This window comes from Lagopus muta, chromosome 19 (assembly GCF_023343835.1).
Source record: "Lagopus muta isolate bLagMut1 chromosome 19, bLagMut1 primary, whole genome shotgun sequence".
Lineage (NCBI taxonomy): Eukaryota > Metazoa > Chordata > Aves > Galliformes > Phasianidae > Lagopus > Lagopus muta.
The window spans coordinates 7253544-7394045 of NC_064451.1; the positions used below are offsets into that span (position 1 = coordinate 7253544).

At 52.4% G+C, this 140502-nt stretch overlaps 1 protein-coding gene and 1 long non-coding RNA gene across 7 annotated transcripts; both read left to right on the forward strand.

Moving 5' to 3' along the window:
• The first annotated feature begins 20585 nt into the window (after positions 1-20585).
• On the forward strand, positions 20586-96730 carry RXRA (retinoid X receptor alpha). Of its 3 annotated transcripts, none has more exons than XM_048966450.1 (10): positions 20586-20962; positions 71261-71526; positions 75143-75293; positions 76086-76265; positions 82318-82487; positions 86398-86527; positions 88800-88932; positions 90226-90317; positions 91151-91256; positions 93118-96730. In XM_048966450.1, the coding sequence occupies exons 1-10, from the start codon at positions 20935-20937 to the stop codon at positions 93263-93265; spliced, it is 1404 nt and encodes a 467-aa protein (XP_048822407.1). In that variant the 5' UTR covers positions 20586-20934; the 3' UTR covers positions 93266-96730. The 3 variants fall into 3 exon arrangements, with proteins under 3 accessions (XP_048822407.1, XP_048822406.1, XP_048822408.1); XM_048966449.1 differs by lacking the exon at positions 20586-20962 and adding an exon at positions 25161-25334; XM_048966451.1 differs by lacking the exon at positions 20586-20962 and adding an exon at positions 36551-40862.
• A 27710-nt stretch (positions 96731-124440) lies between these two features.
• On the forward strand, positions 124441-135250 carry LOC125702749 (uncharacterized). 4 transcript variants are annotated; one of them, XR_007380686.1, is made up of 4 exons: positions 124441-125083; positions 129310-129415; positions 130939-132076; positions 135128-135250. It is a non-coding gene; the product is annotated as an uncharacterized LOC125702749 (long non-coding RNA). The 4 variants fall into 4 exon arrangements; XR_007380688.1 differs by lacking the exon at positions 135128-135250 and having other exon boundaries at positions 124446-125083; positions 130939-131247; positions 131930-133330; XR_007380687.1 differs by lacking the exon at positions 135128-135250 and having other exon boundaries at positions 128508-129415; positions 130939-133330.
• The last annotated feature ends 5252 nt before the right edge of the window (positions 135251-140502 follow it).

The window sequence follows — 140502 nt, forward strand, 5'->3', positions numbered from 1 at the left end:
CCTGTGCCAAGTGTTAAATACTTATCAAGCTAATACAGCGTCTTCGCGGAGGTGCGTACATGAGACAACATGTTACCATAATTAACAAGCAGCTGGAGTTGGCATCGTGCTGCAGCTGCTGGCGGCGGCTCCCAGTGCCTTTCCCAGGGCTGCAGCTCTGCCCACTGCAATAGCAGGGAAGTGCTGAGGGAGGGAATGCCTTGCAGGTCCCTTCCTACCTCGCAGGAGGTGATGGCGGCTTTCAGACTGGGGTCTGCGTAGCCACGGAGGTCTGGGAGTATTTCTGGCAAATGGGTCCATTCCCAGCCGGCAAATGCTTATATGGGAGGTGAGGAGTTGTTGTAAGAGGCACTGAGTTGGGTGCTGTAGGGAATCCTGTTGCTGGAGTCTCTGGGAGTGGTGGCCCGTCCCTGTGCCATTGATGTGGCCATGGAATCACAGTGCTGGGGCAGTGATGGCCAAGTGCCACTGGATCTGTGTGATAGGTGTCAGGGACCAGTGGTGGAGAGAGCTTGGGAGAAAGAGAGAGTGGCTGTGATGGGATTGTAAACCCAACCCTGGGGATGAAGGTGGCAGAGCGGGGTTGGTGGGCTTCATTTATTTAGTCAGACGTACTGAGATGATGTAGATCCATCCCTCCACTCAGCACTATGCAGATCTGCTGCATAAAAGCTCCCCATCCTTTTGAATTGCCTTGAGCTCCCTAACTTTCCAGCCCCAGAGAAGTCATCTCAGCAGTTGATGTTTGTATCGTGACCTACATTGCTATTGGGTTTTAAATATATATATATATATATATATATATTTACTGCACTATATGCTAGCTTCCCACATGCAAATTGCTCAGAGTGAGCCATTTATCTGGAAAATAAAGGTTATGTTCTCAAAAGGCATTTAGTTCCTTTCTGAATGATTGAGCGAGTTTTCCACCGAGAAAACAAAGATCTTTAACACAGTCCAAACCGATGACAGGGAAAAAGGCTCAGGTAAAACCCCTCCATTTATTTAATAGCTCCCCCTTCCTCATTCATATTTACAAGATAAAAGGGGCTCCATCAACCCATTAGAGTTGAAATACGTGTCCTGTCTTCAAGGAAAGCAAATCCCATCTGGCATCCCTGGAGGAATATAACCTTAACTTCAGCTTAATGCCACATTAGGGTATCTAACAGATCCAGCCTGAGATTTACCTGCCTTTAAGGGAGATTTATTTTGGAAGCAAACAGGCACATGTGACAAATCACTTTCCGTGAGCACCTTAGGCGAGGAGGAGCAGTTTTCCCCCGTGGGGGTCCTGCTGTGTCCTGGGCTGGGTGTGGAGCTGGGAGCTGCTTCAGGGCTGGGCTGTTTCCCCCCCAACCCATTGCACAGACTCCATTCCCTCTGTGCCTGCAGGGGTTGGGGAAAGGCTTTAGGGAAAGGTGGTTCCAGCTTCTGTGGCTCTTGCATTTGCCTGGGAAATCAGAGACTTTTCCATGATGAAGGTATTGCTGCCAACACCTCTCTGCATCCCCACCCAGCACCGCCGGTTTCCATCACCACCTCCACCACCTTAAGGACAAGAGTGGAGAGGGGCACTTTCTCTCTTTCCCATGCAACTTAACCTTGGGGACTCGGTGCTGCGGTCCTAAAAAATGCATCAGCAGCTGCAGGAATGCAGGATTGGGTTCCTGCGGGGGCTGCAGAATTGGGTGACTCCATCCCAAATGACATCTCAGCGATGTGGTTCTCCAGGGCAGCAAAAATGCTGATGGCCTGGGTTGGGAAGCACGGCCTGGTTGTGTCTGCTGAGAGATTTTGGCCAAAGGACCATAGTGGTATCCGAGCAGAAAGTGTGTTTCTGTATAGAGCTAGCCCAGAGGTGATGTTTGCAGCAAATAGGTTTATTGTCATTTCTGGTTTTATTGATATGAATAGAAACAGATGAGGGTTTTGTAATTATTTAATCAATCCCAAATGTGTGAGACTGCTTGGGACTGAAATACGAGGCATTTCTTGGTGTTCCCTGCTTGCCTATGCCTAAGGTGGTAGCTGTACTCTTTCCCTCAGAGCTGGCTTCTGCTGCAAATGGAAAACCTGGGGGGTTGGTGAGATGGAACACACACTGTGCCATGTGGGCCCCTGGGCTTTGGATGCTCTGCCTCTCCTGGCTCTCGCCAAGCCCCTGGGCTGCAGAAACCCTGGTGTCTGTTGGCAGATCCTCCCCAGCAGCGCCCTGGGGAGAGGCTGCAGATGCCGGGGATTCCTGCAAGCTCCTCTCCTCTCGAGGCAGCACGCAACATGCGGGTGTTTGGGTAGGATGGGGGGCACGGGGCATCCATCATGGGGAGCCACCTCCAAAGAGCTCTATGGGATAAACCCCAACACAAAGCTGATGGTGGGTTTGGGATCAGGGCTGCTCATGCTGAGGGGCTCTGGGGACGGGCACAGCTGGCTTGCTGCCCTGAGTTACCAAACTGCATCTCATCAGGCTGTTGATGTACACACTGTTCAGCCTGAGAACGAGAGGGCAAGTCAGCTGCAGGTGGGTGAAACCTATCTCCTCTGCACTGACCTGGCCTGCCTGACTGGTTTTTTATGATTATTTTTTATTCTGTCTCCAGTTAGGCAATACACTTACCTGTTAGAAATATCGCCCTGGGCTGCCAGCTCAGCGAAGGAGAAAAGCGGGTGTGTGTTACTGAGGGAAGATGGGGGTCACCTCCCTGCCGGGGGGACACCTCACCCCTTCCCTGCCCTCCCTGGGCTGCTGCATCTGCAAAAAAACCCCTCCTTGGGCTCTGCTGCTCACGGGGTGCTCAGAGTTGAGCATCCCCACAGGGGAATGCCCTGAGGGGAGCTCCCGACATTCCCTCCGCAGCTCCTACACCCCTATGGTTGCTGAGCTGCAGTGGATGGATTTCAGCCCAGCCTGCAGTTTGGGATCGTTAACCATGAAGGTGCCCCTGGGAAGAAGCGAAAAAGGTATTTGGGAAAATTTGCTAACAGACTCTAATGACTTAATAATCCCTGCCGGAGAGAGCGCGGCAGGTTATGTGAATGTCAAGTTTGTTTGCTTTGCCGAGAGCCGGCTGCTGTTAGGTAATCAGAGGGTGTGACCTCCTTCGTGGGGAAAAGGCAAGGGAAGGAAAGCATGTGCCTGCTGCCCTGCTGGAGGTGAGCAGCGGCGATGGGCACAGAGCGGCCCTGGCAGCCCCACTGCTGTGCTGGGGAGAGCAAAGCCCAGGGGCTGCCCTGCTCGACGCGTTGGGAGCGTGCTGTGGGGGTGGGTGGAGGGGTGGGATCCAGCAAGGAAAGCAACCAGGAGCCCAAAGGAGGGGTGTTGGAGCATGTTTGTGCTGCATTGGTATGAGCTGCCCAGGGAGTGTTGCTGGGTGGGCATGGGGTGGATGCATGTGCATGAGTGAGCTGTGGCATAGCACGAGACCCTCTTGGCCAAGCTTGCACCCCAGCCTACTCAGGGAACACTGTCCCATTTTGGGGATGCCATTGGGAATCATAGGATCACAGAACAGCTTGGGTTGGGAAGGACCTGAAATATCCTCCTGCTCCAACCCCGCTGCTGTGGACAGGGGTGCCACACAGCAGATTAGGTTGCCCAGGGCCCATCCAACCTGGTCTTGGACACCTCGAGGGATGGGGTGTCCACAGCTCCTCTGGGCAGCAGCACCAGTGGCCGACTGAGCAAAGTGTGGGATTTGCTGAACCTTGGGACCTTTCCTTGTTGGTAAAGGAAAGTCAGGACAGGACTCTAAGCATACTTTGCATTATCTGCCATGACCCGTGACATCGGTACAGACTGCCCCGCACCCATTGGGACGTGACATCTCACTCTGGAAGCCAAAAGCAGGCAGGTGGGTGCTAACCTTCTCCCCACTGCTGGGTCCAGCGGGAAGGGGAGTGCATGATTGCAAGCACCGGAGCTCCTGGAGCACAGGTTGCCACCTCTCAGCCCCAGCACTGCTCTCAAGCCCCAGCTTGCCTGCCCCGATGCTGTTTGAACAGGCGCCTGTGCAGACGTAGCTCTAGGCCAAGTTGTGGGGCAGCCGGGAGGGAACGCCTGGCTCCAGACCCCGCTGCGGGAGGTCTGGGCGCGTGGGCACCGAAATGCTGTGTGCCAATCACAGCTCTGCCCTGGGGCCCCAACACCTGTGGCCACTTTGAACCCCAACCACAGCCCCGAGGTGCCAGCAAAATACGTGGGAGCGCCGGGGCTCGGCTTACAACCATTTTTACGACCGTTCCTTAGCATTCTGGGGGCAGGTTGCATTTCCCAGCAGATGCACATCCTCGCTAATGGCAGCAGATGCACATTCTCCTAGCAAAAAAAAAACCCAACAAACCAAAACACAACTGCATTGTGAGGCCAAATCTTCTGCCATCTCCCCTTGCTCTGCCTGCTTTCCCAAGGCTGCCATGCTTTAGGGGATTTGGGGAGGATGGCGACATGCACAGCGCACAGCACCCAGCAACCTGCAGGGATGCTCTGGATGCCAGTGCAGGAAGCAGCTCCAGAGAGCATGACACACACTCTGCAAAAAGAATTAAAAAAAACAACAGACAGATGCAAAAAAAAGAAAAAAGGAAAAGGCTTCTGAGGCTTAGCGTTGGATATTTATACACTTGACATAAAGGATATTTCTGCATTGAAGTAATAAGCGTGACTCAGTAAACCAATGGGGAAAGGGTGTTCCCTTTGCAGCAAAACCTCAAAAGATCAAAGAACTTCTTGAGCGGTTTAACATTTTGAATGTTAAATGAATTGGTTTCCCCTCCCTCTCCCCCTCATACTTGCCTTAAAGTTTTGAAAACGAAAATGGTTGGATTTCAGCTGGGAAGGGATTGCTTTGAGAACGTGAGGGATGCCTGGTTCTGAAATGGCACAGCTACAGTCCAGGGGATGTCAGCCCTGGATGGGGACACGGTTTAATGGAAACTGGCTTTTCCCTCACTGCCACCTTCCAGACCTGCTCCTGCTATGGGATGGATGCAGGCAACCCTCTCCAGAGGGATTTCCCAGCACACCAAGTCTCCACACAATGCCCACTGCTGGTCTTCAGGCAGAGCTGAGCATCACCAGCTTCCAGCAGCTCCTTCCCTTGGGAGAAGTGAATCGTGTTATTGCTGTGCTTGCATGAGATGTAAGGGGACAGCCCTGTCCCCAGCCTGCAGCAAGCAGCAAGGGCTGGCGTGTATTCACCAGGGAAGGACAGAGCTGTGTCAGTGGCTCTCAGACACATGTGCCTTTGTGGGATCGATAAGCTGGAGTAATATATCGCACCGAGATAACAAATCACTTAGCTTATTGGGTCTTAATTAAGCCTCTTTTATCTCTGTGACAGCCACACACCTGGGCTATCACCCCCGACCAACAGCGGCTGAGCAGAGGGGGACGCGGAGCTGGAGAGCTGGGGATTGATGAGCTGCACTGGCTGGAATTGCCTCATTGTGCTGCAGCTCTCAGGGCCATCCATCTCCTGCTCCCCACACCCGTCCTGGGCCAGGACCCCCCACTGCAGCCCCCTCCTCCTGGCGCCGTGCAGGCAGGGGATGAGGGACGGGAGCAGGGGACACCCAATGGCATTAGTCAGGCGCAGGGCGACCAGCTCAGGGAGAGCTGCCCCGTTAGCCCCCCTGGGTAATAGATACAGTTGTTATAGTCCCTGACAGCGTGAAATGAAGACCTACATCACCATAATGTATTGTCAGGCTGTGAGCACGCTGCGGCCCCTGAGATGAATGAATGCAATATCTCTGTGTGAGAGGGGGAAGGCGGGGACGGGGGGCTCCGCTGTGCCGCTGCCCTCTGGGCGCTTTGTGCGGCGACAGAAAAAGGCATTTTTTATGGGTGATGCAGAGGCTGAGGGTGTCCGGTCCCTGCAGAGCTGATGACAGGTCCAGCCCATGAAGGGCAGCGTGTAACAAATGACCAAAGTGCTGCCACAATGAGTTCAGCCAGCAATGAAGTCATCGCGCCCTGCCTTGCTGCCAGCTGGGGCTGCGGGGCAATTGATGGCACTGGGGCAAGAGGGATCAGTGCATGGCAAAGCTCCCGTGGAGCTGAGAGCAAAAGGAACCTTCCAAAGCAGGGAGGCTAGAAACGTGCGTTCATGACAATGGGAATCTGAGGCACGTATCGCATTCTTTGAAAGTAGGACAGTTCTCACTCTGAAGTACGACTGCTGATGTAGTGACTTGGAGTGGAATAATGAGAGCTGGGAGTTGTGAGTGACTTACAGCTGAGCAGCCAAGTCCTGCAGGACCCCTCTGTCTCTGCAGCAGTCGCCCTGCTTTAGGATGATGCTTAAATCCTTCCCCACCGTGGACTCCTGCTAGGGCTCAGCCTTTCCTCTCTGCTTACCCCAGGGCAGGCTGGCAGCAGCAAAACTGATTGGGAACTGGGGAGATACTCCTGAGCACAGGTCCGAGCATGGCCACAGGTTTATTTCAGGGAAAGGCTGCTTGGGATTTCTCCCTTTCCCTGTGTTTGAGATAGCAGTGACCGTACCCAGCCTCTCCTCATGGGTTTTGATTCTTGCAAAGCGTTGAGCTTTTCTTGCTGCTGCACGACAGGTACTGCATGTATGCAAATACTTCCTTAAAACAATAAAATAAGGGTCTGGTTTGAAAGACAAGCAGCTCATAATTCAGCATTGCATTAAACTAAGTCCAAAGTACTCGCGTTACACAAAATCCAACCGAAGGGCAACACCCTTCCAGTGTTCCTGAATTGTCAGGACTGTTTGCAGGCTTTAGGATGAACGTGAGGCAATCGATACAGGAATGGCCAATCCCCATAAGCTGTCAGTGAGACTTTCCTCTCCAGGCCAGTTCAGCTGGACATACGGTAATGTCAAGGTCATTCCCAATGTGTGATGGAGCTGTTTGCTGATGCTTGTGACGTTTCCCATCAGGCAGGACAGGATTTCCCTCCATCTCATGAGGTTTTGGGCTGGATGTGCCCAGCAGCTTCCTTCCCTTAGCCCGAATCATAGAGTCACTCCGGTTGGAAAAGCCCTCTCACATCCCCAAGCCCAACACCATGCCCACTGCCCACATCCCTCAGTGCCACATCTCCAGGTGTTCTGGAACACCTCCAGGGATGGGGACACCACCACTCCCTGGGCAATTGTGCCACTGCACAGTTCAGAGAGGAATTTTCTCCTAATATCCAACCTGAAATACTTCCTAGCCCCGCACCCCTCCCAGCCAGCCATCCCTCCTTGTTCTTATTGCAGCAAGCACCGCGCAGTGATTTTGGCATCTCCCTCAAGCACTCAGCTCTGCTCTTTCTCTTGGCTATTATTGCTGCTTGGAGGTTTTTCCCTCTGAGTTGGGTCTTCCCTCGTGCTGCCGCTCAGAGCCCGTCCCCATTGGTGATGTACGATGCCCTTGTAATCTCCAGCGACATAAATTTCTCTCCTGTTTGTCTCCCTGTGTCATATCCTTCCCCCCCCCCCCCCCCCGTGCCTGTTATTGTGTCTAGCTTTGCGGCTGCATTTCAGCGCTTTCCCTTGTTTGTCTCCTTCACCTGAGGATGTCCATTATGGGATGTAACAGCTTTAGGAGCTTACAAACGGTAGGCTGGAGATTTTGTGCTTCAGGGAGCAGTGCTCACAGCAGTCACCACTCAGAGTGGTGCTTCCTATTGCTGTGTACCTCAGCTGATTTCTTCCCTCCTTATTTTAAGTCCAGGGACAAATGGCTTGTAAAGCTGCTGCTCCAATTCGTACTGCTGGTAGGTGGAGCTGGGTGAGTGAGTTGTCCCTGTCCCCCTCCATTCTGGCCCAGAGGTAGAGATGTCCCTCATTGGTCTGCTCCCACTCTGAGCCCCAATAACAGCAGCACCCTGGGGTGCAGCTGGAGACAAATCCCAGCGTCTGGCAGCAGTGGTTGGGCACTCCTCATCCTCACCTCTCCAAGAGCAAAGCGCCATGCGACCAGGATCTAATTAAGCTGGCTAATCTGAAGGAGGTACTACATCTCCATGGAAAACCGCTTCAGTTTGGCTTCTCCGGATAATAAACAAAGCACTTGGGCAGATGATAGGGCATTTAAGTGTTTACTCTTCAGAGCATTAAGTGCTAAATTTGTTTTCAGCTCACTTATGAAAAACCCTCACCGAGCAAAGCACACAAGGGGCTCGGTTGTACCTTCAGCTCTGCCTTGAGCATCCTGCAAGGAGCCCGGTCCATGGGCTGCCCAGTGGGAAGCAGCAGCCATTGGCAGCACAGAGGCTGAATCTGCACTGTGAGGATGCTGCTGGGGCAGAGAGGTGCTGGGATGGAGCAGCATCTTCCCAACCCCGTGCAGAATGCCGTAGGCTGTGCTGAGCACATCTGGCCGCCGCTGCCACACAGGGGAGGGCTTCATCCAGCACCATAGAAAAGGAGCACAAAACCAACAAAACAACTCTCCATTTCTAAAGCTCTATGAAGTTTGCACCCCACCATGCTGGGACAAAGGGGGAATTAGCAGCCAGCAAAGAGAAAAGCAACACAAAGCCACACCACGGTGTCAAGAAGCCAAAAAGCCCTTTTCCTTCTCAGTGTGCGGGTATGGCTTAAGGACTGTTCACAGCATCGAGCCCAACGTGGGTCAGCTTTGCAGCTCTTTGCATCTGCATGTGCTTGAGCTGAGCTTTCCCTGCTGCTGTGATTTATAAACCAACTTTGACACATCAAAACCAATGCAGAATGACTCAGAAGTCTTCCGACAGCCATCAAAAAGGGGACGGAGGGGTGCACCCGGATCTGACAGCAGCAGCCTCCTTTAAATCAACCTTTTTCAGGAAGAATACTGCGGTTCAGGCCCCAGTTTGGGATGTGTCTGAGCATGCTTCCCATCCACATCATGGATTCAATTACAGCACAACGCTTTGCAGATTTCTGTTAAATTTTAACTCGTTTCACATGGGTTGTATGAACTTTGCCTGACATTTGGAAGCAGGCAACTTGTGTCATCAGGTTACACTCACACTTATCTCTGCAAACATATCCTTGTACCCAAACCAGCACCAGCACACCCGTTTTCGCCGTAGCTGGCATTAATTGAACCTGAAATGTTCTTTCCTCCGGCGCTGCGCTCCCTCCCGCTCTCAGAGCCATGTGTGTGACCCCATCCCCTGCTCGGCAAACGCAGCTGCAGCAAATGGGGTGGCCACGGAGACGAGGGCAGCGGGCGATGCTGAGCCAGCATCTGACTGTGGGTTTTTAGGGAAGGGCGATGCCGTTGAAAAGGGAAGACTTTGAGATGACTCTGTCCATCCCCAGCCTTTAAGTTGCAGGGATGAACCTGCGGTGTGCACTGCTGATGGCCCAAACCCCATCTCCTGGGGGACTCTCCAGTCCCCAAAGCCTTGTGACTTGGCCAGTGACCTGCCAGGCAGCCATGCCACGCTCACCTTCATTGCATCACGCCATGCAAACCCAGCTCTGGCCACCTGATGGCTGAAACTCAGGTGTGATCATAGCCCGCCCTCTCTGTTGTGTCAGGAGTCAGCAGGGGAAGGGGAAATGTTAAAATCCTGACATCACTCAGTGGCTGGCCCTGCCTTCAGCTGTAAGAAGTGGCCAGCTCTGCTGATCAAAGGCCTCACCACTGTTGTTTTAAAGGTGGCATTAACATTTAAGGAGCTTTTGAAAGTCCTGGCTGGCAATAAAAAGCCAGACACTCAGTCACAGAGCAACTCAAATGCAAGTTTAATGATAATGAAACAGCCTTTTGTTCTCAAACTCACAGAAGGACCACAAACCTACTTATAATCTTTATAACAAAGACTGTGAAACCTTTTGCACATAATCCAGAAAACCGATACCTGCAAGCCTCAGTGCTACTCAATGATCCCTAGAGTGTGCAGAACAGGCTTTTGAAAACACTTCTCTTTTCTTGCATGTGCAACCACTACTCCTTGTTCTGATGAAGACTTTGACAGAATGATGTGGATGCTTCTGTGTGCTTGCAAGCCCTGGTTTCACAAAGTGTGTTCCCATGGCATGGCGTGGCATGGCACAGCATGGGACATCATAGTATGGTATGGCATGGCATGGCACAGTATGGCATGGCACTGTATGGCACAGGACCCATCCTGCTCCTCATCATGGCTGCACAGTGCAGCATGGGGCAGCAGGGGAGGAAATCATGCAGGCAGTGCTGGGCTCAGTGCACCATAAGCAGCCCCAGCCTAAAATTGCATTATAAATAGCCTGGAAATGAGAGCCAGGCAGGTCAGAGCCATGGCTGGGTAGGAGAATCCCCTGCTCCCCACACCGGCTCCTGGCTGCATTGTCCCTTACCATGAAGTCCTTTGCTCTACATCTCCCAGCCCCGCTCTGTGTGTTACCTTGAAGCTCCAAGAAGAGCAATTGCATGCACCTTCCTTAAAGCATGCAGTTGGAAATGCCATGCAAATTCCCTCACTCCTCTTCACCCTCCTAGATGTGGTAATCAGCACTGGGTCCTCATTCCATCCACTGAGTGCTGGGCAGGGGCAGCAGTCCCAGCAGAAGATGGTATGGAGGGCAGATATCCTCCATCTGCTCCAACTCTTGCTGCCCATGGCAGGGCCAGAGAGTGGATTCACTCCCTGCCTTCTGCAGTAGCAGCCTGGGATGAACATCTCTGTGCACAGTGAGTGGTGGAGTCCCATCCCTGGAGGTGTCCCAGAACCATGGAGATGTGGCACTGAGGGACATGATCAGTGGGCATGGTGAGATGGTTGGGCTTGGGGATGTGAGAGAGCTTTTCCAACCTTTGTGATTCTTTGATTTTCCAGACATGCTCCCAGCCCCAGCTTAGCCACTGCCTCTTTCCCCTGCTCAGCTCACAGCACGCTGGGCACTACTGGGGAGCTCAAGTGAGGGGCATAGGGGTCCCTTTGTTTCCTAAGGGCACAAGTGGCCAAAGGAGTCAGTGATGGGAATGCACAGGGTGGGGGAGGCAGGCGATGGGAGAGCTTGTGGCTGGATGTGACCCAGACCCAGGGAACAGATGCAACTCATAACGTTAATGAGGTTTTTTTTCTTCCTCCCCAAAGGCTCTGCGCTCCTGAGAACCGGGGGCTCTCTATCCCATGGCAACACCAAGTGGGGAAAAAATGGGCCTGGCTTTTATTTCATTTTTTTGTCCTTTACAGGAATCGCAGGCAAACAAAAGCCCTGAACAGATTTATCATTTTTCTTTCTCCCCCACCCCCTCCTTTTCTTTCCTTTTATATTTTTTTAAAATAGGGTTAGAACAAGATGGATGGTTCCCCAGGCCCGCGGAATGAGCAGATAGAGGCAGCCCTGTCGGCTCTGGCATCCCATTAAGCCAAGCTGCAGGAGGAGGCCACCGTCAGACTTATTACATTTGCCCCCACCCAGACCCCAAATATCAGCCCCAGTGTGGGGTGCCCCCAGCTCAGCTGCCCAAGCCCCACATTGCCCGGTGCCACCCTCACCCCCACCCCACTCCATCCCCCACATCAGCAAAGGAATTGCTTCTTGCATCCCTCAGCATCAGCCCACATCGATTTGTCACCGATGGGTGACAAGCACTGTGTGGCTCAGTGTGGCCCCAGCTAGGGGCAGCGGGGGGAGCTCAGACAGCCCCCAACCCACTGCTGACCCGGAGCTGCTGAGCCTGGTGAGACAGCAGTGGGGAAGGGGGAAAAAAAAAGGCAAAAAATAAAAGGAAAAAGGGTGGGGATGAAAAAAATAAAACAAACCCCATTGTGTTCATGAGCCCAGTGCACTCCCCAATGCACGCAGCGGTGCACAGGGGCACCTGGCTGCCCCGTCTCCACCACCCGCTTCCTTCACACGGATATTTCCACTTAAATACTTAACAAGGATTTAAAACCCTTCTGCAGCCGGAGTTTGTTGGCAGCGATAAATTTTGAATAGCTTATAAATAATGGAGGCAAGGTGGTGCCTCCGACTGGGAGAAGGGGTGAGGCCCCACCTGCCATCAGGACGGGCTGAGGAGCAGCCCTGGTGTGCACCGCTCGGTGACCATGGCATCACAGAGCACAGCCAAGCGTGGCCACGCCGCTTCACACCTCCTGATAAGGATCACCCAGCGTGCAAGAATCACAGGATGGAATTATGGATGGACAGAGAAATGCATGCAGTCCCTTTGTGTGTATATATGTGCATATGCACATATAGAGAGACAAACATATAGAGCTGTACACAGCAACAAGCATGCATGCTTGCATGAATCTCAATGGGTCAAATTGCCCACCTGCCCTTAACCTCCCCTCCATGCCTTGCTCCCATCAAACCCACATCCCACCCATGTGCTGCAGATGCAGCTGACAGCCTTGCAGGCTGTGCACCTCACGCACTGCTCCACACTTTGGGGCCAGGAGGGGATTTGGGAGGAGGGCTGGAAGAGATGATTTCATCCCCATGAGAACTGGAGGGCGTTTTTGTGCGTTGCAGGGGTGGATGCAATGTCTGCTCTCTGCTTTTCCCTGGCACCTTGTAGCAAGTCAGTAATTAGGTTATAGCACTGCTCTGGCTTAATTTCCACACACCAACATCCAATAAATGCGTATGGAGTTTGTATGTGTGCCTGTAGTATATAAAAGCTATAGGAAAATAGCCAGACTTCACTACATTAATTCATAAAGCAGGTCATTCTTGTCTGGCCCTTTACCTCACTTGTTATTTCTATTTATTAGTAATATTGATGTTTCAACCAGGGATCAGGACCCCATCGAGCCAGCCTTAATAACAGAAAAGATTTAGCAGGAGAGAGGCCTGTAATGAACCAATAATCACAACACCGGCGCTCACGTAGTGCGGCTCACAAACAGCATTGTTATTTGTACAATGTTTTATTTGCTATTTCACTTTTGCAGTGAGCCCAGCATCTCCCACTGCACTAGTTTGGCAACACAAAAGCTTTGTGAAGGCTGAAAATGGAATGAATGAGTGCTGGCTTTGGAGGGCCATCAGCGTGGGCTGGTACCCGTGGCGTAAGCAGGGGCTGCCAAAGGGTTTGCTGTGCTTATGGGTGGATTCTGTGCATGGTGGGTTCCCTTCTCTGCTCCCACCAGGCTTGCAAAGGGCTTTCACAGCAGCTCCTTTTAATGCTGTCTTCTGCTGAAGCTGCAGCACATGACGGAGAGGACGGAGCACCAGCATTCTGCTGAGTAAAGCAGGGGGTGATGTGGGATGGGGGGATCCCACAGGGCTGTGAGTGATTGGGCAATGCACACCCTAAGGGCTGGCACTGGGCTGCTGCCTGCACAGCGGAGGCATTTGGGCTGCATTAAGGAACGATCACACACTGTGAATGCCAAAACTAATTTTTCAATCAGAACCACTTGGGAGCCGTACAAAGCCCAGGACCACATCTAAACCAACTTCAGTTTCGTCGCCTGCTGAGACATTGAACACGAGCCAGTCCTCAGCTCTGAGCCAAGATACACTTAGGGAGGGTTTGTCTGGCAAGAACCTCTGGAACTATTGATCCGTGAGAAAAAGCGATCAAGGGAAGTACAGCTGGCCTGCTTATTGCTTTACCATGTTCTCTACCAACTGCAAAACTTCGCCAGCGGAGATAACGAGAGAAGAGCTGCACAGCATCCTTCCTCCATGTAAACTCTGCCATGTTCCTGAAAGCCCAGTGCGAAGCTGGAGCTCCTGCAGCACCGGGGACGGTGCAAGGTGGGGAGAATTGGGGATCAAACATCATCTAACAGGGACAGAGGCATTACAGATGAAGCAAGGAGTGCTGGTGGATCTCCTGTCAGGCAGGATGGTGTTACCTCTGGATTTATACTTAGTAATGTCTGTATTTCTGTAATTTCTTAAATTGCCTTTAAGATGATAATATTTCCTAGAACATGGGGAATAGATTAACTGCACGCTACGGCGTTATCCAAAACTGCTTCAAGCAGCATTAAAACCAGATGTTCCCGAAGAGCCAAGGGAAAATGTTACCTGTGCTGCTCGCCAGCCAAGGGGCAAACTGCCTGTGCCTTATGTAGCAATGCTGGTTTTCCTGGGATCATGGAAAACTATTGGAGCAGGGAGGGCTGGAGCTCCAGAACTGCAGCGATGTGGCACTGAGGGAGGTGGTTGGTGGGCACAATGGAGAGGGTTGGGGATCTGAGAGGGCTTTTCCAGCCTTAATGATTCTCTGATTCTCCGAGCAGCACCGGGACACGCCGTGCAGCAACATGAGGCATCTCCACACCACAGCTCTGTCAACGTGTGCTCCACCAGATCCCCTCGGTTCCCATGCTGTCTGTTGCCATCCATGGCTGGGGGGCACAGGGATGGCACGGCCAGGAGCAGCAGCCTGACCTACTTCAGTGCAATGCAATGCAATGGCCTCGCTGCCGTGCATCCTCCCACAGACACCAAGCACAGTTTGAGGGCAGCAGATCCACACGGGGATGGGATGCTGTCCCAGCCTGCACCAGCATTGCTCCGAGCGCTCTCACCGCTGCGTATCAACGCACAGGCTCCATTAACAAATCAAATTGCCACTGATGTGCTTCTCATTACATCCCAGGGCTTACGCGTCGTTATTTCATTTAAAAGAAGGCATTTGTTTTCCCTTCCCTGATTCCACGTCCCCAAAATCTCATTAGGAGATTGCTGCTTGTTACAAAGCACCGCTCAACGCAACGTGCTGGGGGTGCAGGACCCAGCAAAGGGCCCCAATTGGAGGGGGGTAATGAAGAGCCATTGCATGAGGAGTGCCAAGGCTCATTTGGGAGGAGAGGACCGGACTGTGGATGCTGACAGCACTGTAATGCAAATCCCCCTTGGAGCACCCAAAGAATCAGCCTAAATGGATTGATGTGAGGACGGAGAAGAAACGACTTCAGTTGTTTCCCTAATTCAATTCCATTTATTTTTATACGGCGTCTTCTTATAACGCATCTCCCAGCTGCTTCATCCAGAAGAGGGATAATAGAGAATCACTGCTCTGGCACAGCTCTCACCAGTGCTGGCATTGCGGTGGGAGGGAGGAACACAAGTGCTGGCCTTGAGGATTTGATTTCCCAAATCATCAGGAAGTCATATGCCGTTTTTTTTCTTTCCTTTTTCCAATTCCAATATTGGTAATTTCCCTAGGCTTTCCTCCAACCATCGCTGCAATATACTCAGGCTGATTCTAATCTCATGCTGCTTTTATAGCACTGTAATTCCGATCTCACACTGGTTTTATACTGGTGCAGCCCCACTTATTTCAACTGAGTAAATTCCTGATTTATGTCAGTGCAAACGATGGCAGAAATGGACCCACAACTCTCCCTGGAGCAATGCCTGCCTCCCGCCAGGGTGAGGAAGAGGAAGATCAACTCGTTTGCAATGCAAATGGTGTAGAAAACTGCTGCCACATTACACCCAGACCCTCACTTTGCAATGCACTTTTGCTTTCTTCTATAAAATGCACTCTGTTGCATTTTGGAAACCCACAGAAGGTCGTTGAGAAGCGATGCGTGGCTCTGCTGGGTGCCCATGGGGACTGACCCATTTATTGCCCTCACCCTTCTCTCTTCCTCAGCCCCACCACCATTCTGTTGCTGTTTGAGGATGCTTTGTTGCCTGGATTTACTCTCTGTGATGTGAAGGGATGGAGCAGGCATCGTGATAGCTGTTCCAGAGGCTGCACCTCACCAGTGCAATGTTGGTGTTGGTTAACCTTGCAGACCCACCAAAGCAAAACCGTGATGCTGCATCCACCTGGGCAAGCTGTGTTCTCTCTTGCTTGTGCTAAGGGAGAAAAAATAGGAGCTGTTATAACTAATGACTGTGGGGTGGAGTGATTTTCCCCTTCTGTTTGCTCTCAGGAAAGAACAGGATGGAGTTGGGAGAGGAAGGCAGTCTGATGGTGAGGAGGGATGAAGACCTTTGGTTGTCACTGCTTGGGTGCTGGTCCCTCACAGTGGGGGTCCCTGAGCTCCCAACCACTGCTGTGCCCTGAGGAGCACTGCTGCAGTGTGAAACCCACCTGCTGTGCATCTGTGTGATGCTCAGACAGTGAGAAGGTGAGGGTTGATGGTATCAGCTCTCCTATGGGGCTGTGCAAACTCATACTCACTGATGACCCTTTGCCATTGCAAAGGAGGGAACAACCTTGTGCAGTCGCTGGATAAAGTCTTCCCTTCACAGCCAGCATGGCAGCACTGAGCCCTGTTCCATGCAGAGGAGCAAACCGTGATCCCACAGCCCAGCAGAACCCCCCCAGCCCAACAGACAGACCCGCAAGCTGACATCAGCAGAACGAAGCATGGCCCCAGCAGTAATCTGATAGAATCCAATGGCAGTTTGGCTTGGGGGGGGGGGAGGGTGACTGAAAGAAGCACTGAAAGTACAGTTCCTTCTGTGCATTGCTGGGGAGACCATTAGGAAAACCACTAGATTATTTTTCACATTCTTCAGCGCAAAACTACTGCGTTTTATGACCACTATCAATAACAGCTATCATATTACTAATGCTACAGTTGCCACATATATAATATTTAAATCACATTTGTGGCTGACAGAGACCTATGGATATTCTCGATCCCAACAGGCTATTACAGTTCATATCGTGTCTGTCATATAAATATTATGAATCATTTCCCACTATCTTTATGGGGGCTACATTGACATCGTCATAAAGGCTCTGGGCCGGATACTGGCTGCATATTTATACACACCTTATGTATAGGTATGTGAATGGAGGGAGATTTATTCAACAATCACCAGTAATAAATGCCTATGATAAAGCATATTATCTTCACACTTCATTTGCAAAGTGTTTTATATGCAAGGATGGGGAGAAAGCCCTGGTAGTGACACATCCTCAAGCTCTGGTGTAAGGCTTTGTGGTGAGGTTGCTCACAGCTGGCACAGCCCTATTGCAGCCCCAGGTGAGACAGGGGACACCTTAGCTGGTGCCCAGCCCTGGGCCATGTGCTGCTGGCTCACAGCAGGTGAGGATCTGGCTCCTGTCCCACCTGCAGGATGGGTGATGCTCCACACGCTCTCCCCAAGGAGCTGTAAGTCTCACAGTTCACGTTCTGCACTTTGTCTTCCATCAGTTAATGGATGATTTCCTTAGCTTCCTTGGCAGCCAGGCTCTGGTCTGGGTGATGAGATGAAGTACATCTCCAGGTGTTGTAAAAGGCAGAACTAGACATTCCCTCTACAGAGCCTTCTTGCAAAGCAATTAATTAAACCACGGTCCCTGCAAACCAGGTAAAATGGGTTCAACCCGACCTGCCAGCAAAGCACAAGAAGAACCTCCCTACCATCATTTAAGCCACATCCAGACTACAGCCCAGGTGCCCCAAGACCTCCCCAGACCTGTGTGAGCTGCAGGAACACATCGTTAAGGCCGTCTCCACGTGCAGAGACAGACAAGAACAAGTGCAACTTTATGGCTGGGAAGTTGGGAGGTCTCTAATAAGCATTTAATGCCCTGCTCTGAAGCAGCTGAAAGCACAGCACAGTGTCTCTGACTGTACAGTACTTCATCTGAGCAGCTTCCAACAGAGGGGATGAAGGCAGCGTCTCTGCCCGTCCCTGGCGTGGGAATGCAGCTCTCCAGCTCCAGCAGATCAAATAAATCATGTGCATTTCACTTCATAAACAAACATCATCAGCTTGTTAAATGCTGCTGGGGAAAAAAAAACACAACAAAAAACAACAACAAAACAACACCAAACAAAGTAGGGGATTTGAATCCCCAGCGCTGAAGAAATGCTTTGTGCCTCTGAGTATCTGCTGGTTTGTGTGTGCTCGGAGCAGGGACCCACCTTCTGTAGCTGTTTGGGTTGGTGAGGATGGGTCTGGATGGGGATGGACTGCACCCTTTTCCAGGCTCTGTGGGGACAGCAGTGTGAGAGTAGGGAGAATGGCCTACCTGACTGCATATGCCACCTGAATACGGGGTGTCCTTTTGCCAAACCCAGCTAGGAGACCCCAGATCATCCCATCATATTTAGCTGCCCTCCTTCATGGCTCACATTTTTGCATTACCCAAGAGCAGAGGGAATGGGGACCACACAAAGGCTTCCCTCTCCAGCATGGTGGAGGACCTCCAGGTGCCCTTACATCCAGCAGAGCTACAAACCAACCTCACCCTGCTCCCCTCCGTGGCTTCGGCTCTTTGCAAGCAAGTGCTCAGCTAAAGCCAAGCAGAGCTCGTTAGATTAATGGCGAATTAAAGAACTGAGGGGAGGTGGGTGGGGGAAAAAGGAGGTTTGTAACATCACAGAAATATTCTCGCTACCTTCTGGCATCTTCAGGAGACGGGAAATGTGGGACTGCATCCAGCTGTCTTCTCTGGGGCAAAATTCCTTTGGCTTCTGTGGGAGGTTTTACCCAAATAAGGACTGCAGGATCAGACCTGTTATTGTCACTGCAATTAACATTTAGATCCACATCTAACACAAACTGTTACAGGCTGGTTAGGGAGAAATTTAATTTGCTCTAAAGAGCTTGATGAGAGAGGAGCATGAAATGTCCCAGTTACGGTAATTCCTTGGGTTAGAATCCACAGAAGTGGATTTTCGGCCCCGGATCAAAAGCTCTGCATCCATCAATGCAAGCAGGCAGGTGTCCCCAAGACCACATTTTGGCCTTTTTTAACAACCTCAACTTTCTCTTATATCCTTATGTAGTATTTCCTTTTTTTTTTTCTTTTCCTTTTTTTTTCCCTCTGCTCCCAGGAGTTAATGCAACTCAGCCATAAAAACTGACTTAGAGATGAAACTTGGCATTTCAGGTCCCAGCCCGGGAGCAAACAAAGTTACCAGTTATAAACAGGCTCCAAAATCTGTTTGGACATGCAGAAATTACAGGAGCAGAGGATAAAAAGGATCCGAGGCGCTTTCTTTTGCTTCAACTTCAGCAGCTCCGAGTGTCAGTGATGCAAGATGGATTCTCTCCGTGTTTCTCTTCATAGAATCATAGAATGGCCTGGGTTGAAAAGGACCACAATGATCACCTAATTTCAACCCCCCTGCTGTGTGCAAGGTCTCCAACCAGCAGACCAGGATCCACATCCAGCCTGGCCTTGAATGCCTGCAGGGATGGGGCATCCACAGCCTCCTTGGGCAGCCTGTTCCAGTGCCTCACCACCCTCTGCGTGAAAAACTTCCTACTAATATCCAACCTAAACCTCCCCTGTCTCAGTTTTAAACCATTCCCCCTTGTCCTATCATACTCCCTCTCTTGCTGCAATTAAAGCTGATGAGCTGCAGCACGCTGCTTGTGCTGGGAGAGGGCTGAGACCAGGAGGGAAAGCCAATAGAAAAGGCAGGGATATCCTACACACAAGGAGGAACGGGGTGCTGGGGCATCGCATCGGGCCTCTGTGATGTGCATAGTGATAGTGCAGTGATAGCTATGGGACGGGCTGATAACACACACAGGTGATAGACTGGAATATGGCAATGGGGAGAGATAAGGGAGTGTATTTTTACAGGGGGAGGTGCTAGGGTGCTAACATTTATGGCACCGGGAGCTTTGCCAATGAAAGAATCAACCCAGGCAGATAAGAGGTTCGGAAATGCTGGGGATCACCCAGAGAGGTGATGGTGGTGGCAACGTGTCCCGGGGGTGTCACCCACAGACCCCAGCCCATGCCTGGGGGGAGGTGGGATGCAGCCATGGGGCTGAGCAGGGAGGGGGTGTGTGTGTGAGTGTGTGCAAAGAGGTGTTCATTGGGTGGACCACGATGGAAACCCCAAGGTATCGTGCTCTGAAGGCCACTGGGGTGCAACAACTGGGGGGGAGCCTTGGTGGGGTTCTCTCTGTGCTCCACAGATGCCCCCACCCTGGGGCTGCCTCCCTCCTGGCCAGCACCTCTTAATTTTCAAAGTTCATTTCCCCCCCTATCGCTTTTAGTTTTTCCTTTTCCTCACTTTTGTTTTCTTCTTCTTTTTCTTTTCCTGACACTTTTTTCCTTTTTCACAAACCATTTTTTTTCAATTTCCTTTTCCCCACTTTTTTTTCCCCTTTCCCCAACACACTTTTAATCTTTCCTTTCCCCCTTCCCCCCCGCCCCTCCATTTTTCCTTTCTCCCCCACCCCCTCCCATTCACCCTTTCTCCCACATCACTTTTCATCAAGCCAACCCAATTCCCCCATTTCTCCCCTCACCATTTCCTCCCACCCCACCCCCAATTCCCCCCCCCATTCCATTTACAATCCCCATTTCCCCACATTTTCTATTTCCCTTACTCCCACTTTTAACTCCCTCTTTTTTTCCCCCATCACTTTTAACCACCCTTTCCCCCCCCTCAGTTTTTCCCTTTCCCTCCCCACTCCTTTTTTTTCTTTTTTTGCCTATTAATTCTCCCTTTTCATTTTTTCTTTTTTTTTTAATTCCTTCCATCCTTCCCCTCTCCCCATATTCACACCCTCCCCTTTTCCCCCTCCTCTTTTTCCCTTTTTCCTCTCCCCTGCGCGGGCGCTGCGGGGCGGGCGCTGCGGGGCGGGCGCTGCGGGGCGGGCGCTGCGGGGCGGGCGCTGCGGGGCGGGCGCTGCGGGGCGGGCGCTGCGGGGCGGGCGCTGCGGGGCGGGCGCTGCGGGGCGGGCGCTGCGCTCAGCTCCCCCCCCCCCCCCACCCCCCTGCGCTGGCCCCGCGCGGCGGCTGCTGGCGGAGTTACATTGTTGGGAGTTTGCACAACTCGCGGCTGCGCTGCGCGGGGCCGCCGTGCGGGCCGAGCCTTCGCCTTCCCCTCCCTCCTCCTCCTCCTCCTCTTCGCCCTCCTCCTCCTCCTCTCCCTCCTCCCCCCTTGGGTGTTCTTTTCTTTTTTTTTTTTTTCTTTTTTTTTTTCCTCCCCTCCCTCCCTTCCCCCTCCCTCTCCCCTTTCGCTTTGATTTCGCTCTCCTCCTCCCCTGTGCGCGCCGTGTGTGTGTGTGTGTGTGTGTTTTTCGCCTCCGCCGCCGCTCTCCACCGAAGCCCCTTGGCATGAGTTAAGCACCAGCGATGGACACCAAACACTTCCTGCCACTGGGTGAGTTGGGTTCCGAGCGGCTGCTTCGTTCCTACAGCGGAGGAGGAGGAGAAGAAGAGGGGGAGGGAATACAGAAAATAGAAAAGAGCGCAAACAGCCTCCGGAGCTGCCGCCTCAATCCCCCCCCCCCCCCCCCGGCGCCGGGATGCGCTGCGCCCCTTCTCGGGGAAAGCCGGGGGCTGTTCCCCCCCACCCCCTCCCCTCCATCCGGCTGCCGACTTGGTGCTTTTCTGCGCTCTCGGGTTGGATTTATATTATTATTATTATTATTGTGTTGCGAGGCGGCGCAAGCGGTATTTTCAAACGGGGAAGCCCCTGGTTGCCCGGTCTCGGTGCTGCGGGGAGGGGGGGGGATGGGGGGGGGGAGAAGGCTGGCAGCGCGCTGTCTCGGCTGTTGCTTTCCTCTCTCCGTTTCTCTCTTTATTATATTCCCCCCCTCTCTTTTCCTCCTCTCTTTAGTTCCATTTTCAACCCTCTTTCCAGCTGGAGTTTGCCATCGTTTCGGTGCTGGAGTCAAGTCTTGGCTTGTTAAGGGCGAATGCCTCCCTGCGTCTGGCGTTCAGCAGAAGCGATATTGCAGAGCTCAGGGCTCGGGGAGGGGGAAGAACAAACTTTTAGCGAAGTCGCCTGGCGCCGAGCCCTGGGAGGAGGAATTGGGGCCGAGCCCGCATCGCTGCCACCGCGCAGCGCGGCCGGCGGGGCTTTAAATCAGTGCTGAGGCTTTAAATCAGTGCTGAGGCTTCAGGAACGGAGGGGCTGGGGGTGGGAAAGGGGGATTGTTTGGGTTTTGTTTTTACCGAAATGCCCCCGGAATCACGGTTGTGCAGTGCTCTGTGCTGATAGCGGAGTGCTGCTGCTCTGCCTGCTCCCAAGTTGGTGCTGGGGCTGAAACCATCTCTCTGCATGGTCCGGTCCCGTTCCCCCCCCCCCAGATAAAACCGCCCAGTCCTGCTATAGGGTCAGCAGATGGATGCAGAATCACATATCCCTCAAATAGTGTCCATCTGTGCCCACACTGTTGGTTTAATAGTGAGGCTGGCTGCCCAAAGTTCTGGCATTTCCTTCAGTGCTGTTGTGGGTGAGGGACCCTGAGTGGGGTGATCAGGATTAGGCCCTGGTGATGTGCATACGTTTTCTTGGGGAGCCTGGCTTGCTGTGGATGCTGGTAGCATGCTGTGGTGTTAGTCATGTTGGAGGAGGGGGGTGGGAGCAGCATGTGTCACCTTGCTGCTGTCTGGCAGGGGGTTTGCATGCTGGTGTGAGTGGAAAACAACGGGTTGGTCTGCTCAGTTCTAAATGCAGTGTGTGTGTGGTGGGGAGGGAGGTGAGGGGAGCACAGTGGTGGAGCATGGGGGGACAGACTATAAGCAAGAAATGCAAAGTTGGGGGGAAAACGTGGCTTGCAGTTGATGGAAGGGCGTTATTGGGGTTTGCTACAGGAAAGCCTCTCCAACTTTATCCATTGGCCTTTGGTCGCACATTGCTGAAAACCTCAGCTTTGGCTCTGCAGGCTGAGATTGAAAGGGGAGAGTTGGGTCTCACTCTGAGCTTGGGGACGGACAGAGCCCCAGAGCTTGTGGGCAGCTCGAGAGAGCAAAGAGCATGTGGAGCCCGTGCTGAGCCCTGAGCTAGGGGGTGGAGAGGGGCCCACTCCTGTTTGCATGGCACTGGGGTGCTCTGCCAGGGCAGTGGCTGGGAGCTGGGCAAAAAATAGCCGAGCTCGGATGGTTGGTGCCTTTCTGGAGCGGCCGGGGTCAAAGGCGGGCTCTGGTGCTGCGTGGCCCCATCAAAATCTCAACTCAGTTTGGCCTAAAAAGGATAACGGCATGGGGGCTCGTGGCCAAGCCCTGCCCTTGGTTAGACTCAGATAACCCCGCTGATGTCATGGGTGGAAACGTGGCCAGCACCGGGCACTTTTAATAGTAGGATCTCGTTTTGCTGCTCACCTCAGCAGCGGGTGGCAGACGCCGGGCAGAGGCTCCTGCCAGGGCTCCACATCCCCAGGCATCTCCGCAGCCCCTGGTGCCTGCTGTTCTATGGCTGCAGCCAGGTTGGGTCGGTGATGGGTGTGAAAGTAGCAGAGCTTGGTGCTTTGGGCAGCAGCCTTTTCCCAAATCTCTGAGTAAAAGCGTGGCTCACCGTGGCTGTTGCAATCCCTACGTTGCTTCCTTCTCTTTGCTCCCAAGGAGGTGGAAGATGCTGGGTTGGGTCAGTGGGAACCCACACCTGTGTGCTGTCCCCCATTCTGCTCCTTGTAGCTGCTGGGAAAACCCATAGGGAGGGAAATGGGAAAATAGGATCGATGCACACGGTGTCACTGCCTGGGTGAGCGTCCCAGTGAGCATCACCATGCCTCTTTCTGGGGGATGCTGAACGGTGCTGAGGTCCCTATGGGATCAGGAGATGAAGAACAGACACACTCAGAGCTGTCCAAGTGCAGGGCTCGACCTCTCCTGACTGACACATGCAAAAGAAGGCAGGAAGGAACTGTTGTCTTTATCAGAATCTCGGCTGTGATGGTGAAATAAACCCTTGCAGGGTCCCTGAATTTACTCTGTGTTGTCCTGCTGGGTAGGAGAGAGCATCTGTGCTCCTCGTGTTTGGGGCATTTTATTTGTATAAAGGAGAGCGGGAGTGAAAGCCGCAGAATTTTAGTTATTCCTTGCAAATATTATGGTTGGCATTTTGCTCCCGTTGAAGGAAGAAAAAAAACAAAAACGAGGGGGCAATCCAAATGTTTCACTGGAAAATACGCCCTGCCTTCATCCCACCCACATCTGGTGGGCAAAAGTGAACGCTGATGGAGAAACAGGTTAAAAAAAACCTTTCTGTTGATATCCCTGGGTGCAGGGCTGGATCCCCGTGCGCCGTGAGTGTTGGGTTTGGCTGTGGGATGGTTAAAAACCACCCAGGGTGTGGAGGTGTCTGTGCAGTGGCGTGGGGGCTGCCTGAGGTCCTGAGCTGTCCCAAAGCATCCCAATGCATTGGGCTGTGTGAGCGGGGATTCCCTTTAGGCTCTTGAAGTTGGAATCTCTGCGTTGCTCTTGCCGTAAATAATCTGAGGCCCCGTGTGATGAATATCCCAGGCCTCCTATCGTACATATCCTGGGAGCCTTTATCATACACCTCTCCTGCTGCTGGCGAGGGGTTAGTGATGCCGTGTATTAACCTGGCTCCTCTGTGCTGCTGGGACACCTTGCATCACTGCAGGGCACTGCTGGGCTGTTCCCCAGGACCTCAGTCACCTGGTGGGGCTGTCGTTAATCCTGCTGCATGGATCCCATCCCCAGCACATCCCCAGCACATCTCCCCACCCTATCCTCCATTTGTGGTGCCGAGGGATGCTCGGGGCTCTATGTGGGGTCAGTGCTGGCAGTTCCCTCATTGCTCCCACCCAGGCCCAGCTTGGCTCTCGTTTCAGCCCAGCCACAAAGCAATAGGGGAGGCAGCCCGGATGGTTTTATTCTAATTGATTTTGTCAGGAGTTGCTGTATTTTATTACACGGAGACTCTGGAATAACTTTGAACGTTTGACACGCGCACGAAGAGCTGCTTTCTGACGTTTCCTTCTTTGCTGGGCTTTTATTTCCCCCCCCCTCTTCCTCCTCCTCAAAGCAAAGCTGTGCCTGCAGGGAGGAGCAGCGGCTGCGTCTCTCCGAAGGCTGCTGGAACATCAAGGCAGCACAGAGCAGATGAAATCATATTGCAAATAAGGGTTTAAAAACCCCTGCAGAAGGATCCCTGCATGCACCGTGATTTTCAGACCTTGCCTCGGAAAAATGCCCTCTTGTTAAATGGGAACCGGCTCTGGGAATTGGCCTTATTTTTGTTTCGGACTGCGTTTGGCTTAGAAAAAGTGAAGGAAAAGGTGAAACAACCAGAGATTTTAGGAGCATTTGGAAATAGAAGGTGTTGTCTGGGATAAACAGAGAGCAGTTCGCATGCAGACAGTTCACATGAAGCCCGAATGCTGCTTCCCCCCCCCCCCCACCCCCCCTTTGAAATGTTGTTTAACGTGGAGTTAAAAACTAATCCTGTTCAAACAGACCACTTTAAGCACAAAACATTTGTTTGGTTGGGTTTTTTAGGCTGCACCTGGGGCTGCCGGGCCCCCAGCCCAGTGTGTGGGGTTGGGTGCTGGGATGGGGCTGGGTGGGGAATGGAGGCAGGTGGGATTTGTTGGGGGTTTTGGGGGCTTTGGCCTTGTGGTGGTGACGCCATTGGGCTGTGCTTGTCTGCTTTGGGCTTGTGGTCACTTGGAGGTTCAGGTGGCCAATGCAAGTGGCTTTTAGGGCTGGGAGTGGGGAGAAGCTTTCACTTGAGTGCTGCAAATGGGGAAAGAAGCAACACCCCAAGTCTTGGTTCTGTTGGGGTAAGGATTGCATCCCTTCCTCCTGCCCTCCCCTGCGTCCCAACGGGAGGAGACATTGGGAACTTGGTCCCCCGGAGTGCTTTTGGGATCAGTCTCTTGCTTTCCACTGTTGCATTGGTGGTGAAAGGGAAGCTGCTTTGGCGGCCTCAGCGCCCTGTGGGGCTGCAGGGGCTCCTAACAGCTGGCAATGGGGCCATTAGAGCCAATTTTCTGTATGGTTTGAACCTCGAGTTTGGGTCTTGTGTGATCCGTGACCCTTTCCTGATGTTGCGTCGGGTGCGAGATCGCTGCGGAGCGAGGAGATAAAAGGTGCAGCCCTGGTATTTGCGACCAATAAAACAGGAACGGCATTCCTGTCTGCTCCTTACTTCTCACGCTCTCCTCTTTTGCGCAGTCTTGGCTTTCTTCAGATTGCACTGACTTAAAAGGGGAGGGGGGAGAGACGAGGGGCAGCCCCACAGCTCTACGGCAAATCCTTTGCAGTGGGGCTGCCAGCAGTGCTGGGCCGGGTGCGTGCCTGCTTCCAGCTGGCGATGTGAAGGCAGCCCCGTCTCATTCTTGTTTTTCCATTTTTGGCCGACGGGTGAAGCGCTGCCGGAAAGTTTCTTTTTTTTTTTTTTTTTCCTTTTTTTTTGTTGTTGCTGTGAACTCTGTGGGCTGCGGAGCTGCGATTTCGTCTCGTGGGCAGCGCGGCTCCCACGTCCCCATTGCAGAGCGCGGTGAGGCAACGGCGGCGGTGAAGCAAGAGCGGAAGGGCTGGCACGAGGCGGCTGTGCTGCCCGCAGAAGGAGCAGCCCCTGCGTCTCCCCCCTGGGTGCTGGAGCACCCCCTGCCCCTCCCAGCTCCTCGTTTTGGTGCCCTGTTTTTGGAAGAGGATCGGCTTTATCGGGAGCGGGAGGCTGCGTGCAGAGGAGCGGTGGCCCCTGACGCTGCAGCTGGTGGCAGATAGCGGCGTATCAGCAGAGGTTGTGCTGGAGGTGCTCGCCGGTGGGGATGTGTGCAGCTCCACGTTGCTTGGCTGTGTTGGGAGCTCCCATTCCTTGCACCTCAGCGTGGCTGGGGTGTGGGGTTGGAGCTGAGAGCCAGGAGCTGGAGTGCTTTGCAAGGGGCTGGCTGGCAGCTCGGCACCTGCAGATCCAGCCCTCCTCCCGACCTGCACTTGCTCAAGTGTGGCTCTCAATGGATTGTAAAACCCAGCGTGATTCACAGCTCTCTGCCCTCCGGCCCTCGCTGAGCATGAGAGAGAAAATCATCCTCTGGTTTGTCATCCTCCTTCCTAACGGGGAGCTGCTGCTGTCCGGCTCTTCTCCCCCCCCCCCCCGTATAACACCTCACAGTTATCTGTGTTGTAATTTAAATTTCACTCTCGTTTTTTGATTTTTCTTTTTTTGGGTAATTAAAACATTTCCATGCAACCCCCAAATGTGGGGAGGAAGGGAGGGAGGTGCAGCTCCGTGCGTGCGTGTGGCTCACAGACAGTGAAATTGCACCCTAGAGTTATAAAGCAATTGTCTAGCTCAGCAGCAGAATGAGCATGAAATGGTGCAGAAAGCAACTAAATAAAATTGGGTAAGGCAGATGCATGAAAATAATGACATCTCTGTGGTGGAGTCAGGCACGCTCGCTCCCGTTCTCGTGAGAACAGATAAACTTTCAGAGCAGCCTTAGCATTTATTTTCCCAGGATCTCTTTTGGAGTGGGAGCGCAGTGGTGTGGCTGAGCTCCGTGCCCTCTCTTTGGCTATGGGGCCATGCTGAGCCCCTCACCCCTTCCCCTCTGCTCCCCAACCCCCTCTGCTTTCCCTGCTCGTTTCCCGCGTGGGTTTTTCTGCTCAGCCAAGCACCCAAGCGATAACCTTTGCAACTTCATTTCCCTGCTGTGCAGCGGAAGGCTCCGGGATGCTGGGAGCGGGTGGCTGTGCAGGAGACCAGCCTGGTGCCGTGGCAATGACACCGAGCTGCAATCCTGGCTCACCCTGCAGCTCTCCTTCTGCTTCCCAGCCTGAAGCGTGGCACTGTGCTCCTGCCCCATCCCTTGCCCTGCTCCCAGGCGCTGTCTCTCTCTCAGTGCTCGGATGCTGCCCGGAGCCTTTAACCTCAGCAAAGGCACGTTCTCCTCTGTCAGCTCAGGGAAGCTGATATGCTTCCTGACATTGTCTGACGTTTTGCACCCGGATTTCTCCCAGGCTGGAAACAAGCTGCTAATCCCCCCCCCACCTAGGGGACATGGAGGTGGCACGAAGGCTGCCTCCCCGCTTGGTTGCAAGGCTGTTCCATCCAAATTTAAATCCATGCTTTGCTTTTTGGGGTTGGGCTGCAGCAAAAAACCTCTCGGTGTCCTGTAGGGCTGTGTCCCCACAGTCCCTGCTTTGGAACACAGGGATGTGTGCACGCTGCCATCTGTCCTCAGAAGGTTTCCCTGCAGATGTTGCTCTGGGTGGGCGTTGGGGTGTCGCTGTGTTTTTTGCTGGTGGAGAGAAGGGGAAATGGAATTGCACGCATGCAAAAAATCAGTGTGAAGGCATAAATCAGGGCTCGAGTGAAAGGTTAAAGAAATCCAGAGGAAACGGAGCGATGAGCGCGATAGAAAGGAGTTTCCTGTACCTACATGGGCCACCCAGGCTCCTTTCCTGTTAGGGTAAACCTGTCAGAAGCTGAAGTTTTCTGCACACCTAAGCAAGTTGTGGGCATGCTGTGCTGCACGGGGCAGCATTAATGCTTTGTACCATGAGTGTGCCTGTCCTGGGCCTCCGTGGGGCTGTTTGGGGGATGCTGCTATCTAAGTGGGGCACGATGCAGTTATCCGGGCTGGAAGCTGTCCTACACAAGGCAGCCCTAAGTCCCTTGTCCTAGCAAAGGGAAGGCTTCTGTCTGCCTGTCTGTCCTGCACACCCAGAGTTGTGCAGTGTTGGCTGTGGCTGGGGGAAGAATTCATGCTGTAGGGAGGGATACCTGCGGGGGCCCCCATTTAAGCACTTAGGGAGGCTTAGCTGTGATCCCTGCTCAAGATAGCCTGGCCCTGGGCCAGCTGATACCCATTGTTTGCAAATGTCAGAGACTTTATCTAAACAGCTCCCAGCCGGCTCAGAGCATCCCGTGTGCACCAAGGGGCTGCTGCACCCCACATTGCTCCCTCCCAGCGGGGTTCTCTGCTGCTTATAGGGTTGGGAGACATGGATTTAATTCATTGGGGTTCTGGGGTCGGACCTGGCCCTGTTTTGGTTACTGGAGCAGTGCATCCCGCTCAGCTTTCAGCTTCTGCTCAGGGCAAACCAGCAGTTCCCATCCGGAGCTCTTCGGGCCCCACCTGTAGGGCAGGTTTAACCTGTGGGAACGGGAGGCTGTGGGTCACTGGAGGGTTGCTGAGCCCGGGTGCTTGGTTTGCTCAAGGCTGTTGCTTTTCCTCCTGGGCCGGTCGGCTGGGTGCTGCACCATGAGAGCAGAGGCAACACCACGTCTGGGTTCTGCAGCAGAGCTTTGAGGCCTCCGGGTGTGTGCAGGAGTTGTTGCAGGGCAGGGGTTTCTCATGGGGAGCAGCACTGTGATGCACACACCTCCCCACATCCCGTGAGCCCAGGCACTGCAGGGCTGATCTGCATACCCATCAGGTCTCCTGCTTGGACCCATTGGCCCCAGGTCTCTTTTTGTCACCCGCTCAGTCCGATGGATGGATGATGCCCTTCTCCCACGGCTCTGCTGTAAGGGGCTGGGAGCAGAGGCTGCATGGAAAGCATCCAGAGAGCAGGGTCTGATGTGGGCTCAGGAAGTCTTTTGATTCCCTGGGTGGGACTAAAGGCTTTGCATGGGGTGGGAAACTTCAGCTGGTGGGGGGGGACAGTACAAATTAATCAGGTAGAGGTGACTCTACCAAAAGAATAAAGCGTTGGCCTGTCCTGTAGTTATCAGTGTGGAAAGGACAAGCACGCAAGGACTTCCATGCAAATGATTAAACCCACAGCCCTGCTCCAAAACCTGGGGAAAGGAGCCCCAAGCTGTGGGGCTGGGGGCTGCAGGTGCCCCCCCAGCTGCTGTGGAGTCAGTGTTTGTCACTGACCCCATTGGGTGGGCTGAGTTTCCCACCAGGGAGCTGAGGGCTGGGACTGACGTGCAGTGATTTGCTGACTTTATTATGAAGGCATTAGGATGGCTGGGGTGGGGAGCAGGAGTTCACGTGTTCCAGACTTTCAGTGTATGTTTTGCTGTGAGAAGGTGAAATCCTGCATGTGCTTTGGAGGAGAGTTAGGAGAAAGGCTTTCACTCACGCTCCGGGCCCCGTCGGTAGCTGCAGAAGAGGAATGTTATAAGGAGCTATTCATCATTGCAATTACTTTATTAAGAGTACACAGTGTGCTTGGGAGCTGGAAGAGATGGAGCTTTGGGATGTTTTCAGCATTATAAATACCGATTGATTACGTCACCCAGCTTTTAAAGAAGGGTATGTGCAGCCCTGGTGGCAGAGAGGCTGCAGCACCGCAGCAGTGCTGTCCCTGGGGCTCTGGTTGGGTGTCCACCACCCCATAACCACAGCACTGCCATTCCTCTGCAGCAGCGCTGTGCGACCTCGTTCTGCTTTAAAACCCCACGCTGCTCTGCGCCCCGGTTTGCAGTTTCCTGCCCTGTGTTTTGCCAGGGACGCCCACCTTGGCAGCACCCATCCTGCAGCTGCCCCGTGGCACTGCTGTGTTATCGTGGCTGTGTGCTGGGGCTAAAGTCCACGATGGGAAAATGCCCGGTGGACTTTTAACCAGAGAGCCCTGCTGGGAAAACTTTAACTGTTTCGTGGCCATCTGTGCTGGGAAGCAAGCAGAGGAACAGGGCTGGGTGCAGGCAGGGGAGGGATGCTCACGCTGTGTCCTTGCGTGGTCCCACCTCTTGCTTTCTGCTGGCTGTGCTGTCAGCCCCTCGGCTCTCAGCCTGGTTGTGCCATGTGGGTTGGGCCCCCAAAGTCTGGTTGTGGCACGAGGAGGCTGCAGCTGTAGCACTGGGCTGTTCTCCATCATTTCGCCCTGCTGGAGGGCTGTGAGCTGCCCTTGGCTCTCCTGCTGCATGCTCTGAAAAGGTTCACCCGGTGCAGTGGGCAGGAGGTGGGCATGGCTGTGCTGCGTCCATATCAATGGAATCAGCATCTAAAGCTTAAAAGGAGACCTGCTGCTGCTTTTTCTTTCTCCCATTGTGTGGAGGGGGGTTATTCCAGCATCCTCACCCTTAATCTTTTTGGCCTTTGTTTTTTGATCCCCCAACATGTTGTGGGGTGCACAGAGCACAGCTCCCACGAGCTGTAGGGCACTGCTGCCATTTCCAGGCCCCTTTCTCCCCACTCTGGGTGAGGCTGGGCAGGATTTTCCTGCAGCCTCAATGGTCTTTGCAGAAAGGCCCCATTCAGCTCCGAGGGCACGGGGCCAGCACGGGAGGGATGCTGATGCTCAGAGCTCAGCACTGGGCTGGCATCACAGGTCCGGGTGGATTTGGGGAGGCACAGCTTCATATGGGAGCCCAGTGGCTTCCCCTGGCTGTGCCGTCAATGGAAGCGATTCCAGGGTGAGACATTCCAAACGTGAAAGCCTTTATTGCTGGGTAGAGCTAGGTTTGTTTTGTTTATCATCCATTTACTTGGCTTTGGAGGCATGCCCAGATTTCTCCAATTTGGTGTGCGTGGATGTGTGATTTATTAGGATTCAGGGTTTTTTTTCTTTTTTGTCCTGCTTTAATTTCACTTCCTCAAGCTGACAGGCCGGGTGAAGAAACTTCTTTTGGATGATTTCCTCTATAGTTTTAAGGGGATGCCTAAAAATAAAGAGAAAAAGCTGAAGTGGGGCCGGCAGTCAGAATCCACACAGTTTGCTGCTGGTGTGGTAGCAAGGAGAGCTCGGAGGCTCCAACGCAATGGGGTTCCATATCGGGGTGTGTATGGGCAGCCATGGGCAGCCCTGAGTGTCTGCAGAGCCCCTTGTGCTGCAGTCCCCACTCTTAGGCACACTTGTAGCATGCGAGCAGCCCGTAAAAATAGCTGTGCATGTCTAAAGCTTTGCCAGCTCCAAGTGTCGGTTTCCTCTCTTTGGTTTGATCTGTTCCGCAGCAGTCAGGAAGAGGTGGGGGAGAGAAATCCATCTAACATTGGAAAACAGAATTGCAGCCCGCGGGAAGCAGGGGGGGAGCAGGTAGGTGAGCGTGGAGCACCTGCAGCCGCTCGGAGCTGCTGCTGTGCAGCCGACGTTTGTTGGGTGGCTTTTGCAATGGCTTTGGGCTTTCGAAATAAGGAGCTGGGATTTTGCTGGGTGTTCTCAGGGAAACCACAGCAAGCAGGGGTGGGGGGGGGGGACCCAGTTCCCTGTCCGTCCATCCATCCGTCTGTCCATCCATCCGTCCGTCCTTAGTGCCTGTCAGCAAAGAGATTGAGATGAAGGCAAACTTCTTCCCCTCACCCCCCTGTGAAAGAGGGAGGGAGGAGGAGGAGGAGTGAGAGAAAAAGATTTCTCCCCCCCGGGGATCAGCTGTGATAAAAAGCTTCTCCTTTGAAAAGCAACCAGAGAAAAGAAGTGTGTCTAATCCTGCAAGAGAAGAAAGGCGGAACATCCCTCCTCTGAGAGCTGCCCTAGGGATGGAGGGACCCTGTGGGGATGCGAAGTTTGGGCTGATCCCTCTGCAGGATGCTTTTTTGGGATGGATGAGGATTGGCTCAGAGGAGCTGTGACTGGGGGGGGGAGGCTGTGCCCCACTGCTCTCCTCGTGCCGTCATTGCAGCTCAGCAATGACATGTACGGATTTTCTTTCTCCTTCTACCCTCAGTTCTGGGGCTGGGGAAGAGGAAAGGGGAGATGCTGTGCGAGGATGGATGCTCATCCCTGCAGTGGGCCTGGAAGGCCTCCACCATAAAGCTGGAAGCGTTGACTCCAATGGGCTCCCCTTGAGCTGCAGGCACCAGCGGTCCTGCACAGCCTCCTGCTTCTGTCCTGTTGCTGTGGTTGATGATTTATCCTGAGCTGCATCCGCCCTGTCTCATGACTGGGGTGAAAAAAACTCCACAAGGGCAGCACAGGGCTCCGAGCTCAGAGTTCCTTTCCTGTGCCCTGAGCTGCACCGTACAGTGTGAGCAGCACTGCCTTTGGGGATGCTTTTGGAGACCAGAGAGGTTCACCTGGCTGCTGAGAATTTCCCCTGTCTCCTCGAACTGAGTGACGGTGACATTCACACAGCTGAAGTCCATACTGTGCTGCAGTTAAGGAGTTGGTTTCTGACTGAGGATTGGAGAGACCAGCAGGGTTCTGCTGTTGGAGAATAGGAAGTGCTGAGTGGTGGGCAAGGATGGAGCATCCCTGCGTGCCATGAGCCTTTCAGGATGTCAGGTGTCACCTCCTGCCCTGATCTGCCCATCTGCTGCTCTCCTTGCAGGGGAAGGCAGTGCTGAGGTTTGGTGTCCATGCTGGGCTGGGGCAGCCCGCAGCACTCAGGGTTTTGGCAACCCCCCCCGCCTTTGTTTGTATACAGAAGGAGCGAGTGACTCACAAACCCTCCCGTGGAAAGGGGATCAGGAAATTAGCTCAGGCTCTTGTGAAAGACCGAAGCCAACTCGAGACCTATAATTAAAGCGGGTGTCAAAGAATGAAGTGCAAATTCCTCCGTGGGCATATCACTGGGAGGGGGGGCAGTGCTGGCCCGGTGGCAGCTCCTGAGGGGGGGCATAGGGCTGTGTGGGACCAGGCTGGGGCCATGCCTGTCTGTGTGCCCCAATCTGGGCTGCTCTGTCTCTCTGGGGAGAGCAAACCTATACAGGAGGTGATGCCAACGGTGTCCCGTCCCGTTACCATCCATGAAGGATCGAGTTGCAGAACAGTGCTTGGAACAGGTTTGTTCCATCCTCTTGCCCGCACTGTTACCATCTTTACGTTTATTACTGGCTCCCACTGCTGCTTCTTTTCCTCTGTTCTGGGATGAGACCAGGGCTGGGACATCCTTTTGGAGAAGTTAGCGTGGAGCAGGGAGTTCTGACACGTGAGCTGCTGAAAATCAGGGTTTGTGCTGGAACCCAGACAGGTACTGGAGACCATGCAACAAACAGAGCCTTGCAACAGAGCCGTGCAATGAACAGAGCTGTGCAACAGAGCTGTGCTCCTCCAGGAGCTGTACTGAGCAGCAGTTGGGGGGAGGCTTCCCCTCTGCAGCCCTGAAGGATGGGCTCCTGCTTTGGGAGGGGAAACCGAGGCACAGTGTTGTTACTGTTGGTTTGTATAGCGCTCGCGGTGGCACCAGACTGTTGCACTGTCCCTGCTTTTCCCTACCTGCAGCCCCTGGCTTTGTGACAGGGACACGAAGCGCGGTGCCCCTGCTCGGTCCCCCAGCAAATGTCAAATCTGCTGAGCAGACGGAAAAAAAACACCGAAAACCCAGCCCCAGTGCACGAGGAAGAAATGCTGGTGTGTCCTGGGCGGATTAACAGAGACTCCTCGGCGGATTCCTCCGAAGGGAGGTGCTGGAAGCCGGCCACCAGCCGGGCCTGCTGCATTTTTCCTGGATTCTCTTCCCATTTGGGGACTGAACTTTTGTCTGAAAAATATGTATTTTTAACTCGGCGGTGTCTGAAGCTCGTCTCGGCTTTGGGCTTTGCTTGCCTTTGTGCTGTCCGAGATGGAGGCAGGGCTGAATGCTGCTACCCGCCCAGGCTGGGAGGTGGGGATAGCAAGCTTCTCCCTAACCCACAAACCGTGTTGGCTACAGCTGCCTTGGGAACCAACATGTGAGATTTATCCATCCCCAGGTGCTTGCTTGCATCCCAGCTGCCGCAGGGCGCCTGTGTGCCACCTCTGGGGCTGCACTTTGGCTGAGGTGAGCTGTGCAGGCTGTGTTTCCATAGGGTTGCCATGCTCTGTGGTGCTGTTAGCTCGCTTCCCCCCACGAGGACAGCAGGACCATCCGGGCTGTGTTTTCCTAATGAAAACAAATAAAACAAACCCATCCGCGGCGCTGTTTACAATAGGAGCTTGGGAAGAGTCAAGCTGAATATTGCTTCCTCACCGAGTTTTTTCGCGCACGAGTTTGTTGCTGTTGGCCAGCTCTGTGTGCTGGGCTGCTGCCGGCCCCCTGGGGTGCTCGGGATGGGGACACACGTGGCTCTGTCCCTGGGAAGGTGCCCTGGGAGCGTGGTGGTTTGCTAAGCAAGGAGGGTCTCACCGTGGGGATATCTTTGGGGTGAAATAATGTTTTCTGCAGAGGGATGGAGGGTGGGTTGGCCAACACCTGCGTTGCTTGCATCCATCCCGGGGGGCTGCACTGTGCTCCAGGAGCATCACTGCTGTGGTTTGGGATGGGAGCTGCTCTGCTCCCGCTGCTTTGGGGTTGGAAAGGGGATACGGGCTATGGGAGGGAGGTGGGCAGGGAGCTGTGCGTGGCTGCAGGGATGGCTTCCAGCTGTGCACGGAGGCTGAAGTCTAGCTAATGAGTCAATGGCAATTAATTAACTCCAGGGCACTTAACAAATATTAACTAATTGTTTTGCTCTAAGCAAGGTCCGTCCAATTACCCCACTGGTTAGGTTGAGCGTGGAGGAGCAAATTGCACATGCAGCTTTGCAGCCTGAGCATCTCTCCGCTCCCCTGTGAAGGTTTGCAAGGGGAGAGCTGGCAGTGCTGGTGGTGAATGGCCTGGGTTGTGGCCATGCTCTGAGCCATGTCAGCAGAATGCCACGTTGCCGTGGGTGGCAGCAGTGGTCGTGTGGGTACATTTATTTTTAAATGGAACAGTTTGGCCCTCAGGTGGTTTCCAGTTTGTTTATTTATTTACTTCGTTTGGATGGCCGGAGAAGTTTGCAGGAAGGTTGCAAATGGTGGCTTATGGTTGGGAAGGGATTAAATCTGGGGCCCCATTGTGTGAGCGGGGCTAATTTTAGGCCTCTGATCTTAAAATAGATGAAATGGGGGGGGGGGAAAGGGCTTTTCCCCAGGCCAAGGGAGGGATGCCCCAAGGAAAGGATGCAGCCAAAGTCAACAGAGGGACAGGGTGAGCTGCTGGTGGCTAGGGGAGCTCACCCCACTGTGGTGCTGGGAGCACTGGGCAGCATGGCTTCGTGCTCTGTTTCAGTGTCCCCATCCCCAGCTGGGGGGGCTCTGCAGAGGTTGGGAAGCGTTTGGTGGGTAGCTGAGTCCTCCTGCAAGCAAATATTCCGGCTATATTAAAATGCTTGGGATTTTCAAGTGAATGCAAAGCGCACCGAGCAGTGCCAAGAAAAATTCAGCAGCCTCCAAAAACAGCTTTCCTGGAGGGTTGTTGGTTCCCATTGCCAGGAGGAGGGGGAGCTTGGTGGGTGCAGGTGATGCAGCCCTATGGTGCCCCATCCTGGGTGGCATCGCCAGGGTCCACGCTCTGCTGGGATGATGCTGAGCACAGGCTGACAGCGAGCAGGGCGTCTTGACAGCATCCTGCAGGCTTGTCAGCACTTGGTAATCTCCTTTCTCCTCACTCCCCAGGAAACTTCTTGCAAAGGTGTTGACAAATTCAGAGGATATTGCAGCTGAGGTTCTGCTGAGCCGTGGGGCTGTGTGCCCATACCCTCACCTGGCTTCTGGGCTGCAACCCAGTGACCAGAGCAGAATAATTCCAGCCGTTCTCCTCATAGCAAAGCTGGATGGTGCTGCGAGCCGCTTTGCAAACCGACAGGCAGCAAAAATGCGAGGCATGCGTTCCGGCGCAGCGTCGCTCTCTGGGTGTTTTTGCAGGGGAGAAATCTGTGTGATTCCATTTTCTTCAGGTTAAAAGCTCTCCTGTAACCACCCCCCCCCATCCCCCCCAATTTCCACGGGTTTGCAACCAGCAGCTCATCTGGAGGCGGCTGGCTGTGCTGGGAGATGCTTTTCCGTGCGCTTCCCATAGCTTCACCGTGCACCTGGGAGGGGAGGGAGAGGTGGGCTGCTGTCGGATCATGTGATGGTATGAAATCACAGCCACTTTGCATCCAATGAAGGCACCCGAGCACTGTTAGGCGTGGGGGGCTGCGGGGGGAGCTTACCCTTCTTGCACACACACACACACACACACACACTGCTGTCACCCCAGCGCAGAGGGGGGAATTCCATCCTGCAGCCGGAATTTGGGTCAAAGGTGTTTTCAGTGCACGGCGGAGGGATCTGATTGGGGCCCTTCTTGGTGTGTGTTTGTTTTCTTTTGCTGGGACTTGTGTGGGTGGGGGGGCTGGGATGACAGCCGAGGCGGGGGGATCTGGTGCTGGGATTTCCCAGGGCAGGGCTGGGATTTCAGATGGAGGTATGGGGTGATGCTGGGAAAGAAGGGGTTGACGCGTGATGGATTCTCCCCGTTAAAGAGCCCGGCAAAGCAGTTTGTGTAAAGAAATGCATTGGTTGTTTTCAGCCTCTTGAAAACTGTTTGTTTTCATCCCCCGCCATTAACGTGAGGTCTAAAATAAGAACTGCAATTTGCAGGCACTTTTGCTATTAGCAATAGGCAGGAGTTAACCGTTCAAGCTGAAATGAATTGTGCTGTGTGGGTTTTTTTGGCCTCCTCTCCCCACCCCCCACTCCCCCCCCTCTTATTGATGCATAATGTATGATGAGAAAAAGTGAAAAAATAATTAAAGTCTGAAGAGCGCTGCATGGATTCATTCATTATGAAATCTGGGTCAGCAGTCGGAGAAGGAAAACGAGGAAGGCGGGGTTGGTGGGGGTTGTGGTGGAGTGGAAAAACGGGACTTCAGAAAGGCAGAGGGCATGGGGGGGGTTTGCAAAAGGCCCTTTGGAGGCAGCCTGGGAAATGCAGGCGGTGTGGTGCCGCTCTTGGAAGGGATTCCCTCGCTGGGAATCACTCCTTGGGGATGGGCTGGGGGAGCACTGATGGCTTGCAGCTTGGGTTTGAGCAGCCGTGTGCTTCCTGAAGCATTGCTTGCTGGTGGGCAATGCTGAATCAGGCTGGGGAGTTTGCCCATGTTGAACCTGGGGTGTGAGAGGGCTGCTTTGGTGTGCCCAGTGGGGTGATGGGGTGCTGCCCTGGGGTGTGAGCCAGCATCCATGGGAGAGCTGTGCTGGGGCTGGGGGGCAAAGCGTGGGATCCAGCAGAATCCAGCCACGTGTTGTTTGTCTTCCACTCCAAATTCTTGCTATTATTTTAATAAGACTCCGTAAAACCTGCTTTTGTGCAGCAGCATGCAGAGTCTGGAGAGCTGTGGTGATGGATTTTCCATAGGGATGAGGATGGGTTTGTGGGTTCTGCAGCCCTGGGCATCACGCAGGGTTTTGGTCCTGGTTTGGGATGCAGCTGATTGGGTTGCAGAGAGCGCGGTTGGAACTTGGAGCCTGGTTCCCCTTTGGCAGGATGCTTCAAACAGTGCTTTTGTACTGATTGAGAAGAAAAATGTAGAACTTCAGGGTTTTAATCACAAAATGGAAATTCTCCTCCTTCCTCTTGCTCCGTCCACAGGAAACGCAGTCGGAATTGATTGGACTTAGCAAACAGTGTTCATCCTTGAGAAATATTTTCATCGTAAGAGCATTCATCCTTGAGAAACGATCTTCTGACCGAGTCAGATGAAGTGCTCTCCAATGCAGGGACTCTCCATCCCCATACCAGGAGGATGAAAGTGGGAGCTTTGGGGGTTTCTGTTCCAGCAAATCTTAATCACAGTGGTTAGAAGAGACCCTTCGTCTTGTTAACCCCACTAACTACCCATGGAGACGTGCACAACAAGCATGGAGAAGCCCTGTAATATCTCCTCATCTGCAGGCACGCACCCATTCTTTTATCTTTCTCAGGAGGTCCATTTCCTGCTGATGCTTGCATCGTGTGGAGCCCATAAATCAATTGATGCTGAGTTGTGATGCTTCTGTTGTAGCAGTGAGGCTGATGCAGTGTTGTGATTTGGTTTTGGGGCTGGATGGCATCTGTTGGTGATGAGTATCGACGTGCCAGTGATGGGGATGATGATGCTCCAGCTTTGGGGAATGGTGGTTTCTATTCCGCTGCCCTCGTGCCGATCTATTTCCAGGCTTTGTGTAGGAATAGAAATGGTTAAACTTGGAGGGTTGGGATGTTTTCCCACACCCTGAATGGTGGGGGAACACAGAACGCGTATTGAATCGGAGGGAAGTAATAACGCTTCTAATTTTCCTGTGTGATTTAATAAAAATGTAAATTGACTTCGGGTGGATGACTCACTATGGAGGGTGGTGTCGATCAAGATTAATTGGCGGCTGCATGAAACCAGTTAGGCTTTGTTCCTTCCCCTCAAAGGCAACTGGAATTCCTCTGCTGCAATAACGATGCGATGTCCCAGATGCGGGCTGCACGGTGCTGGGGGTCACAGCCCCAAAGCCGTGGGGTGAGGGGATCCTGGGGCCATGGGGAGGCAGCCCCATTGGGTTGGGTCTTGCTGGTGGCACAGCGTGGGATGCGGCCCCACAGCACAGGGATGTCATCGTCCCGCTGTCACCAAGTGTGCCAGGACACTGCACTCTGACCCGAGTTCAGCTCTGGACACTAATGGATTACAAATAACAGTAATAAATTACAGGAGATGGGATAATCTACCTACTGTAATGTTGTATTACCGTGACTGTTAGTTATATATTAATGTATAATTGTATTACATGAGCTACATATGCATAAAGTTCATGCTTCGGGGCCCTCAGCCAGCCTTTAACTCTCTGTGGTTCACAAAGAAATGTGGGTCAGGGCTGATTTCCCATGGCATCCTCTGCCTGGCTGTCTCATTTGGCAAAGGTTGGTGCAGGAAAGGCGGGTGCCCGTGGTCCCCCAGTTACCTGTGTGCCCATTTTGCTTTGGTTTGCACCTGAATGCACATGGTGCCGGATGGCTCTCAGCTGGTGCTCGGCGTGACCAAGACCCAGTTCTGTCGAAAGCAATGAAAGGAGAGTCCTTTCCTTCAGTTATTTTTAATGCACTGAACACTGTGATGGTTCCTGCTTCAGCTCTTGTAAATGGGAGCGAGCTGCTGTTGGGTCACACAGCTGCCCTGTGTCCCCTGCTCCCCACCATGGCTTGGGGTGCAGAGGGGCTGTGAGCTGCAGGATGGGTGGGGTGGGGATGCCCCATCCCTTCCCTTGGGATTTCTGCTCCCACATGGGATGGTATCAGAGCACCCAGCCACTGCTGCACCCCATTGCAGCATCAGTGTGCCCATGGTTGGAGCAGTGATGTTAGCATAGGGGTGGGATATGCACACTGAAGGAGGGTGCAGTTCTTGTCCTGGTATGAAATGGGGGTGGAAACCCCATTGCTTGGCTCAACCCCCCCCTTTGCTGCTTTTTCCTGTGGATGTTCACATGCTTTTCCCTCATCCCATCCCCAGCAGGGCTGGCTGCCTATGGGATGGAGAATGCAGCTCTGGAGGAAGGGGAGAGGGGGATTTCTGCCTTTCTGCCCATGCTGGAGCACCTACCCCCACCGTCCTGCCTCTCTGCTGCAATCCCTGTCCTCCCGCGGGCGCGAGAAGCAGGGGCAGGAAGCGCAGCCTGCTGCCAGATGGCTCCAAACATAGCATCTGTAATACTTGATCAGAAGAAATTATGGCCGAGTCGCTCTCCCTGATTAAACAGCCTGGCCAGATCTCCTGCCAGCCAGCTGGGCGGCCTCACCCTCCCTGCGCCAGTGGGGAGGTGACAGAGCTGGGGACACGGGATGCAGGGTGGTGGTGGCACGGCGATGGGGTCGGACTGGCACCCTGCAGTGGGGTATCCTTATCCTTTGGGCACGCTGTCACCTCCATGATGCCCCATGGCTCAGTGGGCAGCCCTTGCTGGCACATCGACATCCCAGCTCTGCTCCACGTGGGATGCTGCAGAAGAGGAGCAGTTCGGTGAGCAGGGAAACAGAGTGCAGGTCTCAGGCTGCTTCTGAGCTCTGAAAGGTCACTGAAAAGCTCGCAAGCAGCCTCGGAGCAACCTGTCCTCTGGCTCACCCTGCCCCTGTGCTTGTACCGAGCTCCGTGGCCAAAGTGCAGCACTGCTGCTTTCAATGGACTTGGCGTAGGGACGGCTGTTAGATGAGTTCACTCTGTCTGGCTCCATCTATGCTGGTGAAATGCAGGCGTGGACTAATGCCACGCATTTCCACTAATACCAGTGGAAAATCTCTGGCACTGGGCACGTGGCTTGCAGGGAGCACATCCTGGTTTGCTGCAGTGGTGCTGGGCTGGAATTTTTTTTCTGAATGGAAAGCAGGAGATGTCTATACTGTTAAACCGTGGGATTGGCTGTAGGCTGGAGGAAAGAACCCTGAATAGCACAGAAGAGGTGGGCAGGGGGTGTCCAGGCATGGCTTTGAAGAGGATGCTCTAAGGAATGCTGGAGCAATGCTGGAGCAGAAATGCTAAGTCAGGGCTTGAAGCAGTGATTGAGCACCTGGTGGGAAGGCAGGGCCAACCCAGGGCAGCTCAGGTGTATTCAGTGCACTGAGTGAGCAGAAGGGCTGGAGCCAGGATCCACCCCAGCCCAGACCTCATTGAAGGGTTGGCAGTGGAAGCGAGGGTTTTTTTCCTGGAGATCCCTGCCTGGAGGCTTGAGGCCTTCCAAAGGTAAGCAAAATTTGTTCTTTTATTTTTGCATCTGTGGTTGCTGTACTGGGGCTTGTTCTTATTTCTGCAACCTAGGATTGTGCCACCTTGTTCCTGTAGCTGTGCTTTCCATCACGTTGTTGCATTATAAACACCATGTCCCACTGCGTAGCCCTGCTGCACCGGACTTACGCCCTTGGTGATGAAGAGGCAGCTGTCTGAAGGAAGCTCCCATGCAGCACGTTTTGCACACACAGGCAGCTGGAAAGCGCTGTGCCTGCTTGGCACCAACGCAGAGCAGTGATTTGAGTTGGTGCAGGGCAGTGGTGTGAGAGGGGCTGGCTTAAGAGGGTCTGAGAAGCGATGTGGTGAGGAAAGTGACGAGTAGGGCGTTTCTCTATGGGGTGAGAAGCAGCTGCTGTAGGGTGGGCCCAGGCCAGGCATCCCCCTGTGGGGCTGGGGTTGGTTCTGTGCAGCTGCCCTGCTCCTGTGCTCACCTGGGAGCCTGCAGCTCAGGATGGATGTGCTGGGGGGGAACCATACACCCTGAGAAACGTTATCCTTTTCCTCACCCCTAAATGTTTCATGAGCAGATTAAAAATTGAAGCCCAAATGAGCCCTGCCATCAGAAGCAACCAGCTCGGTTTCAAGTTCTGTTTAAGTATTTTTTCTTGATAATGTCGCTGTGTCAATTAGAAAATGACATTGCTATTTAAAATGCTGTTCCGTAGCCCTCTTTAATTAAGGCAGCGCTATAATACCAATCTGCTCTCATTAATGAATTTTTAACAATCAAAAATGAGGGCTGAATGGCGCACAGTTGGCTTCGCGGTGTGGGCATTTCTGGAGATGCTGGGAGGGAGGGGAGGGGATGGATGTCACCCCGGAGGAACGCATTGGCTGCTGCAAGGGGAAAAGCAGGGCTTCAGCCTTCTGCAGCAGTGTGCTGAGGCAGCAGGGTGTGGGGTTGTGTGAGTTGCTGACCCCCAATAACTGGCGAAGTGCTGCGCTCTGCCCTTGAAGGGTTTGTTCTGTGCTGTTTGGGCATGGCAGGTGGAAGGATGCTCCCTCACCTGGCTTGTGCTGATGGCCTCCCACTTGGACACCCGTGGCTCCGTCCTTTCCCCGAATGCTTTGAGGATGGTGCAAGGATGTCCCCGTGGCCTGTGCTGGTGTCAAGTGGCAGTGGGCTGATTTCTGGTGTGGCCGCAGCTGCTTTAATGGGTTGAGGTTTCCTGGCTGAGTTTGTGTTGCCATAGGGAAGAGAAGGGAAGCCTGGAAACCATCTTGTGGGTGATGGGGGGAAGGGAAGCAGAGGGAGAAAGGGAGCAGCACTGTGCTGTGTGGGTCCTCACTTTGGGTCAGAGAGGCAGGGGGTCCCCAGGTCCCCCCTAACAGCTCCTCTTTGCAGGGCTGGGATGGGGAAGAGTGTATTTCTAGCAAAGAAGCCAGACATCATATGTCCTCTGACAGTTTCACATGGAGGGGAGAAAAGTGAAGGCGGCTCTGAGCTTTTGCCCAGGAAGAGCCAGAGATGTGCTTACATCCTCCTGCAGATAATCTGGGAGCTGAGTCATCTGCATTTTTGCTGCTCCTGAGATGGGGTCAGGAATAAATGTCCCCAGCGTATCAGATACACATTTTTTTGCATGTTGACAATGGGCTGCATTAAGAAAAACATCCCAGCTGACCTCTCGCACAGACATCCTTGAAGTCTGGGCTCTTGTTGCTCATCTCCACTTCAGACGCCTGGTGGGGACGTGCCTGGCTGGGGTGGGTGTGCAGACAGACAGACGGACTGGTTTGAGTGGTGCATTCCTCCTTGCCCTTTGCATACCCTGCAGTGAGGGCAGCTGTTGGAGCTGGGGCTGTGCGTGTTCAGACCGTGGGATAATTAATTGCAGAGGGGCAGGGGGTGCAGCAGACAGCTGCATTTTTGGGGCTGGGTAGCCAGCCGTGAGGTGGCCTCGGTTTGCATCTGGAGTTGCTGGCATGGCACAGGGGATGCGGGGAATGGATGGGAGCGCTGACCTGCGCGTCCTCAGCCCCCGTGGCTGCTGGCAGCTCAGGTGTTGGCTCCTCGGGCACAGGGAGGTGGCCCACAGCAGTGTCACACAACTGCCCTGCAGCTCGCTGTGTCACTGCTGCCATGGTGAGGGGCAGCTGTGCTCACCCTGCGGCCGCAGCCGTCAGAGCAGGTTAACATGAGTGGTGTTTTGGAGCACAAAACAGGTGTAGGGGTGCTGGGCGCCCTGCAGTGCCCATCCCTGAGCACCTACAGCTTAACCCGTGGTGTGCCAGGCAGCACCGTGCAGCCCTCTGAGAGCCAACCAGGGCTGTGCTGATTGCTGGAAAAAAAGCAGCACGAGGGCACAGATCTCCCCAAGGAATGCCTTTTGTCATCAGCCTGGTGTCAGAGCTTTACTGTGGGGTGCTGTCACTGCTCCTGGTGTGTGAGAAGGGGCTGAGTGCCCTGTGGTGCCCTCTGTGGTGAGCACCACACCAGGGATGCGCTTGAAAAGTTGTTGTTTTGTTTTGGTTTTCCCTTGCTGGTTGCTCAGGGTGTTGTTGGCTTTGCAATCAGGGCATGGGAACTTCCCAGTCCCAGGATGTAGCTGTGAGCCCTGCTGGTGTGCACGGATGGCTCAGCTGAGCAGGGAGAAATCCATTCTCCTTCTCTGCATTTTTTGCAATGGGAAAAACTTTCCAGGTTGGAAAGTCCCCTTCTGCTGTCACAGCTATTGTCCTGCAGCTTTTGGCACTCAGGGATTGCAGTGGGACATTGACAGAGCACGCAGCAACCCGTCCTTCTGGCATCTGCCTGTCCATGTGCATTCAGGACTCTTCCGAAAGCCACGGCTGCTGCCAAAATGCACTTTTTTCCCCTAAAACTGCCTCCTTTTGGGATCAGCCAGGGCTGTGTGTCCATCATTGCAGCCCCCTGCAGCAACACTCCATCACCCAGCCCCACACCTGTTCCCTCCCAGCCCACGAGTTTCATTAACGTCCTAATTAGGATGTCTCCACCACGTCCTCGGGGAGGGCGGCTGGGCGCTAACGAAGCTGCTGTCACAACAAACACAGCACACAGCACTGTGGCAGTGATGTATGGGGAGGCCTGAGGCGTACTTGCTTTGGTTTATGAAGGTGAGAGATGTTTCCTCCTGTTTCCCCATCCCGTGAGGTTTCCTCCCAGTCTGGATGCCATCGTGATGCTGTCTGTAGTATTTTGGTGTATCTACAGGTGGCTGCTTTGCACACGAGGGGTTGGTTTTAACTTAGGTGCTAACAGCGCAGCATTTTTCCTGCTTCCTTTCCTTCCAAAGCCCAGAGCTTTGGTGTTTGTTTTAACCTTGTCCTCCCCACCGCCTCCATGCAGCCCCTGCTGGGATCCATCTCCCGGCGGTGCTGGGGTTGCTGTCAGTGATGCTATTTGTCTGCACGGAGCTTTCTGTGGCTGAGCAGCAGCGTGTTCCTGTGTTGTCACGAAACAGAAGATGGGATAATTAAATTGCCCTTTTCCCAGAAAAATGTTCCTGTCTGCGTGTGCTGGGGGCTGGTGGTGGCTCAGTGCCAGGGGCACATGGCTTGTGCTGCTGGGAGGTGTGAGAAGTGCCGGGTTGGGGATGGTGCTGGCAATTTGGGGCAATTTGAGATGGCAGTGGCAGTGCCATGGAGTGATCTCGAGGCACCTGTGAGTGATTTCCGTCCCATGAGCAGCTCAGAGGCTCCAGGTGATGATGATGGAGTTATTCCTGGCCCCCTGGGTTGGGGGTGGGTGTCGGTGCAGGGTTGTAACCCCTCCATGCAGACCCCCATGGCATCCTCATACAAGTCTGATGTGAAGCAGCCGTGCAGAACTGGGGTGTATTTATGCTGTTTGTCACCCTTCGTCATCTGCGTTCTCCTCCTCCTCCTCTTCCCGCAGAGGCAGCTCCTCAGATCCATCAGCATTATTGCTTTGCCTTCAGCTATAACCCACTCGTTGACTTCCCAGGGATGGCTGTCCCCAGCCTTTGTCACCTTTTCTCTCCCCCCTGCCCTTAAATATTAATGCCACAAATCACAAGTGACAGCAGCTTGGCTGGAGCCCCCTGCTCTCTCCATATCCTCTCCAGAGGGCAGCAATGGAGGAGGGCTGGGCTGTGCCTGGCCCTGTGCTTTTCCCTTGGGGCTGTATTTGGCTCTGGGGTCAGAGTGCAGAGGGTTAATGCCTGTGTGAGGTTGGGAGACCAGGGCTGGGGCTGGCTGTGCTGGATGCTGGCTCCTTCCCTTTCCTACTCATGTGCCACTGCTGCTGTGGATTTCCTCTCCTCAATCCATTCCAGCCAGGACCCCCCTCGGCTTTTCTCCCTCCCTTTGGCACAATCCAAAGCCAAATCCTTTCTCTGTCTGGAAGGATTGGGTCTCTCATTGGGGTGTGCAGTGTGCTGATGGAACCTCTATGGAAGCTGAGCAATGAATGGGAGCTGCTCCTCCTGCCCTGGGTAGACAGTGGGTTTGCTCAGTGGTGGCAGAAGGGAGGTGATGGGGAGCTCTCTGTGCACCTGGGCACATGTGTGCTTGGTCTTTGACCACATGCCTGAGTTTCTACAGCAGTGAGGGAGGAATGGGAGCTGTGGGTTGCTGCCCACATCCCCATGCATCCTCCCAGATTGCAGTCCTGGGGGCTTCTCTGCTCCTCTCATCACATGAGGAGCTGATCTGGGGAATGAGCAGGGGGTGTGGGTTCTTTGGGTACATGGGGCTGAGTGGAAGTGGAGGGGTTATGTGGGCAGGGTTGGGTGGGAGCTCTGGGCTGAGTAATGCAGGGACTTCGGCTCACTAGCAGAGGTTAAAAGGGGAGTGGTGGGATCTGTTGGGAAAATCATTACTGCTAACCTCTGCCACTTGAGCTGCTCATTAAGCTCCCCTGCGCTTCTACCTGCTTGCCTCCTGCAAACAGAGCAGGAGGACATTGCTGGGGGGGGGATGAGACTGCTCCCTGTGGCCCATCTCTGTGGAAGCAGCAATGTGTGGGACTGCTTGGCACTGGAGCACCTCCAGTTGTGCCTCCACGAGAGCCCCTGAGCATCCCTTGGGGCTGAAGCTTGGTGCAACCTGGAGCCAACCCGATGCCACAGCTGCCTGGGGAATGTGAGAAGCATTGTAAGGACGTGGGTGACAAAGCAACAGTGCACCTGTGGTTTGGAAACATTTCTCACCAACTCGCTGGAGCTGTGCATGCTGGAGTCCCTCCAATGGATTACAAACAGGAATGGCCACTGGGCACTATGTGGCCAATTCTACAGATGGTTGGCATTCTTCTTGTGGTGTTCCTGGGTGACTGAGACCCTATAGATGCTCCTTGAAACCCTCAGAGGTCCTTTTGGGGGTTCCACTCATTGCTTCACTCCATAGCCTGTTGCAGATCCTGGAAGCTGCTCTCGGATTGCAGAAGAGATTCTCCATCTGAGGGAAGAAAGTGTTGAAATACTACAGCAAATGCTGCTTGTCTGAGATACCTGCCCTGGCTGGAATGGGAGGAAAAAAAACACCAGTCTTGGATGGCAGTCAGGCTTCTGTGAGGATCACTTCACCCCAAATTGCAGATGGAGAGAGCGCCAAGCAGGCACAGCATGGCCAAGTGCTGGTGGTTGCATTGTCACTGTGCTGGGCACCTCCAGCCTGAAGCAGAATGGACTGAGTTTGGTTCAGCTTGCAGCAGGATTCCCTTGGCAGTGTGCATACCAACCATGGCATTTCGCAGGCAAGAGGAAGCAAATTTGAGCTGCTGGGGATTTGAGGAGCAGCATGGTGGCTGTCCCATGGTGCATGGGCTGCCCTGGAGCTTGCAGCCACAGCAAGGCTTTATTTTGCAAAAACAACCATGCCTGTGGGTTTTGATGCATGTCAGCCTCGTATGGCTGACTCAGAGGCGAATTTCCTGACTCTGACTTCAGGTCTTTTTTTTTTTTCCTCATGGCAAACATCCGTTTTATCCCTCTGCAAGTCCATTATTGCCAGCTAAACTGTCCGCCCAGCACGGCTGGCTGTGCAAACACAGCTCTGTGAAGGCATGGGTAGCACTGAGCTCCCTGCTCCATCCCAATAATGAGGAATGCAAGTTGCATGGAGCAAGGGGCGTGCATATATAGGTAGATGTTTGTATCTGTTGCGTGGCCGTGAGTTTGCAGTGCTGGAAGAGTGAGGTTGCAGGGCAGCGTTTGCTCCAGCTCGCTTTAGGGCTGCTGCTGGATAAAGTGCTGAGCTTGGGTTAGGAATAGGGTTATCCTTGCTGCTGGGGAGCATGAGGTGTGCAGGCAGGGCAATGTGCTCAGTGCTGCAGTTACCTGGCAAGGGGGCTGAGCCTCCCCCTCATAGGAGGAGGAAAAACTAATAGTGTGCCAGCCAAGAGAGCTGGAGCTGCTGGGAGCGTATTTATCACGGCAAAGAAAAAGGCTCTGTTCCCTGCCTCTCCTCAGCGCCTGTTTATCACACACACAAGGGGATGGAGAAAATGTTCCATTTGTTGGGTACGGCCGTCAACCCACACAGTGTATAAATTAAGGGCTTTTACATGCAGGGTTCCCGAAATAAAACACACACACACACAAAAGAGAGAGGAGTTCTGTATCGGCCCCGGCGCTCTGCCTCTCCCTTGCTGTCTCTTTGCCCCGGCAGGCATTGGCTCTCATTCAGGAATTCCACATTATCTCAGCCCGTTTCCAGCTTCCTCAGCAGGGAACAGCTCTGCTTCTGTCTTCCTGCAGCCACATCTGGAAAGCGTTATGCGGGGTGTCAGCCGTCAGAGCCGGGCGGCTGGCATGTGCTCCCCCTGCTTGGGGTTCTCTGCCTTCTCCTGTGGGGAGATACTGGGGATTCGGTGGGGTTGGGATGCTCTGTGCCTCGAGCTGCTTGCTTGTAACAGCTGTGAGCTTATCCCAGTGGGTTTCTTCATGTGTAATGGGGGTATTGGGGCTGTAAAGGCATTGGGGTGTTGTCATCTCAATCCTAGAGTGAGCGCTGGGGGAAGCAGCTGTTTGCCTGGGGATGATGGAGTTTCCATCCCCAGGGGTGTTCCAGAACTACAGAGATGTGGCATTAGAGGACGTGATCAGTGGGACGTGGGCTCTGGGGATGTGAGAGGTCTCTTCCAGCCTTAATGATTCTGTGAGGCAAGTAGCAGTGACTTGGAAGCAGGCGTGTGCACCGTAATGGGTGTGAGTGCAATGCACGTGGGGGTCTTCAGCAGTGAGAGATGGTGGAAGTGGTTAAATGGGCCCTAAGTCAGCATCAGTGGGAATCAGAGGGGGTTCCCAGACTGCTGGCTTTTGTCATCTTTTGTTGTTGTTGTTCTTGGGTTTTTCTTTTAAGCTGATGGGCCGACTATTATGGTATCTAAAATTAAAAGGGGAGGGGAAAAAAAAAGAAAGAGAAGAAAAAGCAAACAGGCCTTGGTTTTATAGACCCTACAGATGCATCCGGCATCAAACTGATCCCAGATGCAGCTCCACTGTCAATAGTGTTACACGAGGGATCAATCCCACTCATTGTTTTATGTGGCCTCTCCAGCATCATCAGCTAATTAAAGCTAATGGTTCCCAGAGCAGCACTGACAGCGGCTGATGCTATCGGTGCGCAGCCGGGTCAGTTTGCTGGGGCATTGCAGAGCTGCATCCAGCTCAAAGCCTGTGCTGATTTTTGTGGTCAATGGGAGATGTCATTGGGCAAACATTGCTGTGCTCATGTTGGCTCTGTGGTGGATGGTCCAAGGCTGCTGGTCCTTGGGGACCCGATGGTTCCCTGAGCTGATGCCTGAAGGAAACATATCCCACTCTTGCACTGAGATGAAATATCACCCTGGTGGCTCTTGTTTGCTGGTAAAATCAGGAGGCACATGGATGCCTCCATCCCTATAGAGCTGCAGCAATGCTCTGTGCATCACCACAGGGTGCTTGGTGCTCTCCAGGAGTGGGACCCTGGGATCAGCCCTCTCTTGGCTGCTGCCCCAGTGCCTGCGTGGCAATGGATGGGCAAACACAGCATGGCTGGTTTCACTGGGACCTTGGACTCTGCCCTCCTGGAGGCTGAATGGAAATTAAGCATGCTAAAATTAGCTGTTCCTGTCCCTACAAGGCAGAAACCGGACGTGGGAATCCTCAGGGTGTTGCAACCTCTGTCTCTTTGGTGTTGCAGTCTGCCTCATTGGTTTCTGCTGTCTCCCTCCTGCACCAGGTGGTGTCACCTGGCAGAGAGAGCTAGCACTGAAGGTCCTTGTGTGAGGAAAGTTGGTGATGGTATCCCTTGGAATCTACCCTGCTGTCCTGTGCTCTGTGCTGCTGGAATGGAACAGTGCCGGTAACGATGCTCCCCCAAAAGCATGTGAGTGGAAGGATGCTCCTGGCTCTAAAGTCTTGGGGATTTGCACCCTGTTCTCCTCTTGTTGCTCAGGTCTGGGCTCTGTGGGTGCCCCGGGGGTTCAGGCATCCCCATGCTCCCCCTTGCAGCCCAGCTAAGCTGGGAGGCAAAGTCCAGGCTGGCCAAAGGGCAGGGGAACAGGAACAGGCTTACAGCACCCTGCTCAGTAAAGCAAGTTGATAATTAAATCCTGTGGCTTTTATATGAATTCCAGGGCATTTTCCTTGGGCTGGAGCCATCTGTGCTATGCACCCCACCCGCTCGCTCTTCTATTTGCTCTGTGCAGCTCAGGGCTTTTGCTGTGACGTTGGGTGAGCACAGTGCTGCAGGGAGATGTTTTTCATGGGGTTTGTGAGGCACATGCAGGTGTATGGGAGACGAAACTCCTGGGGCTGCAGGTGGATCAGGCAGTTGTCCTGGCTCCATTGGGTTACTGCTCTGTGCTGACCTGCTTAACTCTTCCCTGTCGTGAGTGGCTCAGTTGTTATTTGGCAGTCTGTGAACAGAGGTGCTAGGAATACTTGACCTGAGCCTCTTGAGAGATGAGCGGAGTGTTTGTGTGACTGTTGGTGGCGAGGACAGGAGGGGAAACTTCTGTTTGGTGGAGAGGCAGGACTGATGCTGTCTTTACTGTCATTGGGTCTTTTTGGGACTAAATAGTGATAAAAAACCAAAAAAGATCAGACTGGAGGGGCTGTATGACACAGTGGGCAACCCTTCCCTAGCTGGAGGCTGGTGGTGCTCCCACCTTGCAGCAGTGTCCCAAAGCACTGCAGAGAATCCCCAAAGTCCTTTGGGTTGTGCTTGGATCCCCCTTTACTTGTGCTGTTCATGGGATCCAGGGCTGTATTTCCAAAAGATGTCTGTGTAGACATTCAAGACACCTTTTGTCTCTGAGTGTCCACTTACTGAGTGTCTAAGGGCCTTACTGAGGGTCTGTAGGCATTTCTTTAAGCCAATGGATGCATCCCACAGCCCAGAGGATGCTCCAGCACCAGGAGGCATTGCCCTGAGGAGCTTTGGTTGGGGCATGTGGGGAGTAACAGCAATCTTTGGCTGGGACGGTGTTGCCCAAGCTCCATCCTTTGGAACTCACCCTTGGATTTGGATTGTGTGCTCCCCTCTATCTGTGCAAGTGAGAACAAACCCAACACAGGCTCCTGTTTAATCCCTCCCCTCCTGCATCTGCTCGCACTGGGTGCCTCTTAACCAGGGTGTTCCCGCTGAGCACGATGAGAAGATTTGAGCACTCATTTGAACTGCAGACTCAAAGGAAGTGGCAGCAGAGCTCCCCAGAGCTGTTACCAGCTGACATCTGGGCGTGCAGCCGAGTTCTGGTGTCAGCGAGACGTGCGGTTGAAAGAAGAGGAGGTGGGAAGCCCAAGACACCTGCAATTTGGTTAATAAATATTTATTCGGAGGTGACAAATGCTCTTCTGGATAAAACAGAGTTAGCAGAAGGATTGCGAGGGAGTGACAGGGCGTGCTTTCAGAGGAAGGTTTGCAGCAGGGATGTTGAAATGAGCAGACGATGTCGAAACTTGCGTTTGTTTCTCAGTGTGTGATGCTGCAGGCAGATGTCCCACCCCTCTGAGCCTCTGCCTGGGGAGATCCCCTCCTGAGATGGGGGAGAGCATCCCCATGGGGTCCTTCTCTGGGCACCTCTCATGGTAAGGTGTAGAGGGGTGGGCTGGGAGCTGAGGCAGGAACTTTGGACGGGGCAGAGAGCAGGATGTGGAGCTGCTGGGTCTGAACGTCTCAGTTCCTTGCAGGGCACATTGCCTGGCAAACAGCCATTGGGGACATCAGGGCTCTGGGGCCGGCCTGCTTCTCTGAATGGAGGCACCAAGTGATTTTTGGTCTTGATTTTGCACAAGCAAAATGGTTTTTGGACCATCTTTGAGCTGGGGGCCCAATCACAGCAGGTAGCTGGTGTGTAGGCACTGCCCATTTTGGGGTGAAGGCTCAATGCCAGCCCTCAGGGATGCTCTGAGCACAAGGAGCCATCCCCACCCACTGCTGCCTGCTCACCTTTGCTGGCTCAGTGATACCCAACCTCAGCAAACACCTGGCCTCACGCAGGGAGACGGTTTTGCCTCCCTAAGGGCAATGCATCTGAAGTGAGAGCAGAGGGGACGGGCTGCAGTGCTGCTCCTGTGGGGTCTGGGTTGGTTGACAGTGTGACTGGTGATGAGCCCGTGACCTGGGAGGTTGATGATAGAACCATTGGCATCCGTTTGAGATTAGCAAGAGAAAGCTCGGTGCCCATCTCGCCCAGCATGTAACTTTAATGCAGAGATAATGAGCAGTGATATTTATTTGTAAAAGATCTGGAGATATCACTGCCCGGAGAGCAGCCAGGAGCTGTCAGAGTCCAGCCTGGCCCTGCAGCTGCTGTGTGGGGCTGTAACCCAAGCGCTGTGCTCTGATCGCTTTTCACGCTCCAGCTCTGCTATCCCAGCAGGGCATGCAGTCCTGTGGCTGAGATTTGCAGGAGCTGATGGTGGTTGGGCTCTGGCAGCAAGGGGAATGCCCTTGGTCCCCAATCCCAGAAGCTGGGGGGACAAGGCTGCTTCTGGTCCCCTCCTGGTGGGGTTAGCATGAGGGATGCCCGTGCAGAGATGCCCTCGCATTGTGTAATGGCAGGCTTAGGTGGGGTATGGCAGGTGGGTGTCCCGTCCTTATTAAGCCATCCCCTGGGTAATTACTAGGTTAAGGCCTGATGGGATAACGCTTCATTATTTTTGTGCTGCGGAGGGATTAGGAGCAGCAGGGATTTCTTGGAGCTTTATCTCTGCTAAGGCCCTGGGGCTGTGATGGCTCCTTGCATCCTTCCCAGCTCAGCAGTGCCGAATGCTGGTGCAGCACAATGAATCTGTGTGTCTCTCTTACGTGCTGTAAGCCAGAGGGAGGAGAAGAGGTGTCTCTTGCAAATAAACAGGGAGGTGGGTGGCAGAGGGCTTCCCAGGTGGCTTCTCTCATAATTTATGGCCTAGGCAATGCAGAGCTGTTAGCATGGCTTTCGGAGGCTGTTTGCTGAGTGTCACCTCCTGGCATGGGGAGCAAGGGAACATCACTCCAGTCCCATAGCTCCAGGGCTGTTTGCACCCTTATCCACAGCCTGGCCAGCTGCTGGTGAGCCTGGCATTCAACACCCTGAGCGTGTCCCAGAGGTGCTCCTAGGATGGATTTGGATGGCAGAAATGGAGTGAAACACACTCGGCGGGCCCCAGGCTGAGGGCTGGAGCTGGCACAGCATGGGGAGCAGGCAGGCTGGCAGTGGGCCAGGCCGTGCACTTGATCCAAACACAGCTGGAGCTGATCTGATGAAGTGAGAGGTTAAGAAGAGAGCATCTGTTATCTAAAGGGGACACACAGTGGGAAACTGTAAGCTCTTTATTCCACCCCCCCCAACCCTGCCCCCTCTGTTCGGTGCATCATCCCTGACTTTATTTCTTTGATTTATTAAGGAAGCCTGTGCTTCCGGGGCTGTAATTAAGTGCCACTGTGCAAGCTTTTGATAACTGGCGGATGATACAGCGGCTCATGCACTCGCTGGCTGCTGGAGTGCTTTAGGACTGAGGTAACAGGAGAGACCTTCCCTCTTGCGGGGGTTGTGCACAGGGAAGAGATGGTTCAGCCCTGCTGCACGTGCCAGCAGGTGAGAACGTGTTGGCCTGCACCTCCTACCTGGACGTGGAGCTCCCTGATGGGGCTGTCATCTCTGGGCAGGTGGTCCCAGAGCTTCCACTGACATCCCATAGGTATTATGGTGATGCCCAGGGGAAGGTCTTCACTGCCTCTTCAAGCTGGGAGCGTTGGGCAGATGCTTTGGTTTGCGTGGCTATTGGGTGCTATGGTGCTGCTGGAGCACCCCGCTGTTCCCCTGCCCTTCCCCAGGCTTCCATTCTATCTCAGACAACCCTGAGCCCCTCTGTGCTGGGCAGTGCTGCTCTGACATTCGGGTACAGTTTTCTTTCTGCTATGCAGGCTGTGTTTTTATACGTAAACAGGATTATTTCAAATAGTAATGCCTCAGTAATGTTAGCTGGAGATGCTTGGAGCTCCAGCACTGCATCCCCCAGCGAGGGTGAGAGGAGGGGGGGGAAGGGTGAACACCTCACCTGTAAATAAAATAAAAAGTGACGGAGATTATGCACTGCTTAATGAACTCAACCATCCAGCCTCCCGCCGAGCGCCAGCGCTGTTTATAAACTACAGAAAGGGCTTTATTTTAATGGGCAGTAAATCTCATTCATCCCAGTGCTGGCAGTCACGAGCACACGGGATTAATGGGATCGCAGAGAGGGGCTCTGTGCCTCCTCACCCCGCTCCCTGTTGCCCTCCTTTGCCCACGATCGCTGTTCTCCTCCCTTCCTCCTCTCCTTAATCCCCTCTCCGTGCTGATAACCAGGGTTATCTGGCCAGGAAGAACGGAGGGCTCTGTCCCTGTGACTCTGCATGTCACATCCGCTCGCTGCTCGGGTTTGTTTACTCACTTGAAAATTGCCCCCCCCACCCCAGCAGCTGGAGGAGAGCTGAGCTCATTACACCATGCATTACTTCTTTTTCTTCTTCTTAACAAAACCAGCTCCCCTTCCTCCAGCACCCGCTGCCCAGTCCCGAAGCCAAGTGGTAGCAGGCACAAAATATTTTGTCTTGCGGGGAAAAAGAACTGAAAATAAACAGAATGTGACCTTCTGGGGAAGGGATAACACAGGAGTGCTGGGGAGGGACAGTGATGGGTTGCTGTGGGCTAAAGCCACCCTGTTGAGGAGGTAATCAGGCCTGGCGTGACACACAGCTGTTCTGGGCGAGTGAGCTGATGGGATTTAAGCCGATCACTCTGGAGGCTTTGGGAGCTGTTGTCACTGTGCTGGGATGATGGAACGGGTGAGGGACCGTGGTGCGGTGACGTTGGTGGAGCACTGGAGTCCCCCCGTGCCATCCTATCCTATGGGGTTTCAGGATGGAGCGTGGGGCTGTGAGCTGTGTCCCTGGGTGCTATCCCTGCTGTCATTGGAGCAGTTTGGGGGCAGGTGGGGTTTTGGATGTGCCTCAGTTTCCCTCTGGGCACAGCAGGTTCCTGGAGGACTTCTGGGTGTAATTCAGTGTGATGCTCTCCTAAGGCGAGGAAGAGAAGAGTGAGTTGTCTATTGCAGTTTGAGTTTAATATCCATAATCTGCCATTAATCAAAATAGGGCTGTAAGATCCTTACTTAGGCCTAATCAGTGCATAATGGATTATCTGTAGGAACTAATAAAAGGTAATTATCTACGCTTTGCAAGTTCCAATTACTGTACTTATATGATCAATTAATTCTTGTAGCGGCTCCGCAGGTGCAGGCGCTGCTGGTGGGGCTGTGTTCCTTCCCAAAGCAAAAGGAATGGGACTCTGCATGTGGAATAAAGCATCAGCCTTCGCCCTTCTCACTGCCAGCCCTGCCCTTATTGGGCTGCAGAGTTCCTGGGGTGGCTGAAAGGAGGAGGAAATACCGCAGCGATGTCTGTGCAGTTGTAGGGGTGGCTTAAAACGACAGTGAATTGGAGGCGTGCTCTGTGTCCGTTTGGGACCCGGCATTGTTGTGGTAATTGGAAGCAGATTCAGTGTTTGTGATGAGTGGCAGCTTGGAGGGCTCTAAGAGGAACCCAGGATGGGGGCCAGGGAGTGGTGGGAGAGAGGAGAACGCGGTTTTGGGGATGCGGTTGGAGTGGTGCAGCAAAGCTGTCCCCATGGCAGCAGCTGACCCTTGGCTGCCTCAGGTCTCACCTTGTTGTTCTCCCTTCTCTTTGTGGTTATTCATCTTTTGAACCTCAGTAATCCACGTTTTGGTGCCCCTGAGACCGTAGTTCGTCTGGGTGATGCTGCTCACCTGCAGTCCTGGAGCCTTGTGGGTGATGTTATGGGAACATGAGAAACGTGTGACATCCTCTGCCCCAGCCCATGGAATCAGGAGCCCAGGGCTCCCCAGCAGTGGGGGTGCTGGGATGCACGAAAGGCAGAGCAATGAGCAATACCCATACCCAGAAAGGAGCAATCAGGACATTTTGGGTTGGTTTCAACCTTTGTGAAGCTTCTCACGGCACTGCAGAGGAACAGTTTTAAAACATGAGTTTGTTTCAGTACAGAACTGCATTGAAAAAAAAAAAAAAGAGTCTGCATGGGATCATTTGACAATTACCATTGTTTTTTCCCCCCCCTTCCCTCTAAACACGAAATAAATTCATCTGTGTAATTTCTTGGGAACAGCCTTGGTTTCGTTGGCATTTCTGTTTAAAGATGAAAAAGCAAAGCCACAAAAAACCCCAAACCCCCCAATCCCTTCTGCTTAAAAATGGAACTCCCAGCTCTGCCAGTGATATACAGCTGTGCTCAGTTCCCAGTATGGCTGGGGCTGTCCCCAGCTCACTCAGAGCTGCAGTTTGTGCTGGGGAATTGTCAGTGCAGGAATCTTGGAGCAGGATGGGGCTGTCCCTGCTGCTTGGGCAGGGTTTGGGACGTGGTGGCAATGGGTGCTGTGATGTGAAGCATTGCACTTTGGTGGGGTTGGGCAGTGATGCAGCAGGGGTGCGGGGAGCTGGATGGAGCTTAGCAGCTCCTTCAACTGCAGGGGAAGCTGAGGCACACAGATGGCCAGAATCCTAAGTGATGATGCCAAGGGGTGAGACCCATCCTTTAGCAACACCATCCCGTGGTTGGAACTTCCCACAGCCTCCTGGCCTCCTTTCCAGCTCTTTGGTTTGTGTTTAGGAGCCGTGACCACCAGGCTGGCAGTGCACAGTGGGCAGGATGTGCTCTTCGTGCTGCTGGTGACCGCAGTGCTCAGCCTCTGCCACCCTCTTCTGCCTTTTGTTTCTGTTCCTCTCCTTTTTTTTTCTTTCCATTTTCCCAAGCAAGCCACCACAGGCTCCTTCAAATATTCCCCCCAAAGTTGTTCTCCTGCTTCTCTGCATTGTGTTTTCAGCACTGAACTCCCATTGCCCCATCCCAGCCCCATGTACCAGCTTTCTGCTCTTGGCTCTGCCTCTGGATTGTAGGGACTGAGTCTGGGCATGCCAATCCCTGCTCAGAACACGTCTGTACCTTTGATTTCACCTTCCCCTGGCAGTCCTGGAACTGGATCCTGGGCACCTTGCAGATTTGAGTCACTGCCTGCAGGCCTGGTGCATGGCTGGGGGCTGGGTGCAGGGTTAGGAGTTGGGTTAGAGTTGGGTAGGGATAGGCTTGGGAAGGGTTAGTGTTAAGAGTTAGGGATAAGGTTAGAGTTGAAGTGGGATTAGCCAACAGTCCAAGCCATGCAATCTGACCAAGACACCTCTAGGGCTGTAGGATCCCCAAGTGCAGCCCTGTGTGATGATTGTGTTGAGTAGAGCTGGGGGCATTCGTGGTGCCAGGCAGTGCTTAGCATTCATTGAACAGAACTTCCAAACTTCCATTCACACCAATCATAGGTGTGCAACCAACCAAGCCAAACTGGGCCAGTCAACCTTTTTGGCTAGGATTTGCTCTCCTGGGTTCTTCTACAACCCAGAGTACATCTACAAATTCAACCCTTGGTGATGTAAAGCTGCTACTGGATACTGCTTGGCAGTGGGAGAAGCCCAGCAACTGTTTGTGTGGCTTATGAAGCGTGTGGTTTGGCTTAGGGAGGATTGCACACAGATAGACACACGTTCTTTGCATTTGTTTGCTTGCTTGGTTTCAGATGGAAATGGAAGCCTCTGCTCTGTGGTTGGATCCTCCCAGCTAAGCAGCTCTGTGCATACAGAAGTTGCTTAAGGAAGGGAGAAGATGCTGGATGCAGAGCAACTGCTGTTACTGCGAGCGTTCTCCGACCTTTGTGAACAAAACCACTGGCACTCCTCAGTTTGCTTCTCTATGCTCAGCCCCTTTTCCAGCACAGTTACTTTCTGAGCCAACATTGCAGGTTTTATTACTGCCAATTATTATTTAAATAGCTCCAGAGGTGTACACAGCGCCGTGCAAACACGGGGAGGGACAAGGTCCTTGCTCGGGGAAATGGCTGGGATCATTCAGAGGGGTGTAGCAGTGATAATGAGGGCTGAGGTTGGTGTCGGAGCTGTGAGGTAGAGGGCTGGCTTTGCATCAGCCCATGGGAGGGGTCCCCACGTGGTCCTGCAGCTGAAATGGGGATGCCGATCTTCAGCGAGGTAGGTGATAGGGGAAGCATTGGCCCTGCCACACTAGATTAAGCCATTGCACCTTCAAATGCTGCTGTCTGACGTGGGTGAGAAGTGAGGGCTTTGGAAAGAAAAGGGAAAACCAGTCAAGGGCTTGTGCCACCCGGTAATTCACTGACCCAATTGTGCACTGCTGTGTGAGGGGAGAGAAATTCCTTCCTGACCCTTGTGCTCATCAGCCTATGCCCTGAAGCATGAGATTTGATTTTCTTTATCTGGCTTTCTGTAATTGCAGATGTCACGATGGTGCTCCCTGTATCCCACCCCTCGGAAATGGCATCTGTCTCACTTAAGTCAGTGGACCTTCCCTTCTTGGAGTCTGTTCCTGACCCCTTTCTGGGATGAGCAGGGAAGGAGAATGGGTCCAAGCCACCCACTGCTTTTTCCCTATGAGTGGCCCTGTTTTTCTCCCCATTGCCATCAGTGTGGGTCATTCAGCTCCATAACTCCGGCCTTTCTGCTGGAAGCAGAGACAGTGCAAAGCCCCCACGGACCCCATTGCCATGCAGTGGTCTCTGTGCATTACAGCAGTGGTACCATTTGTCCCCAAGCCTGGGTGTTCCCTGGAGGAGGTGGAAGGGAGGAGAGTGAGGAGCTCTGCTAAAAGGGTAATGCATGGAAAAGTGGGATTAGACACAGCCTGCAGTCTGAGTGCTGCTCAGGTTATAAAAATGATGAGCAGAAATCAAGAATGAGGTTACTGTTCTCTGGGCATGCCAGGCATGAACCCATCAGCAAAGCATTGCCATGCTGTGCTGGCACCCGCTGTCCTGCTGTGCATCCCCATCCCTGTCCCTGCTGGTGCTCTGCTCTGTGCTCTTTGCAGAAGCTTGGGGAGTGTTTCCGCAGCACTGAAGTGGCTCAGGAGGCCTCGTTTCCTTTTCCAGAGTGACTCGGGCATTTCTGGGAAGGAAGCAGCCTTCTCCTTAGATGGCCGCAAAATCTTCAGCGTTGCTCTTTGCAAGTGCAGTCGTCAGCACATATTGAAAGCACTGCGGTGCGAAACAGATGTTGTCATTATTATTTCTTGTTTGGATGTGGACGCGTTTAATCCCTTTCCATGGGCAGCGCTGGCTCTCTGAGCTGCCCCACTCTTCATTTTGGTGGCTTTCATTCTTTTAACCCGATTCCCGGTGTCACAAACTCCTCCTGGGCCATAGCTTTGAGTGGAAGCTTGCTCTGTGTGAGCTCCCAAGCAGCGCCATGCGGCACGGGCTGCCCAGCTTTGTGTTCCCCCCCATGCACATGGGTAACTCCTGCAGCTCCTTTTCTCCAATGGATGGGGCTGCTGTGGATGTGCTGCACTGCAGCCATCCCAGTAGACCCAGTACCCAACAATTGGGTGCCCTCAATGGCTCAGGAAGAGCACTGAAGGCACTTCCATTGTGGAAAGCAGCCCTCAGGGGGAGTTGGCTGCTGCTGCATAGCAAGTGCATGGGGTTAATGGAGGATGGGGGTGATGGATGCGTGCCAAGAGCTCATCAGGGAAAATCGCATTCCTTCGAGGAAATCGATAATCCAGGGATGCTTATGTTGCTAATTTGCAGTGGGTCGGCTTCGTCGCGCCTGCTGGGTGTGCAGACGTGGGTTGGTGTGAGCAGGGCCCTCGGCTGTAGATTTCAGTGGCCACGCGTGCGTGCATTGCCCATAGATCCCAACTGGAAGTGGTGGGGCTGCTCTGAGCCGTTCGCTTTTCCTTCTCCCCCTTATGATGTTGGTAGGAACTTCCCACGTTCTCAGTGATTTTTAGATGCAGGAGAATGGGGAATGCAGTGCGCAACCCCAGTTGGACCCAAATGAGACTCCATGAGCCCTGGGAACTCGGCAAACCTACAAAAAAGACCCCAAGCTGACCCCAAGACCTATGTTGCGTGCTCAGAAGGGTGAAGCAGTGTGCTTCTGGGTGACAAGCTGGCTGATGGCATGCATGGGGACCCATCCCCTGGGATACAGAAGAAGGGCAGTTCGTACAGAAGGGGTGCTGAGCTCTTTGCTCAGTGGCACTTTTTCTGTTTTTTTCCACTGTTGAAAGGGAAAAAAAGCATGGGATGCTCTGTGTGGGGATGACACAGAGCCTGGGAGTGCCACCGGTGCATCTCTCCCTGCTCCCACCCCACCTGGATGGGGGCACATCTTGCTGTGCTGCTGGGCTCCGTCACTGCAGTGCTTGCGCCTCAACCAGGGCTCAGCCCCACGTCCCATAACGCGTGGTGGCACGGGGCCAGGCTCTGTGCTAATGAGACGGCTTCAAATCAGAGTTAATCATTGACCAGCCTGAATGCTATCGGGGTGTATCTGAATTCCTCGCTCCTGTAGATGTGCTGTCGCGGATTTGATTGTCGCGCTCTCGCCAGAAGCTGCTGTGCCAAATGTTTTGCAATGAAAAAACCCCAAACCACATGAAAGCAGCTGAGTTTCACGTTTCATTGTAACCCCAAATTCAGGTTTGCCAAAGGGTTTCAGTCGTTTTACGAACCTTTCCCATGAACCTTCGGCAAAGGCTGCAGCTTAGGCTGTTTTTGATGAAAAACCAGGTGCGATCTCTGCTGCTTTTGAACAAATCTGGAGCTTTGTGCCATGCTGGAGCTTGAGCCCATTTGCACAGAGCGTTGTGCATGCTCTAAGAAAGCCAAATTGCACACATCTGGGTCCAAGCTGCTTTTCTCCGTGGGGGCACACAGCCGCCAGAGCAGGCTCAGCACAGCCCCCACCAAGCTGTGAGTGCCACCGGGTGTTTTCCAGCCACTGTGAGCACTGTGCTGTGCTTTGGTTTGCATTTGGAGCATGCCCACTCAACATCCATCACTGTGCAGGGAGTGCCAGTGGTTTGCATGGGGCTGTCCCGTCCCATTGCGTTGCTCACCGCTGTGGCTTTGCTATGGAGCAGCCAGGGCTGAGCCTGGCCATTGCTTTAGGAATAACTGCAAAACTCAGGGCTGTGCAAAGAGCTCAAGGCCCAAAGAACACATCGGGGCCGTGCAGGGTGAGAATTGGGCTCTTTGTGATCCCAGCCTGAAGTTGCTGTGTGTTATTGTATCCACACGCGGATTGCTTTTTCGGCAGCGCCGTCTTTCCTTTCTCCAGCAATTTCCTGAAATAACGTTAGGGAAATGTGAAAATCTTGAACTTTTGAACCTCCCTGGAGGACGGCGTGCAGGGGGTGGGTGGTGGCAGCAGGAGGAGGGGTCGCCGGCCTGTTGGCTGCCGTTTATTTTGGCTATGGGGCCCTGGAGGTGCACGGGGTGGGGGGAAGCTCACCAGCCCCCCGCCCCATAGAAGAGCCCCTTCTTTAATGGCTGTCCCATGGGTGGGTTGTGGAGGCGAGGAAGGCAGAGGAAGTTTCCTTTTGCTTGCAGATGCCAGGAGGAGTAAGGGGTGCCTGGGCTGGGTGGTGAGGGCAGGAGGTGGCACATGAGGTGATGGATGGGAGCGGGCTTTCAGCTGGGCTGTGGCCATGGGCAGAGGAAAGGAGGGGGGGGGGGGGGGGGGGGGTGAATACAGAGAGCCTGGAAAGTACTTTTCCCTCTGATGAACTTCAGAGGCGTATAAATCACTGCCAGGCTGCAGCTGCGGAGCATGTGATGCTGGCAAATGAATGTTCCTTCGGAAAACGGCCCGGCCGCGTGCTCCCTGCTCACCTCTTAAAGGCACAGCCTGGGAGTGTGGGGCGTGGGAATGGGGCTGGGGGTGCTGCCTGCACCTATGGAAGGGAAGAAGGCATGAAGGGGGTTCTGCAAAGCTCCATGTAGTGCAAAGCTCCCTTTAGTGCAGAGCTCTCTGCTGCAGTGCTCTTTGAGGTGCTAAGCTCGCCATGGTGCCAAGCTTGCAGTGATGCAAAGCTCTCCATGATGACAGCGCACGGTGCAGAGCTCTCCGTGATGCAAAGCTCTCCACAGTGCCAAGAACTCTATGGTGCAAAGCTCTCACGGTCCATAGCTTTCCCTGGTGCTCTCTGCGGTGGGCTCCTGCTCTGCTAGGTGCAGTCAGGATCAAGATGCTGCTGAGGGCATCCTGCTCCAAAGTGGAGAAACCACATGCTTTGGTTTCTGCGTCACAGTTCTGCTGCTGTGCTCTCACCCACCTGGGCTTTTGTGCATTGCAGGGACTCGCAGAGGATGGAGATGTGTAATGTGGGCTCCAGGACATGCCAGAATCTTGCAGTGACAGTCATTGAGCTAGCGGTGTAGGTGACATCGCACTGGGTGCTGGCTGCCTGCTCAGCACCGAGGTTGCCAGATGCTGGGGCAGAGGGTGGAGGAGCATCTTCCTCATGAAGGCATCATGGGAGGAGAGGAACCCAGAGCTGCAACTTCTGCCCAGGGCTGCTGGCATGTGGGAGGGGGAGGGAGCCCAGCCACTAGCAGAACAGCTGAAAATGACTCAGTGCTTCCATAGTACCTTAGGTTTCTGTGCAAGCAGTTGCCTTCGTTGCCAGAGGGCCATGGTGGGAGCTATGGGAAGCCATACTTCCTCACCTATTGCCCCAGTGCTGGGCTGGAGAGGTTCCCAGTAAATTCTAAGTGGGAAGGGGGTTTGGAAAAGTGTTTGGAAAGCGCAGTGAGGGCGCTCAGTGGGAGAGCTGGGTGGCTGCACTGCTTTTTGTTGCAGTGGGAGAGGAGCTGGGGGGCTGCTGGGGTGCACTGCAGCTTCATACACTGCGTGTTCTCTCACTGCTGTTTGAGCAAGGAGAGTTGAGCAGGCAGGGAGGAGAAAACCCAAACCCAGAGCCCTCTCTGTGGTTTACGTAGTGAAGGAGATAAGGGAATATCTAATTGAGATAAACATATAATGCGAGCGTGGATGCAAACGGAGAGATCACAAATAGAATTTTGTGCTGGAAGAAGCAGAGGTTTTTTAATGTGGTTTGCTTTAGCACTGCTATTGGAGACAGCAACAACCTGTCCGGGGAAGGGGCACCTCTGATGTCTTCTGTCTGTCATTCAGTGCCCATTTCTCTTGAGATGTGCACACCAGATGGGGGGGGGCTGCTCACCATGTTACCCCTCCATCTGCTGGGGCTCCTGGGGTGCAGTGCTGGGGGTGCCCAAGGGGTTAACCTGGGGCTGCTTCCTATGGTGAAAAGGCTCTGGCCCTTCTGTGCATGATAGGAACATTTTATTATTTTTTTTAAGGGTTATTCCCCTTCCCAGGCCCTCCCTGTTATCTGTGGGCTGTCAAAACGCCTGGAATGTGGAGACCCATTGGACATTGACCCAGCTCAATTAGCGAGGCTATCTGATTGGACTGTGTGCAGCCTAATTAGCTTTGGCCTCCAACCAGGAACTGAAACCCAAATGCAGGCATAGCATCCTTCCTTACAGCTCACCTTGAGAAAGGGTTCTTAGCTTGGGAAGATAGAGCCTTCCCCAACCTGTCCGTCTGTCCATCTGTTCCTCATGCCAGCTGATTCTGGGAAGAAAAACCTCAATGTGGGGATAACCTCCCTGCTGCCCAGCCCCTGCTGCTGAGCCCTGGGGGTCATGTAAAACCGGAGGCAGCTTTTTTCCCTTGAAAAACAGCACGTGCTGTCTGGCGTCCAGAAGGAACTTGCTTTTACTGAAGGCGTGCTGGCTCTGGTGGCTGCCTTCCCTATCTCATCAGGCCTTCCTGCAGCACGTAGGCACCCAGTTCCCAGGCTCCTTGCTCCAGACCTCCCTCTGCGGTGGATGGAGATGTGGGGATGAGGTAAAGGGGTCAATATGGTTCTGCTGTGGTGTGGGGACTGGACCCCATAGTCCTTGGCTGGCATTGGATTTCCAGCTTTGGCTGCTTGTCAGGCACACGGAAATGGTGATGGGGAAGGACCCCAGGGAACCCCTTAGAACTGGAGGTGGGCATTTCCCCAAGGGAAGTGCTGTTTGTAGGCTGCTCTGATGTCTTCTGCCCAAAGGCCACCTCTGTGCATCACTGTGCTGGCTCTCACCTGGAAGACCCACGCAGTTCTGTCCTTGCCATCCCCTGTTAACAGCTTCCCCTGCTACCCCAAACCGCCTCCAGCTGCTGAAAACCCACTTTGCAGCATTGCTTTTTTGTTGCCCACGTTGTGACTGGTGATGTTGCAGTGCTGGCTGCAAGTTGGTGGTGAGCACCGGTGCCAGCCGCATTGGATCAATTAAAGCCCATTATGCCAAACGAATGACTGTAATTATCTCAAATCTGGATTAATGCACGAGCGCAGCACCGTAACTCAATCCGTCTGGCTGACGGTGAGCTGCTGGGCAGGAGGGCTGCAGGAGTCACTCCTTAGGATTTGTCTGATCCTTGGGGGGGGAAGATATTGAGAGTTTTGGGGTCTGGGCCGGGTGGGCATTCTGTTAAAGGGTTAAGATTGCACAGTGCTCACATAACCCACATGCGCCCTCACCTCTGCTCATGTAAAATCTGTTTGCAGGAAGGGAGGGGTTGTGCCAAGCCCAGGGCTGGGCAGTGGGGGGAATCAGGAGACCTGGTCTGGGTTTGCGTTGGGTTTGTTGGGTCAAGGTTGGTGTGCAAACTTGTCTTGAGCAGAACCTGACTGCAGCACCAGTGTTATCCTTCCCTTCGGCCATTGGCAAACACTGGATGCTCTGGAGGAGGTATTTTTTCACTGGATCTCCAGGTCTTCCATTCGCACCTTCCACCCACATGAACTTGGAGTGTTTCTCTTTTCCCTGTTGCTGTTTTGCATTCGGTGTTGTCTTATCCCATGATCTGTGAGCAGCGGTACAGCTCTCCCTCCAATGAGACACGTGGGTCGTCAGCCCCATTTTGGAGATGGAGCTGCAAGCTCTCGTTAACCAGAACTCTCAGCGCTGCTTCCTTGCACTCTTTTTGCTGCTTGTCTCCCTGCCTGCTTTGGAGAGGAAGACTTCAGGGCTTGATGGAGTGGCTTTCCCCAAAGCATGGAGACAGAAGGGGAGTCCATGACCCTGCATGGGGATGGGACCTGTGTGCTCAGGATAGTAGGAAGGGCACCGGGGATGCAGGTGATGCTGTGTTGGTGCTGCACAGCTATTGCCGTGCACACAGCCCCAAACTTCTCCTTTTGCTGTAGCTAAAGCGAGCTTAATACTTCCCAGCTCCTTTTGCATCTCTTTGCCTCCTGCTTGGTTTTCCATTGCTCAGAGCGTAGCACCCCCTCAAGGACAATTAGATCACTTCCAATTTGCCCGTAAGCTCATAAAACTGCAATTGAATGTAATTAAAAGGCCATAACGAGCTTCAGCAACCTGCGGGACCGCTGCACTTTTGCTCTCACCGCGCTGGTTTTGGAGAAAGGGATGAAGTCAGGGAGGATGCGAAGGTCAGCGTGGGCATGGGGAGATCTCAGAGTCATAGAAACATAGGATGGGCGGTGTCGGAAGGGACCTTAATGATGAGATGATGAGGATGATGATGAAGAGGAGGAGGAGGAGAATGAAGAGCACTCTGCCAGCCCTGCAGCCCTGGCTGCCAGCAGGACCCCGCACCTCTCCTCGCCTATTCCTGCAGCAGGTTCCCAGCCTGTAAATCAGGGGCGCTCTCAGAGCTGCTGACAGCAGAACAGAGTGCATTGTGAGAGCAGGGACCGCGCCGGCCCTTGAGGGGTGAAATAGGAGCCTGTAATTTCTCAGGACTGTTGTGACATCTTTGCACAAGCGTGTGATTGAGTCACATTTGCTTTATCAGCAGAATCCTTGTTTGCCCGGGTGCACCCCCCCGCCCCCTTCCCGCTCCCCCCGGCCCTGCTGCAGCATTCCCCCCCTCCCATAGGTCATGCTCTCCTCTTGCTCACACTTCCTGCTTTTGCCTCCTCCACCCATAGCACTGCACACAGCGAGGAGGGCTCCAAGCCTGCCCTGGGGTATCAGGGGGATGCCAACCCCGAAAGTCCAAGATTGTGGGTTCTTTGGTGTGGGGTCACCAGAACTCGGGGCTCTGGCAATCCATCTCCCAGCAGGGCCCCCATGGTGCTTTAGGGTGGGCTGCCGAAAATCCAAATGTTGATGAGCCCTTCCTCACCCCTGCAAGTTGTGCTTCCAAGGGCGGTGGGGAGGTTTGATTTTATCCACGAAGTTGTGCCTAGAGGACAGAGAAGACTGAAAGGGATGGAGTGCTTTTGCACTTCCTGCCATTGGTATGTTTAGGAGGGGAGCAGAGGCTGCACAGAGCCAGGGATTGAGGCTGGGGATGCGCAGGGTGCCAGGGAGAAGCTGCCCACGGGTGCTGTGATTCAATGCTGCAGCCTCATAAGATGAGATGTGGGCTGAAGGCAACGTCTTGCATTTACAGGATGTGTGCAGAGGGGCTGGGTTGGCAGAGCTGCACCCTGGGTCGGTGCTGTGAGCCTCTGGCCAAGGAGGAGACCCCAACCGTGTCTGCACCCCATCTGGCATCACTGGTCCTGTGGAAGTGGGGGAGATGGGAGAACACAGCTGTGTGGCTTTGAGGTTTTAGTTCGGTCAAAGTGAAAACTTGTGGGGAGGGGGAACCCACTGTGAGCAGTGAAACTGAGCTCCTCGCCCTCCCTTGGAGGGAAAGCACCGCGCGGCTGCGGAGATGGCTCCCCGAGGAGCAGACGCAGGCTGTGATTTCTTAACACCCACAAGAAGAGATATTTACATGCGTTCTCCCCTGTGCAGCTTTAGGGAGGGCCTGAAAGAGAAAGGGGAAAAAAACAAGTGATTTTTTTTTTTTTGGGAGGGGGGGGTGAAACCGCACGACTTCCTCGTGCCTGGTTTTGGGGGATGGGCCGCCTGTCCTCGCTGGGCGAAGCGCTGTGAATGCTGTGCGGTTTGGTGTCATTGGCTACAGGATGCTTCTTGCTCCTTGGTCCCACGGGTGCTGCACTGCTGAGCGGAGGGTTTCCCAAGGTGTGTTTGGTGCTGTGTGCCACCCTTGATTGGCTTCTCTCTCTTGCAAGTTGCAAGTGGAGGTTATGGAGCTCTGGGGGAGGTGGGTGCAAGCTGGACGTGACTTTGGTGCTTGGGATTGTCAGCTCCTTGGAGGTGGCAGGATGGGACCTCACGCCATGCCTTCTTGCAGGATGGGGACCTTGCTGTGCCGGTGTAAATCCAAAGCAAACTCGCTCCAGGCTGAGGGCTGTTGAGTATCATGCACTGCAAATGTGCTCTTTTCCCTGAATTCTTTCATCAGGGACCGAAGCGAGGATCTGACCTCTGGTGGTCACCACTCCCATGGCAGTTTCCAGGTGAAAGCTGGGGTCGAACCATTGGGTCCTACCATGCTGCAGGGCAGGCACTCATCTCTGCACCCAGGTTCCTCAGGGGAAGCCTGCTGGGGCTCTGCTGTGCTCTTGAGGCACGGGAGAAGTGAGCAGCGATTTTTCACTGCTGAGTACTGTTAGGGAACCTCGCCACCTGCAGAGTCACCTGCAAAAGAAGCAAGGAGTGCTCGTGCACTCGGTGTGTTGCATTGCATTGTGGATTCACATGAATTTGGCTGCAGGAGCTTTGCACGTGGCCAACCCCAGTGTTATCCCTGGGAGCAGAGCAGGACGAGCGTTCCGACAGCCCCATCCCTGCTGCTGGTCCTGACTCCCCTCTGACTGCAGCCCTTCAGTGTAAGGACTGCGCTCCGGAAGGGAGCGGCTTCCCAAATTTAGAATTTCCTGCAGTGCAATACCCAGAATTGATCTGCGTGCTGATTACGGAGGAAGAGGTGCTGAGAGAAAAAAAAATAAAAAGAAGAAGAAAATAAAAAGCAAATAACGGAAGCGTGGGGGTGAGGGCGCCGTGCTGGGGATGCTGAGCTGTGCCACCACCTGCAGGACAGCAGGGCTGGGGGCTGGAGGTGGGCTTTGGGGCTTCCCCCCTGCTAGCAGCACAGTGAACTCCTGGATAGACCAGAAAAGGGTTTCCAGCAGAGCTAGGTCACTGTAGTTTTACTGGCAAAGCCTCTTAAGCATCAATGAAGATTATACTGGTGAAAGCTTACGCTGGTACGGTTTATTCTGGTACAAATGAGCTATCCTGGGAAAAATCGCCCCTGCGCTGTTGTAATTGTTTCTGCTCTGGTTTAGAAGTGTTAAAATCACAGCCCGAGGTGTTGCTGTGTCAGCAGCCGATGGGCTGCTGGGGCTCACCGGGCAGAGCAGCGCTGAGAAATGCAGCTCTGGTGGTGAATGCAAGTGCTGAATGCAGAGGGGGAGTGGTGCATGGAGGAAGTGATGCAAGGGCTGCTGGCTTGCTCAGGTGCTTTAGCAAACCTGGGGGCTGAAAGCAGCGTCCTGCAGGCGGCTGCTGGTGCAGTTGGGAGCTTTGGGCTTTTGGCCCAGGGAGTGCCAAAGGGATTGGAAATTAGAGGTGCAAAGCTGCAGAGGGATGTTTTGTGCTTGTCTGGTCTGCTCTGAGGACTTAATGTATTTGGATGAGAATGGGGGCAAATGTTTTATAGTGATGTTTTCTTATTGAAAACTAATAGTAGTTAATAAACGTTGCTTGGCACAAAGACATCAGGCCAAAACAAGGAAACAAACAAACAGCAACAAGGGAGGTTTATTCAGCAGCTGAGACACTGCCAGGGTCTTGTTGTGCCCAGGAGCTTTTCCCAGCTTTGGCTCTGTTTTCTTGCATGACCCTGGGAAGATGGTGGGGCTCTTGTATGCCTTACTTTCTCCAGCCAGGTACTGTGCACGCAATCTGGGCTTCTCTGCATGTTGGTTTCCCCCAACTGGGCTCTTCCATGTGTTGCTTTCCCCAGTCATGAAACCACGATAATGGCACCCAATGGATGCATTGCATGAGTGGAGGGCAGTGATGAGCACAGTGGGCCTTAAAGCCCCAGCCTCTGACAGAATGAGGCTCCTTATCATATGGTTGGATCAGAACCTGCCTGCTCTGCTGTGTGCAATGCTTTATGCTGGGACACATGGAGCAGAGCCCAAAGCACGGCTCTGTGTGGCTGCTGCATTCCCCATGCCACGTGGCCTTGCCCTCTGTGTCCATATCTTTGGGAAAATATCCCTCTGGATCCTGTGGCTTGCAGGTTCATAATTTAGAGAGAGAAAAGAGCTTTGCTGCACATTCTTCAGCTGCTGAGCATCTCTCGGTTCTCTCTCCCTACTGCCATGGGGCATCTTATAGGATATATAGAGGTCGTTGTGTTTAAACAAAGGACACATAGAGAAAATAGCCGCAATTTATGGGTGCGGCAAGAGGGGAAATGCTTTGAGAACTGCTTTTTTTCCTCTTTTTTTCTTTCTTGTATTTAGAAACAGACACAGAGTTTATTTTGGTCAGGAGATAATCACACACGGTGGCTTTAAATGGCAAAAGTACTCAAGAAAAACGAACCGCCTCACGCTGCTTGCACTGAAAGCAGCCTTTGGGAAGTGACCTCCCCAGTTTGCTTAGCCAAAGATGTATCCTTCGTTGTAGGTGTTTATTTGCTTGGAGTTGTTTATTTGAAGGATGTTTCCTCAATCTGGGTGTTAGGGTTTCAACATAGAGAGATGAACACTTTGGGCTGTGCTCGTTAGACAGCTCATCCCGGGGCTCCCTGCCTGCTTCCTTGCAGCTGGGTGAGATTTGGGGTGAGCACACTCTGCCTGTGCCAGAGGCGAACGTTTCCTTCTTGCTTGTTGCTCTGCAGACAAGGAAGAGTGCGGGGAGGAGTGGAAACTTCCCGGTGCCTTGAGCCACGCTGCTTCCGTGTGCATGGCGACGGGCTTTGGGTGCAAACGCACCCCAACGCGTGGCTGTGCCTACACACGCTTCTCCCTGATTTGTGTCTTCAGCACGAAGTAAACAGGATGGGTGCTTGGGAGCTCTGTGCCCTGGGGATGGTTATTTCAGGAGAGGGGCTGGGACGGCGAGTCGAGCCCACACGTGCTTTGCTCTCTGACGTGCTGCAGTCGGCACGGGCTGCTCGCCAGTAACCTGCCTGCGACCTCGCCTCGGCAGCGCCTGAAATTCCCAGGACCATTGGAGGCAGGGCTGCGTGTGCTTCCTTCGCCCTACTGCCAGCACGAGGGCCCTGTTCCACTCTGCTGCTTCAGGGCTGTGAGCCCCGTGCATCCTCGGTTGTGGTTTGAGACATCCCCACATGTTGCCTTGGTCCTCAGTTTTAGGACATCTTCATCCCCATCCATCATTTTGGACCCCAGCTGCTGCGGTTTTTGGGTCTCCTCCAGAGCAGGGCTCCGTGCCCAAATGCACAACCTGCTGCAGGATAAACGCCTCCTTTTGCTTTGAGCACCCTGAGAGTGAAGGATAGGAGGGTGACAAGGCACAGCTCTCATCCCATGTGCTCAGAGAACATTGTGGTGCCAAGCCTTACTCCAACCTCTTTAAAGAAGCCAAAAAGCAGAGAACTGGGAAGAACGGTCCTGAAGCCTCGAGGAATGTCCCGAGGTTCCTGTTGTGCAGCACTCGTGTCACTCATCCGCAGATGACGCAGTGGCTGGTGGTTATTTTAAGTCAACATCCTGCAGGAGCCAACAGGAGGCCAAGACCCCAGGGAGCACATGGGGATGTGTGCCAGGGCTGGGTTTTGCCATTGGTGGTGGCGTTGGGTTGGGGCATACGGTCAGGGCCTGTGTCCCCTCTGTGTGTCCAAGGTAGGGTGCTGGGTGCAGTGGTGTGATGCTGAGTGCACTTTTGCAAGAGGAGCATTGCAGTCTTGCTGGGAATCTACACTTCCCTGTAGTGGGATTTCCTTGCTCAGTTGGTGCTCTCTGGGGGAGCCGGCTGGGGCTGGGTTTGCTGTGGATTTGTCAAGCACATTTCCCACTGTGCAATGCTTCTGTTGCTTAAAAACCTTCTGGTCTGCATCTGTTTGGCAAGAGATGTGTTTAGGGGCAGCAGACTTGCTTGTAGTTTTCCTCCCCCCCCCCCATCCCTGGAGCCATGGAATTGCAGTGATGAGACGGAGCCTTGCTTACCCTTGCACCATTTCTACATGCCCATAGAGGCCAGAAGAAGTGGGACAGGAGAGAGACCTGACCGCATGCGGGTGACAGAAGCCATCATTTCCCAGGACAGCATGAACTTCAGCAGCCTGCAGCTGAAGGCAGTGGCTCTCAGACCCCACCACAAAGCCCTGCACTCCAATCAAGGGGCTTTGCTGTCACCTGCCCCTCGCTGCCCGTGTGTTTGCTGCTGTGAGCCCAAGGCAGCTCGGGGGTCCTGGGGGGGTTCCCACAGCCCCCCCCCCCCACAGCCTTCCGGCTGCTCCCCCCGCAGTCAGCTTGGGGGCCACGAGCCTGCCTCTTCCTTGCCTAGGATTGTTTTGCAAGCAGCGTGACAGGATGAGGAGGAAACGTGCCAGGAATGGCTCCATGTCTCCTCTCGGGAGAATTGCTGGCTATTTTTAAACACCCCTCTCTCACTCCCCTGGGACAGCCGAGCTGCTCAGAGCACGGCGGGTGCAGCCCCCCCAGTGCTGCCTGCAGCAATCTGTGTCCTCTGCACGGCTCAGCTTGCACAGCTCTCCAGCCCTGCTGGGGCTGTACATGGTCTATCCCTCTGCACCTTCCCTTTAGCATCCCTTTGAAATCTGAATTGTGGTATCTATAGGGTGGGCCCTGGTCCTGCATCCCCTGGTCCTGCATCCCTTAGTTCTACACCCTCTGGTCCTGCACCCTTTGCGGAGTGATGCTGCTGGGTACAGGGGGTGAAGGAGGGAGGAGGGCAGTGACAGCTCTGGAGTTGGGAACTCTCCGTGTTGGTGATCTTTGGGTTCTACACCAAAGAGACCCAAAACCAAATGGGATTTCGGAAGCGGTGCTGGTGGAGGAGAATGCATCGGGAGGTTGGGGGTGTTGAAAAGCAGCCTCTAGAGATCTGGCAGCGATACCAGACGAGACTCAAACCCTTTTCTCTTCTTCTCTCTTCCAGATTTCTCAAACCAAGTGAATTCCACATCCCTGAACTCCCCGACGAGCCGAGGCCCCATGGCCACCCCATCCCTGCACCCGTCCATTGGGCCGGGCATCGGCTCCTCGTTGGGCTCCCCAGGCCAGCTGCACTCACCCATCAGCACCCTGAGCTCACCCATCAATGGCATGGGGCCACCCTTCTCCGTTATCAGCTCCCCCATGGGCCCACACTCGATGTCTGTCCCCTCCACGCCCAGCTTGGGATTCGGCACCAGCAGCCCACAGGTGAGGGGGAGAGCGGCAGGGATGTCGCTGCTGGTTTGATGGGGCAGAGCCGTGGTTTTGGGGTTTGATCCAGTCCCGCTTCTGGTTACGTTCTCCCAGGTTTTGAGGATTGAAACCCCACTGCAGATAGCACGGGGAGCAAAACCCCATTTCAGGCAGCATGGGGATGTAGGCAGGCGCCACAGGGTGGCAAAGCAGAACCCAAAGGGGGAAATGAAGCCCGGGGCTTCCTGCTGCTCCGATGTCATATGGGGGACTGCTGGGGTGTAGAGCAGGACCACAGCCATCCATCAACTGTCCCCTCCCTGCCCACTGCCCCTCTTTCCCTTCACAGAGGGAGGAACTGGTGTTGGTTGGCTGAAGATTATGTAAAAAAACTCCAACTAGCAAGAGATAAGCTCTTTTTAAAAATAGCAAGATCGGGGAGAGCTGGCCAGCCCCTGCCACCTGTTGCTGGCTGCTTGCACGATATATGTTTAGTAAAAGGGCAGATTAAGGAATTGGCTACCACCTGCCACTCAGTGCCGGTTTATTTATCCCAAGCCCTCGCTGGGAGTCAAGCACCTGCCAGCACCTTTATTTTTAAATATTGGCCTGATTTATTTCCAGCAATAACGGGGTCTTTTTGCCTCTGGCTGGGGAGGGACGTGCCGTGCGGGCACTGTCAGCCATCCCCAATGGAGATGCAATGGGAGAGGCAGCGTAGGGTTTGCCTGTGCCCCTGTAGGTTCAGGGGGAGCTCTCTGTGCTGCCTCCTATCCCGTGGCAAAGGGAAGGGGAACTGAAATGGTGCTTTGAAATGGGCAGTGCCAGCTCTGAAGTGGTGGGGAAGGAGTGGGAAGCAAGGTGGGGCTGAGCCACCAGCTGGGAGGGGTGGAACGAGGAAGCTCTGCTGTTAGGCATGATGCGGTGTAGGAACTGGAGGAACCGAAATAAAACCCAACCACAGAGTAAAAAGGGGAATTGAGAGCATGGTCAGATGGTGCCTGGAAGCAAGCCGGCGGCACGGTGTCTCCCAGCCCTGGCGGCACAGTGCCGGCACCACGGACTTGTCTTAAGTGGTTTTCCTTCAGGAGATGGTGAGGAGGTTTCCAGCCTAATGGCTCCTGTCCATCTGTCCCCTGTCTGGGTGCATTAGGGCTCTAGCCCTGCAGCAGGCACCTACCTGGGCTTGCATAGGAGCACAGGAGGAGGAGGAAGAAGAGAAAGGAGTGCAGTCCCCCCATTGTGCACCGGCCAGCAAAGCGCCGGGGGTAATGAGGCGTGCGGCCCCAGCCGCCGGGTGGGGATCACCCTGATGGAAGGTGGTTTGCATCAGATGGCAGATGCCACTTGCCATCAGGCCATGCCTCATTGCCTCTGGAAAGGCAACAGAGCAGAAGGGTGTGGGGCAGCCGCGCCGGGGTGGGACGGAGATGTCAGCTCCCAAAATCCCGGCTGCGTTCCCTCTGCTGTTTCTTCCCATGCAAGCTCTGACCCAGCTCCTCCCGGTCTGAGCTTTGCCAAAAGACATCAGCTCTGACCTCGAGCATCTCCTCCTGCCTGGGATCTCACGCAGCCTCCAGACGCAGCCCGGCTCCCAGGCGACTGCTGGGGATCCTGTGGGGAGGGAGGGGGCACGAGCACTGAGCTGGGCACGAGCTGGCAGAGAGCCTGAGCAGTGTGAGCAAAGCCCCAGCCTGCCCAGAAGTCTGTTTGCTGGGATTTAGTGCGTGTTTAAGCCGTCTTACTTAAAATTGCTGTGAAAACAAAGAAAGCATAATTTTCTGTAAGAAATGGAAGGGATGGACTTGCAATGCTGGAGGCTTTTTCCTCCCTCCTGCTTTGTGCTGCTTGAGGCAGCACTCGAAGCAGCTTGGGGCACTGGGGGAATGGATCAGGAGCAGGATTAGGCTCCTCTAGAGCCTTTACACAATGATTTTTGAATGTGAGTGTGTTACGGATGGAAAAAGAGGAAAACTCTGGTTGCCATTAGACCAAAGGGGATTTGATCCCCCGTGCAATGAACTAAAAAGGGAAAAGAGAGGAGCTGAGGAGTCCCGGCGCGTAGGGCTGCCACGTCATTGGGGAAGCAGAGCAGCAGTTCTGTGTCCCTGCTCCATGCTGTGTATGGTGCACTCCCATGGCACGTGCTTCCAGCTCCGCGCCAGCTATAGGGGAAGGAGTGGGGCTGGCGCCAGAGCGGTGTGGGAACCTCATAGCACACGTGGGGCTGGGGCTGCAGGAGGAACTGGTGACTTCTCCCATCCTGGGGCTGACTCAGCTCCAGCGGGGCTGAGTTATGGGGGCGGTGGCACCCCCATGTCCTGGTACCCTTCAGAAGGAAGATGCTCACATGCTTCTCACGTGGAGTTTGGGGTTGGGGAGGGGGGGGGCTTGATGATGAAAAGCTTATTTTAGCAGATATCTAAAGTCTTCTGCCCCAGCTCTGGTGCAGCACCTGGTGATTAGCTCCAAAATGTGTTGTGGGGGTGTTGCCAGAGCCAGTGACCCCAAAGCCATATGCAGTGTTGCAGCTTAGTGTGGCTCATGCCTTTCACCCTGGTGTTGTCACGTCCCCAAGGGATGCTCCTGCTGCACCCCTGCTCACTGGGGTGGTTTTGCCTCACTGTGTGCTGTAGTTATCAGCCCTCTGTCTGCCAAGTATTCCCACCAGCTTGGAGGCTTGAAAGTCAGAGGAGTGGCTGTGGTCTTCTAATGGACAGAACACGAGCCCCAGAACTTCCCTGAATTAATCTGTGACAAGTGCAATTGCCCACTGTCTCTATTAAGGAAGAGAAAAACAACAAGCTGAGACAAATCCTTCTCTTAGTAGTTGGCAGGAGCTGCAGAAGCCTGGCTGCCCACGCAGGACCCCATTATACCTTCCCTGGGCAGGGCTTTGGTCCTTGTGGGGTCCCTCCTGCATCCCTGTCCCCTCTTGATAGGACTATGCAGGAGGGCACAGTGACACCAGCACAGAGCATTTTTGCAGAGGGGTTTTTCTGATGGCACTGAGCATAAAATCTTGTTGCAGAGAAAATCCCTGAGGCCCTGAAGGTGCAGATGGCTGCTGCGATGGGGACAGCAGCCTGGAACCTGCAGGCTGGGGCTGCAGCTCTGTCCTCACACCTTTCCTTCACGCCTCAGTGAGTTATTTGGGCTATGCAGCCATGGGCAGGGTAGCAGAGCACAGGTTGCTGTGAGCTTGTTTCCATTGCCAGGACTGAGCTTTCTGACAGTTCCGTGCCTCAGTTTCTCTCTGTGCAGGAGGGGAGCACCATCCTGTCCTGCCAGGAATGTGGAAATCAAGTCAGGAATGTTTCATTGAAATCCCAGAGCTGCTGATGGGGCCACGCCAGCCCCTCTGTTCCAGCTTTCTTTGCTTTATTTCCCAGTTCTCTTGGACTCTGCTGAAGGCTGTGAATGGCAGGGAAGCATCCCACACCTGCAGCTCTGCAAAGCCAGACCTTGTTGCACCTGGCTCACTGATCTTTGGGCTCAGGTGCCCACATCCTCCTCTGGGCTCAGCACTGTGGGTTTTAAGCTGTTTGTTCCCATTTGAGGCTTGTCCCTTCTTTCATACGTTTCCCTGCCTGTACCTGATCCCATGTGCTCCCTGCTTGTGTTCTCACAGCTCAACTCACCCATGAACCCCGTCAGCAGCTCAGAAGACATCAAGCCACCCCTGGGGCTCAATGGAGTCCTCAAAGTGCCAGCACATCCCTCAGGAACAATGGCCTCCTTCACCAAGCACATATGTGCCATTTGTGGGGACAGATCTTCAGGTAAGGCTCCTCCTGCACTGCACGATGCCAATGGATGCCAAGGCACATAGGAGCAGCATCATCCCTCTGGCTTAGGGACAAAAGTGCTCAATGGGAAGGGAAAAGCCTCCCCAGGCTTGCTTTCTCCCAGGTGAGGTGTGCACAGCTCAGCTGTTTGACCTCCCCATCCTTTACACTGCCCTAATGGTAACTAGAGAAGTAAACAATTTGTCAGGCTCCTTGGTAGGGCCAATCCAGTGCTTTATCCCCAGCCCCCAGCAGGGAGGACCAGCCATTAGCTGAGTGTCCCTCTCTCTGCCTCCTTTGATCTATGGCTGGGCTCATCACATAGCACCAGATAAAAAGATGTGCTTCGTGGAGTCTCTCCACTGGTGGGAGATAAAGATGTGCTAATTCCCTTTATTCTCACGCAGCTTTAAAAGCTTTCAGCTCTGTTACTGCCCTGCTGTCTGAGTTTTGTGGTCGTGGGAGATGCCTCCTGCTCATCCTGTTGGGCTGGGGAGGGTCGTAGCGAGGTGCCCCCAGTCTTGCTGCATGGATTAACCAGGGGTGGTTGGGGCAGTTTGTAGCCCCACAGGACATCCTGGTGTTATGGAGATGAATGAAGGCAAAGCCTTCCTTGCTGAAGCTCCGAGGAGCCTCTGGCTCTCCCAAATGCTGCCCTGGGAAGGATCATGGAACGGCTTTGGGTTGGGAGGGTCCCTTGGAGAAGATCTGCAGGTCCACGACAAGGGAAAGCAAAGGATCTGTAGGCACCCAGCACCCTTGCTGAGCCCTTTCACCCGTCTGCAGGTAAACATTATGGGGTGTACAGCTGCGAGGGCTGCAAAGGCTTCTTCAAACGCACGGTGAGGAAGGACCTGACCTACACCTGCCGTGACAACAAGGACTGCTTGATCGACAAGCGCCAGCGCAACCGCTGCCAGTACTGCCGCTACCAGAAGTGTCTTGCCATGGGGATGAAGAGGGAAGGTAAGGCAGTGAGCCCCCCTGGGGTGCTGTGTGTCCTGTGGGCACCTGGCCATGTGGTTGGGGTGACACACGGGGCTGACAGGCACACGTTGTGCCCTGTCTGCCTATAGCTGGGGCCGTGCTGACCCAGGAGCGTTCCCTGGCAGTGCTGGCTGCTTTTTTCTTGTTGGGAAGAAAGAAGAAATTCAGTCTTGTAAAAAGATATCCCTTCCCCTTACTGGAATTTAAATGAAGGCTCTAAAACTCCCTGGCAGAGCCTCTTTGAAGTGCTCTTTTTAAATGCTGACTGCATCTCTCTGAAACTGCTGGCAGAATGGGCTTTTAGCAGGCACGATGGGAAAGTGACCCCGCAGCACTGCTCAGGTCTCTGCTGCCTTCTCCCCTTACACCTTCACTGGGTCAGGCAGAGCCCTTTCCCTGCTGGCATCACTCTGGAGAGCCCTTGAGGTGCCCTCCCTGGTCCTGCAGAACTTTGGTGCTTGGAAACTTTGGAGTTTTCTGGTGCAAGCAGGGATGGGTTGTACCATGGAGGTGGCTGTGGCCGGCGCGGCTGTGAGCAGAGACCTCATTTGAGTGTGGTTTAGGGGAGTGGGTTTTCCATCCCCTTGGGTTTTCCATCCCCTTGGTTTGTGAGCGGTGATGGGGAACTGCTCCGTGCCCACCAACAGCAGCAATTGCACGGGCAGCACCAGTGAAGTTACAGCTCTGTTAATTAATCTCTAAACGGTGGTGGAATTCCCCGGGGAGCGCGCGTACAGTGCGAGGGCTCGATTAATTCATCTTGATTAACATTATCGCAGTGAATAGCAAATGAATTCATAACGATCAGCCAATTATTTAAAAGTGTGACAGATGGGAGCTTCATAACTCTCCAGGCGTGCTCAGGCGGTGCTGGCATGGCACTCAGAGGGTTTTGCTGGTGCATAAGGTATGATCCCCGTGCAGGCAGAGCTGGGCTCGGTGCCTCGCTCCCCAGGTCGCAGTAAGGCTGGCAGTGCAGAGGCTGTTGGCAGTGCAGAAATGTCCCACTGCTATAGTGGAGCTGGAGCTCCCTGAGCTTTGGTTTTGAGCAGCTCATTAGTGCTGATCCACCTCATTTGCCAGCAGATGATCTCTGTCCCATTGCACCCATCCCACTGCTGCTGTCCTTCCCTTGTTGGCAGCCCCGAGCCTTGGCCATAGTCGTCCCCACAGCATCTCTTTTGGGAGCAGCTCTGGGCTGCATCCTGCACAATGGTTCCTTTTGCCCCAGTGCTTGCTTACAGGAAAGCTGGCTGTTATCCTCTGGTATAAACTGTTACCTCTTTTAAGTAACAGAGCTGAGGTAATGGGCCTCATTTCCTCACAAAATACCTCACTCTGGAGACCTAATTTATAGCCCCATAAATGCAGAGCAGACTCCTGCTGAGAAGCATCTCTTTTGTAGCACAAATGTGTTTGTATGTCGTGGAAGGATAGCAAAACCCTCTAAATTAAGTAGTGAAGGAGTCGCTGTTCAGTGGTTCTCCAGTGACTGCTCTACACCCTGATATTGGGAAGGGGCAGGACAGAGGGAGCTGTTTGGGTGGAGGCTTTAGCAGCCATGTCTGGGGGATCCAGGCTTAGTGCAGGGAAAGGATTCCTTCTGGAGTCTGCATCTCTGGCTGCTCCCTGTGAAAAAACATTACAGCACATCCTGATGCTGTACGAGCCCTATGGATTCTGGAGGTGTTGAGGCTCTGATAAATAAGCAACCAGGAGCATTTTCCCACTGTAAATTACTGCCAGCTTTGTGAGCCTTTGATTTCTGTGCTGTCTCCCAGTGAAAAATTCAGATTACCATCAGGATCTTTGACTAATGCAAAGACTGTTGTGATGGGGTGGCATCTGCATCCACAGGTGTAACTCTGGTTGATTTGGCAACCATTAGGGTCTGAGGTGAGTCTTGGTTCGCTAAACAGCTTTAGAGCCTCTAAAGCTCTGTGCCAGCAGCTTCCTGTTTCAAAGGAAAAAGTGGGAAGTGAATTAGATGCAGTGCCAGTAGGACAGGTTGGTTGTGGGATGCACTGGGGTCCCTGTGTGGCTGCAGATCACCATATGGAGCCCCAGCCCTGCATTGCCAACAGCAGGATATGCTGTCCAGGAGCCCTTTCCCATGCTCTTTTTGAGCCACCACAAGGACCCAGCGCAGCCCATCCCATCCCTCCATCTCCTTCTAGTCTCCAGGCAGCTTTGTTAATTGCAGCTGTCACTAATTGCACATGTGATGGTACCTGGTGGGATGGGTGCTGGTCCACCAGGGAACCTTCAGCACACCAGGAGACAGAAATCTGCCCCCTGGCATTGCTCTCTGGGTGTCACACCGTGGCCTGGCTCTGTTCACAGCTTGCTGTGCTGTATGACAGAACCATCCCTGCGCCCTGACATCCTCAGGGTGAACAGGAGCAGGAATATGGGAAGAAAGAGCAGGAATTGGGTCTCCATCTCACTGCTCTGAACAAATGCTGAACCAGGCAAGTGGCCACAGCCCAGTGAAGGGGCAGAGTTCAAGAGCAACAGTTATTTTTAGGAGTAATTTTGGGATGGGAAATGCTTTTCAGCTTAATGAGCTTGTTTCTTCTATCCTTTTAAAGAGCTGCTCTTTAAACCAGCTGGTGAAGTGATGCTGGGTTTGTTTGTTGTTTTGGAGAATGCTCCAAGGTTGAGAGTTAAGGGTTTGGTTTGTGCTTTTCTCTCATTGCTTTGGCAGGGCTGTGGTCAGGTTTTGGGAGTGAAGTGTCCTTGAGGTTTTGGTCTTCCAAAGCCGTTCCCTGCACGGATTGATTTCATGCAAATACTTCAATCCACTTTTTAACACTCCATTTCCATGGCATTACATTCGTAGCATCACAGCAGAATTTCGCCCATCTTAAGAAATAACCAAATGTGGGATTCAGTAAATGTGGGAAAAAAAACGGCGCCATTGATTTCCTGTATCACAGCCTTTGAGGTTGTTCACAGTAATAAGAAGCTGCAACATAGGGGAAAAAGAAAAAAGGAAGCATGGCTGCATGAGGGCAAAGCAAAAGAAACGTTCTCAGAGCTGGTTTCCTATGGCAGCACTTTTGCTATAAATGGGTACCTGAGGCATAAGCACTTCAAGATGCACAGCTAAGATACAGCAAAAAAACAAACAAACAGCAACAACAACAACAAAAAGCAGCAGAGCCCAATAAATTCCACTGCTGGTGAAATGTAAACCCAGTAAACCCTCCCTGAGCACCTGGTAGGTAAACAGCCATGCACTGTAGGCTATGACAAACCCATGCAGGTTTGAGTCCTGGAAGCCACCAGAGCTTCTGAGTCTCCAAAGGGCATCCCAAAGTGTGGTGGAGGGCAGTGGCATCTCCCAGTGCCCTGGTGATGTCCACAGTGCCACCCCAATTGCAGCGGATTGGAAGGGGCCATTGCCATTGAATCATAGAATGGCCTGGGTTGAAAAGGACCACAGTGATCATCTCGTTTCAACCCCCCTGCTGTGTGCAGGGTCACCAACCAGAAGACCAGGCTGCCCAGAGCCACATCCAGCCTGGCCTTGAATGCCTGCAGGGATGGGGCATCCACAGCCTCCTTGGGCAGCCTGTTCCAGTGCCTCACCACCCTCATGTGTCTCTTCTGTCCATTATTGTCTGTGGCTTTTATTCTGCCTAGGAGTGGGTTGAGCAAGCTGCCTGCTCTGCAGAGCCCACCTGTGGCATCTGACCTCAGAGAAGATCCCATTGGGTCATTGGTCAATAGGTCAAGTTCTGGGGAATTATTCTCTTTCAAGAAGAGTTCAGCCAGTAGTCCACAGTGTTGTTCCTGGAAGGATGGATTTCTATCTTGGAAAGAAGTGTGCCCATCTGTATCAACTCAGGGTAAGCCATAATTACAGGGCACTGAGCCCTCCCCAAACCATGGCACTGCTGCTGGGGGCACCTCAGCTGGCTGCTGCCTGGCGGATGGATCCTGCATTTTTGGCACGTGAGCAGCTCAGTGTTGGGCTGTCGGGATGAAGCATTTTGGTGCTTTCGGAGGGAGAAGCTGCCAAGAAGTGGTCTGAGCACATACACTGCTGTGCTTGTCCTGGGGAAGTGCAGATGGGCTTGGGATTGCGAGATGCAAAGCGACAGCAAGCAGCCATAGGCAAGAAGAAGCCAAATCAAGCGGAATAACACGAGCACATCTTCATCAGGTGCCATGGAAAACACAGGCTTCTGTCTCTGGCACGGCTGAGACATAGCTGGAGGAGGCGAGGCTCTGACTGCAATATCTTTTTTCTCCTCAAGTGGATTGCAAGTTTTAAGCCCTTCCCTTCTGTTAAAATCACACTATGGAAAAAAAAAAAAAGTCCTCTCAACCATATGAATCTCCAAAAAGAAAAGCATTGGCACAGCCATCAGACGGGGCTGGGGCAGATGCTCTTCATCGCAGGAGTGCTACTGAGACATGGCAAGCAGAAATCCTGCTTCACCTCCTGCTCTTAGTGCTGAGCAAGTGCTGTGCTACGGCCACTCATGTCAGTGTGGCTGGGAATGGTCCTGAGACCCCCAGGTCCCTGAGCTGCGTGCCCTGTTCTTGTCCACCTGCACAGCAGGACGCGTCAGATGGGAGCAGAAGCAATCTCCAGAGCTGAACATGGTTGTTTCCTCTTAAATACATGTTGGTTGTGTCACCAGGGAGAATTTGGGTCGAGAAAAAGAACTTACGGGAGTGAGAGGAGAGATTTAAGCAGGTGTGATGTTAGCCTGGGAAAGGACAGGTAAGAACCAGAACCAGACGAGGTCCAGATGGACAACAGGCACTGCACAAATCTGAGTGTTAACAGCAACAGCCTACCTGGCCCTGGGCAGCCAGGCAGAAAACACTGCGAGCCTCAGGAGCCTCTGCAGCTCTTACATTTAAAAGCAGTTTGCAGAAATAACCTCTTGCTTTTTGCAGATTTCAGCCAGCAAACAAAATGTCCTGTTGGCATGCAGAACTGCAGAGCTGGGCAGCAGGAAGGCACTGCAAACCAGGCTAATAGGAGCAGTGTCTGTATAGGATAGCACATGCTTTAATTTCCTGTTGTTAAAGAAGAAGTTTTATATTCTAGCTTGTATTTTTTTTGCACTTGGGATGGAGTTGGTTTAGCAGCCTGAAGGGTTTGATTGTGCTGCACGCAGCTCTGGTTTCGCTGCTGCAACACCTGCGCCCCTGCTGCTGCTCCTCTCATCGCACAGCCAGGTTCAGATTCAGCAAAGAGGGAAAGTGTTGGGGTAATTGTTAATAAATAGCAGGCTTTGGCGTGGCTGAGTGCCTCATTCAGCCCTGAACAAAGAGCTGGGGAGGTTCAGGCCCTGGTCTCTCCTGGTGGCAGCTCCTGTTGCTCGAGCTGTGTCCTGTGGGAACTGTGGATTTAGGGCATGCAGCGCTGTGATTGAGACAGAGATAGTTACCAGTGTAACTGTCTGCGTGGAGCTGCTTTCCAGGTTTAGCGACAGCTTTGTGCAGGCTTCAAAAGGAGATGATTAATAATAATGCTGTTAGCATCTAACGAGTGTTTTTCATCTGTGTACTCTTCAGACATTGACTCATCAGCATGTGACATGCTTCTGGCTAGGTGGCTTCTCCTGCATGGGACCTGGGGCAGGTCTGTCCCGTCTGGTCAGAGCTGAGGGCTGGGTCCTGCTTTGCAAGCAGCGCGTGATGGCACAACCCCATTGCTGCTCCAGGGGCCTCCGTGGGAATCCAGCACCAGCAGCTTCGGGAAATGGTCTGACTGTAGGCTTATCTGTGAAAGTGACCCGTTTCTCTTTTCTTTAGGACTCCCCACTGCTGTCCCTTCACCTCCTCGTTTTCTCCCCCTGCAGCAGCGCCCATCCGTTCCTCGCACCCACTGAGCACACTGCTGGCAAGCTCAGGTTGGAGAGCAAGGCAGCAGGTGTGTGTGCTCTGCAGCTCGTAGGGATGCTGAAGGTGTCCAAGGCTCCGTGGAGCTCCGGGGTCCCAGCTCACCCCTGGCACCGTGGTCAAGAGCCTTGGGCTGATGCTGTCCTTTTCTTCCCTTCCCCAGCTGTGCAGGAGGAGAGGCAGCGGGGGAAAGACCGCAACGAGAACGAGGTGGAGTCCACAAGTAGCGCCAATGAGGACATGCCTGTGGAGAAGATCCTGGAAGCAGAACTCGCTGTGGAGCCAAAGACAGAGACGTACATTGAGGCAAACATGGGCCTGACGCCGAGCTCGGTGAGGCACCTGTCCCTTGGTCCTTCTGTCCTGTCCCTTGGTCCTGCTGTCCCTGCACAGGGACGCAGCAGGGAGCTGGGGCTTGGTGTTGGCACGGCGGTAACCCAGCAGCCGGTCTGTATTTGGGTCAGGGCAAGGTTAGCTTGTGGGAACCGGAGCTCTGCAATGCAGCTGCTAGATGAGCTCAGGTGAAAGCCTGAGGAAAGCAAGCCCCTCTGCCCAGTGCAACTGGCAGCACTGGTGCTCTGCTGCCTGGTGGCCATAGAAAATGATGCTCATCCACAGCTGCAGAGAGGAACAGACGCTGCAAGGTGTAATTAAAAGGGCTCACGGAGATTTTGTTTTAGTTAACAGCCATTAGCGCTAAAAGCAGGAAGGCACTCCATGCTCTGAAGAGCTCCTAGTCCAATCAAGGCAGTAAACAGAGCTTTGTGGCTGAAGTGCAAAGAGATAAGAGCTGTAAAATTGGGGTGTGACTTTTTGGGTGCTGAATTACGCAGCTGGGAGGCTGTGAGAAGGGGAAAGCTATAGAAGTTGGCTCTCGAATCCCTTTCCTATTGGAAGCCTGTGTTACAGTAGGGCTTGCTGGAAGCAGCAGGGCTCTCACAGGGCCTTGTGCAAACAGGAGAGAGCTGGCAGGAGGAGAGTAAAGAGTGAGAAGCTGTCAGAGGGAGACTGTCTTGGTGCTTTTTCTTAGATAATTCCCTTATCAGCATCCTTGCTTTGAGAAAGCCTCACTGCAAAACAGCTGCCTCCAAATGTGAGAGCCAACCTATCCTCTGGAATTTGGTTCCTAGGACAGAGCCCTCAAGAAGAGCCTTATTGCAGAGCAGCACTCACAGCCCTGCAGTTAGGATGCAGAGCTGATTCCTCAGTACCCTCAGTTCCCATGGAAGCAATGTTCCTCTATCTGTAGGGCACCTCTTGGCTGTCCAACCCTCCTTTAACTTACAGCTGGAGTTCTGGAGCACACATCTGCTTCATCCGGAGCAGCAGGAACATGTGCTGAAACATCCTATTACATCTCCTACTGCTCTGCACGTGAGGCCTGGGATGCTCTCTTTAGCTTTTACCTACAAGAGTGCTTTGTGGCTTGCTAAGTGAAGTGTAAGGCATCTTGCTTAGCTGATTTCTAAGTGAAACTCTTCAGAAGCTTCTTGAGCATGGCCCATTGCTGCCCCATAGCCAGGAGCTTGGCTGGGGGGACCAGCACTGCCATGGCCAATGAAGGGCTGGAGGAGCTCTCAGGAGTGGAAATACTTGAGGGGAGTTGGAGGCAGCATTGTGCTGGCTTGAAAACAAACCCCAGAGAGCAAGGTGAAATAAATGGGTTCGTCTGGCACTGCGTCTCCTCAGCCTCTTGTAGCAAATTGGAAGCTGGTTCCTGCATAATTCAACACGCATTACTGTGAACAAGGATGTGTGTTGCATCTAAATAGAAGCAGGAGGCTTGTTGAAATGCCCTGTTATTGTCGGGCTTCTGCCGATGAGGTGACATCTGTAGCAGGTTTAGTGACTGTATGAGATCAGCAGCGTGGTGATGGTGAGGGGGGATGGAGGTGTTACCCTCCTCCAGTGCTCCACTGTGAGGCGAAGGTGCACATTCAGTCCTTAATAGATGCATGCAAGCTGTTGCCTTCAGCAGGGCAGGTTGGGTCCTTGTGTTTGTGCCCCACACCTTGGTGCATCTCTGAGCACTGCTGGAGGAGCAGCACCCAGGTGAAATTCTGCTAGGTGCTGTCATGCTTGTGGCTGTCACCTTCCTGCTGCCGTCCCTGGGTGGCTCTGGGAGCAGAGGTACCTTTGCTTTGCAGCCTGGCAGTGGTTTTATCTTCCAGCCACGGGGCTTTGGCACAGCTCTCGGAGCTGATTTAAGGGGGGGCAGTGGGGGGAATGCTTGGCTCTGTCCCAGCACCTTACTTGGCACCAGGGGAGGTGGGTGCAGTCGTGCTATGAAGCCTGTGGTGGGGAGGGGTGGCTTTGGCTCTGCCCCTGCACCCCAGCAGCCTGAGCACTGCCTTGGATGGGCTCCTGACTGCTGAAAGGCAAAGCCTGTAACTGAGAGGTTTTATCCCTATGAGCTCTTAACCGGCCTTTAGCAGCTGGTTTCAAGTCACCATTTTCTGGAAGATGCCTCCAAGCTCTGGTTTTCCAGTAGGATCAGGTGCCCTCCTGTCCTTTCGTTCTGTCACACTCTGGCACTGTGCCCTTGCTATTTACTGCAGGGGGAGATTTGCTTTCCATGCATGGGACAGTTCTGAGGCACTGCATGGCAGAGCCCTTCCTGGAGGGCTCCAGAGCCCTGGAGGCCTTTCCAGAACTCTGGCCCACAGGGGGTGATGCCTTCAGCTACCTCTCAGCATTAAAATTCTGCCAGGAAGCACTGTGGTAGTCCCAGGAACTGCAGTGTGAAGCAGAATTAGCACCAAAAGCCAAGTGCAGATTATGCTGCCTGCAGAGTAGCCGTGGTGCATTCAACCTGTGAGAGCTAGGTGCTGGCATTCCCCAGGGAATTCATACAGTCACAGAATTTGGATTGGAAAGGATGACCCTAAAGCACATCCAGCCCCTACTCATACCATGAGCTGCTTGCTCCAGACCAGGTTGCTTGTGGCCCCATCCCACCTGGCCTTGAGCATCTCCAGGGTTGGGGCATTGCTCAAGCTCTCTTGAGCAGCCAGCAGGGCTGGGGGGCCATCCCCATAATGCTCCCCCCTGACCCGCGGAGCTGAGTGCCAGCCCGTCCCCATCCATCTCTGTGAGCAACAGGTGAGAATACTTTGAAGCCGGGTGCTCCTACTCCTGCCATATGCTGGTTATTTTAAGCCTGGAGATGAGAGATGTTGGCCACTGAGACACAGAATGGTGTTTGCTGCCAGGGGACAGCAGAGCCATCCAGACAGGGGAACATATAGGGGTGGCTCTGGGCAGGATTGTAGGGCTTTTTCCTTTTCTCAAAGCAGCGTTTCTCACCTCCCTTTGGTTTGTGAGCACTTGGTCAGCTCTGCAGTCAGCAGAGGAAGGGTTCTTTCCACAATATTTTATTCTCTGACCTTTTCCCTTTCAATTCCCTGGGGCTGATGCATCCCTTATGGTGTGTCGACCTCCTGCTCCCTCCATTCAGCTGGGTAAGAGGCGTGCATTGCATGCAGAATCCCATAGTGTGCTAGGCAGGTACCTCAAAATCCACAGTATCGAGGAAATATGAGTGGAAAAGTGAGAAGTCAGCAGTGTGGGTGGCAGAAAGAAGGTGAAAAGGAGAGAAGGAAGGAGCACACCATGGGACACAGACATGTGCATATGGGGAAGCTCCTGCCTTGGCTGCACAGAACCCATGCCCCAGCCCCATGCAATGCAGAGGTGCAGCAAACGCTCCTTCTCTCAGTTTGAAACTGTTCTTTTAAGGACATAGAAGAGAAATAGTTGTACAATCAAAGCTGCTAGGTATCAGTGGAGATTGCAGGGATATGTGAAGGGGCTCATACATCCCTGTCCAGAGAGGTAAACCATATATACACACTTGTGCTGGCAGGGTCTGTCTTTGCTGGGGTTAGACGGTCTCTTCCCATTCCTAATCACAAGCCCACTTGAGCTGTTAGCAGTTCCTTTAAACAGGGATTTGGTGTGTTTAGGCTGACTGTCCTCCTTGAGAGCAGATGGTTTGTGTTACTGGGTAATATTTCAAAGGAGAGGGTTTTTCTCCTTACTGTGATGCCCTCTCCACGCTGTGGGGTGCAGTGAGGAGGTACTAGCAATGGGAATGTGCACGCTGCAGGGTCCCTGCAGATGATACCCACATAGATTGAACACAGAGCTCCCAAACTCAGGGAGCAAGCAGGCAGCAACCCCTTCCCTCTTCCTCCCACCTTCCTCCTTGCTTTCTTCAAACCTTTCCATCTCCTCTTTGCAGCCCAACGACCCGGTGACAAACATTTGCCAGGCGGCCGACAAGCAGCTCTTCACCTTGGTGGAGTGGGCCAAGAGGATCCCCCATTTCTCAGAGCTGCCCCTGGATGACCAGGTCATCCTGCTGCGAGCAGGTGAGCCCCAATGCACTGCATCCCTCAACCGTCGTGCTGGGATTTGGGTGCTGGCAACTGGAGAGCCTTTAGCTGCTTCTGAGGAATAACTTCAGATCGTTCAATTGCTAAGTAGGATTGAAAAAGCCCCAAGGGATGTGTTGCTGAATGGGATCCAGAATGTTGCACCAGCTGCCAGTGGGCTGAAAAATGGCCTGGCCTTCTGTGTGATGAATGAGATGCTCAGGAAATCAAGGGCACGATGCGCCAGCATCCTCCTGAGCTGGGACTGGAAAGACAAGGGGGTTTGGGTCTGTATGAAATGTCATAGAACTGCAATGTTTGATCATAATTAAAAGCAGACAGGGGAGAAAAATATATATCGCCTTCCCTCTCCCACCCACCAAGATGAAAATGAAGTTCTTTGGGTTTATTTTAAATTTCCTTATGCTGCAGGGGGTGTGGAGGAGCGGGGGCTCTGGGAGGTTACAGGCAGTTAACTGGGATGGAGGTGGTCTTCCAGCAAGTAAACGCAAGCCTCAGCTGCTGGCAGGTCCTGCACAAGGACTGGGGAGGGGCAGGAAATTACAAGCAGACTCAGTGAGGGTGCATTATAGGCACGAAGCTCTTCTCATAGCTCCCGTCATCAGAGAAGTGAGTACAAAGGCTTTGAGTCAATGCAGCAGTTTTGTTCCTTGAAACAGAGGGGCAGGCAAGTTGGTGGTGGGATGTGGGAAATCCCTTCCAGCGAATGACAAACTCAGTGGGAAGGATGAAATTGGGATTGGAAAGGAAAAGACCTCAGTGGTTTTAATGTTTCCATATTTTCCCCCAGATGCACTTGGAGTGAATCCTAATAGTTCCTAAGGGTGGTGAGGCGTTGGCACAGGTTGCCCAGAGAGCTGGTGGATGCCAGGGTCAGGCTGGAGGGGCTCTGAGCACCCTGTGGGTGTCCTTAGTCACTGCAGGGATTGGGACCAGATGGCCTTTCAGGGTCCCTTCCAACTCAAACCATTCTGTGATTCTGTAATTGCTGCAACTGTTTGTCAGAAGGCGGCTGAGGAAGGCTGAACTGGAGATGTTCTGACCTGATGCTGTCTCTGTGTTGGTGAGGGGAGGGTGGGGGCTGCAGACCCCATCGTGGGGTTCTGTCATGGGTTCCTGAGCACGAGGAGCTCCCGCTGGTTCTCCGCTCCCAGCATCTCTGCAGGGGCCTCAGATAACCTCCCCCAGGTCCTTTAAGCTGTGGCTTTATCTATTATTGAGCGGCGAGAGAACAGCTGCCCATGAAATATTTAAGTATTAAAACTTAGCTAAGAGCCTCAGGTGCACTCATGCATCCTCTGAGGCAAAACTAAGTGGAGCACGCATGGAGGAGCGGTGCTGGGTGGTGGCTGCAGCTTTCCTCTGCAGTCTTGAATCATTTAAAATCTTCCCTCCTTGGGCTTTTTGGAGGAGGAAACCCAACTATTTTTCAGCTGTTTTGCCTGGCTTTCCTTTGTGCCAAACCTGCTATGGTTGAGACAGCAGTAACATTTTATAGGGCTGAGAGGGGGAGCCTGGTTGGGGTTCCTTTCATAGGGCTGAGCCCACATTGCCTTTCAATGAGACACCATCTCTCCAGGTCCCCTCCAGCTTCCTGCAGACTCTCCATTCTTGGCTTTCTTGGTGTTGCAATCCCTCTGCAAGTGCCAGACCTCACCCAACCTGTAACCAAATAAACGGTCCCTTGATTGGGGTGGAAACATCCTGTGGCCACTTAAGGAACGAACAGTGAACTTTATTCCCTGGTGACAATTTCTAGTGACATCACTGCAGCTGTAGGTAAACACAGCACGCGTGGACCTTGTATTTATTGCAGGCAATGAGAAAAGGCACTTTTCTGTGGAAGGAGGGGAGGTGGAAGATGTATTTTCATGGCATTTCTAGCCCGGAAAAAGAAAAGAAAAAAAATGAAAAATTAAATAAATGGAGAATTCTGGGCCCTGCTGTACAAATCTGTGCTCTGGATGTCTGGGCTGGGTAAATCAGGCACATAGTGAATGTGAGGACTGTAGAGGAGCCATCTTACCAAAGATGCCTCTCTGGTAATAAAGGTCAAGCTGATTTCCAAGGCATGGTTGTGGCCACATGGGACGCCCATGGAACAGTGTTGCTCGTCCAGATTCTGAGCTACAGAAGCCGTGCATCTCAGCCATTGTATCCAGTGATGCCAGGGCAGTGATGCAGCTGATTCCCTCACTGTGAGGACGCGTGGCTCTGACCCATGACCTTGCTGTTGTTTTCTCTGCAGGGTGGAACGAGCTCCTCATCGCCTCCTTCTCCCACCGCTCCATAGCTGTGAAGGATGGGATCCTGCTGGCCACCGGGCTGCACGTGCACCGCAACAGCGCGCACAGCGCCGGCGTTGGGGCCATCTTTGACAGGTGGGAGGATGGAGAGAGTGGGAAATCCCAGCTCTGTCCCTGTGCTCTGTGTCCCCTGGTAGAGGATCTCCTCTGTGCATCCTAGGAGTGCGTCGTGTCGCTGCTCCTCAGTGTGCAGAGCCAGCAGCACAAAATAGCTGCACAGATCACAGCCTGTTGCAAAGCAACGCTTCTGCCACGGGGTCCGGATGCCTCCCAGTGTTATGAGGGGCTTCTCTTTATTTTCTGTTTCTAATTGGGCCGAGATGTGGATTTATTGTCCAAGTGAAAAAGCACCAGAAATACACAGTGGGTTCCACAGGCACATCCCAGCAGCTCTTCAGTCATTTGGGAAAGTGTTCTAGAGCAACAGCGTGGCTCTGGGCATCGCTCACACTGTGGCTGTTATAAAGAAAGGTTGAGGGAACTGGGCTTGTTTAGCTTAGAGAAGAGAAGGCTCTGGGGAGACCTCATTGTGGTCTTTCAGTACTTGGAGTGTATAAGCAGGAGGGGGAACGGCTGTTAAGTTAGATATTAGGAAGTTTTTCACACAGGGTGGTGAGGCACTGGAACAGGCTGCCCAAGGAGGCTGTGGATGCCCCATCCCTGCAGGCATTCAAGGCCAGGCTGGATGTGGCACTGGGCAGCCTGGTCTGCTGGTTTGTGACCCTGCACACAGCAGGGGGTTGGAACTACATCATCATTGTGGTCCTTTTCAACCCAGGCCATTCTATGATTCTGTGATACGATTCTGATTTCTCTGCTCCATCCTCATCCTGAGGCACTGACTTGGAACCAAACCACCGATGCTTCGATGCTTTCTCACTTAGCAAGGAAATTGCTCTTTGGTGCTGGGTGACATCATTTGTTTCCTGTGAGGTCATAAGTGCAAGCGCATGACTTCACTGCAGGCTCCAACAGGAAACACTGGGCAATCACTGGAAAATATTTCAAGACCGGCACCTGCAGAAGGAGCAAAGGGAGTAATAAAAATTACCAGCAGAGGAAATTGCTTTTAGATACCTGCCTTATTTTTTTATTACTTTTTTTTATTATTATTATTATTATTTTTAGGTGGCTTTCTCAGGTGCCAAATTCACACTGAGTGCACAAAGCCAGTCCTGCTGATCTCTGTTCTGTCTCACAGGAACCGCTGATGTTCCTGACAAGCAATTTTTGATACAGGAGGAAAATGAGGGTACAAACGAGCCCTCCTATGACTTTATTAAACATGTGCCTCTCTCTGGGTCTGATCTTGCTTTTTCTCCTGTTTCTTGTTAATGCTGACACCTGTGCTTCTTGTGTCCTTTGCAGAGTACTGACAGAACTCGTGTCGAAGATGCGAGACATGCAGATGGACAAGACAGAGCTGGGCTGCCTGCGAGCCATCGTCCTCTTCAACCCCGGTACACACAGCCACCTCCTCTTGTGGCTGATGCTCTTTGTGATCCTTTCATTACCCATAGAGCTCTCTTGCAATTCACTGTGTGCACTGCTGAGAATGGGGCCAGCTTTCAGACATGTCCCGTGCCTGGGTCCGGATCCATGCATTTCCCCCAGTGCCTCTCCTTTCCAAGAGGCATTTTCCCCTCTCTCTCTGGAGGGGTTTGGTTTGATCCATGTATGCCTTCTCCCCATTCCCAGCATCCCAGCTGTACAGAGTTCTGGTGCTTTAGGGAGTGTTGCTAAACAAGAGCTACAGTGGATCTGGGTCTTTAAGAGAGACAAAGGTATGGATCAGGGCAAAGTCAGAACATGTTGTTATTATTATTGTCCCTGTTCCCTGATCCCACGCCAGGCTTTTCAGCAGGGTTCAGTGCTGTCTCTTGGTTTCGTTTTTCAGCTTCACTTATTTTTTTCCCCTTCTTATAATCACCAGCAATTTGTTGCCTGCAATTTGGGATTAGCCGTATTTGGTAAAAGAAGGCAGATCTGGAGAGGTTCCCATCGTGCATGTGCTTGGGTACAGTGACTTTGTCCCTGCCAGGCTTTGTCACATCAGGAGAACCTTGAGCAGGGGCTTTTCTTACAGCCCTGCTGCAGGGCTCGGTGTTGGAGGGAGAAATCCCCCAAGCTGATGCCTGGAAGGCTTCAAACCTTTTGCTTTCAGGGTCTGTGACCCACCGGAATGAGCCAAATGGTTTGGGGTTGGGATATGGAGTGTGGTGAAACACACATAGGGGGAAACCTTGTGCCCATCTCAGGGCTGGCAACTGATGCTCCTTCTCTCACCCTTCAGACTCAAAAGGTCTCTCCAACCCGGCTGAAGTGGAGGCGTTACGGGAGAAGGTGTACGCATCGCTGGAGGCGTACTGCAAGCACAAATACCCCGACCAGCCTGGGAGGTGAGTCACTGCTGCACTGCCCCACCACACTGCCCCCTGAGAAGTGGAGGAAAGTCCTTGTCCCCCCTGCTAGGCATCGCCCCACAGCCCAGCAGGAGCGGTCCTGAGGAGCCCTGGCTCTGCTGTAACGCCCACAGAGGTAAGGGGTATCGTTTCCCTTTTGGAAACCACGGAGAGCAAACCACAGCTGAAACAAGACACACACGGAGTTAATTTTCAGTGGCAGATGAGCATCATTGCTGGGAAGTGAAAGCCTCAATTGATGCTCCTCTCTCCTCCCCTCCTCCCCCAATCCAGCTGGGAATGGGAGGGGGAATTAGGAATGCTTTCCTGGACCGCTCTGGAGCTGAGTGGGCGCATTTTCCCAGTTACAGCCTTGAAGCTGGCAACTGCCAGTTAAGAGACTGACAGTCGTTTGAGAAACCAAGCAGAGCACTGAAAGTGCTGCTGGGGAAAGTGTGCTGGGAAACACAGCCTGAGCTGTTGGGCTTTGTGTCTCACCTTCATTCCTGGTCTGGGTGGATTGGAAAAAGGATGCTCTTACAGCAGTGGATGCAGTGGGCAGTGTATTGGACCTGGTTATGGGATATCATTGTGCTGGTGGATGAAAAAAAGACATTCTGTGAAGAGGTTTTGTGGTGTTTGTGGTTGGGTTGCGGTGTTATAAAGGCCCTCCCCCAGTGGGAAGCACTCTGAGCTTTGCATAGGCATTCACAGTCTGCAGTGGGGGTCATGCTGGCACCAGTGTGGACTCTGGAGCTTGGTTTGCTGGCTTTGAATGGATGTGGGGGCCTGCTTGTGCTGTCTGCACACCCTGCTTTGCAAAAACCTCTAGGGGTAAACCTGTAGCACTGCCCACAAGTGCCAGCATTGAGCCCTGCTCCAACACAGGACCCACTGCAATAAGCCCCAGGGGGCTCAGCAGGGTTAACTCTTGGGCTGCGAGTCTGGGGTTACACAGCCCCTAAGGGAACGCTCTCAGAGTGCTCCTGGCACAGCGTGATCCCCAGCTGGGGCTGGAATCAAGTGGTGGAGCATTGCGTGCTCCCTGCTGCTCTGCAAGGAGAACACGGGCTGTGCGTGCTGCAGGGAGCAGGCAGGGCTGTCCTTCCCACCCCCTCTCCCCCCCCCCCCAGCATGCTGTGCTGAAGGCTGGTGTGCTCACAGTTAAACATCTCCAAGGGCTGCAGCCATCATCTGGTTTGGTTTAAAGTGAAACTTCCTGAATGGGATGGTAGAGCTGATTTGTTTTTCCTGGCTCTGCTCCCGCTGTTCTTGCCAGCTCAGCAAAAGGAAAAAGAAAAAAAAAACAGAAGAGAGAAGTGTGCATGCGTGTATAACATCAGTGTGTTCGTGCGTGGTTCTGTGTGTTTCCTGCTCCCCTTCTCTCTGGGCTGGCTCTGTTCATATTGAAACCCTGACTGTGCTGCGTTAAAGCCAAGTTCAAGAGCTTTTCTCCCCTCTGGTGGGCAGTGTGGGGGCTCCCAGGGTGGTCCTGCTGACCCCCACAGGACCCCTTTTAATTCCTCAGCTGCTTTCCCTTTTGCCTGAGCAAGCTGAGAGCTGCTGCACTCTCTTTGCCTCAGGGACCCCGTAAACAAGTCAGGCTGCTCCCTGCATTTAAAGCATGGCACGGATACAGCGCACCCAGCCCAGGGATGGCCCTTCGTGCCTTATTTTCCTCTTTCAGCTTAGCAGATGTTTGCTGTAAATATCCGCCACCAGATCTTCAAAGCTAGGGCTGTAATTAATGATTTCTCATTGTGATTTCTTTGCTTTGGGAGCAGCAGAGCCTGTGAGCTCCCAGCCTGCGCGCGGTGCAGCTGAGGCCCTCTAACTGTACCGTATTTCCTACCCCCAGGTTCGCCAAGCTCCTGCTCCGCCTGCCAGCCCTACGGTCCATCGGCCTCAAATGCCTGGAGCACCTCTTCTTCTTCAAGCTAATAGGCGACACGCCGATCGACACCTTCTTGATGGAAATGCTGGAAGCACCCCATCAAATGACTTAGAGAACTGCCGCTGGGTCAGTCCCTCACCCGGCCAGGGCCATGCGGGCTCCGTCCTCTGCTTCCTCCTCCTCCGCCCCAGCCCCTTCCCACTGCTCCCCAAATGCTGGAGGCACCGTCCGAGCTTCTCCGCGTGGTCCCCGGGCCGAACCCGCACCTCCCTGCCGCCTCATCACGTTGACCTTTTTGTCCGTTCGCTGTCACTGCTGCATCTAAAGACCTCTGATGGCTGTTTTTTCCCTGCGGTAGATGTAGAGGAGTGGGGACGGATGGCTTCGCATCAGTGCTGGGTGGCACGTGGCATGGGAGCAGGGACGGTCCTGCGCCATCCCGGCCCCGCCGTGGGGTTTGGACGAGTCAAGGGAGCGGTTCGGCTCACCGGATTTGCAGCTGGCTATTATCAGAGGATGGAGTTGGTTTTTTTTGGTGGTGTTTTTAGGTTTTTTTTGTTGTTTTTTTTTTTTTTTTGGTTTTTTTTTTGAACAAGAGAAAAGAAAAAGAAAAAAAAAAGAAAATTATTCTATTTTTGGTTTCCAACTATTCTTAGTAGTCTCAGCAGTTCCTTTGCGAAAGGGAGAGGCTGTGGGGAGGGGTGGCTCTCACTGGGCTCCATTAGTGAGTCACCGTGGCTGCACGGAGCCTCTTTGCTCAAAGCAAGGGGTTTGGGACTGAGCTCAATCCCTCTCTGAACAACGTGGGGCTGCCCTGTCCCCCTCTGCTGTCCCCAGTGATGCTGCTCCTCTGGGACACGTAGCTCTGGAGTGCTTGCTTTAAGGCTGCCAGGGATGTGGTTCCACTTTTCTGCAGCTCACGGAGGTCCTGCTGGGCCCCCTGCCCTTCTTGCTGTGCCCAACGTCCTGGCACAGCCCTACAGGAGCTGCCTTATTGCAGGAGCTGTCATGCTGGAGCAGCAGGATCTGGTGGCTCAGCAGTGCTCCTGTTGGGTTCTGTAGTCCTGAGTTCATGCAGGGGCATTTCCAGCCAGAAGGTGGGCTCAGCAAAGTGCAGACTGTAGGGAGCAGCAGCCCTGCAACCACCGGCAGCCCATGCATGGTGTTTCAGTAGCTGTGGTGCAAGGCAGCAGTTAGTGGGAGCTCTCAGCCGTGCTGCTCCCTGGGGCGTTCATTGGCAATGATGCAGGAATGGAGCTCACCGTCCCTGAATATCCCTCATTGGAATGGTGGAGGACCTGTGCCATTCACCTCACCCTCTTGCATTAAGCAGGGGAGAAAATGAGAGAGAAGATCAGAGTGAAGTCTCTCATTGGGGGTTTCTCCCTCCATAACAGGACTGAGCGTCCCAAACACACCATGGGCTGGGGGGAACCAAGGCTGAGTGCCTGCAGTTGGCCCTGGACCGAGGGCTTCCCCATGGCTTTTATGTCTGCTGTAAGACAGCCAAGTGGTCCCAAAAAGAATGCAATCTCCTGCAGAGCATCCCATCGGCTGCTCTGTGCCTGGGGAACACAGTTATCACCTGCCTGTTCTCACCCCACTGGCAGCTCAAGTTCCAGCTCCATCCCCATCAGGCCATCTCCTTGCTGGCAAATCCACAGAGGTGGGGAAAATCTTTTGGCCATCTTTCTCCAGCAGCCTGCATGCCGCTGAAAATATTATTAAACAGCTTCACCCTGGAAGAATTTGCCAAGAAAAGAAGGCGAGAGAAATGAAATGTAGTGAGAGTGCCAATAAACGGGGCTGCTCAGTGCCTGCCCAGTGTGAGGCTGGGGGCTGGCAGCAGTGAGGTCAGAGCGTGCTGGGGGTCGGTCAGCTGTGCACTATAATAAACCTGGACCCTTGTTTATCTCCCTTGGGTAGAACCACTTCTTTTTTTGCTTTTGTTTTTTTTTAATGATTGACTGCTTGGAAGGGGCTGTTTTGGTTTGCACTGTTGGACGGCTGAGCATGTGCCCCCATCCCATCCCTTCCTGTCCATCGTATGCTTCCCATTCATCATATCCATCCCATCTCTTCAATCCCACCTAACTGTATCCCATCCATCCAGTCAAATCCCTTCACTGTCACCCCATCCCTTCCATCTTATCCCATCCATTCCGTTCCATTTCATCCGTCTCATTCATCCCATTCTGTCCTTCCTGTCCTACCCCACCCTGTCCCATCCATCTCATTCATCCCACCCTGTCTTTCATACCCCACTCTTCCCATCTATCCCATTCATCCCATTCATCCCATCCCACCCTGGTTCCTGTCTGACCCCTACAAACACAAATGCTGTGAGCAGCGGGTTGCCTTCAGCATGCAGCAGGGTGCAAAGCCCTCATGCTGGGGTTCCCAATCAGGACACATCTCCGTGCCTCAGTTTCCCTGGAGCAGCACAGTTCTAGGATTCCTGCCCCTTACAGAGGAAGCTTTGGAGAAAGGCTGAGCGTTGTCCTGGTGTCAAGAGAGCTGTAAATCAGCATAGCTCTCTGTTTCACAGCAGCAGCCTTTCGGGGCTCAGCCCCCAGAGATGAGCCCTGCTCCCCCATGCAGGGCCACCAAGGCAGCCGTCCCCAGCAGAAGGATGAGCTCCCGTGCCTCGCTGTCACCTGCCACAGCAGCCTTAAAGCAACCTGCTCTTGCATGAGTTTGGCTCTTTCATCTGTATTCTTTTTCACTTCTTGGCTTTTAGTTTTTCCCCCCCCCCTCGTCGTAGTGATCCTGACTGTATTACGTGCTTTTTTGAGGAGGTGATACATGGGTAAAAGAAAGGAAGAAAAAAAAAGGCACATTATCCACTAGCGAGGTAGGACGTTCATTTAAGCAGATCTTAGTACTCTCGCCAACATCTGGTTTCCATTAGGGTGATCGTTTTTTATTTTTTATTTTTTATTTTTAAATATATATGTATTTTTTAAATTTTCTTCTTGCTGTTGGTGGGACAATCTTTAATTTTCTAAAGATAGCACAAACATCAGCTTTTCAGCCCCCACCATCCGGGCTCAGAGGCGATGCTGTCCCCATCAGAGACCGCCTGGGTTCACGGATACGTGCTGTGTATACATGTATGTACTGTAGATATATACACTGTACAAATAGCCTCACTCACATATACGTATATTATACCTGTAGCAATGACAGACTTTATTTTTTGGTGTTGATTCTTCCCCTCCCTCCCCCCACGTGTTGTTTTTGCTTCCGTTGTATGCGAACCCCTTTCCCAATTGGCACAAGCCGAACCTGGGTCCTTATAACTCGCCGCAAAGGAGATGCATCTATTTTAAGATGCCCCTTTTTTGTTTCTGTTTTGTTCTGTTGGTTCTTTTTCGGTGTTTTTTTGCCGTTGTTTTCCCTTCGGAGCAGCAGGTGGCGGTGAGGAAGAATAGCTTTAGCCGTTCCCCGATGCTTAGCGATGGATGCCTGGGCTGTGGGGGTCGCGTAGCTGAAAGAAAACAAAAAGGAAACACGTTAAAAATTTCGAATAACAAAAACGAAAACGAAAAAAAAAAAAAAAAAGAAAAAAAAATATCTAAAGCGTCAATAAAAGTAAAAAAAAAAAAAAAAAATTAAAAAAAAAATCTATTTTTGTACAAATGTAATTTTATCCCTGACGTATCCTTGGATATATTTTGGTTGGTTTTTTTTTTCCCCCTTCCTGGATTGTTTTGTTTCTTTTACAGAGGTTGTTATAAAGGCTGTCTCTATTTTTCTCTCCTTCTCCCTCTCTCTTTCTGTATTTGTCCGGCCGCAGGGGCAGCGCTCGTAGGGGAGGGAGGAACTTCTGCCCGTGTTTTAAAGGCTTTATATCAGATCTCTTTCTTCTTTGAAATCATTTGGAACGAACTTTTTATTTCTTTTTTTTTTTGCCCCTCTCTCCTCCCCCTACTCCCAAAAATGTGGTTTTTTTTTGGGGGGGTGGGGGTGTATGGAGGAAGAGGGGGGAGAGGTGGGCTGGTCTGGGGGTGTCTTTTGTCACACGTATATCTGGCGTTCCCGCAGGTCTGTTTTACTGTGAAATCACTACCGTATGTTATTATTCACTTTAAAAAAAAAAGGAAAAAAAGAAAAAAGAATTGCTGCTGGAAACGCCAGTATTTTGATGAACAATTGTATTAGAATTGTGGAGAAAAAAAAAAAAAAGAAAAAAAAAAAAAAAAGAAAAAAAAAAGAGAAAAAAAAAAAAGAAAAAAGGAGAAAAAAAAAATATATGAGCATTTTAAAATATAACCCAGTGCAAGTCCTCGTTTGTTCTGCAGGGGGGTTTCCTCACGTTGGGGGGGTTCTGTCCCTCCCAGGTTGTCCCCTGTGGGGTTCTGCTGCTATCAGGGGGGTGACCATCCTCCAGCACACCTCAGCCCTGCAGAAAGAATTCCACATTCCTTTGCTGGTGACATGGGAAAGCTCAGAGCCATGCAGGACATGGGTGCTGGGGGAGCCCCAGGCCCCATGGCATGTCCTGGGATCATGGCACATCCTAGGGTATGTCCTAGGGTCCTGGGGACGTGGCACATCCTGGGATCATGGCACATGCCAGACACATGGCACATCCCAAGGACATTGGGACCTCCTGGGGACATGGCATGTGCTGGGGTCATGGCACATCCCAGGCAGCAGCAGCAAGCACCCAGCCATGGGGACGGGCGCAGTGAAAATGCCATTCCCATGCACTGGGGCACAGCACTGTTCTCAGCCTCCCTCCCCTCCTAGTGCCATGCTACCAGGGTGCCTTGAGTGTCACCTGCCCTCATTGCCAGGTGTAAATGAGACTGAACTCACTCTTGGGTTTACAGCAGAGACAATTCCCCGGCGGCAGCTGCCGAGCGCTGACACAGAGATGGCAAATGGGTGTTTCAATGCAGTTAGTGCTGATCTGCATGCTGCCAGCTCTGCCACAACGTCGTTTCGTTTGGGAAGCACAGGGACATGAGGGATGATGGTGCTGGGAGGTGACAGCTGCTGCATGCTGTGGGACACTGCCTGATGCCTCCCGACCCACGTGGGCAGCACCCGCAGGCGCTGGGCGCTGCGCTCGCACACGGGCTGGATGCTGTTCCAGTGGCTATTTGTCTTGTTAACCTCCAGGCAGCAGTTTGTGTTTGGAGAGTAAATATTGACCTCCTCCCTCCCTGAGGTTTATTTTTTTTCCCTCTTTGCCCCTTCTTCCCGAGGTGGATGAGCTGGGATGCGTGGCCAAGGCACCCCACCGTGCTCGTCCTCGTGCCACCACCCATTGGCAACAAAACCGTGAGGGGCTTGGAAACGGGGCTTGCTTCTCCATTTAAAGCAGCTAATGTGAAAAGGAAAGGGAAAGCCAAGCTGCCCGATGTTCCCTTCTTTGCCCTGTTCACTGTCCCCTCCGTGGTGGCACAGAGGAGGAGGAGGATGGCCCTTTGGTGAACTCATGCCTGGTTCTTCTGCTTCAACCGGAGTTGAGGTGTGTGTTCTGCTCCCCCCCTCCTGATTCCATGATGACAGAAGGTGGCTGTAAGGAGATGGAATGCTTTGCATGTGCAGTAGTTGGGGTTTCGCTTTGCAGCAGGGCTGGGTGTGTGCAGGATTGGTCCTTGCCCTGGGAGCAGCATGGAGACATGGGGCTCAGGGATGGCACAGAGGGATGCAGAGCTCTCTAATCTCCTAATGGCAGATCTGCTTACAGTCTGAGCTCTTGGACAGGTGGCACCGGGTGGGGATTTCAGCTTCCTCTGCTCCTCCAGATACTTTTTGGGCATGGCGTGGAGGATACTGTGCCGGTGGGTGTAGAGCTTTCTCTTGGAGATGCACCTCATTTAGTGGCACTGGGCTGGCTGCTTAATTCCTGTGCATCCCAGAGCTGACAGAGATGGAGTGAAGTGTCGGCAGACGGTTTTGAAATCCTTAAGAGAAGGGCTGTGATCCCAGCGCTCTCCATGCCTTTGCTTTGCAGCAAGGAGGGGCTCTACAAATAAATACAGACAGATGAGCTCTTTCACTGGTCATTTGTCACTTCATAATTGCCAAAGAAAAGCAGGTTAGTTTTCTCCTCCTGACCTCTCTAAAGAAGCCTTTTCACCCCAGCTGGGCCCACGGTTGGGTCAGGTCCCCACGGGGCAGGGCAGCCTTTGCCTCGTGCTGGGGCTGCAGGGGACACCTCAGCCTTTGGCATTTCCTGGGGCTTTGCATGGCATTTTGTGGTGCCTTGGCCACGCGTGGGTGCAAAGGGGCTGGGTGAGGGCAGAGAGCCTGGAGTGCTGGGAGGTCAGCAGCACATGGATGGCTCGGGGGATGTGGGGTCTGGGGTCTATTGGTGTACAACTAAGTGTGGTGAGTATCGGGTACAAACTAAGCTGAGCTGTGCCAAGCTGGGATGTGCCAGGCTGTGCTGAGCCATGCCAGGCTGTGCTGAGGCATGATGAGCCATGCTGAGCTGTGCCATGCCGTGCCGTGCCGAACTGTGCCGAGCCGAGCCCAAGAGCAAAGTGCTGCCGCCCCCTCCCGGCCCCGCTGCCCGCCGTTCCCTCCACCTCCCTCTCATCCATCAAGATTTTAACTCGTTTTTCCATCCAAATGCCTTCTTATTCCTTCGCAGTCCGATGAAGAGTTAACACAGCGCTTGCAGGCAAAGCATTGCCTAAAACGAGCATCCTTCACTCTCCAAAGAACTCGAGATCCCAAGGCACAGGCGAGAAATACTAGCCACAAAAATTTAGCATCCCTCCCCCCCCCTTTACAGCACTGGCAGCGAAACCTAGTTTGGCTTTATAGGCAAGATTTTCCATACCGTGCTCCAACGCGACTCAATTCCACTAAGCCCACATCTTGTTTTTCTACTGACAAAGTGAGGTATGATTCTTGGCTCGCTGATTTTCTGCTGTGGAGGCCTAAATGAAAAGATGCTTTTAAAGCTCATTCACTCAACACTCAGCCCAAAACCCGGGGGGAGGGTCAGATGGAAATTCACTGCTGCTATCGGATGGGCTTTCTGCTTTTACGGTGGGGGTGAGGCTGAAGAAAATTAAATGAAGGCAGAAGGGTTTGTTAGGATACCAGTAAAGGTAGAACAGAGTGCTGAGTAAAACAGCCAAATTGTTTAATTTGTTTTCTTCTAAAAAGCTCCTGTTTGAGTCACTGTGGTTCCTGAGGACACGGCGCTCAGTGCTCATTTTGTCTGGATCTTTCAATTTCTGGCATAAACTCATCGTATTCCTCAGGAAGGGCAGAGCATCCTTCTCTCTGTGCAAGGAGCGTGCAGCAGGGCCAGGGCAGCAGGATGGGACAGCATGTGGGAGACAAGTGGCCCAGTTCAGCTCCGGGCAGCCAGGAGCAGAGCAGGAGCTCCGCTGGTTCTGCTTTCAGCTTGGGGATTTTGCACTCTGCAGCCCCTTCCTGGGGCTCCTTGACCACTTTTCACTGCTCCAGCAGTTGCTCTGCACTGGGTTGGGGTGAGCAAGGGGCAGAGCGGGATGTCCCCAAGGACAGTGTGACATCAGGAGGGCTCTGCTGGGATGCAGGGCAGGTCGTCCCCAGTGTCCCCGAGCTCTGAGCAGCACCACGCTGCAGGGTCTGCTCTGCTGTGTCCACAGCCCCCAACATCTGCTCCCTTCCCACAGCAGGACGTGGGTTCCTGGGCGATGCAAAGACATTACCTAATGCTTTGAAACCGGATCCTCCCGTCAGACTCCACTTGGATGGGAAAAGCTTGCTCTGGCCTGTCTGTTCCTGCTCCAAATAATGTTTCCCTCCTTATGGCAAAGAACACGCTGTGCACAATTTCCTGCTATCTGGAGGGTGGAGGTGGGTCCCAAAAGACCCCATGGATTAACCCCTGCCTGGGATGTCCTGCTCTTCACACGTTGATAGATCTTATTTCCTTGAAGGGAACCACCTTACTAAGCTGAACAACCCCACATCCTCAGCCCTGCCCCGTGGAAGAGGCTCATTGAAGGGGAATTCAGGCAGCTCCTAAGTGCTCCCCATGGGTTCCAGCCTCCAGTACGGCTCAGCCTAGCCCTGAAGCTGCACAGCACAGTGTCCCCAAGCACCAACCAGGCTGTTCTGCTGATGGTGGAGGGAATGGGGTGGCATGAGCATCGTTCCCAACCTTCAGAGCCATTTGCATCATCCATTCTGCTGTAGATAAACCAATGTCTGACACAGGTTGCTCTCACCTGAGAGCTCTGTCCCTGCAGGGACTGTGATAGGAGGGGGTGTCCAGGGCTGGGTGGGATTTGGGGCTGTCCCCTGGATGTCTCCATTGGGCACACACAACCTGTTGCAACCCTGTTGGTGGGTGATGCTGTCTCCAAACACCTCTGCCTGTGGAAGGCTGGCAGGAGAGACAGTTTATGGCTGGTTATTTGCTGTTGTCACTCCAACCATTTTACCTTAAGAGGCAATAAAGATGAAAGCCAATAATAAGCAGCCAGCCATCATTTTGGGGGGGAGAAAGGCTATAATTTACCCCGTCAGGGCTGCAGGGAGTCCATTTGAGGCCAGTGTTATTGACAAGAGGTCCATAGGGTTTGTTTCTCACAGTACTTACGTGCGCTCTGAGCAGTTGAGGGTGACATTTTTGAAATCTAAAAATACACAGCCAGGAGCAAAGTCCCAGCAGCACGGAAGGGAGAAGGATTTCTGCCCTGAATGTGCTGAACTTTATGAAAAGTACATTTGCAGAGGAGGCTGTCAGGGGTTGGCGGGAGGGGAGCTGCCCTTGGCTGGATGGGGGCACTGATGGGGCTGTTGGGACCTCGTTGCTGCCCAGGCTGAGCCCAGGCACGTCCCCTTGGTCTGGGCTAGCGGACAGAATGGCCACGTACTCCCTGTAAAAACAGCAGAAATGAGGTTTTAACTTCCAAACGATCTGGATTCTCATTTTCTTCTGCTTAAAATAAGCAGTAGCCTTGCTCATGGCAACAACTTCACCCCGGAGCACCAGGGATTGACCCTGTGAGTTCGGGTAGCCCAACGATCAAGACCCATCGTAGTCTTTCTCACACAGATCAGATCGTCAAACCCTTCCTTCTCCTCTTGTGGGGGAGGGAGGAGGTGGTTTCAGGAAGCACAGCGGGTGACTAATCTGCCTCCTGCCTTTGCCAAGGAGAGCAACCAGCCGCAGCACCTCCCCGCTGCCTGCCGTGTCAGCAGGGCTGAGATTTACGGCCATCAATCCATCAGCCTTATTTATAGCAGCAGCTCTCTGTGAGATTTCACACACGAAGCCTGGCTTGCACCACAGCCTCACTCCTGCCAAAATCCTCTCTGGGCCCCATCACCCTCCCAAGGGCTTTGCTGCGCCATGCCCATGCCCATGCAGGGAGGTGCTGCTGCATGCTCCTTCCTACCCCTTTTCTCCCCCTTTGGGGACTGTGAGCACACAATTCCCACATCACCTCCTTTTCCCTTCTTGTTGCCTCTATCTTTAGGGAGTTTTCTTGCAGCCAGAGCTTTCCACGCTGAGATGGGAAGGGAATTGCTTCTGTCCTGCAGCAGCAGAGCAGACATCTGCCTGCAAGAACCAGTGTGATCTGCATGTTTCCTTATTCAAAACGAGATCTTTATCTCCGTGGCATGTCCACCATGACTATTCAACACACTGGTCTGCTCGCCAGCTGTTGTTGTGCAGCCCTTCCCTGTCCTGCTGTTCCTGGGTGTCTCTGTACCTCGGGTCCATGTGGGACAGAGCCGGTTTCCAACACCATGGGATCTCCATTTGGGAAACTCTGCAAAGCAATGGGGACTTCTCAGCTGCTTTGTGGTGAAACACTTGAAAACCACGGCCTTCAGAAAACACATGGGAAATAAAAAGGAATGAGAGCACAGAGGGAATCCTGTACACCCCTTGATTCCATGACAGCAGAGGGACCGGGCGCCTCAGGTCACCTGGGGATCCTAATTACGTTTCTCTCTGATTAGCTGGGAATGGGAAACCCTTTTTCCTGCGGTCAGGGCAAGAGAAAGTGTTGCAGCCTCTGTTTAAACCTGAGCTGCTGGCGGCGCTTCGCTGTGTGTGTGATGGATGGGGCCTGGGGCCGGGCTGCCTGTAACAGCCAAATCACTTACCTTGAAAATGCAAACCTTATGGAAAGCGAATCAATAACTCCTGCAGCCTCCGCTCTGCTGACACGCGGCCCGAGCCCGCAGGAAATAAACCCTTTGTTAATCTTTCTCAAGAGGCACGCAGGCTCCTATAAAAAAGCTTCTGAAGTAAGTAACTCATTACGGGCTGCATGAGGCTCCAGTCTGTCACCCCGACAGCTCTGCGGTGCCGGGATGCAGTGCTGCTGGCCGGGATGATGGACGAGCAGACGAGCTCTTGGCTTTGCTCTGAAAGAGGGAGAACTAATGGGCAAATAAATTACGAATCAATTATTAAACCTTAGCAACGTGCAGAGCCCTGTTCGGGCTGGGTATCAAATATACATTTCTAATTAACTCAACAATTCTTGTCTAAGGCGCACTGGATGCTGCCTGCTGCTAGAAATATGAATTTTGGTCACGTGTGCTGGATGGAGCCTTGCATTTGTTGCTTTCCATCTGAAGCAGAGCACTCCTCATGCTCAGGCTGTGCTGGGAGAGGTGCAGCTTCATGCTCAGTCCGGCCCTGGGTGAGCTGGGAGGACTGGGGGAGCTTTAATGCTGGAGCTGCCCATTACCATTCTCCCCAAAAGAGCCAAACCTCAAAGTGTCTGTGCTCCATACCAAGGCAATATTTCTGTTGCTCACTAATCAATTATAACTCTTAGACAAGCTCCCATATGGTGCCTTTATAAATCACTCTCTCCAGCTATCAAGCCTGTCTTGTTTGCCTGACACGAGCTGTGAGGAGGGGGGGGGGAAGAGGAGGCTTAGGCTAATGTTGACTCAAGTGCACAGAATGGGATTTATTTATAGAGTTTTGTAAAAGTGTTTTAAAAGTCAAAATCCGGGTCCTCGAGGATCTCAACCAAAAGCTGAGCCCTCGTTCTGCTATCTCTGCCTCAGCATCTTCACCCAGAGCCCCTCTTGATGAATCCATCCCACAAACCCACAGCTGAGCTCAGGGTTTGATGGAGGAACCGGGCACAGAACCAGCACAAGGGGCTGGGGGGGGAAACCAGAGCAAGAGAGAGGAGCTCTTTGACCCCCATGGGAGCAGAAACCATGAAGTGTTTGCAGCACATGGGGCTGCACGAGCTCTGAGCACAGAAAACAAGGGCACAGCAGAGCTGCGCGATCTTGTAGTGGGAAACACGACAGCTCCGGATGCTGAGTTTTATTTATCAGTGAGATCTCAGCTGTTGCTTAGCTCGGCTCGCTCTGTGACTCTCTTGCTCCCCCCAGTGCTGCGCTCAGCTGAGGTCCCTGAGCATCACCTGCCTCCCTTTCTGTCCAAGAACGCTTCCCCAGCTGGGGACCTTTTTTTCCCCTTATCTTCTTTACATAAATACAAACCCTCTGCTCGAGAGCTCTGTTTTGCCAGTCACCTTCCCGTGCTCCACACACCGGGTTATCTCCCACCTAAGACTTCACAACAAGAGCTCCTTTATTCACCTGCACCAGCCCTGACCTACACTAATGCCTTCTGCTCTATTGAGAGGCCAAATGATTTTGTGCCTGCCCATTGTCGTACATTTTAACCCCTCCCCCCAAAGAACTTTGGTTCTCCTTCCTTTAATTCCAGAAGTATGTGTGTGTGCAGGGCTATTTCTACTCCTGATAGCGCTGAATAAAGCGCATTTTTTCAGTTTCCCATGGGAAAAGGTCAACCTGAAAGGAAAAATCCAGAGCTTGGTGCCACATGGGAGGGGAACCTCCGTGGTAACAGTGCGTTTACATGATTTGCATGAGCCGAAGAGGAATAACAGAGTGGAAGGCAGTGTTGGAAAGCAGGGTGAGAGCTAGAGGCAGGTTTCTCAGGAAGCTGGCAGCACAGTGACAGCACAGCTCTCATCAATCTGCTTTGATTCCGGGTGTGAACAAGTTAGAGCTTGCACCTGTCTGAGAGCAGTCTGGGAAGGGATGGATGAAACCTGCAGCTTGTTAACAAGATGGTCAGCTGATGGGTTTATAAGCCCCATTCTCAGTTCTTAGTTGAGATTAAGGAGGAGGGTTGGGTTCTTAAGAATTTTGCTGTCTGCTTCAGGATGAAGCTTTGCCTTACAAGCCATCTGCATGGGGTTGCTCAGGACAGGATTGCTCGGGGTGCCTTCAGCCCATGGGTGAGTCGGGGCGCTCGGGCTCTTCTTCCTCCCCCTCCGTGATCGGGACCATCCCGGGGCGGCGCTCCGACGGTGCCGTGCCTCCAGGCGCCCGCCAGGTGGCGCCGTAACACCGCGCATCCAGCGCCGCCGCGCCCTCATCGGCTGCGCTGCGCGTCGCTCCGGCGACGCTGATCCTGTGCCGCCCCCCCCCTCCGCACCCATCATTTTGGGGCCTAACAGAGCCTCTCCTTTCCCCTGCTCTGCCGTTCGTGCCCTCTGTCCTGGAGGATCGGCAGAGGCGGGGAGGCATCCACGTGTTCAAAATCACACCCTGAGTGGGTCGGGTAAGATGGCAGCAGGGGAGTGGGTGTAAGACAGTCACCAAAGCCACATTAAATGTAATGCAGAGAGAGTTGTGCCAGGCTGAGTGCTTTGGCTCTGACCAGCAGGCATGTCCTCTCGTTATTTCCTTCTCTTTCTGCCCCTTTTTCTTTCCTTTCCTCATGCTCTGGGCTGTTGTGGAGTTGCATGGTGTGTCAGATCCAAAGGTTGCTGTGTGCTGAATTCTCCCTTTGTGCCAGCATTTGTGCTGTCTGACTTGACTTTTATGCAATCGAGCAATCATTCAGCCTGTTACCTGTTTGGAGCAGGGGGATGCATGCATTGCACTCGTTGTCATTCCTGAAACAACTCAGGAATAAACCCAGAGGGTGCAGCTGTGCTTCCTCCCTCCCCTCCATCAAGAGCAGGGCATCTGGAACGGGTTTGGTTGAGCTGTGTTTGCACTCTCAACAGAGGCTGGAAAACACCCCCTGGTTATTAGGAGTCTGAGGCTCTGAAGACACTGAATGAGTCTTAATTCTGAGGTCTTTAAGTTGATTCAGAAATGAGCTTGACCCAGACTCTCAGCAATTCTTGGCTGGCTGTGTCTCTTCCTGTCCCTCCCATGCTACTCGTTCACAGGGCTCTCCAGTCCCTGGGAAGTGCTTGATTTGTTTCGGGTAAACCGTATTTGAACCATTCCCTAAGGTCTGTGTCCTCTGGTCAAACGGTGTCTTCATGGCATCCCTGGGGTTGCTTTCCCAGCCCTTCCATACCCTATGGGCAGCTCCTGGAGAGGAAGAAGCATTTCCAGCAGGGTGTGACTCCTTCTCCTCTCCCTTTGGGGGAAGGGAGCTCAGCAGAGAGCAGGCAGCATTTCAGGCACCTCCTCTTGAGGTTGCGTTACCCTCCTCCCATCCAACGCAGTGAATTACAGTCCTAATTGAAACCATGCCTAGGCTGTGCTTGCCTGAACTGTGGGGTGAGCACTTCTGCTTGGAGTGAGGCTGTTTATACAGGGACAGATGAGCTCTGCTGTGTCACCAGCAGGGCAGTCAGAAACTTACAGCTTCCAACACAAGCGAGGGTTGGAGGGGCTTAGATGCCACCAGCACCTGGATGGGTCTCCAAATAAAGTAATGGAACTGCCTCCTGTGAAGCTATATGGATTCAGACAGCGAAAGATGGAGGGAGTTGATGTTCTGGTATGGAGGGGCTGGGATGGATGGAGAGCATGGTCCAGCAGCAGGGCTGCTCCAAGTCAAGGAGCTCTTGCTGCCACGTGGCCTTTCCCACTGCAGCACCCTCTGTCTGCCTTGCTTTGCATCTTGCTTTTTTTCTTTTTCTTTTTTTTTTTTCCCCAGGAAACATCTGGAAGCTGAGTGAGAAACGTTAAAAGGAGGGGAAAAGAGGAGAAGGCAAAAAGCTGAGGGGGAGGGGATCTTGGGAGCACCATATGATTTCACTTTCCTAAGACAACAGCAATTATACCTTTGAGGCTTTACCAGTCACTGTAGATTCAAACCACGTTGGATGATGTAAGTGGGAAAATATGAAGGCCTTACTGGCTGCTCACAAGAAAAAAAATAGAGAGAGAAAAGGATCAGTTTCTGGTATTTTATTTAGTGCTGTGAATCAGAAGAAGGGCAGCAACCAGATGGGCTTTATCTTCCTTGCTTTCCTAGGCTTGGATGTGCCTTGCTGATCCCTTAGGAAGGGGGGAGTGCCTTCTGTGTCTGCAGGAGCCCAACACAAACATCTCTTGCTGTTATTTACCATGAGAATTGCTGTTTCCAGGCAGCTTCCAGTTCCCTGTGCCTTTCTGGTTCTGCCTCCTGGGCTGCTTTCAGGAGTTGGGGATGTGGGTCTAAGTGGAATCTTGGGCCCAGTGATGGGACAGAGCTGCTCTGAGCAGATCAGGATATTGCTGTCAGATTTAATGGGCTTTTCATTGGAGGCTGCTGGGCCTTCAGCTGGCAGAGGTTAAATTGCCATCAGATAGGCTTGGGAATAATGGAAAAAGTACTGCAGCTCCCATGGGAAGAAATTGGGTGAGCAAATAAAGGGGGAGGTCAGTGCCAAAAGAGGTGCACAGAGCCATTCTGGGGTGATGTGCTGGGAGAAATGAGCCCAGGAGATGATCCAGCAGTTTGGCTGGGGGAGAAACAGAATTATTTCCTAATCTTTTGGCTACTGAAGCTCAGGAAACTGATGCTCGGTTGAAATTTCTCAGCTCCCCCAACACTGAAGGCACAGAATGTTTCGGTTAATAAATGAGGTTGTGTGGAAGAAAGTATCCAATGTGAAAACGTGGGTTTTATCAGGAGAAATAGGAAAAAAAAAATCCCAAAGGGAGTCCAGATGGAAACCCAGGGCTCTGTGTCTCCCTGTCCCTCCTGCACTCGCTTCTCCATGCCTGGCTCACATGCAGGGAGGTGTTGCTGAGCTTTGGTCCTCCTGGGGTTCTCCTGGCATTGCTCCGTTGTCTTGTCACATTTTTCTTTCTTTCTTTGCTGTTTGAAACACAGCGATCCTGGCAGGAGTTGGGCTGTGCAGAGGGAATTGGTGATAAATCCAGGAGCTCATAAAACTCAAGGATGGGAGGGAGCCTCAGGGCCACCGCTCCTCCTTGGATCCATCCCCAGACCTCCTGCCTGCCTGAACTTCAGGCAAGGTTTTCCTGCCTTCCCATGGGGTTGGTGAAGCCTGAGGGATGTTATGGGATGGCAGCACCCTGCCTATCCAGCACAGTGGCCCAGAGTGAGGTCAAAATAGGCAGGAAGATGGAAGTGTGGAGTAAAATGACCTGCTCAAGGTCAGGGAAAGTGACCAGGCTGAGTTCCTTCAGTGCCTGAGATGTGCTGAAAGCAATCTCTGGGCAGGTGGAATAGTGTCATCGTTTGTCCTGGCTGAACTTTTAACCAGAATGATAATCACAGTCACAAATACTGTTAGCTTTTTCAGTTATTAAACTACAATAAGGTAAAAATAACTTTGGGCCTGGACACAGCATCTCCAGGGCCTTTCTTTTCAAGGAGAGAGAGAAGCAGCAAAGGATGTCTGCAAAAAGCAGTGACTTTTCCATGGCTTTGGTATCCCTGGTTTTACTTTTGCTTTTCCTGAGGCCAAGCAGCAATGCAAGCTCAGTTGCTGAGCTCGTGAGTTCTGCAGAGCCTTTGCAAAGCATCGTCTTCCTTCTCAAGTGCAATTGTTTGAAACGAGGCATGAACTGTTGCAGAGCCCAGCTCTCCTCTGGCACTGCTTTTGGGCTGTGTTGAAGCAGATGCTGCACACCAAGGCAGCCCAGACCCAACCAGCCCACTTGGATGTGCTTTCCCCATGCCTTGCAGTGTGCTGTAACTACAGGAGACAGCCAGCCCCCCGTTAAAGCTCACTCAAGCCAATGCAAATCTCTCACTGTCTCCAGCAGGCTTATTCTTAAGGAATGGTATTTCTGCTGCTTTTGGAGGTTATTAGTGCCAAAACCAATTTCCTTACATGCTGGAAACAACAAAACAAATGTTCCTGGAAAGCAAATCCATCAGGATTGCAAACATGGGGGCAGTGACAACTGTACTGGGTTTAAGCAAAGGCGTGCAGTGGGGCACTGTGGGTGCAGAGGAGGAACGGGGTCTGCAAATGTTGGGTGTCACCTTCTGCTTGCAGCTTCCATTGAGCTGAGCACCAGCAGTCCGTGCTCAGTGCCCACGTGCACGTGTTTCATCTCAGCCAGTGTACATTGTACACCTCAGCCCTTCTGAGTACGTGTGTTTCTATCAGCCTGACCTTTTCAAGCTGTCTGTGGGCTGACGGCTGCAAGCCTTGCAGGATTTTCAGCTGTGGCAGTAAATAGCTTCTCCTGATATGTTTGGAGAGAGTCAGCTTTGGCCTTTTGGTGATATGCCATAAACAGCCAGCATGCCTCGCTCACAGCATCCTGAATGGCTTTGCTGGCTTCTTGTGAATCCTTGGGGGCAGACAGGAGTGAAAATGTGCACCTGAGTGCTGACAGCCCCCTCTGTGCATGGGATCCTCCTGTCCCAGTGGCCCCGAAGAGGTATTAAAGCACACAGGTCACACCAGTTTGAGTGTTAAGTGCAACACGTCAGACCTGGGTGACAGCAGTCAGGTAATGTTTTCCTGCTGATCAGGTTGTGGTTGAATACAGGAGTATAGGAAGTAACAACAGGCAGAGTTGTTGAAGAGTCTGTGTCTTTCTGTAATGTGGTTTGTGGGGCAGCAGCTCTGCCTGGTGCAGTGTGATGCAGCCAGGTGATGTGAGGGCCGTGCCAGGAGCTGGGAGAATAAACTGCTCAGTTCTGCATTCGGGACTTTCAACCACCTACCTGCATTCTGTCAGGCAGGAAGTCACCCCAAGAATCTGGTGACAAACTGTCCCTGGTGCACCTGCAAACGTTGGGCACCTCTGCAAAAATAACCACCCCCCAGTACCCACCTCATCCTTCCTAACGGCCAAAGGGTGAGAATATCATTCCTTCACTTCTATTCTTTGCACAGACTACTGCCCTGTGCTATTGCAGCTCATGTTACAGCTCCAGTCTCCCGGTGTGAAGCCAAGACTTGTACTAAATCATGAGTGGATATTAGGCAGGTGGGGTGAAAGCCAGGGCACCTCACAGCGTGCTCTTGCTGGTGCCACTGCTGCTCTGCTCCTTCCTCCTGCACCCTCTGCAGCTCTTCCTCCTCCCTGGGGCTGCAGATCCCACGGAGCACCCATGGGTGCTGCCAGTGCCCCTCAACTTAGGACATCTAGCCCTCAAAAAGTGCAAGAAGCCCTGAATTCCTGTATTTTTGTCACCCAGTGAAAAGGACTTCAGGACTCAGATTAAGTGGCTCCCCATCCCAAAGCGCATCCTGCACGGCTGAGGCAGAATCAGAAGTATTTCAGTCTCTATTGAAACCTCTGACTTCCACCACCCCTTTGGTGGCTGGGAATGGCACCCAGACATGAAATAATGAACTAAAACCCCCCTCCATGCATTGACCAAATAAAACAAGCTGTCAAACAGAAATATTCCCTCGCTCCTTTTTGAGGCGTACCGAATCTCCATCCCATCTGCGAGCTGCGCTGTGTTGGGAAGGCAGCATGAGTAACTCAGCATGAAATCGTCAGCGACGGCATGAGGTGCTGTTTGTGCAGCATAAATCAGTCTGGGAAATGAAGAGCCCCATCTTCTTTCTTCCAGGTTTGCTCAGCACTTCATACCTCTGCAGGGAGGTTACAAAGGAGGCTTTTTGGCAGCTTAAACCCACGCTTGCTGTTAGGGCCTTAATTACGTGCCGTCATCTCTGCGCTGTTTGCAGGAGGCTATAATATCTCTCTTTCCTGAGCTCCAAAAGACCCCAGCAGTGTCTGTGATGCTGCTCCAGTACAAAGTGCTGCTGGAGGGGTTGGGTCTCTGCTCTCAGGGTGCAGCTCCTGCGCTTCGGTGGCTGTTCAGACTGCGCAATGTGGGCTGTGAATTCTGAGCAAGGCAGCAATTAGTACCAATTTTCCCAGACAGCTGCTCCCATCTGTTCTGTGGGCTATTTGTATTTGTTTGGTGTGGGTAGCAGATTTCTCGTGGAGTTTGACAGAGTGAGATGGGCCGTTTGCTGTAAGCCCGTTCCGTTGTTGTTGTTGTTGTTACACGGAGCTTAGCTGAGATTTCTGTTTTGTGACTGCATGACAGTGCTGCACAGCACAAAGCCTCCGAGGAGATGCTGGAGTTAGAAATGGCTCAGATGCTTGGCTGATGAACTGCAAGAACTGAATGAGCTCTTCACATGGCTTTGCATTCAGTGCAGTCATTGCAGTTCTGCATGGTTTTGCACCATTTATGGTGCAGGTTCTGCTCAGCTGCATGGGTATGAACACCTTTCTTCCTCACTTTCTCCTGTCAGATTGCAAACCCACCTGTGGCCAGCAGACCATGGTGGTGTGCCATGGCATTTAGGGCAAGAGGATGTGTGCTGGGAGGTACACCTGCATGGGCTGCAGTGCTGCATGCACCAGAAAGTGAGAAGGAAGCTGAACACTACTTATCTTCTATCCATAAAGGTGATTGTCTGACCATAGAGTTAGCAGGAGGTGTTGCTACACCAGCCTTGCAAAGCTGGGTTCTGCTGCGCTCTGCTCTGCAGCCATCTGGAATGCATTTGGGATAGCGAGGAGCCCAGCTGGGCTCAGAGTTAACTGCACAGAAAGGAGCTGCCACGTTGTGATGCTGCACAGCACAGAGCGGTGATGCAGTGGGTGGGAAGAGGCAAAAGTATTACATCAACCTGCTCACCCCGTGGAGGGAAACTTTATGGGAGTGATGGAGGTTGATTGAGCTGGAGATGATAGGCAAATAAAGTCATGATTTTTGTGTGATGTTGACCTTCTTAAAGCTGGTACTGAATGCAGGTGAAGTAGTAGAGGGGAAGCAATAGCAGAAATGGGGAAAGCAGGTCTTGGGGCAGCTGGCTGCAGCAGAATCAAGCTCCCACTTGGTTACTGCTTCATGGTCAGGGATGTCCTCCCTATCTCAATATATGCTGTGCTCTGCAGTCTGCTTGCCTTCCTTATCAGTGTTTCAGGAGGGAAATGCATCTCATAAGGCTGCTTTCCATTTGGTGTTGATTTCCATCTCCTGCAAAGCTTCTACTCCTCCCTTGTGACCTTCCATCCACTTTGTGAGGGAGAGTGCGGTGACAAGGGAGCTTTGTCCTGCTGTCTTTCTGCAGAGAAATGCGGTGCTGGCTCAAAATGGAATACTGAAAAACCTTGGCCTTGTGTACCTGACATGAAATGCTCCAGTTCAAGACCTAGAGCACTGGAATATGGGTATGGCTGGCTGGGCTGCCATTCTCTCTGCCTGTGTGCTGCAGAATGTTGGTTGCCTGTTTTTTCCCCCCAAGTCTTGTTGCATGACTTGGAGAGAGCAAGGACGTGCCAACAGCCCATGCCTTTATCTGTGCTCATATTCATGTCCATGACGTGGGATGTGCCAAATGTCCATGCCCTTGTCTATGCGCTCATCCATGCCCTGGCACATGCCAACAACCCATGTCCTCATCAAGGGACAAAGGGTTACATCCAAAGGTACTGTTGCCAACCTCAACTGAGTGCCCAACACCCTTCTCCTTGGGGTGCCCCAGAGCTGCCCAATACCTGCACAGGGCTGGGTGCTCTGGGTCTGCATTGTCTGAGCAGTGCTGGCAGAACAGTGGAATCTCTACCCAGGCTGGATTGATGGGGCAGGGAATGAATAGCAGTTCTGTTTGGTGTGGGGGGCTTGGGTTTCAGCTTGGAGAGGAAATGTGTGCTGGAGCAGTGGGAGAGGCCCTGGTTTACAAAACAAATAAACCACTGTGGCTTATAAGCATGGGTAATCTGTTATTCTAAAGGGTCCGGGGATAATTTACCACCTGATGTCAAACTCTTACATTTTGAGAGGGGTGTTAACAAATGGAAGTTGGTTCAGCCCCCTTTGACCCAGGCTGTCCAAACCCAGCACAATCCTCTGCCTGTGGGGCAAGGGATGGAGCGGCTGCAGCCTGCACCCAATGTGGGCCAGGACTGGGGATGCTGGTCCCCTTCCCATAAAATCCTCACAGGGCAGAATAACCCAGCCCTGATTATTTTCTTCAGCAGCTCCATCTGCAAAGGACTGTGGCTGCCCCTTCCCTGTTTACATGACATCATTCCAGCACGGTCTGCAGTGCTTAGGCTCGGCCTTTTTGTTTGGACTACTTTAATCTTTCCATTTTCAAAACTGCTGATTTTTCTAAACAGTTTCAAGCACGAGGCAAAGCTAGATGCTCTGTTTCCTTTCAGTATGGCACTTGCCCAACAACGCTGTGTGAAAGCTGTATCTGGACAATTCTGTAACAGTAAGAAATTTGGGTCTGAGATTCTTGGGAATAAAGCATAACGAATAGGGCAGGCAGTGTCAATGTTGTAAGCAGTCAGAGTGAGTTAGGAGCCAGAATTATCCTCTGGCCACTGACTAAAATACTGGCACTGGGGCTGTGCTAAAGGCTTTTGAGGGAGTTTGGAGTGTGGTAGAGGCATCAGGTCAACCCTTTGCATAGCAGAAGCATCAGGTTCACCCTTGTTAGATAGAAGCAACGAGTTCCATGTGTTCCCAGGAACAAAACTCAGATCCTCCATGGGAGAGAAAGGTGCCTGCAGCTGATGGGTTTGATGGCATGGAGCAGGGTGGGAAGCTGGCAGAGATCCTGGGATGGATGGCAGCTGTGAGTGTGGCAAGGAGTGTCCTCAAAAGTGTCCCTGTGACATGTGCATCACACCGGGGTTTCTGTCTTGAGGATGCAGGCAGTGGTGAAGGGCTGTCAGGAATGTGGGGTGGGCAGCTGTGAGGGTCAGGCTCCTGCTGCTAATGTAGGTGGGCACTGCTGTAGGGAGGAAAAATGTGAATGTGGGGAGCAAAGGGGTGGGGAAAGAAAGTAATGGCAGAAACTCATCGCAGCTTCCAGAAGCCCTTTTCCGACCTCAGCCTCTGCGCTGACCCTGCTGTCTGCTCACCCTGCCTGCTGGCTGACCAAGGAGGAGTGTGGCGGTGTGGGTCCCACTGCTGAAACATTTACAGGAGCAGCTTTGAGCACTTCCAGATGCTGGGCTGGGGTCAGCTGGGGACTCTGACGGCTGTTGGGGCTGCCAGGAGCAGGGACAAGCATAGGACAGAGCCGAGCATGTGCTCTGTGAACACTGGGGGGAAGCAGGGCTCACCTCCTGGCATGGGGTGCCCAGTCCCAGCCTGGTGTGTGCACCTGATTCTGCAGTGCTGTGGGATGCTGAGCAGCATGGGGAGCTAGTGGAGCACTGAGGAGGGTGTAGAGCATCTCTATAGGAGCTAGGAGGTGGGCGACTGCCCACGGGTGCTGCTGCTGGTGTGCTTATAGGGTCTGCATCTGCACTTTGTGCTGGGAATCGCTCAGCAGCTGGCTGAGTGATTGGTGATGCTGCAGGGGTAAGCAGCCAGAGCGAGGAGGGAAACACTAGATGGCAGGTTGGGGCTGTGCTGCTGCACCTGAATACCAGCTCAGAGCCCAGAGCGCGGTGATGGGCGATCGCTGATGGCTCATAGGCTTGTGCTCACCCTGCAGGCTGGCTCTGTGGGATGGGATAGATATAGGAGCTTTCCTGCTTTGTCCATCTGTGTGTATTCATAGAAGTTATTCAAAATTCTTTCCCTCAGGGCTCTGGGTCTCTGCCAAACTCAGTAGAAGTTGGCAAGGAGGTTTTAGAGGAGGATTGACAGCTGTGCCAACATTGTGTTCTGAATGTGTGCAGTGTACTGTGTGCATCATGTCCTGAACACTGTATGGGCACAGATCTGGGCTGCAAGCTAGGCAGAGAGAATTCCAGCTCAGCTCTGTGTAGCCCCTGTGCTCCTCCATGCCTGAATCCTTTCTGGGCTGCAGAGCACAAGCTGGAAAGAGCCACACGAATGGATACGGGGCAGGACCCCGTGGAAAATGCATCCCCAAATCCCCCCTGCCAGCCATCTTCCAGACATCCTCAGGGGCTTTGCTTGCACTGCAACACCTCATGAACCCAGAACCATCTGGGGCTTCTCATGCAGAAACAGCTGCTTCTGAGAGATGACTTTTGAGGAATTGTTTTTCCTTTCTCTTTTTATTAAATCCATGCAAGCTGAAATCCCAGTTTTATTACTCTCCAGGGATCCAGCAGGCACATGAGGGCTCATTGGAGACATGCAGGGACTCCTTGCAGACAGCCCATGGGATGAGAGGTATATCTTTGAACTCTCATTGCAATTCAAGCAAGTGCCATTGCTGTTTGCTGTTTGCAGGCTGCTTCACAAGGTCGGGACAAATGATGTGGCACAAAGCTTAGTACATCCAGTTTCAAATCATCATCTGCTCCGTGCAATGCAGCTGCTCACTGACTGGGCTGAGAGGGGCTGGCATGAGCCTGGACCACTCATTTCACATGGAACAACGCAGGCTGTGAGGTGCAGAAGGATTGCACGGAGCTCCCAAGCTTTATGAGCGTTGCTTCATGTGCAGTGCAGGTTTTTAGCCGCTCGGTGTCTCCGTGGGCTGCCTGGTGCAGCAGCAAAGCTGGGAAGTGAGCTGCGGAGGTCTGGGCTTCAGGTGTGCATCTGTCAGCAAGCATGGGAAGCTGTGGGGAGCTGTGATTCCCACTCGTTCTTTGATTTCTGAAGCAAAACATGGCTAAAGCGAAGGAGATGGGAGCTGTGTGATGCTGCTCCTGGGCTGCTGGCTGGAAGCAGAGAGGAACTTCGTGAGCTCAGTACAGAGCATCACCCTGGTTGCCAAAAGCAGCAATGTGAAAGTAATAAGGAAAAGTGGCAAAAGCATGCCTTTGGGCTGTGTGAGCAAAGGGCAGCTCGTTTGAGGGTGCCCAATTTCTTTCTTTGTCGTTCCTTTGAACTGGGGCTTTGATGAGAACTTGCAGCAGAATGCACAGGTTTGGATGAGGAGAGGGCAGTCCCAGAGCTGGCGCCTCATTCCCCAGAGCTGGATGCACATGGCTGTCCCTATGGGGCTGCCTTCCAGTGAGTGCTGGGATCCCCAGTGGGGCCACGCAGGGCTCTCTGATGCCTGTGGCTCTGGGCTGTGCCTCAGCAGAAGGGAATGTTCTTCTCGAGGCTCTGCAGAGGCAGCAGGAGCTGCTCAGGCCAGCTCTCATGAGTCACCCCCAGCTCGCATGTGGACCATGGCTCTGCTCCTTGCCAACAGCAACACCATGTAGCCTAGCAATCGGGAGCAACCCTACCATAATAAAACCTAGGGAGAAGCTCTCATAACCCTATGCAGTAAACCCATCTACTCTCATTATGTTTGATGAGGATTTTCCAGCAGGGTCTGCAATTACGGGGAAAGGATGTGCCAGAAGATTTGGGAATTGTTCACTGAGGGAGGACTGGTTCCAGATCCTGGGTTTCCAGAACAAGGCACTAAATGGGTGGATCCTGATCCAACACTGCGCCCTGTTTGCTGTGGGTGGCTCTGGAAGGGAGAGCTCCTGCTGCTGCCCCTGTCTTGTGGCTGTCCATCCATCCTGGTGACTCTCATAAGCTACACTGCATTCTGCAGTAGGGCACTAGCTCAGTTGTATTTACCTGTCGCTCACTGGGACAAGGTCATCCTTTGGGCAGCTTGGAGACGTGGCCAAACAGCCACCCAGTGCCCTGTTAGTGTGCTATAGCTGTGATAAAGCAAACACAGTAACATCGTGGTGATGCTGAGGGTTGCCCTCTCAGTGGCCTCCAGAAGCTGTTGTTATCTCCAGGGTAGAAAAAATGAGGTATGAGGAGAGAAAGTAGAGACAAAGAATTCATCTGATGTGGCCTTGGGGTCAGGGCTCTGTTCTCCTCCAAGGACTGCAGAGCTCAGTCTTGTCTGGATGGTGCTTCCACGTGGGGTTGCTGTGAATCAAGCCCCTCCATGGGACTCGAATGTGTGTTGAATGCTGTTATTTGGAGGGGGAGGGGAAAGGGGCAATAGCTCTGACCTGGCAAAGTCCCTCAGCCTGAAATACTGCTGTTGGAACGCGCTGATTCTTGGAAAGGAAAACTTGTTGTGGCTACAAAGCGGTGCTGATTGCACTTCTATTTGGAAAAGGGCTTTTCAGGTCCGAGATGGGATTTCTGGGCTAGAGCTTGGCCAAGGGAGGGAGGCAACAGTGTCAGGAGAAAGCTTGGGGCCTGGATGGGGCTGGGGAGAAGTTTTTCACAACCTCCAGGTATCTGCAGTTGCCTCTGTCATGAGCAAAAAGCCTGGGAGGTCTCTGGCTTTCCAAGGATGACTGGGAAAATAGGGCAGCCCTCAGGAGCAGCCCTGTGATGAGGGATGGCTTGCTTGCTCAGTCTGGCTCCAGGTGTGGGAAGAGGCACAGTGTGGAAAAACACCGACTATTAGAGTCACCGATTGCCTGGTTCTGCAATGAAGAGAAACCCCATTAAATGTTCCAAAATGAGATATAAATTAAGTGGCCCGGCTACGGTCATTTATGATGTCTTTCAGGTTAAAAAACTGTCCTCATTTCTAAGGATTTAGAGTTCCCACCTGCCTTTAATGGGGCTATTCTCCTTGCAGCTATTGCCGTAGGTAAAGACTTAAAGTCAAACAATAATTACTCCCAGGAAAGAAACACTGTTTTCTTGTCATGTTCCATTAAATAGTCCACAGCACGAGCCAAAGAATTAATAGCCTTATTATCTGGCCTTCAGAATACATCATATTAAGGAGAAAAAGAAGCTCTGAAGAGCGCAGAAGACACCAAGGGCTCCCATGTCCAACACCATAGGGCTGCTGGGGTGTTCTGTGCCACTCAGTTCAGTCTGCAGGATGGATGGTGGCAGAGAGAAAGGACAACCTATGGGTATGACTGCCCTTGGACCAGGATGTTTCCTCTCTGCAGAGCTGAGGGTGGTTTTTCCTCCTCTCTCAGTGTGCTCAGGGTGGGATGGTTGCAGCAGGTATCTGTGGCTGGCATCCACGCATCTTTGCATGACGGCAGATGTCAGCTTGGGAAGTGAATGTCCCACAGCCACATTCTGACAGCAGGAATCTGAAATTCATCTGATTAACGCGTGGTGTTGTTGTTTCCCCTTGAGCTGGAGAACCTGGCAGCCTCCCCATCTCTTGGAAGTACATCAAATCCCCCAAGGAAGAGAGGCAGAGTTCCCAGCCCTCCCCCATGACTGCAGGGCTCTCGTGGGGAGAATTCAGTGCTGTTCTTCTCCCAGACACCTGCAGATGCACTCAGGCGTGTGTGCGGTGCTGGCGGTTGAATTTCTTGTGGCTGAAGAGATTTGCTCAGTTTTAATGAGATTTGAGCAGTTCTAGGGGAGTTCCTATCATAAAACCATGGAATATCCCACATGGGAAGGGACCCGGAAGGATCATTGAGTCCATGGTTCAGCTGGGCCATTTGTGATAGAGGGGAAGAGGTGGCACTGGAGCACCCTGAGGTGTTCCCTCTTCCCTGCTTTTGCAGAAGATTCAGTAGAGAGATCTCAGCTTTCATCTGATGGTGCAGACATTGGTCCCATGGTCAGGCATGGTTCAGTGCCTTTTGGACCATTTGCTATGGAGCAATCCCGTGGGTTAATTTTTGTTTCCTAGCCAGACTTCAGATAAGAGATGATGTCACTTCTCTTTGTTGGTCTTTTCATGAATATTAAATTGCAGAGTGGAAATGAGGTGGAAATCACTCACCCCTCTCATGGGCTGACGTCCATGCTGCTCATTCGTCAGTCCTTAATTAGCTTAAGGACAGGTTTGACAACATTTCCATCCCCTCATTTTCTGGGATCAGTGGGAGTGAATGAGAGCCCCCAGATTGCATTTTTTCCCCCCTCTTTTTTTTCCTCTATTTTTTTTTTTAAGGTTCTGCTTCACAACCTCTTACAGACCAAATGTTATTTTTCAAGTCTGAATGGATGTAGCAGCTGTAACATTTTCAATAGCACCTTCCTCTTCTACAAAGCAATCCAGCAGACCCACTGTTACATGCACTGGTCTCTATTGCTGCATTTCCCTGCTTCCATTTCAATACTTGTATTGCTGGAGAACTGAAGCTGCTTTGGAGGCAAAGATAGGTGGCCACAGGAACAGTTGGGAGCAGCTTGTTGGGTTTTTAACATTTCAACTCATGGTGGGGACAAAAAAGCCCAATGACAGGAATGAGAAGAAAGCCAAGCTTGCTGTTAGTAGCCAAGCCATCTTCTGGCAGTGCTGGGATTCATGGGGTAATATTCCCACAGTAACACTTGGGCACAGCAAAGCGGAACATCAGCCAGAAATTGCCTTGGGTTTCTCCGAATGGGGAAAAATATCGAGCTCATGCCCTCTAGTGGCTCCATAGTGTGAAATTTGTGGCAGTAGGGCGCTAGCAATGTTCTCACCTACTGGATGTTACGGGTAGGAAAAATAATAGGGATCTCCCCCTATTCCTTGCCTTCAATGGGAAATTCAGAGCAGTGGTTTTAGAAATATGTGGCTCAGTTCTGCAGGTGTGGAGATGAGCCAAAAGGCACCAGGGACAGAGAGGGCCACTGCTTGTTGCCTGCCATCCATCCATGGGGTCTGCCCAGGACAGCAGGCTTTGAAAGAACGTGGAGCCTAAATAAATCACAGATAGCAGTGTTGTCATCTGGTTTTGAACTGCTCTGGAATGTCTAGTCGTTGCCTGCCATTGGTGCAAGCTTCCCCCTGACACATCCAAGTGCGTGGCTGAAATATCTTCTAAGTCATGGATGTTAACATATCATAACAATAATCTCCGTATTTTAAAGCCCATATGCCTCCCCCACGTGGACCTTCATTGGCATCTGCTTCTGATTAAACATCATTGGGTTACATCCTGAAATAACTTCAAAGATTTATTGACTTCCATGCTTTCAAAATAGCTCCTGAAGAGCATCGGAGAGCTGGTGCTGACCCAGGGGGCTGAGTCAGTGCTTGGTGCTCCTTATCCCCCAGAATACAGAACCAATAGTTCTACTTTTGCATGTCAACCTGAAGCTATTTCCACTGTGAAACTTCAGGAATTTACAATGAATACAAATGCTGAGCAGATCAGAGATGAATTCAATGACCCACATTGCCCAACGCAGCAGTGACCTCCCATTGCCTCTGAGAAATTCCCATTCCTTTGAGGTTCCAGTCCTAAAGCAAGAGAACTGTGGCTCCTCCCTGCATTTGTTTCAGTCCTTTTTGTTCCAAATGGTTATCCTCTCTCTCTCCAAACAAATGCTGAGCATCTGCTCAAACCCCTTAACTATTTGGTGGCTGTAAGAGCAATCAGCTCTTACCTTTGGCCACAGGCCTGAAGGGTGTCTGTCCTACTGGTGGTGATGGTAAGCTACCATCAGAGCTTGGTGGCTTTCAGTGGCATGTGAAGGTCAGGGTTAGGTGGCTGGAGCTGAGCTGCTGTGCTGTGGGGTTGGGTAGAGCATGCAGGAGGGAATCTGCAGCCTCTGAGCAGGATTCTGTAGAATTGCCCTGCTTTCCTTCAGGCTCTGTTCAAAGCAGGGTGCTGCCCTCTGCCTTGAGAGCAGAGGCTCTCAAGAGGGCTTTTCTTTCAACCAAAGACAGATCTATTAAAAAGCATGGCTCTGGTCTCTGCCAAGAGCTCCATTTCTGCTAGGATTTCAGAAGCTATTTAGTGTATCCACTTCCTGGGAATCTCCTTTCAAGGGCTTTGTGTTGATCCTTCCTCTCTCCGCTGTGGGTCCACGGGGCGGGGGTGTGGGGAGAGCATTGGGGACATTGAGGAGGAGAGGAGCTGTGCTCTCAGCCAGCTGCAGAGCACAGTGATGGGCACCACGTGTAGTCTGGACCCAGAAACAGGGTTATTCTTCCTGGTCCTGCTGCTTGGTTCCAAGCCAGAGACAACTCCGAGTGTTTTTCATTGGGTTTGCTTCCCGTTGACCCAAGTGATGCTGTGCTTGAGATGCTCACATCCCATTTCCATTGCAATGATTTCACTGAGCAGGCTAACGGCAGAGCTCATCACTTTGTGTCAGCCTAGGGTCATTAAGAGGCAGAGACTCTAATGGGTTTGCACCAGAGGGCTGCTTTAGGGGAATGGCCATGCTCTGTACAAGCCAGAGCTCTGCCAAGTCTCTGTTAACCAGCACAGCTCTGAACGAGGATGGGAGGATGCTGCAGCTGCTCCCTTCTGCCTGCTGAGAGGGGGAGGGATTGTTCAGCAATGCTGCTGATCCCAGACAAAAAGGAGATGGAAAAGACACCATCCTCACGCCTCTGTTGTGGCCTGGGTAATGTGAGTCACGCTGAGCGCCTGGGGCATCCAGGGCTGCTTCCCTCGTGCTGTCCTCCTCTGCTCCTCCAGCACCGGGGCTGCCTCTGTGCCCGGCCAACGTGGCACAGCAGTGCTTCTGCCTGGGGTTAAATTTAGGATGCAGAGGGACAGCCTCCAGCATGGAGTGGGAAGAACATGCCCCTGTACCCTCAGCAGCTCAAAGCAGAGCTGGTGCGTAGCACAGGGCTCCAGTAGGAGCGTTCCCAAGCCTTCGGATCTGTGGTGGGACAGAGGAGTAAATTTGACACATATTTTCCATCCTCAGCTATCCACATTGCCCCTAACCTGATCCCAATTAGATACACAGAGGCAGCTGCCAAGGAACTTTTATGAGTCATTTGAAAGGGAGCCTGCACCAGAGTCGTGTATTCGAATCCAGCTGTCTGCACTCTGTTGTTGTTTAAAAGGACATTTGTGCTTGCTTACCTCACCTAGGAAAGGGCCAGTGGGCCCCTGGACATGGGGGAACTGGTTGTCAGCCCAGGAACACACTGTGTATTCCTTGAAACAGAGAGAGAAAGCGTGGAGCTGTTGGCAAGGGCTTGAGAAGGGGAGCCCTCCCTTAGAAAGTTTCATCTCAATCTATAATAATCATTGATCAACCTAAACCCTAAAGAGAGAGGATAAAATTCCTCTCCCAAATGCTCACTCTTATTCTAAGTTATTCTGGGCAATCCCCTGACTTGTAACTTGTTTTGGTCTTGGTATGGCATAGGCTGCATTCACCACTGATACCATGCAAACTTTTACTAAGTGGAATTGTCCCATCTTTAAAATTCAGTGTCTGCCATGCACCCTTCACTTGGCTCTTTGTGTTTCTAAGGGACTACTGCTCTTTTAGCTCTTATTTTTCAACATTTCCAATAAAAGCTGGGACTCCTGTAATGCAGAAGAGTGAGAGCTGAATGGGGTGCTGTGGTGAGCCCAGTGAGCACGGTTCCTGCAGTCTCTACCCTGGCTGGGATCTCCCAGTTTCCCAGTCTCTGGTACTCTTTCCCTGGGACAGGGCACCCGAAGCACCAAACCTACATCCAGCATCACTAGATGGTGCTAATGCTTGCGTTTTCCCCACCTCAGCCTGGTACCCTGCAGCCTGCACCTTGAGGAGTGATGCTGGGGGCCCTTCTGGGCACCCATGGACTGGGGCAATGCTTGGCCTGCCCTTGGCAAGAGCTACTAATAGCCACGGTTACTAATAGCAGCAATTCCCATCTCTTGGCTCGTCTGCAGGCTAGCTAGGGGCAGAGACCCAGGCTCAGCAGACTGCAATGTCCCTGCAGTGTTATGCCCTCCCTACTGCTGCTCTTTTTAGGGGTGCAGAGCCTGGGATGGGGCACAGGGATTGCATTCCTTCAACTGTATCAGTTTTGCATTGGTTTAAGCCTGTGGGTTGATTGTCTCCAAGGGATCAAATCTGCACGTGGGTAGGGGTGAGTGGCTGTAATTCCTGGTGCTCCATGTGCTGGTGATGGGCTGGGGACACACATCTGTGTACTCAGCTCAGAGCAGAAAAACACATTTTTCAGGTCACTGCCGGGGTTGGGCATTTGGGTGAGATGTTGTGTGATGAGGATCTTCTTATGCAAGGCTCGCCAGCTTTTGGGAACCCCGCTCCAAATACCTGATGGATGAGGCATGGCCTGAAGCACAGCTGGCTGAACGGAAGCCCTCCTCACTGCAGGAATGGCCCTGAGGAGGTGCAGGGGCACAAGGAGGAATGAGAAGGTCTCACCCACACAGTTGACTCAGTGCTGATAAGCAGTCACAGCCAGACACTAAACTAATGTGTCTGGGAATGGTGTGTTACTGCTTGCCAGGCACAGAGACCTCCACATCTCATGGGGCTGAGCTGGGGAACCGAGCTGCCCCTCATCCCTTGGAGGACACCATATAGAGCTGGTTCACTTCAGGGGTGCTGAGTGGGGACGTTTTGGGTGAGCAGGGGGACAGTTGGCAGTGCCTTCCCATGGCATCAGCCCAGGCTGTGGCCGTTCCCAAGTGGGGAGATCAACTCCAGCCAAGGATGCTTGCCAGCAAGAGCCAATGTGTTCAGTAAGAGCCACACACGCCCTGCCTGGCACCCAAAGGGTTTCAGTTCTGTATAGATGGAGAAAAAAATGCATCTAAAAATACATTTTTCTTGCAGAATTAAAAAAAGGGGCAACGATACTATGGATATTTCAAGTCTCCAGAGAGCTCTGCTTGGAAGGAAAGAGACACAGAGCGCCTGTAGCAGAACCAAAGCTTCAGCTCACTGAATTCTCTGCTTTTTCCTCCCAATTCTACAAAAACACCCTTCAGACCACCATTGCTCCAGCCATGGAAGCAATATAGTGATGGCCCATGTGAGAGCTCAGGAAGGGAGGAGGAGGAGAAGACCCAAGTGGCTGCTTTCTTGGTGCTGAGGACGATGTGCCCTGCTGCCATGTGCCAACCTCTGCACTGGGCTCCTCCACCTCCCAGTGCTGTGAGTCACTGCAGCCATCCCTGCACCACATCCCCCAAACAGAGCCACGCTGCATCTCGGGACATTCTGTGAAGAAATTGCATTCTCATGACTAAATATCAGCATAGAGAATGAATGAAGGAAGACCAGAAATTTACTTAAAATCTGCCACCAACTCCTCAGCACAGGGGAAAGTCTGGTGTTGGTGTCATGGCCTGAAAGAGATGCAAGCAGAACGATTACTTGTGTTCACAGAATCCTTAAAGTTGGAAAAGACCACCAGCATCATCGAGTCCAGTGTTGGGGCCGTCTGCTCGGACACATCTCCTGTCCAAGAGCATCCAACTTTCTGCAGTTTCCTTATCCTCGTGCCTAAGGGACACCAAGGCACAGAGTACTTTGTAGGCATGGCTGGCTGCCAGCCACCCTTGTCCTCTGGTTAATAGAGGAGCAAATGGAACCATTGCAGGTAACATGAACACTGCACAATCCCGTCATAGCCAGAAATGTTTCAGCTGCATCATTATTTATTTTTATTCTTTTCCTGCAGCATCTTGTTTGCCCTTGGTTGTAAGAGGATTGAGCTGATGTTAGCATTGTTTTCAATTGGTATTTTTCTGAAGAAAAAGGCATGAATGGACACTGCAGTTTTGACTGATCTGATAATAAGTATAGGGGAAAGCACTTGGTGTGGTTGCATTGCCCTGTTGTCCTGGGCTGCAGACGGTCACTGAAGCTGTGCTCACCCCCCCCAGGTGCTAACACTCAGCCTCTGCTGGGCAGATGAAGCACAGCTGGGTAAGGAGCAGGTCCTGATAGGCATTGTTTGTTGGCCTGGGAGCTTGCCTTGCCTATTTAGGGAACTGACACAAACCTGGGAGCTCAGAAACGTGGTGCTCTCTGCTGTAGCCGTTCATGTTCTTCACATTCAGCAGGTGTGAGCTGCCACCAGCAGCAGTTTTTCTCCTTGGATTCCAGGCACCATTCACATCCCACTTTTTGGAATATGGCCATCACTACATTTAGCCACCAGTCCTGGAAGGATGTGGTGCTGCCCTGCTGACAACCCACCAGAGATGCCCTGAGGGCTGGGATGCACGTTGCTGTCTGCCCTGAGGCTGTAAGGTAAAAGATGCACCAATGTTCATTGTAAATGAGAAGCCTTTTCTTTGAATGGGGAGATTAAAAGCAAAACTCTCTGAACTTCCTTCTCCTTTGGTTATGTTACATAAAAAAAAGTTAAGTTTGTTTAAGTTGGGAACTGGAGCAGTTCTTTATGGCCCCTGATTTCTTTCTTTCTCCTCCTGGTCTCAGTAACAAGGGCCAGAGTAGTGGACCATGCTGGACACAGCAATTTCTTTGCTGATGTTAATTGCAGCCCTTCCTGGGGGAGGAGCAAGGCAGCTGATTAAACTGAAGGCAAAAAGAATTTCTGCCTGGGCAAAGCAGAGCAGAAAACAAAGGAGTGGGAAGGGTCAGGAGTACTGGCTGTGGGGCTCTGCAGGGTGGGGAAGGACATACGTGGGTCTAGGAGAAATCCAAGGGGAAGCATAAGGAGGCAGAAAGGATTATTTGCTAATAGAGAGAACCAGGGTGCTGCTAAATACCCAAACCTTCACTGTTTCACCCAGAGCAGGGGTGGCTGTGGGGCTGGGTGCATTGCAGGGCAGTTTGGGATGGTCCCAGGTTGGTGCTTGGTGCCCTGAGAGCCTTCTGATGCTCTGTGAGACCTGGGAGAATCAAGAAGGAGCACGAGCAAATGTGTTTCCACTTAGCTGCTCTGCAGAGCCAAATGATGTAACTGCTCGAAGCCCTGCACTATATTGGCAGGAGGAGCCCAGTGACAGCTCCAACTGTAAGTTCCTGAGCTAATGAGCAGAAGAGTTGAATAAAACTGAAGAAAAAAAAAAAGCCTTTTTCTTTGGCTTAACATTGCGATCCTTCCCAGGACTGTTCCTTTAGCTGTTCCTCTGCTCAGAGAACAAATCCAGACGCAAAAGATGCTGGCTCCTCTCCTCTGGGTCTAATGGGGCAGAGCCAAGGGGTCAGTGCCCATTGGGAGCAGTGCTTCAGAGCAGAGCTGGGTACTTTGCTTGGCGCTGAACCACATCCCTGCTCCAAGAGAAGCACTGTGCCATCCTTTCTTCCAGCCCTTATGGAGTTAAAACAATTATTATTACTAAGGGTGGGTTTCTCTCTCTCTCTCTCTCTGTGTTACCAGCAAAGAATGTTTTACTACAGCTCTCCACACAGCCACCAGCCTCCAAATGGACCACGTTACAGTAGGGCTAAATACTGTGTCAGAGACCATGTGTTTCTTGTAAGATGGGCTCGAGCCATGCCTGTGTAGAAAACTGTTTATCTTCCCCCCCCCACACACCCCTGCTGCCTTCATCCTCCCATGGGCCGTGTGGATGGCTGGGATGGGAACTTTCCTGGGATGCTGGCTGAGATTTTTTGCATGCAGACTGCCATGAGGGCTGAGCTTTGGATGGGACAAAGTGTCCCCACGTCTGCTGGGTGACACTTCAGGTCCTGCTGCCCACAAAAGGCACTGGGGTGCCCTGAGGTATTGCATCATGCAAGGAGGAGCACCACAGCTGCCTGGGGAGCCCTCTGCTAGAGGGTCTGGAGAGAGGCTGTACCCAGAGCATGGTGCTGATGTGTGTGCTTGGGAGTGAAATTAGGCTGGAGAGGTGTTGCTGCCCTGAGGTCCAGGTGAAGGTGAAGTACTCCTTTAGTTTGCAGGAAATCACGGTGTCTGTGGGATAGATCGTAGAGCTGGCTGATTACAGGAGTAAAACCTCTGATAATTGTTTTATTGGGAACTGAAATCAGTGCAGAGTGGGGTCAGTTGGCCACGCTGCTCCAAGCACTGCTGTCACCGTGGCCCTGGTGGCACACAGTGCTGCTGCACTTCCATCCATACCACCATGCTTGGGGAACAACACCCTCCTTGCAGACTGGGGCTCATTCCTCCCCTGCACATCTCCACAAAGAGGGATGGCAGGGAAATCTGAGCTCCCCTCATGCCTTCCCCTCCCTATCTGTCCATCTTGACGCCATCCCAAAATACTAAAAGGCACTTTTCCTTTTTACTGTCCATGCTCTCTCTTGGCCACTGATCTGCACAATAGCATAATTGTACGTAAACATCTGATTTCTTTTACTTTGCCTCAGTAATAGCTTGTAGCAACTCCTTCCAACAACTATTAATACTGTGCTATATATTAGATCCAGACTTCAGATCCCCAAATGTGATTGTCTTCAGAAAGGGGGGGAAGGCTGAAAGGAGATCTAACGTTTACCCTCTGGTCAATCTTAAATGTAGCATAGGCTGCATCTCCATATAAACTCAGCCGGGGCTCTTAATGCTGAACACCTTGGACTTTTGCTGTGAGAGATGATAGATGAGGCCCTGCTCAATCAGAGTGATGATTTCTCACCATCAGCATCCCACTGCTCAGGGAGGGCTGGCTGACCCCAGGGCTGCTCTCTTCCCTCTGCCTTTCATGTGGAGTGGAGCAGAGCTGTAGCAGATCAAGTTCTGCTCCCTTTATAGGGGAAAAGCATGAGAGCAGAAGGATGGAGTGGCCAAGGCGGCTGGATGGTGCCACTGCAGAGGCAAAAGCAAAAATCAGCTAAAACATAGGAAAAAATAAAGCCAAAATATAGCTAAAAATAACTGTCATTCATAGCTCTTGTTCCTTCCTGCTGTGGAATAGGAGAATTTTGGAGCAACTCTGTAAAAACCAGCCTGCGCTTTAGCTCAGCTGTTCAGGAGCAGCAGTCTACCAGGCCAGGTCAGAATGAGGGGAGTGGGCAGCACTTCTCATTGGGAAATTGTCTTCTCTGTCCCAGGAGAGAAAATCCACGCAGGCTGCAATAGCAAGGAATTGTGTTAGCTGTGATTGTATTGCTGGGAAAGAGAAAACCAGCCAGGGGTCAACTTTCCAGCTGGTCATAATCTCTGGGAAGTGCCCCTGCCCTTCCTTGCTGGGACACTGAGATCCAAATCTTAAGACCACAGTTTTGCAAAAACTGAGCACCTGTGTCCTCAGCTACATTTTGGGTTTTCTTCCATTGCTGCTTGGCATGCAAACATGCCATTATTGGGTGGTCTGTTTTGCTGGGGCTGCTCTGTGCATCACTGCTCCCCTGCAAATCTGGCAGAAGATTCTGAATGAGAAAAGGGCACTGATGAACTTGGCTTGGAGAGAGGTCCTTGAGGAGTGTTTGGAGCTTTCTGGTAGGTTTTCAGGCATGGTCAGTCTGCTAAAGGTGGTCAGATTCTCCCTTTTCTTCAGCAGAAACAGCAGTTTGGTGATTTCTCCTTAGCTCTGTGTTTTCTAGCCACTGGACCAGCTGGGGTTGGGTGAAAGAGAGTGGCTGCACATCTTCCTGCTCCTAGTGGCTGGGACTATTAAGAGTCAGCCATGGGTTGCCCCAGCTCTTCAGGTGATAACCTGCTTCAGCAGCAGCTGCGCTCAGAATTTATTGGGCTGCAGCTGGGAATCTTTCTCTTTGATCCACCTCTGCTATTAAACAGCTTGTGATAACACCACCGAGCTCGCATCGAGGAGGGGAAGCCGAGCAACCTCAATTTTGGAGCTGAGCAGCAGCGGGGAACCCATCTTAAAGCTGCATCACCTCACCGGCTTCAAAAGCGAAGGAGCTTCTTTTATTGCAGTGAGCTGCTCTCCAGGAATGATTAAAGTCCCGTAAACGAGCACCTTCCTCATGGCAGAGCCGTCTGCTGACAGGGTGCCAAGTACAACAAGCCCAATCCAAAGCATCACCACCTCCATGGGGCTAATTGTCATTGCCTTGTCCCTTGAACAAGAATTGTGGTAAGGGAAAGCAGAGCCTGGAGACACATGCATGTCCCTGTACAGAAATAACCCCTGAAGGAGAACTGAAAAGCAATTGAGGAGTCGGCCTATGGGCTGCAGACAAAGCGCAGAGCAAAGGAGATAACCAGCAGTGAGCGCTGGGAAATAATGCCTTAAATTCCCTCTGAGCCCGTTCATCACCGTGGCTTTGGTGATCATCTCAGCAACAAATTCCCTTATCATCCGGCTGGAATTTGATGTTAATGACCTGTCTGTTATTTCAGAGGGAGATGGACTGGAACCAGTGGGTAATTGGTAGGAAAAATCGCTGGGTGCAGCTAAGAGCTGATGCTACTGGAGTCGTTACACCATGAGAGAGGGAGATTAGGGAGCTCTGCTTACCACAAGGGGTTTATTCATCCTGAATAAATGCATTAGCTGACCAGAATCGTCCTTCTATGCCCTCATTCCTGTCTGGTGGCATCTCCCCACCACAGCTCACCCTGCTTTTCCCAACAGACAGCAGAGAAAGCCCAGCAGAAGCTGATAGAATCATAGAACACCCAGAGCTGGAAGGGACCCATAAGGATCATCGAGTCCAATTCCTGCTGTTGAGATGATCACGGTAGGGAATAACCTGCTCTTTCCAAACTCACGCTGATGTATGCATTTATTTAGGAGTTCTCTCAGGAAAGACCATAATTATTCTAATTTCTTAATTACCAAAATTATTCAAACCCTTCTGCCCTGCAATGTTTTGCACAAACAACCTCCCAGATTGCAGCAGCGTTAGGATTTGGGTCTGTTTCTCAGCTGGAAGGATTCTCTGCATTCATTGCCACTTCTCCTTGCCATCACATTAGCGGGGCAGCCTGCAGCCCTCACCAAAAATAGGATAACTGGAGAGCGTCAGGGGAGAGCTAGAAGCAAGTCTGGAGGTAAAGCCTTTGCTCTGTTGCAAAGAAGGATGGCTTTGCTGGGACTTGATGTCTGTGCTTTTTCTCAACGGTTTCCCATTCCCACCTTGCACTTCCCAGCTAACTGGACCAGCACCAGTCACGTTTTGGTGAGCACACCTGCTTTATAAATTAGTTCCCAGGAGTATTTGCAAAAACAAAGCTGAACTGCAGGGCCGCGGGCCTGGGTTTGCTGCAGAAATACCAGCACATACTCATAATAAAGCAGCTGCACGCATTGCCCAGCTCTGTCTGTAACTTCCCGTCATGTCCTGTACCTTTCTGGGAAGAAGAATGGGTGATGGTGGTGGGAAAATTGCTTCACCGAGCCAAGAAGGGTTTTGCAATCGCTTTCGATGGAACTGGGGCTGCTTTTAACCCTACATATTCCACACGTCTCTGTACAGCCCTATGGGTTCTCCACTGTTGTAGGCAGTGATGGAGAAGAAAAAATGGGTGAGGATTGAACACCCACCCAGAACTGTGCATAAGGGCCAGCCCTATGCCTTCTTTGTGCACTGCTGCCTGTCCCCAGCATCACCTCAGGGTGACACGAGCTGGGGACCGTGAGTGGTGAGGAGCTCACATGGTGCCTCTCCCTGAGCTGCAGACACAGAGGTTGGATTTCTTCCCTATAGCTGCGTGAAGAGCTGCTAACTGCTCCATAGAAACCCAGGCAAGAATCTCAGCTTGTTGCTTTCCTTCACGTGGGAGACTTTTTGTGCAAAAAAAAAAAACATCAGCAGAATGAATCAAATGCTGTGGTAGTGGCCCCATTCCCATGTGCTCTGTGCGCTCTTCCTCTTGACTCACCAGTGAGGAGGTGATATCATGGGGAGGCTGTTCTGAAAATGCTTTACTTGATTTAATTCATAGCTGTGTTGGGGCAGGAAGGTGTTCCCTCCTTGTGCCCAGGGATGGATGAGTGTCCTCCAGCTGCCCCCAGAGATGCAGCGCTCTGTCCACGTAGCACTGCCTTGCTGCTGGTCATCCATGCCAAGCCTGGGAATGAAAGCTTTGGCAACAGCTTTGGTATCTTCCTTGTGGAAAAGCATGTTGATTCCTGCAGACAAAGTGGAGATGAACACACCTCTAGAGCCCAATGTGTTCATAAAATAAATCTCCACATAACTGTAAGACAATATTTCTGCAAAAAAAAGTTTTCTTATCATGATTTTTCCCTCCATCTTAGATTCATCACTACTGGGTGAGGAACCTTCAAACAGATTTGTTTGGAGCCTTGGTGTGGACTCACAATGGCTGGGAATATTCTTGCTATTCCTAGAAAAACAGATTCCAGCTGGAGGGGAAGAAGAGCTCCAGCATTAGAGATGACCTAAACAGCACGCATCCCAGATGAGATGGGAAGTGGAGAACTGCTAGAAACATCTCTGGCCCTTTCAGCAGAACTGTTTTCCCTTTGCCTTCTTGAGGCTGAGCTGCAAACATTACATGGATGAACCCACCAGCCTGCTGCTGTTTCTTTTTGCATGTTCACAAGGTAGCTTCTGAAATAAGTTTGAACACTGTTGCTCTTGCACTCACATCAGGCTGCAGGGGAGTCCCTGCTCATGCTGCCCTGATCTCACTGCTCTTACTTCCCCTGCTGATGCATCAGTGTACGATGTGGCTGGAAATGAGGTGGTGCAGGGTGGTCTACTCTGTTTTGCAGCAGAAATGGGTTGCTGGGCTCCTGAAGGCATTCCCCAGGACTGCTATGGTCCAGGAAAGATGCTCTGCTTCAAGCTGGGGTTGTGCTGGTGGGAGCTGGGGATTTCACGTCTTGCTCCGGTTGGATATTTCAACCAATGGCACAAATCATGGATGACCCCCTAAGAGGAAATACATGGCAGGAAATACATTGGCCATATGAGTTTGAGAGTCGTTTCAGTTTTGAACAGTGCACTGATCAAGATTTGGCTAATGGGTATGTTGGGACATGCACATAGATATGTTCTTCTTTTGAGTCCTCCTCTTTACCTTTCAGCCCCTGAAATCATCCAAGCTGCTAACACTCTGAGGAGGGTGACGCAGCAAAAATAATACTTTTAGCAAGAAGCAGAAAAATGAGATTTGCATATGTTTTTCTGGGAAAAATATCAAGCTGCCCTGCTTAGAAAATGAATGGGTTGGAAATCAGCTTGTAAAACTTGAAGCCTGACTCAGGCACTGATTTGTCACAGGGCTGTCACCTGCGGTCATTGTTAGTGAGGAGCCCTCAGTGTTCTGTCCAAAGGGAAAGATTGCTGTCTGTGTTATTGATGGATTCGTGTCTGGGGAAGAGCAAATCCCGGTCAAGCTGGAGGACTTTTACACACATTCAGCAGCAGGTAAGCAGGGTTGTGGAATACAGAACCATCCCTGCTCAGTGCAGAGCAGCTCCCAAGGAGCACAGTGATAAATGAATTGCAGAAAGCTGGGGGGTTCGGCTCGGCCAGGGGAAGTAATGCTGGTATCTGATCTCTGCAAACCTGATTTTCCGCTTACGTGCCTGATGATAAATCAGCGGTAAATGTGCTTACGTTGGCACAACAAGTCTTCCCCTGGATGCAGCTCTATAGGCACGCACTTCCTTGACCACAAGCGCCCAGATTTGGTGCAGAAACCATAAGCATGGTGCTGGCAGTCAGCATCCCATCCCAACAACAGCACAGCCATGGGAGGAGGACAGCAAGCCCTCCAGGAGAACCTCTCCAAACTGCAGATAAGGTTTGATTTTGAAACTGGGGCAAAAGTTGAAATAGGATTTAATTTTATCTCAATTGATTCATCTGTCCCTAATTAGTAATAGCTTCCTAATGCATGATGCAAGGATACGAGGAGGTTTGTTTTTTTTTTAAATGAATGACTTTTGGCTAAGATAAAATATTGCTGTTCTCAGATTGTCTCTGATAGTTCTTTTCATACGCCAATAGAGATTTGTGCAGTCTTAGATGAAAAATACATGAGATCCTGCAGTCACACACGCCGAAGACTAAACTCTTATAGATTATGGATCCTGTCTTGTTCCCAATTTATTTTGTACATCCCATTTAGTGTCTGTATTTGCTTTTACTGAGAGAGGAGCCTCGGTCTCCCAGAATTGCAGTGTGTGATGCTGTGCAGGGATGGAGCAAAAACTGATCCTTACACCCAGGGCAGTTTCTCACAGGAACAATGTGAAATTGCCCATTTTTCTCTTTTCAGGATGAAAGTTGTGCCTGCTTTACCTTACTTTCTCTTTCTGTCCTCTTCTCCATTTCCTCTCTCCTTCCTGCCCATGAGTCAAGGGGCTGAAAGTAGAGCTGAGGCCGAGTGGCAGGGATGCAGGAGGTGGAGCAGTGCTTGTGGGCTGTGTTTGGGTTGAATTGCATGATCCCAGGCAGCAGGAGGTGCAGGTTGCCCACAACCCATTCCTGGATAGCATGGCCACAAGATAATCCCTCTCGCCTTGTAATGCTCTTCCACATCATTTCTGTGCTCTGACTCGTACTTTGCTGTACCATCCAACATATTCCATCCCAAACCTCAGTCTTTACACCCTTGAAACCCTTCCAGGCTGCTATCGTGTCCCTTTCCCCAACTCATCTCGCCAAGCAATACCCCCAGGCTCTAATCCCATTCCATAAATCAGTCTCTCCAAGGCCCTGACCATATTCTGAGATTTCCAGGGGCTGTGTGGCTCCTCTTGGGCTCACATCTCTCCTCCCTGCACAAATAAAAGCCTGAAGGCACACAGCAGGGTGAGGCTCAGGTTTCTGGGCTCGTTTTATAACCGGTGCTGAGCTGCACGGAGCCCTGCATGCAGTGAGGAAGCAGGGCAGGACATGTCGAGCAGATGGTGATTCTGGACTGCAGATGAGAGCTGAGTTACGGCGCTCGCAGCACATCTTTGATACATGTCCAGCTTTTATCAGATGGTTCCACTCAGTGTTTGGCACAGCTGATGCGAGGCCGAGGAGCAGCCCAGCAGTGGGAGCAGCCCCCCATCCCTTGGGCTGTCCCTCTATGTGCACTGAGCCGGGGCTTCCCCTGCCTCTCCCACTCCTCCAGTACCAACACAGCTTTACCCCTGCATACAAAACTGCTGATATGCTTAAAGCTCCCCCGAGCTGCACAGGCTCTGCTCCCTTTGCCACATCAGCGCGTGTTGCAAGCGGCTGGGAGGATGGAGAGCATGCGAGCATTTCTTGGAGCTAGAAGGCTCTGCTCCTCAGGTTTTGGCTTCAGATGACCCGCACTCTTAATGCACTCCGCGCTTAATTCACCCTTGCCAGCGCAAATGCTCATGTTTATGAGGTTGGTAATCACTTTCTATCAACATGCTCTGGAAGTCTGCTTCATCCACAGAACGTTCCTTCAATAAATCCTTCCCCTTCAATATTCCCAGCCCAAGCTGAGCCCAACGCCTGCTCATGGCTTAGGAGAAGCTTTTAGAGGTCTCTTACTGAGTTAGGTTGGCTGAAAGCACACCCCAAACCTTGATGCAAGTGGCCCCAGGTAGTCTCACAAGAAGGAAACCCAAACCTTTCCCAAAGTCCTTGGAAACACTGCATTTGGTGTCTTTTTCTTCCATAACTTAAAAGCCAAGAAATGTCTGTGCAGGAGAATCAATCACATCATGAAGGAACCTTCTGGATCCTATGTCCTCCCATTTTTTAAGCCTTAACATTTTACTCATCCCCCTTTCAGAAGGGAGCGCAGAGATGTTTTCCATGGGATAAATCCTGAGGGTCTCATGCCTCATGCTGAGCAGCAATCCCTGTGTCAATTAAAATGTGTTGTTCTGTACAGCTCACCCTCAGTTCAAGCCATAGGACAGCAGAGGTCCATGCCAGGACAGCACCAATGAACACAGATTGGAGCATCTTTAGCTCAGAGCTTTCTGCTCTGTATCTTTCAACTCCTTCATGGACCAACCAGAGCTCATATTGGTGCCATTTACTCAGCTGTCAAGTGGGTTTTTTATCCTAATGGTACACAGTGGGGAAATAGGAACCTGCAATGAACCTGCTTCAAATCGAGACATATTTAACTCAAATAAACCAGTGGCCAGGCTGAATAAACACTGCAGGCACTTCAGAAATGATGCTAAGTTGACATAAGATCTGTTGGGTGAATTCAAGAAATAGGAGATTTGATGCTGAAGTCATAAATCTGCTGGGTTAAAAGAGGGATAATGCTGAGCTCTGCATCTCAGTGAGAGACAAAGGTAGGATGTTTGCTGTTCCAGTCTGTGGGCAGCAGGTTTCTGTCCTATGGCAGCTGCTGAGAAGTGTGGGCTTCATCTCCACCTCTTTCTTCTTTCTCTGCTGCAGCTCATCAAAGCCAAGCAGGTAGAGCAAAGTTGTGTGCAGTGCTGAAGTTCCATTTAATTTCTCAGAGTTTTTCCATGCTCCTAGGGCTGAGTGGAAGGGAAGGTACAGAGGAAGCTATGGTTTCTGCCTCCACCTCCAGCTCCCATATCTCGAGGAAGAAGATTATGCTTCCCCTGTCCAGGTGATGTATCTGGGGCTGCTCTGAGCAGAACGTGTGCCACGTCCCCGTGTGTTTGCTGCTGGAGGGGCTCAGTGGGTCAAGAGGTGAGGGCTTGCCCCAGCCTGAGCTGAAGGATCGCAGATGTTTCATATTTCTGCTCTGAAGAGAGGGAGAGAGAAGCTGCAGAAAAGACAGCAATATTTTTTTTTCAATACATTCCATATGTTTCCTCCATAAGTCAAGATTAAAAAGTGGTGCTGGTCCAAATAGAAATAAGCCTGCAGGCTTTTCTGCTGCTTTTGGAGGAAGAAGGAGCCTCAGTCTGATTCACCCCTGAGGGGAGAAAGGCTCTGAGCTGACTTGAGAACACATTTCCATTGGACTTGTCATCCACGTTGTCCCTGCTCCCAGCACTGCTATTGTCTTTGCAAGAAGTGCTTCTCCCTGCAGCTCCGCTCCCACCTTCCTGGTGGAATAAACCAAATTTCGGTTCCCAAGTACCTGACATCAATGCAGGGTGCACAATCCATTGCCCTGGGACCAGAGCACACAGGGGCTGCAAATTACTTATTTCCTTGCTACCGTTGCCACTCTGCTTGCTGAGGCCCAGACACTGCAAAAAAAAAAAGGCAAGTCTGGAGGGAGGAGGAAAACCCAGCAACCACGAGGGGAAGAAGGAATTTGCTCTCTCCAAAAGGCCACATTAGGTGTAATTATGCCAGCCAAACGTGCACAGAAGCCCTCAGTAATTGCTACGGTAATCATCTCATATGTGTGGGATTTTTTAGGCTAAAGCATAATTACGGCTAATTGCTGTTTGATTTTGTTCCTGTTTATATAGCCAGTAAGGGAATCGTTGAAATGTCTCTACTAAAAGACTTTCTCCCTTCCTTTTTCTTCTCTTTTTCTTAAATCATCCTGGAATAGAAAAGAAGGGATTGTGTTGCAACACTGTGAGTTATGAATGGCCGTCAGCTGTCCAACACCTCACAGCAAAGAGCCACCTCAGTTCAGGGCTGATGTTTTCCCAGCATTGGGAACTGATGATAGTCCAATTTGCAGAACTAACGAGAACTTGCAAAGATCTTGGCTGGTGGTTAATGAAACCCTCTTGGGCAAGAGGCTGAGGCTGAATTTATGCGGGGAGATGTGAGGATCTGAACTGCTCCTCGCCGTCTGTCTACTAGAGCGCACGAAGAGAGAAGTGGGGCTCAGCACAGCTCCTCCACCAGGAGCTCCTCTTGGCGCAGCCGTTGCCTTTGTCATGCCTGGTTATCTTTTCTCAGCCCTGGTTCTTAACATAGTTGTTCCACAGCATGACTCAATGGGAATTTAGGATCAAGTTTGCTCGAAATGTTGGGAGTTTCCATGTTCAGATGGCCTGCAGTGAAGCCAGAATGATCCCTACATCGACCCATCAAAATAGAGTTAAATGTCTTTGAGGCTTTACTTTTCTTTTGGAAAATTGGCTGTATGTTTGGGTGCTTGCACTCACATTGCCTTTAAATGCATCCTACCTCACTCAAATGCAATGTTCCTCCAGAGGGAGAAGAGACAGCAGCTCACGGAGGCTGCGATATTCTCATTCCTGAGCACTGCATCCTTCAGAGGGGACTGAAAACTCACAAAAACTCTCTTGGCTGTGGTCAGCCTTCAGCAGCTGCCCCAGCCCTGTGCCAGACACACGCTGGATTTGGAGCAGGGAGCGATCACAGAGAGTTCAGGGTGCTGTTGCTATGGGACAAGGTGGAAGGAGCAGGCGGGTGCCACTTGTAGCCCTCTGCTATGGAGAATGCAGAGCTTGTTGCTTTTGCTTTTTTTTTCTTTTCCATTTTAATGCTCTTTCTATCTGGCTTCTGCCTCTGCTCCAGGAAGCCAAATTAGCTCATGGTCTGAGGCTCCAGCACTGAATGTAAGCAGAAGCAAGCTGACATTGGCTTGAAATAGAAGCAGAAATAGAGCTGTTTACTGTCATGTTTCACTTTGACAATTCAAGGGAGCAGGAAACAATCCCAGGGCATTGGGCACTCACACAACCATCGTAAGTGCATCCCTGAGCCCCGCTGTATCCATCACAAAGACTTGGCAGCAGCAAACTGGGGGCAGTTTTAGTGCAAACATGTCCAGAAAACTTTAAAATCCGTCAGATTCTTTGCCCCAGTGCCATCTCTGTGTGCTCTGATCAGGAATTTTGTACCCCAGGCATTTCGTCTGTGCCTTGACTGAAGCTACACAAGTGTAGGACATCACCTACATCCTTCAGGTTGCCACTGCATCAGATGGATGTTAATTAACAGCTATGTATAAGGCTGTGCTTCTCAGCCCAAGTCTCAAAGTCTCTCAGCCAGGATGCAGCATTTGCTCAGGGAATACCAAAGAAAGATGGAAAAGCAGTCCCACAGCTGCCTGCCTGTGCCTTGGGCAGAGCCCTTCTGGCTGCTGGCTGTCTCTGGAAGCTGCTGCCCTTCCTGGCACTGCACTCTGCATGGTATGGAGTGTATTTTTAACTAGGAAGATAATGAGACAGTGGCAGATCCTCCCTGCAATTCTGTGTTTGGAAAATTTCAGCCATGGTGCTTGCAGGTTAAATAGCAGGCAGAAGGAGAATGAGCTCTTGATTAAAATATGTCTAGACAGCCTTCTGTGTTTTTTAAGTCCTAATTTAGAGGACCGAGGTAAGAAGGGATTTACAGCATTTCCAACATCTGACCCGTTGTTTCTGATGGTAGTGAGACAGCTGGCACAGCCAGCCTTCACTTTTACCTGCAGTCTCAGGACATTTAGTGACTGCAGCTACGTGTGTGGCTATGGAAGAACTCTTTTTTTGTGACAATAGGAAATACTCATTTCTAGTGGTTGCAGAGCAAGTGAGGCCCATACAAACGATATTAAGTTTGGCATTCACAGAATCACAGAATCACAGAATCACAGAATCACCCGGGTTGGAAGGGACCCCAAGGATCATGTAGTTCCAACCCCCCTGCCTAGCAGGGCCACCAAACATACATATTCAGATCAGGTTGCCCAGGACCCCGTCCAACCTGGCCTTAAACACGTCCAAGGACGGGGCATCCACAACCTCCCTGGGCAGCCCGTTCCAGGGCCTAACCACTCTCCTAGTAAAGAACTTGCCACCTCATTCTAAGCCACCTCATGACTTTTGAAGGCTTAGTCTAGGCCTTGGGCACACACATATACTCCACTGCAATTATCACTGGTGCTTGGCTTGATTTGGAAATCAAGCTCCCTAAGAGTCCTGTCGCTAAAAGCTGTCACTGAGCCTGCAGTTTCCAACCACTGCCATCACAGCTCTGGCAATCAGCTCCAGTGCTTTTGGCGTTTGCACCACTCGGCCGTGCATTTGGCTCCAAAGGCTCAAAGCAATGCGAGCTCACTGTCAGATGCAGTGTGATGGAAGGACTCTACAGCTGTTGCCCTCACGTTTGATAGCCAGTGTTGGCTTTGTTGGGAAAAGAGGAACTGAAACCCCTCCGACTCTACCAAAAACAGGAAGCGACATTTGGATGTATTTTGAAGAAATCCAGAGAAAAGAGGTACTGGACTGTTTGGGCACCAGATTGCTTCTGCCAAAACGTATTTGTCCTGTGGCAGCAGACTGCAGTGCCACAAGGCAGGGTGCTGCTGGGCAGGGCTGTGTGCTGGACCGTGGGCAGCGGGTTTCCACCGAGCTGCTTGGAAAGGCTCTCTGCTCTGGGGAACTGAAGCAAGGAGAAGGAAGGGAGACACCAACCAAGTGAAAATGGACTCAGAATGAACTCCTAAAAGGGCTGTAAGTGCAACACTGGAGGACCTTCTTGGCCCTTTGCAATCGTTGCCATGACCAGATGTATTGAAAAGGTGGCAGGATAAGAAAAGTGAAGACTTTGGATTTGAAAAGATTTCGATTCCATTAGCTTTAGTGCCTCTTTCTTGAGGAGGACTTCATCCCCTGAATGTATAAGCAGGATCAGGGTGAGGATGGCATCGTGCATCTGGAATAACACTTCACAGCGGTTCTGTGGGGGCGGTGGGACTTGGAAACTTAATGAGAAACACAAGCTTGCAGAAAGGGGGTGGGAAACTGGGTTAGAGATACAGCAGAATGGTTTGCATTCAGATCGCGGGAACTGAGTACGTTTTTGAGCTAGAGATGTTGTCAGCTCCTTAATGACTTCTCCATCCATCGCCCATTACGTTGGGTCCGATGCATTTAAGATGTGAGTCACTGCTCCAACCCTCAGAGGGTGACAGGACCCGGGGGAGCACATGAGAGGTGCTCATTCTGCTTGTGGGTGGCTGCTCTGGGCTCTCTGCCTCTGTCATCACAGCGGAATCATTCTAAACCAACAGAACCTCAATGTGTTGCTGTGGGTAGGGCAGCCCAGGCCATTGAGGAGAGCTTTATTTTTGCATCTGGGTCTCGCTTTCGAGCTTTCAGCATCCTGTACTTCTTCCAGCTGGGGATGGTCGCATTTCTCAGGGGGGAGCTCATTTGGGAGGCAGACAAGCTTTCCGTAGCCATTGACCTGTGGCTGTCTGCATACTTCAGCCCGCCACTCTCCCTGCTCCCAGTGAGCATCTCTGTCATCTGAAAGCACAGAAGGTAAACTTTGAACTGAATGAAAGCCCCTCCTCCTCCAACATTTACTGAAATACTCTTTAAAAACAAATCCTTATATATTCTAAACTCAAAAACATCTGGGTTTCCAGGCCCCAGGAAATTACAGCTCCCATTCTGGAAATAAAATACATGTTTGTCCATAGATTGCATTAATTAAACCCCATAATGTGGAAAGAATCCGGTAAAATTCTTTCCTGATGGCTGGCAGATTTGCATAGCAATTTCTCATATTACTCATTGCAATTATTATTATTATTTAAAGGGTCATGTTTTCCTCCATGTCAGTGCAGGGTAGGGAGATCAAGATCTCTCTTTGTGATCAAGAGAGGAGAGTTTTTGGTCCACATGCATGTCTTGCAGCAGGGGATCCCAAATGAAGCCCCGAGTCCTGCAGCTCCTGGAAATGCCACATCAGAAACATTCCTGCTACTGGGGAAAACACTTTCAGGACTGGGAAAACTGCAGACTACAGTTGTTCTTCGTGGCTTCTGCAATTTTTTCCTAGTGAGGTACATTGCACGGAAAACCGTCGTGCCCAATGTGGTCAGCATTCTTTTTTACCGTAAGCAGAGCAGTTACACATTGTTAAATTATTATTAGCTTAGCTGCCATTGGGAAGGTTGCCTCAGCCCCTCCAGCAGGGCTGAAACAAACACCCACTGTTGCACACAGTCAACC

Excerpts from the sequence above, each read along its gene's own strand:
- RXRA (XM_048966449.1), top strand. The coding sequence starts at position 25,238 with ATGCAAGTGGCTTTTAGGGCTGGGAGTGGGGAGAAGCTTTCACTTGAG. Across the intron at positions 86,528-88,799 it reads GGTCATCCTGCTGCGAGCAG|GGTGGAACGAGCTCCTCATC; the intron begins GTGAGCCCCAAT and ends TTTTCTCTGCAG. Across the intron at positions 91,257-93,117 it reads TACCCCGACCAGCCTGGGAG|GTTCGCCAAGCTCCTGCTCC; the intron begins GTGAGTCACTGC and ends TCCTACCCCCAG.